Raw genomic sequence first — 132,149 nt, 5'->3', positions numbered from 1 at the left:
TCAATATATTCTAGCGATTGTGTGGTCAAACTGCATGCCTTCACTCACTCATCGAAAACATTCAAGGCTTTTTGATATCTAAATTTTCCGATGAGAAGAAAACCCAACGGCGATAGTGAAGAGGCGCACATAGTTCAGAAATATTGCATTTTATCTCTCTCAAGGATACCAGGTTCCCAATCATGCATCACGTCAATTCGCTTAAGAGAGCAAGGATTCGAGGTATAACCCCAAAACATCAGAGATACTCCGTTGTCTCTCAAAGGCTAAGATTCCAACCGCTAGCAAACAAAAACGGTTGTGGCTGAAGCCCGGGAAATGGCCAAGCATGTTCATTCCGTTGGGGTGTAGAGCAACACATTCGAGTTTTCGAAGAAAAACTAGAAACACTTGTAATAGGAGGGGATGTCGTTATGGGTTGTCTACCCCAGGGTTGCGGGAGGAAGGTTCAGCAGCGGGCGGGGCCCGCTTTTGGCGAGCTGGGGGTGCAAGGTCTCCCAGCTCGGAAGAGCAGCATTTTAGGCCATCGTCATGCAAAGATAGAGATCAGGTCTCATGCTAATTGACTTTTGAGTCGGTCACCTATCCGTCGCGGCAAAGTGCGGCGGTACTATTGCTAGTTCCCGGAGTGTTTTTCACAGTAAATAGCGATTACTCGTAATTCAGGGAGCCGGCATGCGTCAGCGTCTCTTGAACAGTCTCCAATCACCGTCATTGCTGCCCCTGGACGCTCTGGCTATTACGTAGTCGGGGTCAGGAGCCGGGTCGAAGTGTTGGTGGAGTTTGGTGCGGCTAGCAGCCTGGCACTTGCAGCTCCAACTCCAGAAACTCTAAGCCGTACCCAGGCTGCCAGGGCATCGTTCGGGCGCGCATCATTCCCCGTCCAAGGGAACCTGGGACCGCTAGAGGGGCACCTCACGTGATTTAAAGCCTTTTGGGTGGGTGAACGTGTCAGCGCCTGCGCCCACGCTCTTACGTATCTCCCTGACCTTACTAAGTGGACCCGCGAGGCACTCAAAATGCGCCGAGAGAGAGCTTGCGCCCTCTGGAGGCCTGCTGGGGAGAACACTGACAGGATCAGACGGAATGCACGGGGTGGTGACAGCCCCGAGAGCCCAGAGCACCGGGCAAGAGTCCCCCTAGGCCCATCTAATGCACCACGGGTCGCCCATCATCGCATGACAGCCATCTTTTCCCTTCCCTTCTTTTCGCCTTTCACTCCAAAGCTTTACACAACCCGTAGCAGGAGTTATTGAACCGCACTCGGCGCCCCGTGTAGGCCCTGAAATGTCCGTTTGAACGTACCAAACGGCAGCTTCTCTGACCGTGTCGACAGCTTTTTCTTCTTCTTCCTCTCTTTCAATCTTTCTCTACTCGCCTTATCTTCCCTTGCATCGTACGCTGTATACCACGACCTCTTTCCCCCCTACTTCTCCTACATTTCCTTTAGTATCCGATATCAAGCAGTGAGAAACTGGAGCCTAGGTCGCTGAAACGCACCTACTCCGCGCGTAAAATCACATTCGGCGAACCCTTACGACAAGAACCGCAAACAGCCTTATTTTCTCGTCGCTGAAATAAGAAAACGACAAACAGACCGACGCCCAAAATGTCCTACCTTCTCTACTCCGTCTCCTTCTTCGCCCTAGTCCTGGCAACGGCGCTCTATCTGACCCGCGCACACTGGCTACACGTTCTTCCGGCCCTTCCCATCCCCGGCCGTGACTATATCTATTCCCGGTTGCCCTCCAGCTTCACGGGCGACATGGAGGCAGGCCTCTCGAGCTCAACTTTCGACCTCAGCGGCAATGTCGAGTCCGGCGACAGCCGCGCTGGCCTTGACGACCGGAGCAAGGCCGAGATTCTCAAGATTATGAAGAAGCGCCGCATGAAGTTTGACGACGCTCGGAGGGTCTATATGGAGAACCGCTTTAAGGCCAACGGCATCGGCCCCGATGGCCGCCCGCTGGATCCAAAGGCTGTTACCTTCAGCTAGACAGAGAACCGGAAGGGAAAAAAGACGAGGGGAATATCACAAACGCAGAAAACGAGCCTCTACATACACTACCAAGGGCGTACGTGCTGACGATGAGGATGAGTTTGGAAACCCCGGAAGAGAAGGATGAACCCCTTCGGCCAGCAACTACTTTCATCGCCATCATATTACTCGCCTATGACACTCAATACCCCCCCCCCCCCCCCCCCCTGGCTTGCTTAAGGCCGACTCTATTTCATCGCACATTCGACACCGACATCGACTTATTTCCTTGTTTCACATGCATGTTTATTATATCCTGCGGGCTGGGGAAAAGGGGAGATTAGGCGTTATATGTTCTTTTATTCCACATTCCATGTTATCCAAGTTTTCCTATGTTGAGCTTCGAGCGGCGGATGCGATTTGTTTTCTGCATCTTCCATGGGCCCTTTTTACAGCGCCACTTTTTAGTCCACTCCAGCGTCACATGCGGAGCGTGTGTGAACCGCCTTTTCAATACCAACTCTCGTATTGTCCTCATTCCGAGCCAGTGCCAGTGGCATCGTTTCCATGATTCACGTCTTCGCAATGCCTGTATCAACATACTAGTCATATTTTACGTCAATTTCGTAGTCGGTATGAGACCCATCTAAAATATGGCCCGGGATACGCTACTAATAATTATACTCGGGACTCGCCTACCCAGATTGTCGTGAGCCATCTCACTCGAGCCCAATCATTTCGTCATCTTCACCCGCCTTATTCTCCAACATCAGAAAGTGCTGATCTCCATATGTACAATCGAAAATCTGGAAGCTTCCAGGTATTACAAGCTTTTATAATGTAGTCATGAGCAACTGTTGCCAGCGCCGGAAAGTTTGGTTTGGCAGGGCGTACATGTTGTCCTGCTGTGGTCAAAGAGCACATCTGCTCTAGTTCTTCTTCTTCTGTTCAACGGTCGCCTCATACTGTCGGTCGTCGTCTCCCTCGACCTCCTGCTGAATCTTCTCCATGTCCTTGATGCCCGATTCCCAGGTTGCCTGGGACATCTTGGTCTGCTTGTTGAACCAAGCAAGATCAGGCTTGCGGTAGCTACCGCCAAGACGGTCCCAAAGTGTGGTGAACTGGCCATAGTTGTAGCTGTGTGAATCGTGTCAGATTTCATCAAGCCTTTATCCGTCTTTTAGGTTGAAACTTACTTGAAGTACAGGTGGTGGGCAGTGTGGCATGCGGAACCGTTAATTATCGGGTTGTCGGTGATGTATTCGCCGTCGTGAATGAGGATTGTCCAGAAGTTGATGAACATGAAAAGAGCGACGTACGCTATCTTTTGCAGAGGGAACAACATGGGGTAGATGTGATAGGGAACGGACTGGGCGAAACCATCGAGAGGGTGGAAAGCATGGCTGGCGTAGGGGGAGGGCATGATCCACTTGTGGTGAGGCTTGTGGAGGTGCTTGTAGACGGACGGCAGGTGCAGCCAGCGATGAATCCAGTAAATGCACAGGTCGGTAAAGAGAATGAACAGAGGGAACTGGGCATAGTCGTACCAACGGCCAGGACCCTCCTCAGTGGTGTCGTAGAGCTTGCAGAAGCCGCGAATTTCGGCAAGAAAGGTGATGGCGGTGCAGAGGGACATGACGGGCATGGCCTTGTTAGCCTGCATCATTTCGAGCTTGATCTGATTCTTGAGGAATTTGGGGTGGTTGAAAGTCTTCTTGTCAAAAATGAAGATGTATGAGAGGGTAGCGAAGAGAAAGTAGTTGAGCAGTCCGAAGATCCTAAGATCGTTGTTGTTAGTGATCAGACGAAACGGGTGAAGATGGCGGGAAGGAGAGGTTACCAGGTGACGAGAAAGAGAGATATGAACTGGCGGAACATGTTGTCTCTTGGCCAGGCGCTCATGTAGGCGGCCTCGGAGGGTTCGAGATGGAACCAGTGAGTAGCAGGCTTATACTGCCATGTCGAGAGAGGTTGCGCCGTAGCGTTGGCAGCAGTGTGTGGAAAATCATAGGGGGCGGCGCTGGCGGGTAGGAGCGCAGCGTAAAGTTTGTCGCCGACAAAAGTGTCGACCACCTCGAGGACGACATCCATGGTCAAGTCGGTTTAGTGAAAACAGGCGTGATGTAGTTGCGGCCAGTTACCGGTGTTGTGGTGACGACTGAGAGAGAGGAAAAAAAAAAGGGGAGGGGAGGTGGAAGGGAGCGGCGCGAAACGATTTTGTAAGTGGCAGGCGAGCGAGCAGGTGGTAGCGCAACAAAGTCGCGGTAGGTCCCAGTCACAGAACAGGTAGCTGGGGGCAGCTCGGGAATATCGTTGGCTCCGAGAGATCTTATCGGACGTTTTGGTTGAAAAAAATTCTGGGGCCACTGGAGGGGAAGCAATTTGCCTCTAAAATGGGACTGCCAGGTTGAGCGGGTGGGAAAGCGCAAGGGGCGGGATCGGCGGTGTCTGCACAGCAGAAGCCGGCAAGGATGGTGCTGTAACGGGCTTTGCTGGTTTGGCCAAAGCAATGCAGACGACGGAGAGGATTGCAGATGGTGGATTGGAGAGGATGACGGTGACAGACAGGTCAGCTATTGCTAGCTATCCTGAGGAGGGCTGGCTGGGAGCAACACAAGTGAGCTATTCAACGAGTGCCCTAGGGTCCCAAGAGGTAGGCCTGTCTTGGGCAAGGTTTGGCGACAGGTGAGATGACAATCGAATGCAAGATGCGGGAAAGAAGGAATGAGATGGCTGCTCAACTCACAGCCAAACAAGCTTCCAATAGGACGGACAGCTGATAGGTGGTGGGAGCCCATCGTCTTTTTATTCTATCTGAATCTGTGACCTGTCTCTCAAGTCTTTAGACTTCCCCTAACAACCAACGAGTCGGTGTGCTTGTCCCAAGGGGCAAGAAGCTGAGATCCAAGCTGGAATCACACGACGACGCCTGAGGTCAATCTTGTTGTGGGACGTTTCTCTTTTGCTCCAGTTGCTACTTTGGCATCAAATGGCATGATCTAAATCATCGACTTCCTGGCCCGGAAGGATGGATCTTGTCTAGGGAGGTTCGTTGTGATGGAGGGGGCCAGTGCAAAGCCATTGGTGCTTCTGATTGGTGTTTCCCCTGAAAGGGAAAAAAAAAGTGCTTACACCACCCAACAAGTAGATTCCCGTTGTGGATGGGAAGAGGCGTCAGTTCGTATTCGGATTGGCCAAGTCTCCCCCGAACAGTTCCCCAGCGTCATAACAGCTGTGGCCTGATATTGAGGTACTTTGCGCTGGGCCGCCCGCTGGGCCGCCCCAAACTGTGACATCTTACACTGATCTCAGCATCTCGCCCTCCTCTACCATCTTCGGACAGTAGCGCTGGCCAATGGCCGTGCCACTCGCCCTCTGGCTCCTGTCACTACCTCCCGTTTGATTCACTCTAATTGAGAAGCAGATGCACAGATGCACACACCGACCTCTATCCCCAATGCCCTTTTCCCATTGCTTGCCTTCGATGCCGCGCGGCGCGCCGGGTCTTTCGGAGCTCTCACAGTGCACATTGCCCATCTATCTGAAGTGACGTGACTTTTCTGCTTCGGAAGTTGTGCTTACCGGCCTGCTAGATCCACTTGACGAAGCTAGACCAACTTGGGTCCATCATTTCTGATTGCTAACAGACAAGCATGATCAACGTACGAATGCACATGCCTGCCATATGACGATGCGCTGTGCCCGCTGCGGCGGCCTCTCAGAGCCGGCCATTCATCGTCCTCGGTGTCTGAGCTCTCGGTCGGACTTTGCGGAGATCTCCCACCCAAAAAAGCGGCAAACAACGAAAACAACAGTAGACCTTGGCCTTGTCTTCAATGTTTCTCTTCATGGCTCCCCTGCATTGCAAACGCTGATCTTGCAACTTACACCTTACGACCAGCCGGCAAAAATCCGCAATCGACGTCTAGAATGTTTCTAAAGGATGTTGAAACGAACCACGTTGGGCCGCCTAGCGTAACATCCGGCCTTGGGGGAAGGACCCCGATTTTCACACCTACTGTTGCACACGAGTTTTTGCATCAGCTGTATATGTACAACGTAATCGGAGGCCGTCTCTTAATTGCACTACGTTACGGCCTATTGCAACGTCTTCTTCATTACAACATTGATAATTTGGGCACTTACTCCCCCAAACACGTCCAAAGGAATTGCTGAGCGGACAATTGATGACTTTTCTCCGTGTGCGACTTCTGCAAAAGCCCCAAGTTGCAGGTCGCGAAAAGATTTAGACCCGGTTCTGCTCAGGACGGGTAACATCCACGTAAAGACCTACAATATCAGCTCCAGCTCTGTATTTTACCAATGTATATACTGTTCTTGCCGTACCAAAGAAGTTTGGAGCTTGTGCTACCCACTATAATGTTGTTTAATTTGAGGGGTCGGCCGTTTCCCCCTTTGACTGAAAGTCTACGCTACGGTATGCACGCCATCCCATCGTTACTTACACAGACTACTCAGATCGCTCCACTTCAGCTTGAAAACCATCGTATTTACGGTTCTCGTTACGAGCCGAGTGCAGGCCTACGCAGTTTTTTTCAGAAAAGGATGCGGACCGTCGATGCCCAGGGGACTGTCCCAAGCCCTTTAAGAATAGTGTTATCTCTCACCTTTCTTGGCGCTTGGAATGAAGCTGCCCCCAACAGTAGACCCTGGAGCTGGGAGACATTGTTGACAGTGAGCTGCGTCATTAACCATTTCAGGGTCCAGTCATAGGCGTGCCAGCCAATGTAATGATACTCCGATGAGAGGAGGGCAAATGATACTATTGGAGATGAAATGGTATTCGCTCAATCAAAACTACGACCATGGTTGACTTGTTGAGTGATTTAAATGTGTCTCTACATGCCATTCTCTACCGACTTTAGGCAGACATTTTGGATTTTCAAAATGATAACACGGGTACCAAATAATGCTGTCAAAGTAGGTACCTATGGACCGCAACTGATGAGACAGGAAACCAGATTAAAAACCTGAGGCCTTAGGCTCACCTCACGGCAAAATCCGACGGCTGCATGGTGTGTAGGACTGGCGTCTGTCTGCCACCTGCCTGACTTTGCCCAAGACCACCACGGCTAAGCGCCCCATCTGTTGGCGTTGGTTTCCCTTTTCGGACAGCTCACTGCCTGCCTCACTTTGTATTACATAAGCAAACAATGTTTTTGCCTTGACACAAGTCACCTAACCCACCATCCATCGGACTCTTTAACGCTAAGGCACTCGGATGCGCCCTGTTCCTCCCTACCTCTCTGGGCCGTCGCTTGATGGAGGCCAAGCACGTAGCTGCGGGCATTCCTAGTTGCGCCATCCAGATCTCAACCATGATTGCTGACATATTTTTACGCGAGCTTCACGCCCCCCATCGGTGTTACGTCTGAGATGGACTGTACTTGATGAAAAATCAATAAAGTTATCGGAACCTTAATAGTTGGAACAGGCCACCTCTTTTTATCTTTTCCACAAATTACCATCGCGTCGGACAATATCTTGATCCTAAAGATCTAAATAGTGGTTTGCACTCCAGGCTGTTGCATTGCGTCTGCTCAAACAGGCATAAAAAAGCTTCACCGCCTCTAGGGGATACTGGTCATTGTCATATCCTCATCCGGCCACGTCGCCTTCCAATCATTGTTCAACCACGGCACGGCACGGCACGCCCATATGACCAACATTATTGACGCCCAGTGGTGTACCAAGGCAAACTCTTTCCAGAGGTGTTGAGTGCTTCACATGACTGTCCATTGCATTTGTGGCTCGATTCAAATCCTATCAATACCAAGCGGAGGGCGTATCTGGAACAGGCAACAGGGAAAGCGAGAAAAAAAGAAGTGGAAGGAGACGAAAAAGCAAGCATCGCGAAAGTGGTTGTAGTGGTGTAGGAAGCGGAATAAAATGTTGCAGCACCGAGTTCCCCACGTACCCGCCACTCAAGTGTGCAGTGTAGGTGGGTGATACAGTACATGGCATTGCATGGCATGACATGGCACGGCATGGTGTGTGGCCAATGCATGCAGGACGGGAATGTTTCCCTGGCGCTGACTCCGACTTGGACGGAAGGGGAAAAAAAGAATAAAAAACAATAATGCAGAAGAGGAGAAAGAGGAAGCGCAGTCGATCAAAGCCAATCGGGGCGTAGAACACTTCGACAGCTTCTACCCGTTTGCCCTGAAAGGCATGGGATGGGCACAGACCGTACCGTCCATGACAGATGCAGGTATGTGTTTGGTCGTCCTTCCAACCCTGATACACTGGTGTCTGCTACTAGTGCCGCACTATTCCCTTCGTGTGGCCCTCATCTTCTCTTGCGTCTTGCGGATAAATCGTACTAAAGTATCAATGAGTTTGCGATTCGAACATTGCGTTCACATGTTGGAGGTGAAAACGGTAAAGGGAACCCGGCTCCTTCGAGGAATGCGAATTTGTAGCAGCCCTATCTCATTTTGACGGATTGACAAGTGTCGAATCTTAAGTACGGATAAAGTCAGAATACAACACTCCTTTTCACACTGACTCACCGAGAATGTATCATTTCCATTGCTTACCTGCCCTTTCTTTTCTCCTTTTCCTGTTGACAGCCACTTTAGTGTACGCGCTGCACTGACAATAACACGCTCACGCTAACAAGGTGGGTGCAGGCTCTTCTTGTTCTCAGACGTCGTCAAACTCTCCCTCGTTTCCATCTTGCTCGGCGGAGACAGACCAGACGATCCACCACGGACACAACCCTCACCCTCTTACCCTGACCCTGGATCCCCCCTTTTTACAGCACATGTACCCTTACCCTTTCACACACACCCCCAATCCGACCCGACCAACCCTTACATCCGCCTCAAGCCTACCATACTACGTAGCAGTGGCTGGCAGCAAGCCGTCTCCGATTGACTTCCTCACTTAGTCTTGATAGTCACACACACACATACACACACTGACATAGACACACCCTCGCACACGCCCCATGAGGCGTGTGCCACAGTTCGTGAGTGCCACTTTGCCGGCTGCGTATGCAGGCTGTACCGCTGCATCTCACGACGACTGCCCCTTCTGTCTTTTCCACAACAGCGAGCCATACCCGCCAACCCCATCCTGTTCCATCCCATCCCCATCTCATGGCGTTCTACTCCACTACGGTGCTTGGTACTGTCGAAGCTGCTGTTGCTGCCCATGTCTTCATGTATGCAGGCTACCCCTCCCTAGCGCCGTCCCCTCTGCTCCATTCCCGTCTGCATCGCTCAATCTTACCACCCCTCGTGTGAGCATTGTACCTGGTCATCATCGTCCTGGCAGCACTCACTAATAACGTTGGATGTTGTTCCACATCCATCCACAGTGATGGACGTGCATAGTAACCGTAAACCTCGCTAGAAACCGACGATTAGGGCCACGACATTCGTAACTGGCTTGCAGAGCACTCTGGCCTCTGATTGCCTTGCTCTTGCGATTGCGCTTAGTCCCCTTTTCCCGTTATTATGCAAAGATGTAAACAGGAGGTGCAGCTTCCCATTAAAACCGTAACAATCAAACACATCCTACCCATGTACTCCATTCAGGACGCTTCATACTTGATGTGGGAGTGGAATCTAAAGGCAGATAAAGGATAAGGGCCGCAGAGAAAAACATGCGCTGGCCCAGTTTTGAAGATGCCACTTGTTACCCTTCGCTCTTAAGTTTGTCCGCATATAATTATGTTATGTGGTGGTGATCAAGTTTATTGACGTCGTGGGTAAACTGTTCGGCGGTGCATCGTCTGATTCGTCCTGTCCAGTCTACAATCCCAACTGCGCATGCGCCTGCGTTTAATTTATCAGGCATGTTGAGGGTCAAACCGCAGTTAATCAGGCCAAAGATGGATTTGAGTAAGGCGTCTCAGGCAACTTTGAACTTCAGGGAAGCATACTTGAAAGTAAGTCGCTTCAAAGTGATGGGATGAGAACTGCAACGTAGCCGTACCAGACCAACCAGCAGTACACTGAGAAGGGGTACCTGACAAGGCAGGGAAAGGCAGAGGTTAAGTTAGTACATCTCACGACACTAACAAGTAAAGGTACGGAGCGCTATACCCTACTAACAGGGTTCCACTCCGAGAACTAGACATCCCTGCCCCGGTCCTGCCGCAACCCTGAGTCGCCGCAGGCTGGGTACCCACGCACCACACAGATTGAAACTTCTCTCTGGAAGGGAATCAAGCGCCACATGGGAGTGGACGGTACGGACCCACGTCGCGAGCCAGCTCTCCCCCCAAAAAAAAACCAAGCGCACAGACCAGTTGTACCTAACTCCTAGTAGATACTTGAGTTCAATGGCACGCAGACCCCGGCTGCTACCTCGGCCGACACTAACGTTCTGAGTCTTTACCCATATAAAAAGGTCTCCATAAGCTGTTTCTGCTTGTACCTTTGGACCCATAGTGAAAGTAGCATTACTCCGCCGGATACTTCCCATCTTGGCATACGCCTGGTCCCACCTCAGGCGGGCACAGAGCAGTTCCTCCCCAAGCGGCCAGGGCAGGCGGCTCCCCGTCTCTGGTCTCTCTCTACCTGTGCACCTAGCCGGAGCACACACACACTCTCTCACACTCACACCCCTACCTCTCTCTCACTTGGCCTGGGCTGTCTCCTCTCTTTCCACTCGCCAGCCTCTTCAGGTCCTTTCTTTCCTTCCTCCTTGCCTAGCCCGAACTTTTTCTTTCCCTTCTCTCTTTTTCCCCATCTCCGCCGTGACAACCTCGACGCGCGAGCGCAGCATCGCCATCATCCTCAATCGACATCACGTCCTTCCATCTCATCGTCCACGAACCCCGACGGCATCGGTATCGGCTTCGCGCATCCACCTGCGTCTCCCTGACTGGACGGCTTTGCCGCCTTGTGCTGTCGCTGTTACTGCCAGCCAGAAAAACCCCAGACCTTGCCTTAGGTAACCCGCGCCTTTTCTTCTGCACCCGCTATACCGAAGGGGGTCCATTGCGGCGACGCCCAAATTTTCCGAGTCTTGCCCACCACACATTCCCATCATCGTCATCCGACCGATACTGCTTTATCGTCGGCCTTCGATCGGCAGCCACCCGCTTACGCCTCTATCATTCCCCTTATTTATTATCATCGCCGACCCTTGCCCGGCCGACGAGATATCTGTTGCCGTTGTTGACGACCATCCACAGCTCCAATTGCAGCCATGTCTATGTATCCGCATCGCGCCATGGGCGCGGTGCCCCCCAACAACTCGGCCCGACTCAATGAGTTGCTCGACCAGATCAGGTCCGAGTTCGACTCGCAGATGCGCACCACTGAGGGTTACGAACACCAAAGTAAGCCATTTGCGCTCGACACATGGTTATCTCCCAGACTAACAGCCTTCCTGTAGTTCAAGCTCAAGTTCAAGAGATGCAGCTCGTTAGGGAAAAGGTCTACGCGATGGAACAGGCGCAGATGAACCTGAAGCAGAAGTACGCGATATGATGCGCTCTCGCAAACTAAACACCTGAAAATGCTGACGCCGTTCCCGAACAGGTACGAGGAAGAAATTGCCATGCTCCGCCGTCAGCTCGAAGGAGCACGCGGAAACGCGCCCCCCAGCATTGGCGGCCCTCCTCCCCATGCCGGTCCGTCGCAACAGCCTCCTTCTATTGCTCCCGGCAACGGTCTCTTCAACGGCATCATGACCGGTGGTGGCCAGGGCCAACTGGCCCCTCCTCCCCCTCCTCCGCCTCAGGACCAGCAGATGGGCCCCCAGCACCAGATGGCTCAAGGCCCTCCGGGACTCCCTGTCCCACCACCTCCTCCCCCCCCACAGTCGCAGCAGCCTCCTTTCCAGCAATATCCTCAGGGCCCCGTATCTAACGGCCTTGCATCCCAACCTCCCCAGAGCACCGCATCGCCGGGTCCCGGCAGACGGGGAATTGGCAGACCGCCTGCCGCTGTTGGACCGGCTACTCCTCAAATCAACACACCGATCCCTTTCCCTGGCGCGACCCAGTCGCCCCAGGTCAGCCACCCGACGCCCGACCACGCCCGAATGGGAGGCCCTCATGCCCCTCCGGTGGGAAACGCTCTTGGAGACCTTGACCCTGATCGTCTTCCCCCTCATTCTAAGAAGTCGGGCCATGACTGGTTCGTCATCTTTAACCAGCACGTCCCCCGTATGCTGGATGTTGACCTGGTGCACACTCTTGCCCATGAGAGTGTGGTCTGCTGCGTGCGTTTTAGCCACGACGGCAAGTATGTGGCCACCGGTTGCAACCGGTCTGCTCAGATTTACGATGTTCAGTCTGGAGAGAAGCTTTGCGTCCTCCAGGATGACAGCGTCGACATTACCGGCGATCTCTATATCCGAAGCGTTTGTTTCAGTCCTGACGGCAAATACCTTGCCACTGGTGCTGAAGACAAGCTGATCAGAGTAAGTAAAAACACGAATGACAAATACCGTGAGCAATGATGCTGACAAGCTGCTTCTAGGTTTGGGACATCGCATCTCGACAAATCCGAAACACCTTTTCAGGCCACGAGCAAGACATTTACTCCCTGGACTTTGCTCGTGACGGTCGCACGATTGCCTCCGGCAGTGGAGACAGGACGGTTCGTCTCTGGGATATTGAGCAGGGTACCAACACCCTTACTCTTACTATCGAGGATGGCGTTACCACCGTCGCAATCTCCCCCGATACTAAGTACGTTGCCGCTGGCTCCCTCGACAAGAGCGTACGTGTTTGGGATATCCACCAGGGCTACCTGTTGGAACGCCTCGAGGGCCCTGATGGCCACAAGGACAGTGTCTACAGCGTTGCTTTCTCTCCCAACGGTAGAGACCTTGTCAGTGGCAGTCTGGATAAGACTATTAAGATGTGGGAGCTCAGCACTCCTCGCGGCTTGCCAAACCCTGGACCTAAGGGCGGCCGTTGCGTCAAGACGTTTGAGGGCCACAGAGTGAGTTTACCTGCAAAGGCGTTTTGTCGTGCATTTCACGTGCTAAATAGTTATAGGATTTTGTTCTTTCTGTTGCCCTCACTCCTGACGCGGCTTGGGTCATGTCTGGTTCCAAGGACCGTGGTGTCCAGTTCTGGGACCCTCGCACCGGAGCTACGCAACTCATGCTCCAGGGACACAAGAATTCGGTCATTTCGGTCGCGCCCAGCCCGACTGGAGGCTACTTTGCCACTGGTTCTGGAGACATGCGGGCCCGTATCTGGTCTTACCGTAGCGTCCAGTAAGGGATGAAGCTGTGGAAGTGGCCAGAGGAAGAGTGGTTCTATGCCTTGTGAGCGACAAATATGTATACCAGTAACCGGTGTCGAGCGGGGGTGATCTGTTAGTCAGTGGTTTAAGGCGGGAAATGTTGTCCCTGTCTCTGTCTTGGGATGTCCTCAGTCAATCAGACGGACAGGACGGTAGGGGCGCTTGGGCAGGGATATGTCGGAATCTCGTAGCAAATAGCCGTCGCTAATGAAAGATTTGAAGTTTTGCATATTGCTGTGGTATTGAGATCTACATGAGAGAGCTAAACAAGTCTGAAAATTCGTCGCCCTTCTTTGATGTCTTCTTTTTCGGTTTCCTCTCTGCTTTTTTATCTTTGGCGGGTTTGACAGGTCCTATGTCATCTAGTGCTGCAGTTACCTTCCGCTTCTTTGGCTTCGTGGCGTCCTTGAACTCTGATTCCGGAGCACAAAGCTCGGTCTTGATACCCAGGCGTAACTGGTCCCGAGAGATGACTACACCAAGTCCTCTCGGATCGGGCTCGTTGACGTCTTCTTTCTTAGACGCGGTCACCAAGGGAGCAGCTGACGGCATGACAGGCACTTCTCCGGGGCCCTTCTCAGACTGCTGAGGTGCCAAAGGCGCAATTGCAGTGTTTATGCTGGCTAAGACGCCCAAAAGGACCAAGCCCAGGGCGGCATGCTGGTTATCAGCAGTCAGTTGCGTGAAGGCTCTTGTTTCATTAGCATACATGGGGCGCAAGCCAAGAAAGGGAACATGACTTACAAAAATGACGATGGGATAGTTACGTTTAGGAGTACTTGAACCCTGGCGGTGATGTCGTCATCTAGAGCATTTTGTGCCTTGGAAGCCTTTTGCTGTTTTGGCTTTTTGAAGTGCCGGGCTTGGGTGTTGCGGAGGCGGAGGACGAGGGCGTCTTCGAGCCTCCTGACCGAGCGGCGAAGGAGGTCGAACTGCGTCCACCAGCGGGCGACGCGGTGCTGGTTCTTGTTGCGATGATTGAAGCTGTCAAGGATATGGAGGACGGGGATAAGGGATTTGGAAATTTCCTCATCTAGAAAGCGATGGTCGGATGAAGAGTCGATGTCTGGTACGCCTGGCTTCATGTCACTCCTTGGCAGTGGGCGTCTTGTTGACAAGATTTTTTTGGTCGCTTCTTCTCACGTATCTTTTGCGACGATTGGAATGGACGGAATAAGCCGATGTGCAAGAAACGTTTACAGTGCCAGCGCTAGAACGCGGACAGGGGTCAGGAAAGCATAGGAATAGTAATGGGCCAAATGATGGTTGGATCGGATCGGTGCAGATTTAGTTTGCTAAGGGACGTCCGGTGGTGTGTTGCTGGTAGGCAAGAGGTGGAGTTCATCTGTTTCTTATTTTACTGTTTCTCATTTCCGGAATGAGAAGGAAACCAGCATGGTCCATGGAGACTTGCTGTTTCCGCCACCAGGTCAAGCTTTGAGTCAGCATGCTACAATGGAGAGAGGTCGAGGTTGTCAAATAAAAACTGAAGCACAAAACAAGAAAGAAAGAAGAAAAACGGCGGTTTTGGAGACAACTGATGAGACAAAGAAAACAAGGGACCGTGCGACGGGCCGCCTGTAGTTGAAGTGGGAACAGACTCGGAAGACTAAATTCACATCACGGGGATTGTCTTGTGTGACATTTTAGGACTTCAACTATAGCTTCAAGCTGCCATGAGGTAGAGGAACCTTTCGCGTACCCAGCTACACATGCGGCGAACATGTGAGCACGAGGCTCGAGCATCGCAGGTTATGAAAAAATAAGCTTCGCTGACAGTCGCTCCGGGAATGCGGCGGTTCGTCCATTGCAGATTGCAGGATAATCCCTCAAGTCTTAGCCGATTCGGGGGGGGAAACTCGACGGTCCTCGACCTATGGTCAAGGCCAGAGAAACCTTAAGTCGCGATGGCATCATTGCATGAGCGTAAGCGCTCTCATCAACTTTAGATGGCATGTCGGGTGGAAAGGGCTCATGAAGGTATGCAAGTAGCGGTGAGTAACGGGGTACTGGGGATGTTGTCCTTGCCTTTACCCGAGGTACTAACGGTTTACTGGTGTCTGGGGGACAGTGAGGTAATAAGGCATCAGGGGAGCCAGTGCCGACACTGGGGGAAGGGAATGACAAGAACAGTGCCAGATGATGTCGAGAAACGCTTGGGTACCGTGCGGATTACGTGGGGGCAAAAGTGGGATGACGGAGGAGGTAGACAAGCAGACAACTTGGAAATGGCAGGCGTACCTCTCTCATCAAGCCCAAAGGCCCTGTTGGAGGAACAAGGCAAGGAAGGCAACGGTGGTGCGGTAGGCATGCAGCCGAGTGGAGCTGGGGTGAGTTCTGGCCGCTGCAACGCCCTGCACCTCGTAGTACTGAACAGTCGGCATTGCCCAACCACAAGCGCGGATGCGATAAGACAGCCGAGTCTTGACGATGCAGCCAGCGTCATGAAAACCAGATTCAGAAACCAGCTGACTTACTATCGCTGCTCCTCTCCACCAGCAGCCGGCTGCCCTTGTTTATCAGCGCCTCTCGCATTGGGGTAATGGGTCCGAATTCCGTACATAGCGATGCAGGTCAATCTAAGAACATCTCTCGTGCGTGATAGACATGGGCGACTATTAGCTTAGGTTATTTGTTTTCTCTAGTCATTCCATCATCAAAGCCCCCAATATCTCCTCCTCCTCCTCCTCCTCCTCCATGGAGTAACCACCTGCACCCTGATCTACCAGAGTACCCGAATTCTTTTTCATCTCTGGCTTCGTGCCGTTCGACTCTTTTTTCCTCCTGTAGGGCAGAAGTATCTTCAGCTGCCAGATTGGCTGGGGTGCCTTCTTCCCACCTTTGGGGATCCTTGGCTTCCGTGCATCTTCAAGTTTTCTCTTGTTTCTCCCGACTTCTTTTCGACTCCCCTCCTCTCTTCTTCTTTTCTTCCTTCTTCCTCGCCCACCACAAACCGTTTAAATTGACAAGACTCCGCTGGGTGCAAGCCCTGCGTCTTCTCTGCTCACCACGCGACGTAACTTCAACCGTTATCTCTGTCGTCCGCCCTCCAATCCACTCGTCGTGGAGCAGCCAGTTGGAACATTACCCTGTTACCTGCGACAACCTGGCTCCGGAGCGCCCACTACGCTATACACTAGCACCGTCTCAATCTCCCGCGACTTTTCTCCACTTGGACTATCAAGGGGGGTTAAAGGCAGATTTGCGAGCTATCGATACACGGCTTTACCTATTGTGTAGCAAGGTAGTGCCTAGTGCCTAGTGCTGTCTGTATACACGTCCGAACGCTCGCGTCTAGAAAAAGCGATTTGCGACCGCGGAAGATTGTCAATTCTTGTCCTCGCGCCTTTCTCGTCTTCACAAACCCTTGCGTTCAGGCCAGTCTTCCCAGAGTCCAATTCCGCGTTGCGCCTTATTCCACTCTGCCTAACGGGTTCCATCCATGGCCTCAAGAAACCCTTCAACCTGGGACGAATACGAACGGGGCGCCTCCCCCCAGCGCTCTGTGAGTATCGATTCCAATGCTGTCACTGAGGACCAGTCCCTTCTCGGTGACGACGAAGAGAATGCGTACGGCAGCAGTCACCACGGCCTCCGCCGTCGAAGGTAAGTTTGATAAACCTTTGTTTTCTCTTTACGCCGGTTGTTATTATCGTTGACCTCATGCGACTCCCCGCTAACCCCGCCAAGGTCGTCAGTAACGCGACATCTCGCCGCCATCACCGACATTGGCGGTGTCAACAGCATTCGCTCCTTTACTCGCAGTTGGGCTCGTGCCGCAGGCTTCGCTGAAGTCATCCCCCAGCGCCCATCTTTTGTTTTCGCACCCGATCAGGCCCCGATTGCCTCCTCATCGGCCGAAGCGCTCGATTACTCTCGCAGCTACGTCGAACCCGAATCTCAACCAAGAACCTCCCTGCTAAGGCAACATCTTGAGGCAACACCCGAAAATGTGGCAAGCTCCTCGCAACAAAATGGTTCCTCTGCGTCTGAGGCCCTCGGAGACTCTGCCCATACCGACTTTCGCGAGAGAGAACGGAAATATGTCGAGGCAGAAATGTCTGGAGCTAACTACGGCTCCAGCTTCGGGAGTGGTCGCCGGCCATCACAGTCCATTTTCGCCGTTGCGCCTCACTTGGCAACCCCGCCCCTTTTTGGCAGTTACGGTTCGTACCGGACCTATGGGACCATATCCGACGTAGACGCCCCGTCTATGGCCCAGGCCGGTGAGCTTTGGCGACAGCAGCAACAGGCAGGTGTCAACGTGCCGGATGGGGAGCATCCCCAAATCCTAGTGAAGGAGGTTGAACAGGACGGCAAGATTGTTCTCACTGTGGAGGGCCAGTCGACATTGCCTCAAACTATCTTCAATTCGATCAAGTATGCAACCTCAGCTCCAACGAATGTTAGCGATAAGTAGTACTAACCTTCAATGCAGCGTTCTGATCGGCGTCGGCCTTCTGAGTTTGCCCATGGGCATCAAGTATGCAGGTTGGATTTGCGGCATGATCATCCTGGCCGGTTCTGCGGCCGTGACTGCTTACACAGCAAGGCTTTTGGCAAAATGCATGGACTTAGACGCTAGCTTGATCACGTTCTCCGATTTGGCCTACATTTCATATGGTCGTAATGCGCGTATTGCAACCAGTATTCTGTTCACCATGGAGTTGCTGGCTGCTTGCGTTGCACTTATCGTCCTCTTTGCCGACTCCCTGGTCCTACTCTTTCCAGGGTTCCTGAGCATCAACATGTGGAAAATCATTTGCTCTCTGGTTTTAGTTCCCCTCAACTTCCTTCCGCTGCGGCTGTTGAGTTTCACCAGCGTGATTGGCATCGTGTGCTGTTTCAGCAGTAAGTTACAGCAATCTCTAATCTCCATTGTGATCCAATCACTGATCTGGCATAGTTGTCTTGATTCTGGTGATTGATGGTCTCATCAAGCCGACCACACCTGGTTCGCTTATTGAGCCTGCTACAACATATCTTTTCCCAGCAAACTGGGGCACATTGCCACTGAGCTTTGGCTTGCTCATGAGTCCCTGGGGTGGTCACAGTGTCTTTCCTAATGTAAGTACATACCAACGACCGGTTGACTGCGGTCCTTTAACACTCTGGAACAGATCTACAGAGATATGCGCCATCCCCACAAGTATCCCAGAGCTGTCAAGACAGTCTTTTCGTCTGTAGTGAGTTGCCTACAACAGATCTGGTCCCCCGCCATGCTGAAACTAATTTTCAACAGTATCTGTTGGACGCATTCACGGCTGTCGTTGGTCTTCTGATGTACGGCGATGATGTGATGGATGAAATCACGGCCAACATCCTCCGGACAAGCGGCTACCCTCGCGCGCTTAATTTCTTGCTCTGTATATTCATTGCCATCATCCCCTTGACCAAGATTCCACTCAACGCCAGGCCTATCATCTCCACCCTGGAGGTGTTGACGGGCATCCATCAGCATGCCGTCGCCGACAACCAAGCTATGATTGGCCGTTCTGCCACGTTTCGTGGCGTGATGAAGGTCGCCATTCGAGTGATCACCATTTTCGTGTTCCTTGTCATATCCATTGTATTCCCGGCTTTCGATAGCATTATGGCGTTCATGGGTAGCGCCTTGTGTTTTACCATTTGTGTGCTGTAAGTAAAACCCTCTTTGCCCGTGGTTCGAGACTCGGTTCTAACTTGGTCCAGTTTGCCGCTTGCATTTTACGTCAAGTTGTTTGATAAGGAGATCACCGCTAGGGAGAGATTGCTGTGCTACACGCTCATGTTTATCTCAACCGTCTTGTCAGTAACAGGCACCGTCTGGGCTTTCCTTCCCAAGAGCCTTTTTGGCGCAGAGTAACCTGGTGGTGGGTTTATTCTGTTTGACGACTTATGCATTTCTGGAGTCCTGGCTACCGATCGGTCATTGCATGGCGCTGGTGGCAACTGTTTCTAGTTACCTGCATGAAGAGTTTCTGTTCTTTCGCAATTTGGTCTGTTATATGTAACTGTCGCGTTGCCGGTGTGTAGTTGGGAGCCATCTACATGGCGAAGCATGTAGATGCTAGGAACTTGTGGAAATAAAGAACAAACGTTGCAACATTGGTCTCTGTTGACATTAAACTTGCCATTGTTCGCTACCGTTGCCTCATCTACTCTCTGGATTCATTTCTGCGAATGCTTCGGGAGATGGAATCTGGTTTTAAGAAAAGGAAAAAAGAAAAAATAGGGAAAAAGCAGGTATGTAACGCTCGGCAAACCCGTGTTGTAAGAATTGTCCTTCTACTGCAAGGCAGGAGGACGGTTGAACTCAGTTGGACGCGGGCTTGAGGACAGCTTCATAACCGAACCTGTAGCCTTGCTGCCATCGTCGTGCAGCCCGCTGTGTTAACCATGTCTAGAGGTAACGTGATTATCTTGCTGGTGGGGAAGAGTAAGCTACCACGGCTGACTCGTTCGAGGCCTCCAGGATTTGCAACTGCTCGACAACCTGCCTGTCCGGCCCTGTTGAACCGACCGACTGACCGACCCCAATTACTTCGGTCGCATGGGAACTTTCGGGGCACACGGCACGAGGCATCAGAGACATGGGACAGCAGCAGAGTATTGGCTACATATATTGCACCTTGGCAAACGCCGCCTTCGCAAACCACTCCGTTCAAAGACGAGGTGTTACTTGTTGCTACTACTACTATTAGGTACAGCGATTGACCTATGGGCCTACTTAACCTGAATGGCGTCGTCAACTTGAAAAACCTTCGAGGTATGGGAGGATCGTGTCGGCTGTGGCAAACATTTACAACAACTTACCCACCAGATCTAGACTTGTCTCGGCCGCTTTTGGACGGGCGGCGCCGAAATTGCCTGTGTCCGAATCGACCCCGGGTTTTCGAATCCAAGCATGACTTAACATACTGACGTTGTTCAAGAGAACGTTGATCCACGCGAAGAAATCCTGATGACGCCATCTCTTGAGACTGGGAACTGGCAAATGCTGAAGGATGTCAGGGCCAAGTCGCAGAGCTGTAAATTGACATACTAGACGTAGGGCTGGTCTTGGTGAAACGGTAAACTCGGTTCACGCTCCATAATGTCCATTAGTCTCGGAAGTGGATTCGGGCTGCGACTTTCAAGCGGGGACGGCATCAGATGACGTAGCACCCTTGAGAGAATGGCCAGGGGAAGGACATAAAGGGTGGACATGCGGGTTGGTTAGTATGTCACAGCTGGAATACAGTCACTGGGTTATGAGAGAAACTATCTTGAGTGGGTAACTTCTGGTATTGTTCATTAATCTGGAGATATCTAATACACAGAAAGCGAGTTGAGTCTAGTGATCCAACCAGGCACCAAAATTTGCCGTCCATGACCACTGAGCCGAGCATGATAGCGTTACGGTCAATGGGCTGACGAACCTGGCAAAGTCCTGCAGGAGTAAACTCAACCACAAGAGGTGGCCCGACTAGGAATGTGCTTCCTGCCAGCCACCAACCCACTCGACGTCTGCGAGATCAGTGCGCTTCTCCCGGCGCCAATAATTCCAATCTCTGCCCTTATTCCAGGGGCATTCCTTAATCTTTTCCTTCGGCGATTTGTGATGGATGTTGTGGTTCGCATATTGGTCCCAAACTCCCGCTGCGTATGAATTGAATCCTAGTCCGAGCGCACGTTGTTGTCGGGCGAAATCACCCGACTTTTGCGTGTAAGACGAGCCGGTGTACGCCCGGCGGCGTTCACCAAGTGCGCTCCACTTGTCAACCTGATCCCTCTTAGGGGGCGACTGCCGAGTAGAGAGCATTAGCTTCGACTTGGGCGGGGACGAGTCCTGGAAGAAGAACCCATCCGCCGCCAGATCACTGTCGATGTCGTTGTGAATTTTGTGAGTGTCGTTGTGGTAGGTGCGCTGTGGGGTAGTTGCAATTGGCGTCGCGTCAACAGTGTCGCAATCGTCAGTCTTGCTGTCATGGCTCCACGTCCTGGAGTTCAGCTCCTTGAGAGACTGCATCTGCCTGGTGCGCTCAGCCTCAGCCTCTTCCTCCTCCTCATCCTCGTCCCACATGTCACTCCAACTCTTGGAGACGACATCCTTGCGACCAAATACCAAGGACATAGAAGACAGATTGCTTCGAGGTTTGGCCATGTTGATCGGAAGGGAGCCGGCCATTGGAGAAACCTTGGGAATGGGCCGGGGCGCCGCCTTAATGGGGCGACCAATGTGTAGCGACTTCATCGAGGCACCAAGGCTGGAGTTAAGCATCGAGGAGACCGAAGGAGTCTGAACAGAGCTAAACCAGTCCGAGGTTTCCCCAGACTTGGAAAAGAGATCCTCAGTGTAGCTCTCGTCGTCAGGGATGGCGCTGAGCTGGCGGATGGGATGAGGTGGGCTGGCGTGGAGGGCCTTGGCCCAGGGGAAAGCACCTTGTTCCACTTGCGGGCTCTGGATGGAAGGAGTCCGTAGAGGCTCGCGGTTGGCGCTGGCCATAACGTAACGCTCAGCGGAGCAGAAATCGTCAACATCCTCCTCGGATGTTGTGAAGCTGACGACACGCTGAAGAGCAGCACGAGCGCCAACAAGAGATCTCTTCTTGGGGTCCAAGTTCATGCACTGAACAATCACCTCATAGGTGTCCTGCGACATGGACGGGAAGACGTCGAAGAGAGACTGCTTGTCCCGGGAGAAGTCCAAGAAAAGCGGGTCTGCCTCGGTCGGGGTGGTAAAGGGGTTACGCGAAAAGAGGATGTTGAGAAGGCAGATGCCAATGGCCCAGATGTCAGCCTGAGCAGGAGAATAACCAGCACCAGCAGAGTCGAATTGCTCAGGAGCCATGTAGCGATCGCTGCCAACCGTTGTCTCCAGCGTCCAGTTTTCGGTAGTAGCGAGACCAAAGTCTCCCAGCTTCATAGCTCCGGATTTGGTGAGGAAGATGTTCTCCGGCTTGATGTCACGGTGGTACACACCCTTGTTGTGGATGTAGGCGACCGCGTCAACAAGCTGCAGCATGAACTGTCGAACGTGTTCGGTCTCGAGAGGCCCATGACCGTTCCGAATGGCTTCGTACAAGTCACCCTGAGGGCAGAATTCGAGGACAATGTAGAGGTGAGCCTCTGTCTCGAAAGAGCGAAGCAGGTTGACAATGTTTGGGTGCGCCCCAAGGCGGCCGTGAAGTGTAAGCTCTTCGGACTTCTCGTCGACAGCGAAGTCGAGACCAGCGTCGTCGGAAGCTGCCTTCTTGGTCAAGCACTTGATGGCAACGGTCTCGTTGGTGTGCAAGTCCTTGGCCATGAAGACCATGCCGAAGGACCCGTGGTTGAGGGGAGAGATGGTCTTGTACCGACCATCGAGCAACACACCATTCTGGAAGTTATCTCTCAAGCATGCCATGTCGAAAACGGGGGGAAAAAGAGGTTTGATGGAGCAAGGGTATCCGAAAGAAGAAATGAAGTGACGAAGAAATGATGATACAGCCGTTAATCAAGCTTTTGCCCGCTTTTCAGTGGTTCGTTGAAGAGGAAGGCGGATACAAAGATGTCCAAGTATCGAGGAAGGAGGCGTAGGAGATGGTGTAGTTTGTTTTTGGTTGGCGTTGGTCGATGAAGAGGTAGAAGAGGTGTTGCCAAAGAATATACAAGTTTGAAAGACAAATCTAGCAGGAAATAACGCGATATCTAACTCCTATTCGTTCACGTATCAGAGGCTCATTGATGGGTATTTTTTTGTGGCTGTTGTCGAACAAATGAAAGCGAAGGTCTGTTGTTTGGTTGTTGATGTTGTTGGGTCGTTAAGCGGTAGGGACGTCGAGAGGTCCGAAAAGACAAAGGCAGTTTCGTTATGAGGACATTGAAATGGAATAAGTATTGCGATGAAAGGAGAGAATGGTGTCCAGAGATGGAAGAAACGGTTGGCGAAGTCGGCGCTGAAAGGCTTGATTCGCGAGGAAGAATCGAAGATGTCGAGTCCTGATCAAGAGAAGTCGAGTGAGGAGCGAGTTAGCACCAGACGGCAGGTTATGCGTATCAGGTTGCTGTCTCTGATTGGCACGGAGGCCGAGATGGATGGTTGTAGATGGCCGAGAGTAGCTTCGTCGAAGTGTGATTGCAACGGCTTGCAAGCAAGCTAACTACCGGTATCGGCAACAAGGTTGGCTACAGCAGCATTCGAGCGTTTTGAGGAGCGGACTTGAGAACGAATCGGATGAAGAAATCGTTCGAGTCGGAATGGAAAGTTGAGGGGACCTGAGCTCCTTTTAATTGGGAGGTGGGATGAGTCGTTGCTTAAGGAGCACGCGAGAACTGAGGAATGGCAAAGGCGGGGGGGAAGTGAGTCAATGGACACGGATGTGAGTGGGTGTGCGCGATGACAGCAATGCCAGTAGTGGAGTAGGTCGACGTCGAAGTCCTAGGGGCCTCTCTTTCTCTTCTCTCAGTCGATGATTGACGGATTGATATAAGAGTCAAGTCTTCGGCGGAGGTCGTAGATTGCGTGATTGCTTGCAATAATGACTCGCGGTTGGCTATCTCGATGGATTGCGAGTGCTTTGATTGTGAACGGCGGGCGGTGAGGTTGGTCGGAGAGGGGGGAGGAAAGGCGAGAGAGGAGGTTGAAGCGGATGAGGAGGGTGGCGGTGGAAAAGGTGGCAAGCAAGGAGAGCAAGAGAGGCCGTTGACGACGATGAAGGATACGGGAAGGTAGAGGAGGGAAGATGAGTGAAGGGAAGGATGAAGATGGTAGAAGGGGGAGTATTAGAGTAAAGTAGGTAAGTGCAGGATGTAGGCAGGCAGTAGTCAGAGTACACGAGTACACAGGCAAGTTGGACGAAGGAAAAGGGTGGTGGGCAGGCGGTGCAGGGAAGACAAGGCGAGAAAGAGGGTGCGAGAGCGTGAGTGTGTGAGCAACAGAACAAGTGAGAGAAGAAGATGGAGGTGGATGGACGAGGATGGATTGGCGTGGATTCGATAGGAAGGATGGGATGGCATTAGGTTGGGGAAGAGAGGCAGAGAGCGAGAGAGCGAGAGAGCAAGCGCAAAGACCGGGGGAGCAAGGCGAGATTGGGAGGGAGTGAATGAGTAACTCAGGTCAGAAGGTCAGGTACAGTACGAGTGGAGGAGGTACATTGCGTACACCACCATGGACCATACTATGGCCCGGTACCTCTGAATGACGGGACGGCGGAGGACGGCGGTATGGCAGGGAAGGGGGCCGAGAGAGGCGGTGGGCGAGGGCGGTACGTACCAAAGATGCCGCCAGCTGGGAAGCATGGGCATGGAGCATGGCGCACTACGTGGAATGATGGGGGAGGGGACCGGGATGGCAGAATGGTAGGATGGCGCTGCGGGTGGGACGACACAGAAGCAGCCCTGCAGCCACTCCCTGGTCAACCACGATGGTTATCTGTCGTTGCTTTGCTGTACTTCTGCAGGAGAGACTGGTTTGACTGGGTTTTGCTTATGGCTGGGCTGGTAACAAACACGACGCGATGCTACGCCAGACCGGCAGACCGACAAACCAGCCCTCGAGAATGCATATTTTGTCTTCCTTGCAACAGTACAGAGGGGGCAGGAAATGAGAGAGTGTGAGCGTGAGCAAGAGCGTGAGTGTGAGAAACTTGGTACAGGCGGCACACACTGTGTTGAAAGCACCAAACACTGTCGAGCTTAACGAAGGCTGGCCACTCACATCAGCCCGAAGGCCCCACCTCCTGTCTCTGAGTGGCCTGTTTCGTTTCTTGCGACGCTCCGCTACGTTCCGTTTAAGGGGGCCACCCAGCTGGGAACCTGGAGGGCGTGCACCGTCATGCTGTGATGCTACGGCGGTGACATAAAGTCGTAACGGAATAACGTACCGTTTACAGCACTTGCTGTCGTCGCACCGACACTGACGGGGGCCAAGGGTGCCAAGGCACACACTGTAGACGTACCCATGGAGGCTCGCATAGGAACGAGGATAAGATTGATAACCTGGCAGTCCAGGTGACATAATTCGTAGTGGATACCTCGCCCAACGTGTGTCTGTATTGTCTCCATTCCAATAAGTAGGTAGACGAGAGAGAGAAAAAAAAAAAAAACATGCCGCCAGTCCGTCCGCCTGCCCCGTCATAATCTCGGGCCCCACACGGAGTACGTTCAGGTGCCTTGCTGAGGACACGAAAGCTGGGAATCTCTCGTAGGAGAATAACAGTCATACAGTCATGCTCTGAGTGAGGCAGTGGCCCAACTGCTGCATACCAGGGGTCCGATACCTACGTAGCATATTACTCCGTAGTGGGCACCGGGGAAATGTCCATGCCCGCTTCAGCTATCGCGGACGAAGCCTTGACTGTTACTCATCGTTGGACCCCGAATGACCGAATGACTGAGTTGGCGGAGTTGATTGATCAGTCGGCACGGATTTCAGCAGAGCACGACATCACCCGCCTAGTGGCTTCTTCCATCGGCTTCGACGGCAGACCAAAGCGTGATCGACTAGAAACACGCAATCTCCAAGCGGATGATAACACTGTGTTGTCCTCTGCCTACACCGTCGAGAATGTGTCGCAGTTGATGTGAATCGCACGGATGTAGAGATTGACGGTGTGCAGCCCCACGAAGCCTGTAAACAACCTAATGACAACACCGACATCAACATTACTACATACTAGTACAGCAAGGACAACATAAACAACAACAATAACAAGAAATGGATGTGGTGGGAGGAAAGGGGTGTACCATCAACTTAATCAACCCAGGCCAATCAAAAGCGTTCAACACTATAGCTATGACGGATGCGGGTACCGAAGATGGTATGCGTGGTACACAGTCGAAATGTGTACTGGCAGTGCATATCGGAGAGATCTAAAGTATCTCCAAAGCACAGGAGATGGCCGAGGGCGTATTGCGGCAGAGCTCACAATCATAGTATTACCATGGCAGTACTAGTAGACTCACGGGATATTTGCAGTGCTGGGGACACCCTGCAGGCTGCATGAATGAGCGAATGGCTGGCAGGCTGTTCGACCAGGATTGACATTGACATGAGCTGGGTGGCTCGAGGCCGTTCGTTGACTGGCTGCAAGGGACCACCTGGGGTTGAACACATTGCAACTCTTTTGTCTCTGGCTTCCGTCTGCACGGAGGGTGGTGAGGCTGGCTAGGCACTGACTGATACGGATACTGTATCCAGCACTGCAAGGGCGAGACAAGAAACAAATACTACGTAGTACATTGCAAGCCCATGGTGTGAGCCAAGCCCCTCATTAGCCCCCAGCGAAAGAGGTCCAGAATTTGAGTCTCTTTGCCTTTCAATCACGACCAAGAGGCGCCGGCGCTGGGAAACGCGCCTGGCGCTCACTGTCGCCATATCGTGGAGCAACAGTACCTTTACAAACACCTAATTAGTTGGCTATAAACAATGGCAGTGGCCTGGTTGGCGCAGCTGCTATGCACTGCCGGCTGCGCACTACGTACCTGACAGCCACCGATCTTTTTCCAAAAAGGCAAAGCAGAAGGGCCCCGTTCAGCTGCGTGGTTAGTCGCCACACCGCCTGGTACGTGATCGGCAGGTACACCGCGGCAAGGCGAAGGCTGTATAATCGACCTAGGTGCCATGTACCGCAATCTGCTCCTGCTGCCACCCATCAGTGTGCAGTCGTGTGCTAGCTTGCCAGCTTCTGCGCCCACCCGCCGACGCCGATTCGAATGATCGCTTGATACGGGCGGGAAGCGCGCAACCGTCCAAGAAACCTGATCGACAGGCCCAGCCAGGGCCTCTCAAGACGCCTAGCACCAGTGCACAGTATCAATGAAAGGCCAATAGTTCATGGGTATGAGCGAGAGAATCACGCACGCCAGGTACAGGCACGACTAGCATCAGTGGTGGTAGTGAGTAGCAGCAACAGAAGCAGCATCGTCAACGCCTTGTTATCGTGCCCACGGCGTGTTTAGATTGTTGTGGAGACACTACGATGGGCCTCAAAAAGGGGTCCTTCTCAATTCGTTCATATCCTCTGACTCTTTTGGTATCCATCAGCTCAAATGACCTCCAGTACACGGATACTCCGCAGGAAAGCAAGCTATCGGATCTCGGATACCACCTCACCATACTTACATAAGATAGTTGGCAATTAGGGCCAATAGTCTCCCCCCCCGAAGGCCCTGAACTAAAGGGGACCGGACGAGTAATACAGGTGCCATTTACGGCCTAGTTACCAAAGATAGAGTGGCAAGTGGTCCAAGATCCAGAATTCGCGAAGCATTTCCTGGATTATGTCTGAAGAACATCGTCATTTGGGCCCATGTGTCATGGAATTCCCCTCAACCTGACCTTGGACGGCCTCTGGGGGTCCCTGGAGGCGTTCTGGTGTTGCATAAGAATAGCTCCTTACCTTTTCAAGCCGCAGCTAAATTCGACTGGCGGGGACGTGGATAAAACGATAAGGGACTCTCTCGTGTGTCAGGGGTAGGACAGAATGCTGCCTCCAATCGACAGGCATGGCAAGTGGTTTTCTTTTCCCACAATTGCCATCTGAGTTGTTGGGTCCTTCGAGTTCGAGACTTTCTGGCCACGGCCCGTGGGGTACCGGAATCTTGGAACCTTGCCTTGGCTCGTAACCGTTCTCCCCTAACGTCTTGCTCCCCATCCCCCTCCTCCCGTTTACGGTTAACCCCCAGCCCTACAGTCCTGCTACGTAACGGCGCACGGTAGTGATCCTTTCATCACGTACTAGGCACTGTAGGCCGCGGTGCTATCTACCTCACACAATCTCTCGACTGGATTCCTTGGGTTTCTGTTTCACTTGCTAACCTGACCGTTCCCTCATTGGCTAACGTCACTGCACTCCTTTTGACCTGCAGATGAGCAGAAGTGTAACCTGTCTGTCCCGTCCGTACGACAGCCCTCCCCTCCCGACATCGCTTCGCCGTCCCTTTCGTACCCAGTAGTAGTAGTGGTATCCTTACCGTCAATCCCAACTTTCTCCCAGGAAGCGAAGGGACCAGAGCGACCCAGCACCTCCACACCCCCCCAGATATTCCAGAGATGCGCGATGCACCCAAGCGCCATCCATCTGTGAATCCTTCTCCATGGACTTTCCCAAATAAGGAGGGAGCTGTCGTGGGCCCTTTTCCTAAATCGTATCTCACTTTGCATGCAGCTTTCTCTGTTATCTCGAAACACGATAAGATGCCGTGACCGCGATAGAGACACCGATAGAGACACCGATAGAGACGCGAATGGCACGAATACACACGTGATTGTGAAGACACGTATTGCCTAGTTGTCTCTTACTGGCCGTAGAGGGAGGGGGAAACACATCACCAGCTATACCATGCCTCATTCCGCTGCAATCGCTACCTGAAGTGACGCCAGACTCGACTCCTCTTTTGGCTTCCCGATCTGCGCCGTGGGCGGTGCCTTTCTTGCTTAGAACAGGTGGTGAGTACCTAAAAACTATCCAGCTCATCCCTGAGTAGTATCGAATCGATGTCGCAATGTGTAGTCCTGCAGTCTGGCCCCCCCCTTTCTGTCTCTGTCTCTGACCCAGGGCTTCAACGTCAAACCTTCGTCCGATGATTGAATGCTGATCTGACCCCTCCACAGGTCACCCATCCGACTTCCTTTCCACCAAAAGCTGCTCCGTAGCGCCCGTAACGCTGACCTGGCTGTACATGGCCGCCTCTGAGAGTGTTTCAGATATTGTGCTCTTCGTCATCCCCACAAACCCAAATGAGCCTGCAGGCCAAAAAGGTTCGCTGATGCGATTATCACGCTGGAGGGCGGATGGCCTCTGGGCGACTTCGTTATTATGTCCCGAATTGCCGAGTTGTCAGTCTCGTCTCATCCGTTGCTTTTCTCACAAATCAATACAGCCACCTTCGGCAGTAAACAGTGCAAAGGAAACCCTCCCGAAGGCGGGGAAATAAAATGAGCAAAGGCGTCATGCGACAAGTTGGCTGTCTTGCCGTGCTCATCATTCTGCCCCATCCCCATTTATCTCCTCCCTTTTTCTTGTCCTCCTCGGGACTGCCGTCCCCAACCAGTTGGTCGTGTGACCGGCAATGGCGGGCGGGAAAGGAAATCCCCAGACGCTGGGGGAGGGGGTCCGTCCCTTCCCAACGTACGGATACCTCACGTCGCGGGAGCCAACCGCACAGCGCCCGGGCTTGTACCGAGTATCTCCGTACACTGACTAAGAAACAAACAAACAACAGCTGATGCCTCTCCATCATTCTGGTTCCATCATGTCTCATCGCGGCTGCCCTCCCCGCTCACATTTGAGGGTCACTCCAAACGGCCTGCAGGGGTTTTGCATTTGGAGGGCCGCGTACGACGGTTCTTTTTCCGTTAAGAGACTTGGGGGAAGCCTCTCCAAGAGTAAACAAACTACATTGGACTGGGGTTTGTCTACTGCAACCAGATTACGACGGGCTAAAGACGATGGTTGGCCAAGTCCCTACACACTGCTCACGGCGAGCTTCGTAACATTGGCGTCGCGTGTCCTGAAGCGTAGACTACAGTAAGCTGAGGAAGGTTTGGCTCTAAGAGCAGCTACAACTTGTGGTGGCTTGCCGCCGGTTATGCTGGGTAATGAACGGGCTCCCTAGAAAATCGAATGACAAGCTTCCATGCTCCAGTTCTCCGGTCTCTGAACCGAGTCGACTGCGGGAAGGAGCTACCCACACCCCATGAATATCTGCAGCAATCTGCATGCTTTTGATACCTTCCGCTCTGAAGCTTTATCGGGCCACTGGTGGAAGTGTGGAAACACATGGACGGCGAATCCCTCTACAGGTACGAATCGTTTATCGGTATCAAAGCCGGGCCCGCAATGCTGCATGTACCTCAACGTGTTGTCTCTGTGTGTCGCTGACTGCTTGTGTGCCGTGGCCTGTTGAGCCTGTGCGCCGTCCTTCTTCAAGTCCCCGAGGTCCGTGGGTAACTGACTGCCTGACCGATGTCTTCGACTAGATCGGATAGCACGTCCCCTGCAGCTGGCCAGCCAAGGGTCGCGGGTGTTGGACTTGTTCAATTGGGTAAACAGCACTGCCTCGAGGGAGACAGGCATTCGTAATGTCCCTTGGAGAGACAAAGTAACTCAACTCGATGTGCTGGATTCGTTCGTCATGCGGGACTGCCTTCTGAAGCGGCAGGTCCACGGGGATTTCCAATTTACCCATCTGTCATCCAACAATGTACCGTGGAATAGCGCAGCCGTAGGCGTCCCCTATCGCATCGCCGTTCGCCCAGTGCATCTCGTTGAGACACGTTGTTGGCCAAGTGGAGCTCCTGCGATCAAGGCAAGACAAACGATGATGGGTCTGGCATAGTGTGTATCCCTAGTGGCATCTCTCATCTGATTAGCCATCATGCCCAAGTCAGAGTCGAGAGGTTCTGGTAACAAATGAGAAACAAAGGGTTTCGCGAGCTCGTGGCTAATGCTCATGCGTCAAACTTGAACTCTGTTTCTCATTCCGGGCTGTCTATTCTACACCGGAGCTTTCTCGCCACGCAGTCTCCCCTTATCTGAGGCGTGACGCTTCACCGCGCCACGGGCGAGAAGAGATAGATGCAGGGCCGTAGTACCTACTGGCTTGCTCAAGACAGAATGGCAGCCATAGGGTTGGCTGGTGCATGAACTCCACAGTCACCTCCCAGCTAGCCCAGCCCAATATGCATGCCGGGGACGGTGGGATCGGAATCGGCACCTGCTCCTAGCAATTGGCTCACAGCTGCCGTCCAACGTACGGCGGACTGTCGGCGGTGGAGCCTCGCGCAGTCTCCGCAGACTTGCGCAGTACGGTGGGGTTCAACAGCCACCTCAATGCCTTACCTAAAGTCTTCATTCACAGGACTGGACTGCAGCACGTTCAGGACCCTTTTGGCGTGCTGATGTGGCCTTTCCCGCCCCCTTCGACGCTGACCACTGGTAAGTGTGGCCAGGCACTGATGCCGCCTGGATGGACAACAGATAACTCCATAATTGCCTAACGGGGAGGTCGGGCGGGATCCAGTTAGGCACCCGTGCGCACCGCTTCATCGTCCGTTGACGCCGTACGATGGCCGAACGACCTTGTCTTTGTATACTTCCTTTGAGTCACCGTCGGCCGTCATTCCTCCATCACCAGGGCGCCGCCGGACTCGTGACGGCTCCCCGCCCCCGGCTCCTTTTCCGGCTGCCGTACCGAATCCGTTCGATTCGTGCCTGATTCGCTTCTCACCCAATACTGTCTACGCCGTTTTACCGATGCTGCGCGCCTTGGCGTTCTCGCTGTTTGCCGTCGCCAGCTCACCGCTGCTTGCTCCGGCCAAGTTGCGCTTGAAGATGTTACTGCTGTTGGGTCTCTCGGAAAAGTTTGTGTGCCCCTTCGCTATCTCATTCGCCATCCCCACTCACACACTCTTCCACAGTCGCGCACACACACCTGCACCCAAATGCAGCCTTTTCCTGTTCCGGGCCTTCTTGAATTCCGGTTTGGCTTGACCGCCTTATCCCAATCTCCAACCGTCCAACTTGATGCATGAACCCTGTGCCACATTGACCAAATCAGCTGCAAGAGGCACCGACTCACAAAATTGTCGCTGAAGGATTTCACGTCGCTTTTCGTGTTCCGCTGAAGGTTCGCGCGTCACGCCCAGAAAGTCTTCACCGTTCCACCACCGCTGCCTACGCATCAAAGAACATTGGATCTTGACAGTTTACAATGGCCCCGAACCTCGGCAAGGTCAAGGTCGTATTGCTTGACATCGGTGAGCCTCCACCTCACCGCAATTCCTGTAGCTCGGAGCAGGCTGGATTCAGTTTCTTCAGAACATGCACTGATTCAAACCCCTCGCTATTACAGAAGGCACTGTATGCCCCATCTCCTTTGTCAAGGATGTTTTGGTACGTTTGTCTCGCCCGCCCGCCGTCGTCCCCAGACCCCGTCGCGTACTGTGTAGTCACCGTGGTGTTGCCGCTCGCGCTCATGGTTCGGAGATGATTTATATATACCGGCAGCGCCGCTACCGTGCGCATAGTTCTACAGAGGCACAGTCCGCTGCCTCCCCTTACTGACACTCTTACCCGTCCTGTAGTTCCCGTATGCTATCAATGCCCTGCCGGCGACACTAGACAAGCAGTGGGATAACCCTGACTTTGCTACCTACCGAAATGCTTTTCCAGCAGATTGCGTATCTGACCGTTCCGTCTTCGAGGCTCACTTTCGTGACCTCGTTAGCCGCGACGTCAAAGTTTCCTACCTCAAAGCTCTCCAAGGCTATCTTTGGAAAGAAGGCTACAGGTCGGGCGAAATCAAGGCACCGCTCTTCGAGGATGTTGCCGGAAGTCTTTCAACTTGGAAGGAAGCCGGGTTGCGCCTCGTCATCTATTCGTCTGGCTCCGTGCCGGCACAGAAACTTTTCTTTGCTCATACGGACGCTCAGCCATCGGACCTGACTCCTCTTATCTCTGGCTGGTTTGACACTACTAACGCCGGCCTTAAAACGGAGTCCAGCAGCTACATCACTATCTTGTCCAACTTCCAGGACACCAAGGCTGATGAGTGGCTTTTCCTCAGCGACAACCCTTTTGAGGTCACCGCTGCCATTGCTGCCGGGATGCAGAGCATTCCCGTCGTCCGCCCAGGCAACGCACCTCTGCCGGTTGACCTGAACCCAGCCTTGCACCCGATCAAGGATTTCAACGAACTGGAGAGTCTCGGATCAAAACAGTGACGAGCAAATCACCACATGGTGCTCATACGGACGTTCCTGTAGACACAGTAGCTCTCTACCGGAAGGGCCGGTATGGAATGCCTCGAATACAGTCTGCATCCGGTCAATGTTGCGTTCAGATTTCCCGTCTTCGTCGATTCTGCGATCTGCATTTCTAACTCCTTCCTTCTGCCCCACCTCACGCACGTGGGGGCAATTCTGGACTATCCTTCACTCGTTTTTCAGTACTGGTAATATGGAATCGTAAATGCAGCCGTAACCGCGCCACTTAGACCCCAGCTGAGACATGTCGATCCATCTTTACCTTGAAGTAAGGTAAAGTAAACGCTAGCACAGTGGTTTGCTTCGAGATTATGATGGGCAGCCACGAGGCAGGATGAGCTATGTATCTATTTGAATGTCCTGCTTGTCCATTCCCCAGCAGGTGATAATTTTTGGTTATTCTACCACAAAGTTATTTTGCAGCGGTTAGACTTGCAAACCAGTAGTTATTCGACGCAAAATGACAGCTGACAAGCTTGTAACTGTGAGTTGGCGGTCACATTATCGGTGCAATTTGAAGTCAGACGGGAGTGCGCGAGAAGCCGAATTGCCGAGCTCCAACGGCAAGGGGAAGTCCTCAAACGGTTATTGGAGGGCAACGCCATCTCCCAGAACAGGTCCAAGTTAGCCCACTGGAGAGCGTGGTGCTTCCATGTATACCTGCCCAAACATGATAACGCAGATGATCGCCTGTCGATCTCTACCTGGCACCCTATCAAACGCCCTACCAATGCTTCCACTACCTCAAACCAAAGCGTGTGCTTGCCAGATACCGCACAGAAAGGATAGTCAGAAGTAAAAGTAAAGCCCGCATCTACTCTGTGCGAGAGAAACGACGCGTGAATGAAGGTAAGGAATTCGACAGCCTATTTGAATCGGGTGAGAGGCCGCATCATCTGCCCTGCCAACTAAATATGACGGCAAGTATAAGCTACTGCAGCAGATGATTTCATGGTGCCTTCAGTGTAATGGTGAAGTTATTTCGATCTATGCCTGAATTGACCTCCCTCTTGGTAAAGGGCGGCATGGGTTGGTGTGGAGAGCTTGCTTTTTTCCAGAAAGAGTAGGCTAGCTTATTCGTGACTTTGCCTTCGAGTTGGACATATCCCAACAATGTCATCAACTCAACCAGTCGATCTTGAGAGAAGTAACGCGAATTGGAAATACAACTTCTTGGGAGAACAAGAAATAGTGAAGGGAAGATATTGCTCGTACCCTGCGAGAAGTTGTCATCAGGCTGTCGAAGAAATGAGAGCGTCCGGAGAAGCATCTGCCCGCGCAGAGAGTGGTCAGGAACGTAATTCAACACCAGACTAAGCGAGATGATGTCGAACCGGTGGGTGTCGTCCTTGGGGAGTGGCCGCTCCATGAAATCCTGCTGGAGAATGCCCGATTGTTGACTGTTGAGGTCGATGCGTTCCATCTCAAAATAGCCACTCTTGGAGCAGGCATTGTCGGTGCTGAGTGCGCCAACTTCAAGCATGCGTAACCGGCGATATTCGCCATCATCGCCGTCATCTTTGGCTTTGGTTCGGGTGCTGTCTGGCTGGAACTTTCTTGATCTTAACCAGTCCAAGAGCACCTTGGAGCTGTCTCCGCCGCGGTCTAACCTCTGACCCTGAAGGCTGGCTCGCTGATACTCCTCAATTCCACCAAGAGCAGAGATTTTTGCTGTCAAGGCTGCTGCTTCCTTCTCGTCGTTTCTGGCCAAAGCCTGCTGCCGCTTCTTTTGTAGCATGTGATGCGTGTTTATAAGTGCCCTGGTTTCTTTTCGAGATATCGACTTTGCTTTCTTCAATGTGGGAGGTCGACCACTTGATAAGAGTCTGGGTGTTGTTTTATTTCTCCCCATGATGGACGGACGCTAAATCTCAAAGTGAAGCAATACAATTGGGAAAATTTTGCAAAATTGGTGTTTGAAGCCTCAGCAAATTTCTGGCATATGGTTGACCTTGATCACTTCTTTTTAGTCACATCGAGTGCGGTGAGGAAAGTCAAGGCCATGGTCTAGTTTGATATTCATGGATGGATGTTGTGCTTGAAGCAACTGTCACGGAATATGTATTACATAAGCACATATGGCACTCAAGGGTCCATGTTTGCAGTTCGGGACATCAATATTCCGCGCAAAACCCAAACTGGTAAGCTCATGCACGGACCATAATAAGCGGGGATCCGATGAAAAAAAAGGGTGCCCTAATGCAAACCACAGAATGAAACTTCGAGTCCACTGGGTCAAAAAACATTTTGGGATTCCTTTTTTTCGACCTCTGAACGACATCCGACGACAACCAGCCAGCTAACCGACCAGCCAGCCAACGTCCCAGCATTCACAATGGCCCCTAAGGACTCGAAGAAAGGTACTTGACTATTTGAACAACACCAATCCGCACAGCCCAAAATGCTTTCAACTCGATAAATCTGTCGTCAACGGCAACGGGGCCATCTCCCCGAGCATCATGCTGCAGCAGATTTTGCGAGTTCTTTGATAATAAAGAGCGATTGCTGATGCGACATCTCATATAGGCGGTGCCTCCAAGGCGCCTAAGGGCTCCAAGAAAGCCAACGCTGCTGCCAAGGCTGCCCTGAAGGGTGTAAGTACAAACCCATTCCATGATGGAAGGAGACGGACGAGTTGGCTCTTGCCTTCTCGACTGATCAATTTCTCAACCTATCTGCGAGGTTTCGAGTCGGAAGAATGGCACAGGCTAAACACATCTACAGGCCAACTCCCACAAGAAGACCAAGGTCCGCTACACGACCTCCTTCCACCGTCCCAAGACCCTCGTCGTCTCCCGCGCCCCCAAGTACCCGCGCAAGTCCATCCCCCACGAGCCCCGCCTCGATGAGCACAAGATTGTCATCCACCCTCTCAACACTGAGAGCGCCATGAAGAAGATCGAGGAGAACAACACCCTCGTCTTCATCGTCGACGTCAAGTCCAACAAGGCCCAGATCAAGCAGGCCCTCAAGAAGCTCTACGACATTGACACCGTCAAGATCAACACCCTGATCCGGTAAGGCAACCTCGAACCACTTTGGTGTGGATTCCCAAAAGAAGATGGTGGATAGAAGTGCTGACAAGTACATATTAGCCCTGACGGCTCCAAGAAGGCCTACGCTCGCCTCACCCCTGACGTCGATGCCCTCGACATCGCCGCCACTAAGCTGGCTCTCGTTTAAGCATTAAAAAGACGGGAATGGATATGAAAATAAAAATCAATTCGGGTTCATTGACTGCAAAGGCATTGGCATGGGCGTCTCAAGGTTGTTGATTAGAATCCCTAGGGTGGCATCCCCGGGGCACCAATCGATCCCCCCGGTACTCAATCAAGCTGGGGTACCAAGACCGTGTTTAGTCTCAAATATGCACTCAAACGCGGAAACCTCGCTTTTGCTTCGTGACATGTCCTGTAATTCTGACGTGCTTGTATAGTTGTTACAAACAGTGACATAACGTAGTTTTACATAGCTAGTACACAGGAGGACCGCTGTATAAACCGTCCTCCACCATAATCCAACAACTCTGCAACCTGACTACTCGTTTGCTGCTAAGAACCCCCGATCCAAACGAACAAAATAAGGAAATTTCTACCCGGAGCGCATGTTGTTCAGGTGCTTCATGGTCAGAAAATTCACATCCAGGAAGCGGTCCACGCAGTTTGCCAGGCACGACTCCTCGCCCTTGTCCAATTTCAAGTTGCGGATCGAGCCGCTGACACACTTCTTCCAGCAAATTTCCGTAAGGGCGTGGGTTTCTATCAGAAAACATATATTAGCTCCCCATTAACCAGAGTTTGCTGCCCATTGTTGTTCCCTCTTCTTTTCACGACGCCAGGGGACTAACGTGTCTGAATCTGGGATCTCTGCTGCTCGTTGGCGAGGAACTGACGAAGCTCTGCCTTATCTTGATCGTTGAGCTTGTCGAGATCTGAGTTCGCGAGGGCTTGCTTTGAGGAGTCCATTGCTTCTGTGACTATGCGTTGTAATCGTTACGAAATGTAGGCAGGTTAAGAGAAGATCGCAATTGGAATTTCGAGCGTTTTGCGACCAGTGTTTAGGTCGTGATCGTTGGACTCGATGATATGTTCGTGAGAGAATGGGTTCTCAAGGCGGAAATCGTCGAAGTGATGGTGGTTAGCTTCTGCTTGCTCAAGTCTTTTCCAGCTTTTTCCATGTCTCCACTCTTAATTGGTAGCTGAGCCCGCTCGTGCGCTTCCTCGCCCCACCAAGCCAACTGGGCAGTCTGCACACTGAACAGTCTAAGACTTGTTGGTGTCAAGACAGGATTGAGATAAGAATTCTTACGACCTCAACCCACCTTTGGCAAAGTTGAAACACTATGGCTACAAGAGCAATCAATTTTTGAGCATCCCTTCAATCGAAGTAAATTTTTAAATATGTTTACTTCTTTTTAAAAAAAATAAAAAAAAACGCAGCACTAAAACCCATAATCACACAGGTCATCACGGCGGATTGTATAGCCAAAATACCATTACTATCTACATAGTCCATTTAGAGTTGGCTCTACCCTACTCCAGTAATGCATGCTCCAAAAGGTTGGCATGGCATTTCACTGCGAGGCTCTCGAGCCTGGAATACAACAATCAGATGTACTTGTACCTGCGGGCCAAAGCCAAGCTCACAATACAGAAAAAGATTAAGCTGCTCAGAATAGTGAAGAATGGGATGAGACTTCCATTGTCCGCGAACGGAACCGTAACGTTCATTCCGAATAAACCGCTGACAAGGTTCAGCGGTACAAGAATCGAGGCCAGGAAGGTGATCTTGCTCAGTACCAGGTTTGTGTGTGTGCCTTGGGAGATGCTGTTTATGGAAAGCTGTGCCAAGTAGTTACTGTGCGAGCGTGAGAGGATCTTCTCAAAGTGGCCCAGATTGGTCACCATAGTAACAACGTGGTCTTGAATGTCACCAAGATAGAGGCCGATGTCCATGCGAGGAGTGACCTTGTAGTTCTCGTTGCAGCGCTTGGTAAAACCTCGAAGAACATCAGCCTTGCCACCAAGAAGGCGCATCAGGGCCATGGTGTTCTTGCGCACGCGGCCAATAGACCGAAGAAACGCGTTGGAGTCATCCTCTCGAGCGACGAAAACGCCATCCTCGATAGCGTCTGCCTCCAGCTCGATCTCACGAATCACTGGTGCAAAGCAATCCACAATGTCATCGCTATTAACCGGCATTAGCAAAGGCAATCACAGTTGAGGAAACAAAGCCACTTACATGAGAGCGTAGCAGACCCAATCGCTACTGAGTGCAACATAATCCTTCAGCAAAGCAATACGCTTCCGTACATGCGACGCATGCGCATTGGGTTCAAAGCTGAAGCTAAGAGTTCCTTCACGGAAGACAACGACATAAATGTTGAAGGGCTCGTACTCAACGCCGTCATCTTCCTCGACTGCGTGGAAAGATCGAAAGCTTGCAAAGTAGTACGAGGGGAAAAGCTCAATCTTCTCACGTGCTTCCTGAGTAGTGACATCCTCGATGGTAAGCGGATGAACACCGAACGCCTTGCAGATAGCCGTGACCTCCTCCTTCGTGGGGTTGTTGACGTTCAGCCACCAAACACCATCCGATTCATCTGCGGGCAGTGCAAAGAGACCACGAAGATCCTCGCCAGGCAGGACAAGGTCACCAAGTTCTGCAGCGTGGATTGTTGACTCCCAGGCTGAAGAGAAGAAACTGAAGCGGTTGGGATCCACAGGTTGTTGTGATGGCGCAGGCTTGGTCTTGGGCTCCTCGATAGCCGGCTCCTTCTCGGGGGGTTCCTGTCCTGTCGAGGTGTCCGAGGGCATGTCGAGAATGTCTCCATCAACAGTGTGTAGCTGCAGCTGAGGCTGTGCCAATTCGGACGTCTGAGGTCTGAGGTCCGGGAATGCACGGAGAGAGTCCCGACGGCTGACAGTTCTTGAAGCCCGATCTGACTGAATAAAGTTCTCAAGATAGTCAAAATCGATGTATAGCTGGTCTTTGCGTTGGCCATCCTGAAGCGGAAAACAAACGTCTTCCTCGGCAGACTGGTTGGTAGCCAGACTCGCACCGTCGTCCACAGTATGAGGGCGGCTGCGGTGACTGCGACGACTGCTGATGGAGACAGCCCGATGAAGCTCCTCCTCGCCGTTCCTTTCAGCCTTGGATTCTGAAATGGACATGCCGCGCTCGCGTCGGCGAGCCTCGGCAAAGGCCTTGACCGAGTTCGGCGGCGATACCGACCGCTGGTCGGTTATAGTTTCAACAGTCGGTCGGCGAACACGGCGCGCAGTGGGCGACATATCTCCCCCCTCTTCATCCATGACTGCCTCCTCAAAGTCCCTAACCCGAATGCTAGACGACGGTTCGCCCAGAGCCGACTCCGGGCCTAGCAATCGAGCTCCATAGAGCGTGTCAAACGTGCCTCGACGGGGGCGCTCCGGATGAGGAGTCACCGCCACCTGGTGACGATGGTCATCGAGCTCAGGGATAGGCGTCTTGAAGCTGCGCTCAGAACTGGTTTCCTCGTGGTCCGACATGGTGCCAGTTGCTGACAAGAACGTTTGCGGTACTTCAAATAATAGAGACCGATTGAACGGCCAGGTATTCAATAGAAAACACCGTTAGGGAGAACAGTGAGATATAAAACTCAGTTCTCTTCAAGTGCCTCCACAAACCCTCCAATCAGATGGCGATACCCATAACTAATACGTTGTGAACGTACGATGTAGACCGGAGTCGATTGCACCCCGCGCAGCCGCGGCGCGCTGTGCGCTGAGCAAATAGTAGACTTCCAGGGCAGGCAGCGTCGAAGTCGACTCCGAGAGCTGCAGGTTTGTGCTGGATATGCCAGCAATCAGGCGCTGCGGTGATATCGAGAGTGATACCCCAAAATGATGTATTTCGGCAGAAAACAAAAACCCAGTTAAGGAGGCTTTTTGTTCACTCCGCTATAGACCCAGAATCCAGGACCTTGGAGTGAACGGGAGGGGGTTGTATCGTCAGCTGCGAGTGAAGCCAACTTGGTGGTGTTGATTGAACAAGAAGTGTAAGGTTGGGTCTTACGACCTATGGAAGTATAAACTGAGAGCAAAGAATCAAGCAAACGTCAATCCGATAGAAGCCAGAGTACCAAAGCGCCCTGACGGCGGTAAAAGAAACAAAAGACTGGTTGGTCCAAAGGTTCGGAGGGATATGATGGACCTCAAGACCCACGAGGCGTAGCTGGTTGTTGTTGTCGGGAGACGTAAACCCTAGGATGTAGGATGCGGGATCTGCCGTCGCCCGGAAGCAGGAGGTCGTTCGTCAGAGTTTTGGGGGACGTGGTTTGGTCTAATGACGGCTGCTAGTTTCTGCAAAGCAAAAAATAAGAAAGTCGCCAAGTCAGCACGAAGTAGTCGTTGCGGTTTGAGCGTGTCCTGAAATGGTCTGTCAAGATTTTTAGTGCTGGAGGTGAAAGAGAGAGACGAGGCAATAAATGGGAGGAGAGGATTCCTGGTTGTCATAAAAATTCCGAGCCAGGGAGGCGCCCGGGAGCCGAAAGGGACTTTTATTTTTATTTAATTTTTATTTAATTTTCCTTTTTGCCTTCAGATCATCTGGTCCAACTCAGTCATTGTTGTCTGTCATCCGGTACGTACCAGGTGGGCTGGGCTGAGGACAGTGTAAATGCGGACAGTTCGCTTGCATTATTCTAACTATACACTGGGCTGTGTTGAATGGGTTATGAGAGAGCCAAGGGTCGAGACTGGCGTCCGTGCTTGCATGTGCCTTGGAACTGGCATACCTGTTTACAAGAAGCTCCGGCACTTACCTAAACCAGCTCTGTTGATCACCTCAGAACATCAGACATCATAATCGGACACACATCTACGGCCCGACACATTGCACTTGTTACTTGGCGAAAAGGCTTGCGACGCGTACCTATCGACCGGACCTTTCCGTTGCCACAAGACGAACAGCTAACGAGATCCGCACCGTCCTTACATCAACTCAGTTCCCAACCCGTGATTGTAGTCACAATGGCCGATCAAGTCCTCGACCAGGTTCGCGATCTTGCTGAAGGCCAGATTGTGAGTATCCCACACAACTGAGCTCGCCTTTTCCAGGACCATATACCCTCACAACGCAATGCGGCCTGACGTACTGACAGCGGCTGTTCTACAGGATTTCCAAGGCCAAAAACTAGCCGACCTTCTGGCTACCCTTGTCCTCTCAGCATCCGGAGTAAGTTCCTGAAGTCTGCAAAATGATCCTGTGTGCTTACTTCATCGTCAATCACCAGGCCCTCGCCTTCATCATTGGCTATCTTCTCCAAGATATAAAACTGGCCGTTTACATTGGTCTTGCCGGAACCGCTTTCACGTTCCTCCTCGTTGTACCTCCATGGCCCTTCTACAAGCAGCACCCTGTGAAGTGGCTGGAACCCGGGTCTGGGACAAGCAATGTGGCTACAATAGAAAAGTCGGGATAGGGATAGTGAAGCTTATTATGCCAAGAGCTCAGCATTCAGTATGTCCTATGGTACCGCGGTCTGCTCCTGTGCCCATATGCTAGGTTCAAACTGCCCTGTCGCATGAACCAGCTTCGTGCAAACACCCTCCATCCATCCGGAGTGCTATTTCGCTGGATCAAGTCGCTTGTGCACAGTTGCACTGTGCCAGGTCTTGTTTAGGGTCTTGTTCGTCCATGTCTTCCACTCCTTCAACGGCCGTATTTCTGGAATTCCCAGTCGCGATTGTCCAATGGGCACACTTGTCGGGCCTTGAGCCAACGCGAAATACAGTGGAAGTGGAAGGCGTGCTAAAAGTAAAAAAAAAAAGTAAACAGTTTAGTATGATGTAGATATGTGCTTGGGAAAGAACATACGTTGCAAATTCCCCAAGCGACGGTGCACTCTTCGCTGGTGGCAGACGCCTGGTTCGCTTGACATTCGATGCCTAGGTATTGTCAGTATGCATAAGATGAATATGCGAGCTTGAAATGTTGGAGTCTGGCTTACAGAGGTCCATGATGTGGTTTCTGCAGATGGCACAGTTGTCAACGACAATGTCCCACGCCCACAGGGCAACGGCGTTCCACTAGAGGCACTTTTGTAAGCTCGCACAAGACTAGCAAAGGATAGCGTGCTCACCTTCTTGACCTCGAAGCGTTTCTTGCCGTCGGCTGCTTTGGTCTCTACTTCAGTTGTCTTTTTGGCGATGGTGCCGGGAGCGTCCGTCATATCCACGTCGGCCATGATAGCAGTTGGATCGAGCGGCGGGGTTCGGAGGACGTGGGAAATAAAACTGCGCTGCGATACAGGGAATCAGAGAGTTGGGGAGTTCAATAGTAACCTGTCGATGTGAGATTTGTAGGATATGGACGTCGGCAAGAAGAAGAATTCTCCGTGTGATCTGTTTGATTGTAGGCAGGAAGTCAGCCTTGATCTAGGTCAAAGAGGTGGCGGAACTGGGGTTTGTCTTGGGTACCTAAGCCTTGACGTTCCGGGTTGGTGGGTGCCAGGCTAGCAGGTAGGTGTTGCAGACAGGAAAGAACTGGCTGAGACAGAAAACTGTGTGGCTAAAATACAGCCTAGAGACTTACCCTTCTTTTATGGCTCCAGCCCGAAGTTTGGTTCCTCTTTACACACCTGACGTCGACGGTGATGTAGGCAGAACACAGACGGATGGAGGCGAGGCTGCTGTTGGTGCACCACTACTGATGGAAGGTAACTCAGTTACGTGGAGGGGGGTGCTTATTGGTACGAGGCGGGCATAGGGCCATAATTGGATTAGGTCGTTGCTTATAGCCTGCTGTGGAGCAGGCAGGAACGGTACGGGCAGCCGAATTGTATAGGCTTGAAATCGGAATTAGCGGGGCAACAGATGCTGGCAACAGGGCAACTAAATCAACGGGAGCGCAAGGGATGTGAGATCACACTCGCGGCACACATACACTCTATGCATGCAGGCCTGCCCTTGGTGCTTGCCATTCAGCTTGGTGATTTTCTCGATTCAGTCCAGCAAGTATCTACCCCAGATGTTGGGCAGGGAGATATAGGAACGCCATGGTGGAATAATTACAAATCGGAGTGCAGATGCCTTGGAAGCATTTGAGCTTCACCCGTACCTTATTTGCGGCTTGAGTGGTTTCCCTTCGGCGCAGCTCAGATTGCGCGCGACCTTCTGATCGCAGGTACCTTCGTCTGTTGCACATTCTATCTAGCTTTTGCAGACGATCCACACGTTCCCGCTGGATTATTTTCCTTACATTAGGCATATCGCATTGGTGCCTATTTCCTGATGGATGCTCTTTACTCAAAGCTGAACGTCGACACTTCCAACACAATGTGTAACGGTAATTCAAGGTTGAATTCTGCATTCTTTTGGGACTTGATGTTTCTTCCCCTCAGAGCAATGACGCAGTGCTTCAGAATCCTTAGAGGAAGCGATTCTGGCCACGGATATGTTGCTCCCACCTGGAGGCAAGGATGGCGAAGGAGAGACAACAAAGTGGAAATACAGTAACAGAATGCATGCCGATTGGTGCAAAGCTGTCACAGCGGGCCTTATCAGATAAGAGGGCAGTGACGCTCCTTGAGGGAGGGAGGATGGAAGGGGCAATGCTGGGAAAGGGGAGGGTTGGGATGGCATGCCACTGCCTGGCCTTGCTTGACGTGCCCAACCTTGGCACCACCCCAAACAGGGTTACTTAAGCCCCTCTCCCCTCTTTCGTCGCACGCTACTGTATCGTCTCCCCGACTCCGTCGCCTCAGCGTCACCCTACTTGACTCTTCAGTCCATTACTGTTTGCGCGGCACCATGAGCAGAGACTACTCACTCGCTTTTCCTGCATCAGACACCAACTTCCATACTTCGCTTTCCCCGAATCCGCCTCCTCAAACAGATCATCCCCCCGGCGCTTGAAATTTTCGACATAGGGATACGCAATCCCAATTGGCACACCGAAAAACAAGTATACCTATATACAACAATCTTGGCGTGTCGACATTCGCAGCCTTGCAATCAGCCCCGACCGATCCTGCCCTGTCTTATCATACCATACCTACCGTTTCTTAGGTACTTCGTTCTGGCGAAACGATCCTATTATTCTTAATCAGTGGATCATACCTGGCCTTCGACCATTTGACCGGCCCGAGGCGAACCCGCAATATCTGACTGGTACACCATTCTGCTGTTGCCCAGACACCAATATGCAAGAGACGACAAACCAAACAAAGCCTACACCCACCCGTCGCCGACATGGCCGAAATGGCGGCGGTAAAGCTGCAGGGCAGAAGATGTATGCCTCCGAAAACGACATGGCGAACGTTCCGAACCTGGGCTACGAACAGTTCGGTCATCCTCATACTCCGCAGAAGTCATACTCAGGCTCTCCTGACCCACAGTCGGTCATGAGTAACCAGAACAGCTCCAAGCAGCGCTCTCGCAACAAGCCTCGAGTCAAAAACTCCAACCCCATAGCCTCCCCGGACAACGGTCGGCATGACCGCCGCTCGACTCCCCAAAGCATCCCCGCGAACAATAAGCCTAGCTCATCTACCGCATTCGCTGGCGCAACCTTTCATGCCTCTCCTGCCCCGTCCGCCTTGCCCATGCCCAGCTTTTATTCCAAGGCAGTCCCCGAATCCCCTGGAGGCCGAGGTACCAGACAAGAAGTTCAACAACAACCATCACCTCCAGCAACGGATTATGAAGCTCCAACACCTCGCCATTCGTCAAATGCACCTGTGGCCCGCGAGTCGCCGCTTGATGCCATGTTCAGAGCTGACAGAGCTGAGAAGGAAAAGGCACGGTGGGTGAGCTCTCTCCACTCATCGGCACGGCCGCATGGTTCAGTTTCACCACCCGTTCCTTCGTCCAATGACAACAATAGCCCCTTCGTCGGGAAACCTCACAACACTCATCCGGGGCATCGCATGCCCATCCATCGATCATCCAGTGGCATTTCCTCGGCAGAACTTGACGGCTTCTCTGGTAAGCCTCTCGGCCCAGCCTTTTCTACTCCTTATCAAGACCGCATTCGAGCTGCTCGCGCCGTTCCCAGCCTGGCATCAGCGAACCCGATGGGATCGCAGGACTCCCCATCTGAAGACCGTTCCGAGGCTTTAAAGAAGTACTTGTTCGGGGGCAAGGGCTCGGCACCATCCCCTCAGTCTACACCTTCGAGGTCTTCAGCCCCGTACACCGACAACGGCGCCATTGGAAACAAGCCTCATGGTGAAGAAGGTCGGTCTTCTGATCTGCGTGCTATGGAAGATAATCTTCGTCGCATTCTTAAACTTGATTCTCCACTAGCGGCTGCCAAGTCGAGCGAGCGGCCATTATACTCATAATCAGCCAACTCACTCGCAATGGGTCGTCAGTTCGCTGCAACGCCTGATACACCAGCTTACTGAGTGCCTGGTTCAGTTTGATCGTATTGCAAGGCAAATGTAACCGCCGACACGGGTAAACTAGCATGGATTAGGAGTTTACATCGTTTCTAGCTGATGATTTGATTTTGTTGTTGGGTGTCTAGGGGTGTAGGATGCGGCGGGGGGGCAAATGCTTTTCATGCCGACGTCAGGAGTCCAACTTGATACCCGGAAGCGACATTGATATTTTTCTTCAGTTAGGGCAATCTCAAATTCCTTTCCAAATAGTTTAGCGTCTCTTACTCACACCCACGTCCATGTGCTTTGGCTTATGTTGTTCCTATGTTGTTTCCCGCTCAATATTCTGCTCCCATATCCTCTGCTCCTCCAAATTTGATTTGAGCTGCTAAAGATGCGAATACTTGGGTAGGTCACTTTATCAACGTCGCCAAATTGACTATTGTATGGCTTGCTAACCGTGAAAACAGACTGCAGCAATGTCATCCATGTAATCCAGCTTTCGGACGTTCTGCCTCCTTCTAGCTACCCTCGCAGCACGTTCAGGGCAAGTAGGTCCAGGGCCCGTGGTGAGGGCCGACAATACATTCATGCTACTTTCCCCCGAGTATTCTCGGCCTGGGCATAGGGTGAATCGATGTTCGAGAAGCCCTCCTTTTCACTTTGGCAGGAATGGTTGTTGGTTGTGTACCGGGCCTGAGTCTCGTCGATTTTCCTCTGCAGATGACTCGGTAGCTGGTAATGCCAGGTATAGTAGTTTGGCAAGACTTTACGGGCTGCGTAATTTCTCAGTGTTCATACTGGCGTCATGCATAATAAGGTGCTTCGAAGGGGGCCTTTCCTTGAACCAACACCATTTAATCATGTTTGAATCCTAGCTTGGGCCTATCACCAGCATTCAATTTTCAACTATTTTTATCCATATACGAAATGCCTCCTATCGGCGTTTTTACCATGATGCCGTCGACATGTTTTCCGGCTCTAAGGTCTGTCAAACTTTGCCAATATTGCCTTCGGCTTGAAACCGTCATGATCACCTGAAAATATACAGAACTAGTAATCTGTGGACTTAAATCAACGAGCAACTGTCCTGAAGAATATCTGGTTCTGTCCAGAACGCCAGTCCTAGTATATGATAACGTTATATGCGCTTTACTTGGAAGCCCTCACAACCGCTGGTTGTGTATTGCGGAAAGTAAAGCAGCGTAAGCTACCGCTCGATATCGGAGTGATGGTGCAAGTTTTTATTCCTTCTTTTTTCGCTTTCCTTTTGTTGAAAAGTAATGTCAGCCAGGCAATTAAATTTCTTGTCTATTATGTCAATAAAAATAACCAGAAGCTGGTCGCACGATGCTGGAGGCGGATTATACTACATTCGTACTTAACATACATACATGTTATACTGAAATAGGCGTCTAAATTTCCAAGAAGTGCCCGCCTAGAAAACTCTGTTGGGAGTACAAGCTCTAACAACAACGCCTGTGGCCTTAGGCTAGCATTCGCACGTTAAGTATAGCCGAGAAGACATGCTTGAAGATCCAAGTGGGTGGTCATCTATAGCAAGGTCTCAGCGAGTAGTTGTGGCCTTATATCTCTTCATTGCACAATAGAGCCCCTAATCTGCCGCTTTTTAGGCTTTGGTACTCCTGCATACTACCAAAAGCAACATATTAACCATGTAATCGAGACTCGAATTTGAATGGAAAACCTTTTAGTGAGAGTTAGTGTGATAGAAACAACTCCTATTGCTCCAACCCGTTCTCGCCTAGAACTGCGTGTTGGCTTGAAGTTGCTTCTTTCAAATGCCTTCTTATTTTATAAGAATCGCCGATAATCAGAGAGAAAGCTTAGTGTAGCTTAATTTGTATTTCATGCATACGTAGTGTGGATTAATTGTTATTGGAGACTGCAAAACGGATCGCTTCATATTTGTATCGGAGTCAATCGAACAACATCATGCCCTTCCGAAAGCCAAACCCCACATCCTATTCACCTATATCTGAGCTTCCTGCCGCAATTGAAACATCTTGTCTTTCTCGAGAGGGAGAAAGGGGGAGAGGGGTGATTGATTGGTGATTCGGATGAGAATGTTTTCGCGGAGGATATAAGTCGTTAATAGCCTCAACCATTTTAACGGTAGCGTTTTGCGAGAAAGCCTCGAAGACCAAGTCACGAGTTCATGTGTAACATGGGTGATTATAAAAAAATACATAGTAGTGGATCTGGCATTGCAGTTGAATCAAAGAACAAGGTCAGCATCAACTAGTTGATTTGCATGGTGTTGAGCCAGTCACCTATGCATCTAAGCAGAGATGCATATATTGATGATTGCGAAAGGCGGTCACGCGATGTCACGTGACAGCGCGACAAGCAAGAGCACCCTCTGCGTGTTGTCTATGTGATGGACGTTACACAATGTCTGTTGTTGCCTTTTGTATCACTGTTTGTATGCCAGACAGCTCTCTTATATTTAGAACTAAGTCTAGAACTCACCAAAGATAATTTCAGTACCTGCCAATTCCATACAGAGTACTTCTACCGCCAACGAAGCAATCATATCGCAGCCAAGTGCGACTATGGCGTCGAGTAACGATCGCTTGCGTTCTGTATCATCTGGCGCGGAAGATGATCCAGATCTGGCACTGGCAATTGCATTATCTCTGCAGACAGACACCAATCCTGCAAACGGGGAGTTAGAGGCTGCGTCGACGTCAACAAGACCTTTGAGCCAGACATCCAAGCCAACCCCTGGCGCCTCGTTTGGTGCTTTAATCCTTGACAGACAGAAAATGGAGGAGGAGCGTCTTGCGAGAGCAAAGAAGCGCTCAGCATCTCAAGCCGGGCTTTATGAGCAGACTGAAAAGTCAAAGACGCAACGCGTTAGAGCTCTTGACGGCCACGAAAGCAACACCACCGAATCTATGCAGCCCAATATATCCGAGGAAGCAGCAAGTACTCCCGTGCTTCCCTTTCCAAAGGGGGTGTTTAAGCGGACTTGGGCCTTGGGCTATCCAAGAACAGGTGACGATATCAAGGTCGAGGAGGTATTGCAAAAAGAGAAACTACAATTAGCCGTTCTCTCATCTTTCCAATGGGATGAGGAATGGCTTCTCTCTAAAATTGATTGTACACGCACCAAGATGATTCTGGTAGCCTATGCAGCAAATGACGCCGAGGTATGGGTATCGAATGCGATCAAACTACAGTTCATTTCCATTAGCCCCAGTGACAGCACTTTGCTAACTTCCAATTCAACAGAAACAAGCAATCCGATCAAATGTGCCAACCGGGCGTATAAGATTCTGCTTTCCGCCAATGCATGGCGGGTATATGCATTCCAAGTTGCAGATCTTAAAGTATGAAGGGTAAGGATGCATCATTCTTTGATCTGGCTACAGGTACTGACTGTATACCAGTTATCTCCGAATTGTGATCCCGTCTGGGAATTTAGTCCCGTATGACTGGGGTGAGACGGGTGTTCTAGAAAATGTTTGCCAAATTTCTCCATTTAACAACTACCGTGCAAATCGACTAACACCTGTAGATGGTCTTTATCATTGATTTACCCCGGCTTGAGAAAATGAAGCAAACCACACTACCAACAGGGACGCTGTTTGGAAACGAGCTACGTCGATTCCTGCGAGCTCTTGGCCTTGAGGAAAAACTCGTCCAGAGTCTTGACAATTACGACTTTTCTGAGACCTTCCGTTATGGATTTGTCCATTCCATGTGAGCTGCGCAATTACAATTCGCACACCTTGGCATCAGCGTTGACAACTGACCTCAATTTGCAGTTCCGGGAGCCATACTAATGAATCTTGGCGGCACACAGGCCAGTCTACCTGTCCACCCCTTGAACGCGAGGACTTCATGTTCGTGGCGAGTCAAACAAAATCTGATGCTTCTAATTAGGCTACTGCGGACTAGGAAGCACTGTTCGCAGCCTGGGGTTGGCAACCGAGAGTGCCGTGGAGGTAGACTACGTGGTACGTACGCGGTCTGTTGGCTGAGCAATTTGCCCAGCTTTTGGCGGGCGGCTTCCAAGGGGGCCTTGCTAAACAATTTGTCATCAGGCCTCTTCTCTGGGTTCGCTGAATCATGGTTATTTGATAGCCATCTACAATGCCTGTCAAGGTAAGTGTGGCTGTACCCAAAGTTGTGCCTGAAGTGTGATCAGCCTACTGATGCATCATGATGGTCCTTTACAGGTGATTCAGGCATGAAAGAGTACGAATCCAGGCAGCATAAACCGACAAAAAGCAACGCCAGACAGGCAAGCCTGGTGAGTTTTAAAACGGCCAACATTGAGCCGGTCGATCTACAGCGTTATTTTCGTATCTATTTCCCGACTGAAAAGACAGTTTTGAGAAGCCGGGGCGGTAAATCTGTGAGTTATGCCGCGGCCGGGATCGCCGGAGCGCCGGTCGATCCTGTTGTTTAAACGTCCTTGTGTTGGCAAATCGCTAATTTCATGTTATTACATACACAGGCTGCTGGCACTATTTGCATTCAAGAGAAGTGGTGGAAATCATCGACCTTCCCCCGAGAATTACTGCGAGATTGTGAGAGCGCCCGAACTGGTCTTTTGCTGCATAGCAAAGCCATATTTGTCCGGGAGCGAGCCCACGACGGAGCAGTCTGGGCCTACGTTGGAAGTGCAAACCTGTCAGAGAGCGCATGGTAAGTCGTCAGGAACATTCGTGATTGGCAGTGGTGACGGTAGCGGCCCACGCCGTAGTGGTAAGGGCAGGCGGGAGGGGTAGAGGAAGAACCGGTGTCTGAGGAGAGACGTGACGAAACGACGTGGATCGACCATAAGGCTGACCGAAATTGGGTTTTAGGGGCCGGTTGGTGAAGGACCGGGACACGGGAACAGCCAAGCTCAACTGTCGCAATTGGGAATGCGGTGTGTTGGTTGCAGTGGGCAAGGACGCGGGCATCGCGGCCACTTCGACACGGGGGCCAGCCGAACAAGCCGCACAGGCGCGGGCGCGGGCGCAGAAGCAGATGCAAAAGGGGTGTGACGTGGAGGAGAGCAAGGAAAAGCAAGCAAGTAAGGCGGAGTCGCAGTTTCTGCAGCAGCAGCAAGATGACGAGGACGAATCAGCAAGTCTTGCTGGGGCATTTGGAGCAACAATGCCCATCCCTATGAAAGTGCCGGCGGGGAGCTACACGTCAGGTGAATCGGCAGCCAGCCGGCCTTGGTTTTTCATGAAGGCCGATTGATCAGGGATACAGACGGGAGAAGGATGGGGAGACAAGAGGGAGGGGTATGATTTGTTTGTGACCCCCCCTCGCATTGGCCCGACCAAGATAGCAGCAAAACGTACGAGCGGGCGGGAGAGAGAGCGATTGGCGAAAGAATGAGCGAAAGAGGGACATGGATCTTCACGGATGACATGGCGTCGTCTCAACATGGAGCATGCCCCGGTTCGGCCGGGCTAATTAGCCCTCCGATGGCAGTACCAATCCAGCCGTACCCAGTGAAAATAAGGAAAAAGGGCTGTACGCCGTTGTTTAGCGTATGTCAATGAAGTGATCTGTCTGCAGTTGTATTATCATCGCCCCCAGGTACCATGGGCCAGTGAATATCGGTATGTCGGTGGGAATCGTATGGAGCATGGTATGCATGCATTGGCAACCGTTGGCGGGCTATGAAAATTGACACCAATGTCGAGGTACCCGCTAGCCAAGTAAGTATATTATCAGGTTGCAAGTCTGTACGGCACTCGGCACTACATGGACTAGCCGGAAGACGAGACGCACATTTGAGTATTCCACGATACCGAAGGTGTGGTGGCCCACATGCCGGGCGAATCCGGTGGACCGGGTATGGGTAGCACTGATCAGGGTATACTGGGTGACTACGCCGCAGTGAACCAAGGTCTCTTCAAAATGGCAGTGGAGGGAGAAGGGGGTCCAGCCAGGGTAGGTCAATATGGGTGCAAATAGATGTGCGTAGGGGTGGCGGACGGGATGATGGGAATGTGACCGTTGATTGCCCAAAGGGCGGAGGCTCCCTTGTTCCGGCTGGAACAGCCACTGGGTAGAAGTCGATTGCAAGTCCACCGCGGCTAGATCTAACAACGTTGAGCTAATTTATGGCGATGATGGCACGGTAAGGGTTTGCCCGTGGGTTCCAGCGATGAAGACGGTAATTGCTGGTCCGCCACGCAGTGATGTGCGACGCGTGAAACAGGCAAATGGGTTTGCTGGGGAGGGGGGACGATTCAACCGTTTATCCCCCTGGTCTGTGGCTCGCCAGCTGCCGAACAGCAGAGAACATAGACGTAAGCAGACTGGACCAGGTGGGCAGTTGCTCGGACGTAACAATGCCCTGAAAGACCTTCACGGACGCTAATCTTTTTTTTTGCTGTTTCTCTCGTTTTGCCCTGTCTTGTCCAGGGCGCTGTCTGGTGGCCAGGCGGTGGTGGTTCTGGGCTGTGGTCCTGAAGCTGTTTGGGTATGCGGTGTAGTGCAGATACACTACAACCGCTTGGAAGCTTGGCAAGTCGGGGTCCTAGTCCAGTTGGGCTGCTAGCGCGAACTCCAGATTGTGAGATCGCAGGTTTGATTCTTTTTCCGTGGGTTTTTCTTCATGGGCAGGGCCCTCCCCAGTGGCTGGACGCAGACCCCCTGAGGACATGACCCACAAGCGTATCCACTACAGGTCAGAATGGCAAATGGGCGGCGGAGCAGTGGAATGAGATACATTGTACAATGCATGGGGGATCCTGATCGGCACTGAGGGGCCCAACCAGGGCCCCTCTGGTCTAGGTTCGTCTAGCGTAGGTAGTCGAGGAGGAGATGGATGCTTCGCTGCCCACCCACTCTGGCGACAAGGAAAGAAGGGCCCATCCTCATAAAGCGGCTCAAAGAAACTGTGGCCAGTTTATCGGGCCTTCGACAACCATGTAAGGAGAATCTTGCTCGAAGGGGCCGCGATGAGTAACATCATTGTTTTTAGGGCTTGCACTCACCACTCGGTTGCTGGATCTGCAGCGGTGTTTCTGTCGGCAAAATGGATACTAACGTTCTGGAAGCGGGATAGGTAGGCACACCGACCACCTTTTTCTCTGCCCTGCATTTTTCTTTATTTTTTATCACGCCGCCAATTCTGATGGGTCTCATGTGGGGTGACACAGATCCTTACCGTCTTCGGCTTGCTAGGTTGAGGCTGTGATGCACTGCGGGCGGGTTGAGAGGTGGGGCAACGGCACTCTTTTGGATTCCAACGGCGAGCTGATTGGATGATTTCACTGGCTGGCGCGACAGGACGATCGGTTGGGTATGGACACATAAAGGATGTAGTTTGATGTGAGTGGGCAAAGAGAGAGTATGAGCATATGAGATGAGCCAGCCAACTTGATTCGATTCGAGTTGAATCGAGTAGAGTGGGATTTGAAGCGCTGCGCAGCTCAATGTACATACATGCTAAGAGGCGGGAGCCAACACTTGCGCGGGCCTGCCAGGGCCGCACCTTCGTAGTTTCTGCGCCTCTGCACGGCGTCATGATGGTTGACGTTTAGCGTACCTTTCCAAAACACAGATTGGAGTTTCCTGCATGTACACTAGAAGCGCAAGGTACACGATGGAGCCGTAGCGGCTAGCGCGACCGCCTGTTGCGACTCTGCCGTACGCGATTTTAGCGCCACCGCCTGAGCTGTCTGGAAACCTGAGGCCAAACGATACACCAACTTCATCGTACTTTACCCTTCCACCTTCCAGAGGGAGAGAAGATGTGATGGTGGGTACGGATAAGGTGCGGCAGAGTGGGAAAAAGAAAATTGAAAAATAATAGACAAGTACGTACATTTTACGCTCTTGGCCGATGGTCCGTCCATATTGAGAGGGTGGGGCCAGGCCTGCAGACCTGTCCGCTCGGGCAGACAACTATTAAAGACAAAGAACGGAGCCGGGGACTTTTGTCGGATATCTAATTACATGCACCCCGCCAATTGCTACACGGCAATTTCTGCGCAACAATATCCCCGGCAAGAACCATGTTCATGCTGCTAATACTGGAGTAGCAAGGAAAGTGTCACTGACAGATTATCAGATGGGGAGAAGGATGAGTACGTATTATGGGGAAGAGCTGTGCTGGGATTGACATTGGACTTTGCCAGCCTGCCAGGTGGCTGTAATAACCACCGGCGCCGGCTTCGGGCCCAAGGGAGTGGTCGAGCTCTGCTTCCTGACCAGGGGGGTTTCAACATCACTCAAAGAAAACGTATGCAATCTAAAGATAGTACATCACGTGCGCAACCATGTCGGGTAAGCGTCCTGAGTCTGCAAAGGAGAGGAATGAATGTGAGGCTGTTGTAGCCGTCATTAATGGCCGGGTCGCCAATGTTACCCTATTTGTCCATCAGCGTCCCCGACAGAAGTGGCCCAATGCCCTGATGTCAAGTAGACAGGTAAGGGGGGTCCGCAAGTCAATCAAGCTAGGCTTAAGCATCGACGATAGTGAGCCATCAAGTGGCGCCTTCTCCAATACGCCGTAGTTACACTAAGCATCATCGTACCATTTCCACATATGTAGCGGCCCCAGCTGCCCCAAGCGCCCCAAGTGCCTCAATTGGCAGGCGAACAAGCGACATGGCCAAATGTGGCTTGGCCCTTGGCATATCTCTTCGTCGCCATGGGCGCCGTCATCGCCTCTTGTTGCAATCAAGCATTGGGTTTTGCTTCGCCGCGTCAATATTGCCAAGGTCGCTTGCGCGGCACCGCACGGCATCGTTTTGTTGGACGAGCCAAGCATTTTCAATCCCGGAACGACGGGGTCGGAGCGCAATACGTGGCCGCGGGGTGCAAGATGTGATGGAGCCTATGGCTTGGCCGTGGTCATTCGGCGCCGGCGGCTGTACCGGCAGGAGCCATCCGGCATGCCGGCGGGCAGATACTACAGTCCGTCCGGGAGACGTGGAGGCGGCAGGAGCTGGAAAAGAGGGTAGCGTGTACAAGGTAGCGGACGGGCCAAACAAGCAAAGGAGGGCCTACCAGTTTGTTGCTTCTTCACAGAGGTAACTAACTGACAGTGGTGTATGCGCGACGATGGGATTTGGGCTGCTTGTTGTCCCACAACCGTTGCTGCCGCCCGCTACCTTCGCCGCCATTGCGGTGGTGTGCCAAGCTCTGACCAGTGCTTGGCGATTGATTTTACTACCACCACTACTACTGCCACTACAGCAACAACAACATCAATTATTTACTACTACTACTACTACTATTACCATCACTACTACGTAGTATAGCGCTGCGGGAGCGGCGGCGATGATTGCTGCTGCTGCCTACTCTTGCGGGCGGGAGCTGGGATCAAGGGACTTCTCACAATGTGCAGGTGATCAGTCTCTCAGGGAAATGACATGGGATCCCATCGGGTGACTGCAGACTTGGTCAGCGGGGGGCACCCTCATCGCCAGGATTCTTATTCCCTCCTCTGATGTGTGATTGTCGTTGGGCTGTTCCTTGGTTGAACCCCGGCTTTCGTGACATGCTCTGGGGCTTGGCCCGAGCTGGCTTACGGCGACGGCATTATCGAGACGGGAAGGTTGGAGAAAAAGAGGACGAGAAACAGGGGAATGCACAAGCAGGGGATGCTTCTGGCCAAGAGCTGACGAACGCGGAGAACAAGGCGCGGCTATGTTACGCGCTATTCATCGATCGATATGGAACGTTGCGATAATTCCAGCGAGGGCATTTGAGGCGCAACACTGAGGTAACTCGCGATCTGCACGTCTGTCTGGGTAGCGGCTAGCAGGAATCTGACATGTTGGGGTCATGCGCCGACGCACCGTACCGCACCGCTCGGCAGCGTGGCGGCGCTCCGGGCAGATGTTCATACATCTCTGGGGGCCGGCGGCACAGGGTGGGCCGTGACAGGCTCTTGGGACACTGGAGACACCTGCGAAAAGAATGGGGCGCAACAGAGGAAATTCCAAAAAGCTGTGAGGGAAGGAGAATAGGGTCGTTTGCCAATGCAAGTGAAGTGGGGCCGACCCGTTGCCGGGTCACACGGGGCGGTTCTTGTCTGGGAGGGTGGTGGCACAGAGCCCAGGGAAGTGAGGTGAGAAGAAGACACTAAGTGTGGCCGGTGCGCGCTTTCCCTACCTACGTCTCTAATGACTTGCTCGCTGGGAGAGAGGGCAAACTGAAGCAGCAGCACACCTCCTTCCCCTCCTCCTACTCCTCCCAACTCCTCCCCCCTCTTTCCCGTTCAACGGGAACCCAATGAGAGCACGGCCGTGCGCCGGATCTGGCTCCTTCTCTGCGCCGCACTTACACTTGTGCGCTGCAGACACATTTGGCTCTAAAGATACTCCCGTCAGCAGGTGCGACATTGGAAGGCTTAACATGACAACACTGCATGCTAGCATACAAATGCACTCCCGCACTGATGCCGGCGGTTCTTGTTGCTCCTTACCCTACCTACCGTTTTGAATACCGCAGTCACGAACCGGTATGGTATTTAGTACCGATAGTCCCATACGGTTGCTTCCCCGGTTTTCTCCTTATGGTCTCGGCCAACGATAATGAGGGTGCTTAGAGCTCGCCTCGGTTCACTTGCGCCTAGCCCTTTTCTTCATCACACCACGTACTACGTAGTAGTATGGTTGACATAGTAAGGGGATGGGGAAGAAAAGTGGGCGGACAGGCAGTGACAACGTGGTCAGTCGAGTCAAGTCGGTTGCAGATGGGATGGGTTGCACCGCAGGAATCATCGGAAACATCAACATACCCATTCATCGTGACAGGACCTGGCCAAGAGTTCTCGGGGAACGATGCGATGCACGAGGCAAGACGCCGCGGCGGGGATAGCGCTCCACTGGCAAGGCCACGAGACGCCTGCTCAACGGGGAGCGGGGAGCGGGGAGCCAGCGAGCGGGCGCAGTGTCAACTCAACCAAGGTGGGCAACATGAGGCTGGTTGAAGTGAAATAGACATGCAGGGGGGGAGGGGTTGGAGGCACGGGGGCGTCGGAGACCAGGGGACATGGGGTTTCTCGCTCTCGTTAATTTTGCCGTCCGTCTGGTCGCTCGTTTTGCTCCAAGTTCATCAATGGTGGGTGTAAAAATAATGAAGCAAGCATCGATCGACCGCTACTGATCATCAATGCCCGTCTCGTTCTCTCAATCTGCCCCATCATCTAGACCCGAAAGTCCCTTCAACCCCATTGTGCCCCATTCTTGGTCCCTGTCTCTCAGCTAAAGCCCCTCGCTTGTCAGTCTGTCTTGCTCTCTCAAGCCCGTGACGAGTGTCAGATTTCGCAAATGTCAATATTGGACGGAACGTTTGAACGTGTAATCCCTTTCGGTTCAGTAAGCGGATCCATGATGCTTGGGCCACTCAAAGCGACCTGAGCCATTTGTCTTTCTTCTTTCATTCATTGCCCTTGTTGCGATGCGATCGCATCGCGGAGCCCCGCGGAGTGCGGGAACTCCGCGTCCGTCTTGGGTCATGGCTGTTTCTCCCATTACTCACTTTAGTTTCTCATTGATGGACATGTTCTGTTCGCATTGATAGCCGTCTGTTCGTTAAAGGGTCTCACCACGAGGCCGGCCGAGGACGGACGACAAGGCGGATTACCAAACAATTGTGCTCGGGCCTTTTGGGTCTCACCAGGCATCTTGACACCACCACAAACCACAAAATACGAATAGACATGAAAATAAAATAAAGACAAAAATCAGGCCATCCTTCCGCAGGGTGGACAAAGCTACACGCCTTGCCTCACACACTAGTCAACTTTTGTATGATATGCGCGAGACGCCCGCACCTGGGAACACATTTAGTGAGTTGGGTATGGGGAGAGTAAAGGCACCATGACATGAAAATTAAAATAGCATCTCCACGGGTCGCGAATGAGTGGTGAATTTCATCGGCGCGTGCAACAGCCAATTTGGGAACAATGCTTACTGTCGTCCCTTGTGCACATTGGCCAGCCAGAGCCAAGGTGCCGGCCTCATCAACTTGCACCATGTAGCGTCGTGGCCATGGCATTGAATGCCAATACCAGCTTACCGGTTTGGTGCATATGCAGTTACTCAGAGTCATCTTACCCAATGAATCGGCAATGGGAGAGGGGTACGGGGGAGTTGAAGATGGTGCCCGAAAAAACCGAGACTGCGCTCAGAAGCCGGTGCCATCATCAGTAGTGAAATGCAGGGCAGTGCCGTCTCGGCAGTCCAGGCACGCTTCCGGTAGGTTGGGACTTAAGGCGATTGGTGGTCTGCTACCCCTTGCTCTCTCGCTTGCTTAATTGCTAGAGCTGGCTACAATGTCATGTGGTATCGCCGATGGCTGATGATGGCCCATGGACTATGTTCACGAAAACTAGAGTTCGGCCGGCCGAGAGGCAACAATATGCAGGCAATGGAACTCCTGGTGATCGAGCTGACCCGGTTCAATAATTGATCGTGGTATTTGCGGACAACGAGTCTGTGCAGGCCACGGACAGTAGGGTTCCTTGTGTATGCCAGGTTGCTGGTTCTGCTCGTTGTCTTGGATGCCCGCCATTAAGATCGATGGAGGGAGGGGAGCAACGAAGTGGCCGAGAAGACCTGGGCCGGTCCTGGCTGCGTCCATGGGAGACAGGGTACCGGGTTAATTAGCCAGACCACTGACTCTGGCTCCCGCTCCCGCTCTCGCGCTGACATTGTTGTCTGCTGTGTAAATTTGCCCCCTTTTTGCCTTTCGAGAAAACTGGGGCACCAAGTGAGGGAAGAAACGGGGAAAGGCGACGTTTGCTGCCTGGGCGTGTGAGACCATCAAGTCAAGGATCGACATGATGGAGAAATTCGATTTTGGGTCGTCGATGCATGTGCGATCATCGTGCCTCATTTGACCTCATGGCAGGATCATGAGTATCGTCACATACTCTCCTTTGTTTTGCCACTTCTTGCATTTTCGATTTGGGAATATCCTTCTCCTTCTCTCTCCCTCAGTTGGGATGAGACAAAGTGAGAATTGGGGGTGTTGGGAGGGAACAGCTTTGTTAATGCAACCAGCGCGCAGGAACATGACCATGAATGCCGACGTCCTAGTTGGTTTTAATTCGAGTCTGCCGATTTCCCCCTTTACACGTGCTTTTGGACGAGGTCTAAGGTGAAGGGAATGACGGTTTATTGTTGGTGTCAAGTTTCAGATCTGCCAACATCAAACAAGGCGCCGCCTGTCGATAATGATGCCCCTCGTGATAGGATGTGACCAAGACACCAAGAGGCTTAGACACAACTGAGGCCCAAAGCTATGCCCGAAAGCCCTCCAATGAGCTAGGCATTAAGGCATCAAAGCGACCATTACCTAATGTAGCGATCCCACCCCTCTTCTTTCCCCAAGAGGAATTTTTGGAGGGGGAAAGAGGTGGAGAAGACCACATTTGTTAAAGAAAAAAACAAAAAAAAAAAAACAAAGGAGAGACTTCAATGGCAAGCACCTATACGTAGTCACTGCTCGTGGCATTTGTACACTAGATACTCTTGTCCAGATATCCGTGCCAACAAACACCGGTCATTGTGGAACTAGTTAGCCAACCACCAACAGTTCCCAGTTCTCAGTTCCCGAAACTTCAAACCCGAGGATGCGCCTTAACCTTTTCTGACAGGTATTCGCGCCCGCTCCATTGTCTGTGCACCCGCATCTCAACAATGATAACGAAGCAACTCCGACAACGGCCTTTGCATACCTGGATGCCCAATTTTTCAGCACCAAAAGCCTGGATGAAGACTCTGCTGCTACGTGATGTATGGGCAAACCTTGGGGTATCTTCGCCAGCAAATCTGAGCAAGGAACGGGGGTTGTGTTAGCTTGAGAATCGCAAATTTGTCCCTCAACGTGGCCCTGCTCACCCGTTTGCAAACTTCATGTGAGAGTAAAAACTGGTGTTCGTTTCCGCATCGATGTATCCCTGTACAGCATCTGTTGATTCTTGTATACGTATACGCATCCACGCATCTCGTCAAGGCATCCCTCCTGGCTGACACACATGAACACATGTGCGCACACACCATTATGGCGCATCACTGCCACAGGCATTGCTGTAGCCTTGGCGCGTTGGCTTCGACCTTCCTCGGATTTTTTTTTTTTTTTTTTTTTGCACCCAGGTCCAGGTTCTTTTCTCGCAGTGAAATGCCCAGGTCCTTGCATGGCTTGCACGCCAGGCCTCTGTACCTAGAAATGGCAAGTCCAAGGAGAAAGCTCAGGGCCTCCAATAATGTGCTGGTTGAAATTGCACCTGCAATGTCGCATGCCGTGCACTATTTGTTCGTGGCTGGAAGGTATTGGTTCACAATTGAAAAATATTGCAAAGCGGATGCCTAATTACACTGAGCTCGCTCGCTTGCCATGGATGCCTTGGCCAATTTTGAGCTCGCTCGTACTTGAGTGGGAGAAAGGTCTATTGCCGTTTGACAGTATTTCTCCCGTCTGTTACTGCTGCGTTTTCTGCCACCCGAGTAATGATTTTCCTTTTCATCAGATGAGTTTAGTCAATTTTTGAGATGCAATAAAATTTCGGCCATACTCAGACTGTCGTGGATAGTCTTGCCGCAACTCTGAGGAGATGTTTGGATGCCATTGGAAAAAGGGGGGGATGTGCTCTTCTTCCAAACAGATATGTAAGCATGACCCTGGAGCGCCCAAGTTTCGTGCCAAGCGAACGTGTTGGCCAACCTAAGTTTCTAGGCATGCTCCCTAGGCACACAGGAGAGGTTCAAGGCACATGCGCTTTTCTCTCCAGGCTCTGCCATGTTGGGCCATGCCATTGACTTTTCGGCGACCGTGGGCATTGGCCGTTGTGCAGAACGGTCGCCGTTGCACTGAGTTGTGTCTGCTGTACGAACATACAACTTAGCAGATGCACAAATTTACTCATTACATGCCGGCAATACCCAGCGATGCATGTACACCTATCTCTGCACACCCTAACCGCATCTTGCCATACCTGGTACCTGGTCGCGCCGCACCATCCTGTTCTATATGTCGCCCTACATTGCCGTTAAGGTTAATTCCGCTGGATGAATTGCCGGGTTTTTCTTCGAGCTAAATTCAGAGTAGCTGGTGAAGCGAGAACTTGCAGCACATCCCATCATCTCGTCATATTTCAGATGGTTCGGCTGTGTGAGCAAAAGCTCAGGTTTCCTTACGATGGCGATGCGACGATTCAAGAGTCACAGGCATCCAGGCACCAAAACCCATTGGCGTTTACCTTTGGTATGCATACACCCAAGTCAACCTGACCTTTATCAATCACAATTGCAGGTCACCAAGAGGTACGAGTTGTAATGATGTTCGTGTGTTGCAAGAGTCGTCGGTTCCATTATGCACCCTTTGCTGGGTGTGTTGATCGCTGACAGCTATGAAGTTCTCCACCCCACCTAACATGCCTCTGAGACAAGAAAGCCAATGGCTGCAGGCATCATGCTATGTGTGCCCATATGCATGTCATGTTGATGTCTCTATCCTCTGGGAGAGAGCGACGACGACTGAACTAGAAGGGGAAAAAAACTACTAGGCCGCAGTTGCCGAGCGGCAACAGGGACACGACCATGGAAAAGGAGACCCTGACCAGCAGAGTGAGCAGTGAGGGGCACGCGATTTGGAAGAAAGGTAACATAAACAGGAAAAAAAAAAAAAGAGCACTTAATTACTACGTAGTCGAAGAGAAACATTCAGTGGATGGTGAATGCCAAGTTGATGGGCCCAGACCCACGCCTCATATCCCACTCCCAGTTGCGACCACAAAACATTATGCTCAAGAGACCTCTCAGAATCGACTCCAATGAGCCCCCACCCCCTCCCCCAAGCGACTATAAACACACCCTCCGGTTCTTTTATCTTCCTTTCCTCTCCCGTCCTCTGCCCCCCCTGCCGTCTATCAGATCCCTCCACCCTTCCGTCCAGTCCATCCATTCTTTGGACTTGCGGCTATCCAATTGGCACAAAAACCCACCCATGCGTTGATCATTTTTCTCCTCTTGGGGACCTGAGCCTCCCACATTGCAGGGGGGAGGCCTTCTGGTATTGCATGTTGGCTGGCCAGGGCCCCTGAAGTTCCCAGCGCTCAAGCTACTCGCTTGAGCTTCTGTCAGTCTCGTACATACCAGAGGTGATCTCACCCTTGTACCTTGTCTGCCCAATATCTTCAAGTTCAAGCTTCATGGCGTCCGACCGCCTCTTTTTTTTTTCTTTCGTTTTTTTTTTCCTTCTCTTTCTCTCAATCTATCTCATCTTCCTTTAGCCTGCACTGTCGTGTCTGCGGGTCCAGTATTTGTCCAACTTACATGGATTAAACAGAGAGCCAGTCCATTTTCTGTAGCAATTCGCAAGTCTCGTTTCCATACTACATGTACACACAACTGAATACGCCTCAGATGCCAGCTACATCCCCGGCTAACCGTATGCGGATACTCCGTCCCTACATGGGCCGAAGTTTTGTCTCGCACCGTACCTCCATGTTTCTCCATCACGTCCCTCGCTCTTGGGCCCTTGATCCTTGTGTCCTTTGAGGTGTCTTGGCAATTCGGTCTCCCTTTTTGTCTGTGCCTGTACGTGGGCTCTCTGCCACATCCCCCCTTTACCCATGTTCCTATCTCAATGGCAAAATGGTTACCAAATGCCCTATTAGAACCTTGGCTTCGGAGTACTCCAGCCCAAGCGTCCAAATCCGGGGAGCTGACTTCAGTGAGTATGAGATACAAAGCAGCGGCCAAAACTCACTTCATAGCACTCATCAGCCAGCATAAACACCCCATCATTTCAGATCACAGCCTATGCACACGCGCTTATATCGAGTTCGATTTTCGTACCCCATGCCACCTCGCAACATCCTCGTCGATCCTCGTTAATTTTGAGGACTTAGGCCCTTGTCAGGCACGAATCAATACCCGCGCGGGGTTCTCAAGGCGGAGAACGAAACCGACAAGCCACGGCCACTTTTTGACAGCACCAATGCCTCCCCCCTTTTTCTTCCATGTGTCGTTTCGTCCCTGTATGTGCTAGTAAGTGCCCAGGCCTCTCTCCCTGTCTTCTCACTGGTGCCACTGAATTGCAGTCCGTTTTGGGACCGCGAGAACGAGCCACAAGCACCGACCCCCTACAAGGAGTACGAGCACTCGGATCGAATTATCTGACGGTACCTATGTCAGCGGCTACCATTGCATACTGTTGTAGGTATTGAATGATAAGACGACGCAACGGCACGCTGCCGACCATCTCTCGACACAGCGTCCCAGGCTGCTGCTAAAATCAGCAACGGCCGACATTGGTACGGAGAGGTACGAATTGCCTGGCTCACGGATATTTCCTCTCAGCGAACACGGAAAAGACGCCAATAGTCCACAGGAGATTGTGGACGTATCATCACCGTGAGCATTCAAGGTTACTTGGGTGATGTCACCCTCCTCTCCCCCTCCCCCCACCTCACTCCTGGCAACAATACCAACGACGCCAGGCCTGCAGTTGGACATCCATCCATCTATACCTGCTTCATTAGAAAAGGGATCATATTTGACACGACGCGGAAGAAACAGAGCAACAGATTTTATGCACGGGGATGGCATAGTATAGGAATAATCGAATCGGAGGAACGAGAAATCTGGACTGGCCAACGTTTCGTCACTTAAAATCAATAAATAAGAAGAACAAAAAAGAAGTATTCGAGTAAAGAAGATCCATCACCACCAAATGCTGCGCTCTTCACTTCACACAGGCCAGAGGAAACAGATTGTCAATGGCTATGGCTATTGCCAAGGTGCTATGTCATCAGAGGGGCACTGCAAGCGCCTTGTTGCAGGTACCTTTGTCGTGCCCTTGCTTACTTAAACCAGACCGATGGGGGTAGCCTTGGTTGGCAGCAGTTCTGTGCAGTTCAGCCCAGTCCAGTTCCGCGCCGTCTAGTCTTAGTTTCAGTCGGCCCATGCTAACAGGGCCAGACGAAACCAGTAAGTTAATCCACCTTGGCTTTCATGAGCTTGGGGAGACGTCCGAAGTGGAGGATGTTGCATTCCTGACCGACGTTTCTCGGCCGGGTTCAAAGTGCCTTTCGGCGAATTCGAGGCAACCAGTTCCCTCGTGTACGCGTTGACGTCGTTGTTGAAGGAGACGAGCGAAGATGAGTAAGGGCTGAGCCGCTCTGGGTCAACTGATACCCTGGGCTACTGTACACCACGACCATACTGGACGCGGCCATATCTGCAGGCCGTACTGTGAATTGCCGCGTCATTGACATAGACCCCCACTTGCTCCTTTCTATTTCTCCGCTCTCTCGACTTTGCATTTTGGCTGAGCTTGTCTACTCCCAGTCCACATCTTGCTGGCCCCATGGCGAGCTGCATATTATTGCCGTCAGATCTCGACCTTCCCTGTCCACCTATGGAGTGAGTACATGGTGTTCCATGCCGTATGCAATGGCGCTGCTACAGATGTGGCGTGGTTGTTACCGGCAGCCCTACATTACACCAAACTACCTTGCCTTGCCTTGTCCCCACCAGCCTCACATTATGGTCCGGATACATTAAGTTGAGTTGAGTTTAGTTTTTTTCCCCTTCTTTGCCCCATCCAACATAGCCGTCGGGCGCTGCCTCCTCTCCGACGGACGGACATGTCGGCTTCCCATTCCTTGTTGTGCACAAGGTGGCCTGTGTACAGAGTATTGAGGGGTGCCACTATGTACCGCCAACTCGCATGCAAAGATGTTCCCTGTCTCAGGTCCTCCATGGTCTCCAGATCCATCTTCACCTTGTCTTCCCCGAGTCTGCCTGTGCCACGTCCCCTCCAAATCCCACGTCTGCAGTGGAACCGGGACTCTATGTCTGAGAAACTCATCTCACTTCTACTCCATTGTGCCTTCGGCTCTCCTCCTCCGCCGGTGCCGACTCCTCTTTGCTCTGCCATACCCATCGTCGGCCCCTCCATTCTAACCGTCCCATACCACATCCCGTCGCATCAAATCACTTGGACTGCTCGTTCCCTGTCTCCGTCCATCAACGCCTACTTACCCACCCGTAAAGCCATACATCCCCGACCCGGGGAACCCAGCGACAGCACGAGCACGACCTTGGCGCTATAACCCTCTTGTGATGTGCCTCTAACCCTCACTCCGCATCACCTCACCTCACTTCAACTCACCTCATGCAGCTTGGCACGGCTTGGCCTTTCAAGGGCGTAGAATGCAGAGATGCAGACGCTGCGAAGCGGAGAGACAACACATGGGCGGACTGAGAAGGGAAACAGATCTTTGGTGGTCCCTCCACCACAGCACGGCTCCCTCTTTAACCATATCGCGTTGTCGGGGGAGCTCCCCGTGGCATGACACGGATCATGGGGCACGGAATACTAGGTCGGCTGGCTCCGTGGCAGATTCCTATCCGTGTAGGTACATTGACGTTTAGCAATCAAGGATGGAGGCACGACAGAAGAAGGAGTCGTCTTTGTGCCTGCAAGGTAAGGTCGGTACAACGTGGTATGGTACTTATCCGCAAGAGGTTGGCTTTCTTACCTCAGCATGCTGTGTGATTTGCTCTGGCAAGTATTCCACATGCTCCCTCGTTCCTGGCCTCTGGGACAACGTTCCACGTCTTGGGGACTCGGCCCCTCATTTCCTCTTGGCTCCACCTGGACGAGACGGAAGATTGGGGTTCCTTGCGGCACTGCACCCTGTGCCTGCATTGCTGTGCAGCATCAGCAACAGCAGCGGCGGCGGCAGCAGCATCTGGGTCTGCATCCAGTATCAGCAACAACGGCTGGACCATCGGTACCATCACCCAAGTTTAGTGTTTCCGTCCCACACACCCTTATTCCATCGTGAGACCTCTTTTCCCCTCCCCTCCCCCCTCCTCCTGTAGTAAATGCAGCAAAAATAAATGACAATAATAAAAAGAGAGAAGGAGGGGGGGGGGGGGGGGACCGGGAAAGCGAAAACGAAAATCATCAACAGCATGGGCAACAAAGACAAGCACAACCAACCATCACCGCAACAGCCTTCTACCACAGAATGGCATGGTTCATCTGTCACGTAACCATAACAAGATGCAATGAAATAAATAAACAAGGCAAGGCAATTGCAACAAAAGACAAGTAAGCACCGGCCAGCAGTTGTCATTTCATGATTCTACCTTTCCATACCTTAACCTTGCCTGACCTTTTCCTGGATCTCCCGCCTTGCATTCCCTTGCCATTGTCGCCGTGCCTACCCATCTGCCTTCCTTTCTGAGGCTCTAGCAAAGAAGCATCTCCCTCCGAGGTAAGTAATGGTCAGGCAGAAGCAGAGGCAGTCAGTGCTAGCTCAATTCGTAGCCGCCAAACTGCATAGTACTGATCTCTCGTCTTGACGTTCCTTGCTTCAACGTAGCAGATGGTACCGTCGCTGGCACCGGCTGGCTTTCTCGACGGACAAACATATACGTAGTTAGACAGCCCAGCCAAGCAAGACAGGACGCACCTCAGGCGCGAAGTGCCAGTCAGCACCCCCAATTCGGCTCAAGCCAAGCCCAAGTTTCCCTTGCCTTCTCTCCCCTCCATGTTCTTTCTCCTCGTCGTTGTCATCGTCAGGTCCCTGTCCCCATACTACTACGTATGTGCATGTTCCCCGTTCATTCCAAGTACCGTCCGTACCATACAGACACATAATGGATACTTCCCTTGCTCAGAACAAGCAGAACGGAACACAGAGCTAAGGCAAGGAAAGGAAAGGTGCAGGTCCCCAGCATGTCTCGTCCTCACCTTGCTCCTCTCCTCTCTCTTTCTCCCCGTTCCCGTTCCCACTTCTCTGTCTCTCTCTTGCCCGCCCGCTTTCTGATCGCCGAGCGTTTCCCCCGACGTCTTTCTGGCCCTTGTCCTCTTCCCCGTCCATCCATTCATCCACCCATCCAATTCATTCACACACACGCCTCTTTCAAACTTTCACCTATTCTCTTGCTCCCATACCCTCGCACACCTCCTCTTTTCCTTACCTCCCCCCCTCCTACTTGGCCATGCCATTATCCTTACCTTCTTCATCCTTACTCTCACCCCACTCCACCCTTCACTCCCCACACCCAGCTGCCACCACAACCACACACGCACCCACTTCTCTTTCACCCCCCCCCCCCCCCCCCCCCCCCCCCCCCCCCTTCCTTTCTCCCGCCCTCTACTTCGCTCTCTCAAATTCCTACTCCTTTTCTTCCCATCATCACTCTCCTCTGCTTCTTCTCAAACCACCCCTCCCCCCTTGCAATCTGCAACTTGCTTGCCGGCGACGAGACGTCCTGTTATGGGTTGTGTGTCTTTGTATTCCACCGCCGCCGCCTCCGCCTCGCCCTGCTCCCCACGTTAACCTGCTCTACCTTCTCTGGCTCTACCACAACTACCACTCCTCCACCTGGTGCGACTGCTAAATTGATGCTTGTTGCTGTTCCTCTTCCTGCCGCTGTCGCCGCTTGGCCCTGTCCGCCCTGTCTTCTTGGCTCTCTGACGTACATGGTAGAGCTTCATTAGCTACCCTTGCTCGGGTTCAAACAGCTTCCTGCTCTTCTCGACCGCGGCACCTTGCCTGGCCGTGGCCGTGGCCCTACACGTCGGCATCCCGCCTTGAGTCCGATCTGCCTTGTACTTGACAAGGCCTGTTCATTGCCCTTGTTCAATCCTCACCCTCCTCGCTCGACCTCCCAAGGTAGCCTGGGTCCGTTTCCTCTTGCAAATTCATCCAGTGTTCCGATCTTCACGGACAAATATCAGTTCTGCCGTCGGGCACCGACATGATATAAGTCCACCGGCTCCGCGACCACCAGCCAACCTGATCTGTCATCCCCAGCTCCCGAAGCTAAGCTAACGGACTGGACTGGGAGCTCGAGGCCCAACCGCTCGGTTCAGAGTCAAAAACCTCCGAGGCCCTCCTCTACTTTGTCCTACTTTCCCGAACCTTTTTTTTTTTCTAAAATCTAGGGTCCGCTAGATCAACCACCACCACCACCACCAACAACAAATTCTTACCACTGCCGCCGCCCTTATTACCACAAGCCGCAGCACGAGTTATCTCCAGCGCTCATACGCGCACTCGGCCTCCTCCACTTCCCTCCCCCTTTTATCACTCACTCCCATCTCTTACTACTCTTTTGGCTCTGAAGCATACACCTACATCTCTGTCCACCCTCGCGGCCCATCTTCACCTGTTGTTGCCCAATATCATCCACCACGGTCACGGTTGATACTCCCACGCCAACCACACCAAACATAAAATTAGTCTGCCTCAACGAGAAGCCAAAGTCACCACCTATAGTCGGACCAGAAAGCCAGCACTCCTTTTTTTCCCGGCCGTGCTGCGCTTGACAAACCTTAAAACACTGGATCTTTCCATCCGTCTCTGGTTCCTGGCCCACACACGCCACAGGCCTTATACATCCATAGTCACTGCGAGCCGCCGCTGTGTCTACCAAGCCTACCTCTCGCCCGCTACCTGTCCTGCCTTGCTACTTCAATACTCACCGCCAACACTCAACGCTGTCTCCGCTTCCGTACTACGCCCAGCCAAAGCTTATCTTCAGTCACGACCCAAGGCGCCTCGTAGTCGCGCCATCTCACGCTCAAGTCTCGTTCACCCACAAAAAAAAAAAAGATTAAAAAAAAAAACACCCCAGAAAATCCAAACTCCCTTGACCCCAGCCGGACGGTCACCCACCCCAGCTCTCTCGGCGAACTAGGTGTTGATCCATCAAGGAAAGAGGCGCACGGGGGGAGGTGGTACCGCAACCTGGATGCGACAACAAGCGCAGACCGAACCAAGGACCGACTCTTGCCATTATTAGCTCCACACACCACATCGTATTCACCTTACCCATCAAGTGCCTCCCATACATATCTCTTCTCTTCCATCCCCCCCTTCTTCCGCAAGTACTTCTGTCGAACCTTACTTAGACTTGACATCTCTCAAGACATCTCTTGATCATTCTAGTCTGGACACGGTTATTATTATCATTTGTCGACCTACCCGGAAGCTTCAAGACCTTACTCCTACGCGCTGAATTCAACCATTACCACGCGTCAGAAGCGACAACTGCACTTCACTGATACTTCCTCGCACATCGCGTACTTCGTCAGTAAGTGGCGCAACTCTACTACACTCAATCTTGACAACTGAAAAAAGTGAACTTACACATGAAATAGACTCGACGCAAACGGAGGCCAAATGGCAAACTCCAACGTCCCGCTAAACCCTACCTTCGTGGGTCACGTCGCGTCTACTCTGGATGCTCTGGTCCTCTTCGAAGCTTGTCTCAGCGGTGCCCTACTACACGTTCCCAGACGGCCGCATGACCGGGAAAGACAGGACCTGATCAAAAGTGGAAATGTCTTCATCTACGAGGAACACTCTTCGGGTATCAAGCGCTGGACTGATGGCGTTGCCTGGAGTCCAAGTCGCATTCTGGGAAATTTCTTGATTTACCGAGAGCTTGACAGGCCATTCCCACCCGGCGAGAAGAAGCGCGCCATGAAACGAAACAAGAAGACGACTGGTGTTACCAAGCCGAGTGATGTTACATCACGGCAGGGAAGTGTCAACGGTGCCGGCGCCAACATGGGAGGCATGGGCGATGGGTCTGCCACCAGCAAGGACGCCGAGAGGGCCCTTATAGGCTCCCTGGTCGACTCCTACCCATTCAAGGAAAATGGCCTCGTCAAGAAAACCATCAGTGTCACCTACCAGGGCGTTCCGCACCACCTAGTCTCCTACTACAACGTGGAGGATGTCACCGAAGGCAAGCTTCTGACACCTTCAAAAGACCACCAATTATCAACTATAATCCCAAGAGGCGAGCTTATCATGTCGCAAAACTTCAGAGCTCCAATTGACGAGGTGGAGATGGACGACCAACGAGGACCCCATGGCGGCCTCTTCGCCCACAGCTACCCAGTGAATGGCCACCAACAGGCTATGTCACGCGCCATGTCAGTGCCTTCTCTCCATCACATGGGCGGTATAGGTGGCCCCCATTTTGGGCAACCGTCCTATATGCCCTCATACATGAGCACCGTGCCTGGCTCCGTCAGCAGTGTTGGCTATGGGCAGCCGCAGCACCATGGCTACAGTTATGACAGTCTCGGACGCGCGAGTAGATATGCCTCGAGTGCCAGTCTAGCACCCGACTTATCTCGAAACTTGGCTTTAGAGCCCCAGCATCATCCCCGGCGCCATTCAGCGGCGTACGAGCCCACATCCGGTGCCGACATGAGCCTCGCCGGCAGCCTACCTGCAGTTCCGGATCCCACAAGGTCGATGGGAGGCAATTATATGACGTCGATGCTCTACTCGCAGCAGCGAGTTCCTGATATGTCACCCCACGAGGCATTCCCGACACAATCTCCACGAAACGTCCATACCGATTCTGGCCTAGGCGGCGACAGGACTGCACAGGGAATTCCATTCGATGGGCTCACCCGAGATTGGAATACCACGTTTGACCAGTTGGAAGACGATCAGGGTCAATACATGTCTCAGGGAAATTCGACATGGCCCAGCGGGAGCAACACTATGAGTAGGACCTGAAGAAAAGCCGACACCAGGGCTAGCAGGTTCCCCATCAGCCAGGTTTCTGGTCTGAGAAGAAAGTTCAAAAGAGGAGAGTAAGACAGGTCCTCGCACGAACCATTCGCCGTTGAGCGGGAGGAGAAAAATGCTGGCGCGGGTGACGCCCTCGAAACACCGAGGTACCCAGGACTCCCTGCGCCACGATGTGTGACGCAAAACATAGCAGAGGCGAGCACAGTTGATTTGAAGTTCGTTACAAGCGACCAGCCTGTGTTGAGAAGCCTGGACGCATTTGCGCTGTGAGCTTGAAGGTATTGACGGGAGAAGATGTTTTGGGTTTGCTACAAAAGCGCACGAATGAAGGCACGCGTGGCCTCGTACAGGACGAGGTCCGTGGCGTACAATAGCAGTACGCACAAAGGCAAAAACAGTTTTGCAGTCTTTAACGTATGCGCGCATCTGCCTCAATACGACTTAAAACCTGTCTTCTCGACAGGCTTGTTCACACAAGCAATAGTGCAGAGAACACTGAGCCGTAGCTGTAGTTATATGGCCATAGAACATATTGTTATGCAAATTTAAACCAGTATGCAGGTAGTCGATATGCCCCGCTCTACTCGTTCTTGTGACCAATCACCAAGCTTTGGTTTGGGAACCCTGCCACATGATTTCAGACGTCAGGTCTGGCAGAAGCTTCCGTACCTTTGCCTCTGGCGCAACCGGATCGCAGCCGGTGAGTGGTATACAATAGGGCTTGGAAAGCGAATATGCTGCCCTTCAGGCTCGGTGGCCGGAAGGCTCTGGCGTACTGTGGTCGGCTACCCAATTGCAACAGCCGCTTACCACTCTCACTATCGTCAGCAGCGTGCCGGCAACCGCTCAGGTTTCCTGGCGCTCTTCCTACTATCCCGCCCCAGCAACAATTCAACCCTGGGCGAGTCGCACTCTACACGTCCCAAAGTGACGGGAAGCCTCGAAGGTACGTGTCGCATCTCAATCTTGGCCACAGCATCTAGAAAGGGAGAGTCGAGTGATCGGGGGAAGGTGAACAACTGAACTAACTCATGACATCTCGCAGCTCAATTCCAACCAAGCTCGCCGCCAAAATCCCCGCCTTACCGAAGAGCCTCCACGAAGACATCTATACAATCCCTAACCTCCTGACCCTATCGCGTCTTGTTGCCGCTCCTTTCGTCGGTTACTTTATCCTTCACGATCAGCATGCTTGGGCTTTAGGTCTGTTCGCCTACGCGGGCATCACTGACTTGCTCGACGGCTGGATCGCCCGCCGGTGGAACCTGCAGACTGTCGTGGGCACTGTGATCGACCCCATGGCGGACAAGACACTCATGACCATCTTGACAGTTTGCCTCGCTGTTCAGGGCTCTCTCCCAGGTTAGTTTGCTCAAACTGTTTCCGAACGACGCGCTCGGCCGAATATGGGGACGGGGAGACGACTGCAAAAGACGAGGAAGGAAGGATAGAGCCGAACCTGACGAGGGAAAGAAGCCCGACGAGGTCAATCGCTGACATGCTTATAATATACAAACAGTCTGGCTAGCCACGATCATCCTCGGCCGCGATGTTGGACTCGCCCTCTCTGCCATATACTACCGCTGGATCTCTCTGCCACCCCCCAAAACCTTTATGCGGTACTGGGACTTCACTCTGCCCTCGGCTGAAGTCCGTCCGACCACAATCAGCAAGTATAACACGTTTCTCCAGCTGGCCCTCGTCGGCCTGACGACAGCTGCCCCTGTTCTTAGCTACGACCTCACTACGCCCCTGACAATCATGCAGTAAGTTGGCCCAGGTTACGTTTCCTTGGCATGCAATCAATGCTGACTTGGGAACGAGATACGTGGTGGCCGCAACCACAGTGTGGAGTGGAGCCAGCTACATTTATAGCAAAGACGCAGTTAAGATCCTGACCACGCCCAAAAGCCCACCGACCAAGAGTTGATCACCCCTCCAAGTCGTACTCAGCATGAACTTGCCCGATTCAGCCTGTATCGCTTTGCTCGGCAAGTATACCAAACTAGTCGGGAGATGCTGCTGAGCATGTAACTTTAGGCACCGCTTAAGCGGTCTTTTCGATCATGTACTTCACATACATCACAAGATGGCGTTATGGTGGTGGCGCATACAACAAAACGAAAAAAAAAGTATATGTACATTAGATTTACACGCAGGGGGAAGGATTTTATAACCTTGAGACCCTTTGCAGATGTTGTACAAAAACGTATCTCCTAGATTACCCACTTCGTCGTGCACCTCTTGGGGCACGTAACTGTAGTTGCGAGGGAGTACCATTGCCACCGTTCAATCCTTCTGGTTGATGACCCAAGCTCAAACGGTGGCATCAGGTTCGCTGGGTACTGAGATCTCAGTACATAACCAAAGCTGACATCATCCCAGCTATGGCGGTCCGCTTCTTCACCAATGGACAGTCGAATCAGTACAGAGTACCCGACTGGACAGAAACGCTGTTTGGGATAGACTTCAGAATGGCAATGAACGCAGCAAGGGCAGGCGCTGCTACTTTCGCGACAACCAGTGGACAACCGGTGTTGGCCTCAACCTTCCGCCAAGCTTTTCAAATCCTGGCTTGGCCGCTTGGATCATGCCCTTTTATCATCCTCTGTCTGATTCTTCAGTCGCCAATATTCCGTTTTCTCCGCCAGGCTTGCCACACGTTTGTTGCGTTTCTGTTGCTTGACGTAGCTGAGTAGTCGGAGACAACCCGAGGGGGTGATGCCTTCAAGCCTCCTCGCCTGGGCCAATGTCTCTGGCCTGGTCGTTTTGAGTACATTCTTCTCGGCCATGGCCAATCCTGGGACGTCGTCATAATCAATGGAGAGCGGCAGAAGAACCTTATCGTCTCGGGCGAAAACCTGGCGCTCGGCAAGTTGTCTCTGGATGAAAGGAGTATACATGGCTTCAATATGTACTCGAGACTTGATGTGTTCCGGGAAGCCACTGATTCCAGGTATCGCGGAGGCGACCTGTTCCATGGTCACGTTACGCAGGCGGAGCATGTCAGTCGCGTCGCGGCGCTCTGACAGTTTCCGGAACGGGAAGCCAAGGTTGATCCACTCATGGGAGGCCTTGGTCGTAGAAGTGAGCAACGCCATCAACTCATCCATCTGTTGTTTCTCATCAGAAAAAGAACTCCATCGTTTGTCTGATACAACTCCCCAGTCTCGCCCATGTTTCGTCATTCTTAAATCTGCGTTGTCAGCTCTTGACGTCAACCTGTACTCGCTTCTCGTCGTGAACATTCTGTACGGCTCTGTGACGCCTTTGGTGATGAGATCGTCAATCATGACACCAATGTAGCCGTCCGCTCTGGAGATGGGCGCTGGTGCGAGACCAAGGGCGGCTCGACCGGCGTTGATGCCTGCAACCACTCCCTGGCCTGCTGCTTCTTCATAACCGGTAGTGCCGTTTATCTGACCTGCCAGGTACAAGCCGCTGATGTTTTTTGTTTCTAGGGTAGCCTTCAAGCTCCGGGGATCGATATAGTCGTACTCAACGCCGTAACCTGGCTGCGTCATGACCGAACGCTCTAGGCCTCGTATTGAACGGAGGATTTGTTCTTGCGCTGAGGGAGGAACAGTCATGGACAAGCCGTTGGGATAGATAACATCACTGTCGAAACCTTCGGGTTCGAGCCATACAATATGTCTCTCCTTGTCGGCAAACCGCGTGATTTTGGCCTCCAATGACGGGCAATACCTAGGTCCCCTAATCGTTTCCCGAATGTGGATGGTTTTGTCTAGGTTGTCTCGAACAATCGCATGTGTCCCCTCGTTCGTGTGTGTGACATAACAGAGCATCTGATCTTGTACGGCAACTCGGTGGTTCAGGAAGCTGAATGGCATCGGCGGTTCATCACCAGGCTCCTCTTGTAGAATGCCATAGTCGATGCTGTTCTTCGCGATTCTCGGCGGGGTGCCTGTCTTGAGCCTCCCCAAACTGAAACCAGCATCCTTAAGTGACTTGCTCAAGCCGTACGAGGCGTCCTCGCCTATGCGTCCTGCCGGGTAACTCTCCATGCCGATATGTATTTCGCCACTCAAAAATGTGCCGGTGGTTATGATTACTTGGGTAGTTGGAAGGACTTCGCCAGACTCAAGACGAACCCCGGTGATTTTGCTTTGGGTAGGATTTGTGGTGCCGTCGCTGGCCGTTGTGACAATGTCAGAGACACTACCAAGCACAATTGAGAGGTTTGGATATGCTCCCAGCTCCTCCCTCATGTGCTTCTGATAAAGTTTTCGATCGATTTGCGCCCGAGGACCCTGTGAGCGAGCTTCAGTCAGCTACAGAGCTACGCCTATATCAAGTAAGGTGACACTACTTGCCCATACTGCTGGTCCCTTGGTCCGGTTCAAAACCTTGAACTGGATTCCGGCCTTGTCGATGATTCTGCCGGCCAAACCATCGAGAGCGTCGATCTCACGAAGTATGATGCCTTTCCCAATGCCACCGAAAGAAGGATTGCAAGAACAAGTGCCGAGATTTTCGATTTTGGGAGTAACGAGAGCAGTTCGCGCTCCGGCTCTGGCTGCGGCCGCGCACGCTTCAGCGCCCGCATGGCCACCACCTACAACGACGACATCGAACGGCCTGCGGTGCTAGTCAGCGATAGCAAACTCAGCTATGGGGGTAAGATTCGTCTACAAACCTCGACCCTTCTGCAACGGCCGCAAATGTCCGCCTGCCACGAGACCCATACGAACCGCCTCGTCGCAGGCCTCTAACACAATTGCTGCGCGACCTTAGCTTGAGAGCAGCAGCAAGAGATCGCATGGTTCATTCACATAGAGCTGCAATAAATGCAGAATCGGATTAAAAACACCTAGGAGTGTCTTTGAAAAATAAAAATAAAAAAAGGAGAAAAACTGTAACAGCGTCTCGTGGCAATTCGCAAAACAGAGTACGACAAAGATCCAAAGTGCCTGTCAGAGTGCCTCGGGATTTTTTTTTTTTTTTTCCGCTTCACGCACCTGTTCAAGACACACAGTGTGGTACAGTGTTATCTCTTTTATCGGCGGCCGTGGGAAATAAGTACCAACTGTGTTGGATTATTCAGCAGTTGTGGTCAATGATTCAACCAAACTCCCAAGAGTGAATTCGATTTTATTAAGCAGGAGCTGCCTCAGCAGTATGCATCGTGTCAGCTTTAATATTTCTGAGACCTTTACAGCTTGGTCTCAAGTAAATTAAGCTTTGATAAAGAAGCAACGTCATTTAGAGGCGTAACACATGCTTGCTCTCTGCTATCTTCTAACACCTTAAGTCATTGGTCACTGTAGCAGCTGATGCCCTACCTCCGTGTGCCTGATTTCTGTGAGTCGGGCCATGATGATACCGCGTCTTCTACCTCCTCGAGATATGTTGCCGCATTGTGAATGGTTGTGCCGCCGAGGACCAAACGAACGCCAGGTGAGCTGGCATTGATTGTGGCAACCATCTTGGCCTCCTCATATGTAGCACCGCCTACCATAAATACAATTATGTCCTGTGGTTTATCCCGAGTGGTTCCGCCCCCTTCGACAAAGGGATACTGCTGTTCTTTCAATCTACCCCGAATTAAGTTTTGCAGGGTGCTCTCTAGGAGGGGACTATGTTGCGTGTAAACGTTCTCAACACCCTTAAGCCCCTTGAAGCGGTTTCCAGCCCCTCCGAAGATACCGGCAGAGTCGAAAATGTCTGTGATCCCTGTTTGAGCTTGGGATTGTTGAAGAGATGACTGATACGCCACCAGTTTGGTAACGAGGTCTGCTCGACGCACGGAGACTCCGCCAGCAGCCACCAGAAGGTCTATAAGCATTGGGAGAGAGTTGGAAGGGTTTCGCTCATATCGCAGTGCATACAGAGCAACCAGGGCCACCTTGCTGTCGCTTGTCACTTTTGGGGACTGAATGAGTTTTTGGATGTTCTGTGAATGAATATAGCATTAGTCATGTTCTCACCATATGACACAGTTCATGGGTACATGTTGTTCTTACCTTGACGTCCGCTGCATGATTGTCGTTACATGCCAAGCTCTGTTCAAGTTCGCTGACTTCGAGAAGGTTTTCTGCCCCGACCCGCCTGCTCAATTCCGAGACTAGTGTGACATGCTTGCTCACGTTTCCAGAGAGCTTGCGGAATTCTGGATACTCTTCAATGAACCGCTTCATATCCGATATCGACTCAATGTTGGCGTTGTTCTGAGTTTTGGACTGGTACTGCTCTACATAGTCCTTGATATTCCCGCCTAGGTCACCGAAATTGAGATACATGTTCTTCTTGAAAAAAGGGTCTTGATCCTGGGATAAAACGATCTCCTTGAGCTCCGGGCGGATATCAGGAACATCGCTCAAATCTACCCTGCCATTGTTGATGCCAAGAAGATGATGCACCATAGCCTGATAGGTCCATTGCGTGAGGAGAGGCGTCACCGGATCCTCACGTCGATCGAGGATCAGAAGAATAGGTGGTGTGTCTACTTTTCTGAAGTCAAACAACTGCTCTTCCTGGGTGATGCGGTATCGAACTTCCGTCGCCAACTTCTTCGTGAGCGGGCTATTTTTGGCGTATCTGATAAGAGGCTTCTTCTTAAGTGCCAGCAGAACGGCAATGAGTCCGTCAGCACTTCTCTGGAGGGCATCAGTGTTCCAAATGTCCGGGCCGCTGCCCCAGATGCGCTGGTGAGGCGGGCTGAGGCCCAGTGAAAACAAGTCAGGATTTATGACTATGAAATCCGCAAAGTGCTCCTGTACAAGTTTGACTACCTCATGGTCATCTGCTTCGGCAAGTCTCTCGAGTGATGACTTTTTGACCACATTGGTGAAGTACAAGTTGTATTCGCCGTACTTGGGCTCTCGTAGTTCATCGATAAGAAGTTGGATCGACTCCGGCGACGGTCGCACGAGACACAAACATCGCAGATGACGCATCTTCTCCCTGTTTGGGTTGTCGATTCGATCAATGAGGTAGACTTCATGGTTGAGCAAGGCGGATTGTGTAATGGCTGTAGACACAATGGACACCGTCTCACGATCAAGCAACAGAACTTTCATCTTCGCCGACTGTGCTGCCGATAGAGGATCAGACAAAGATATCATGCGCGAGACATAGCCGGCCACTGCTTGTGCAACATCCATCTTGGCTGACGAGGAAGAAGGCTAGTTGATCGAGTCGTGAGCGTGACTGCCTTGATTCCGTGAGCGTCTACCGTGGACGATTGTTAACTATTACGTACGATGCGAACAAACAAGATTCCGAAAGTACCAAAAAATAGAGGCCAACGCATCAAATGTGGTGATGCGGTGGAAGAAAGAAGGCTGGCTAGGGTGCGTTTGCCAGGTAGGTTGTTGGTTGACATCTACAGCTTCGTGGCGCATGTCTTTGCTGTTTACTACTAAAGCTAAGCTCGGGTACACCAGAAAGCAAGCTTGTTTCCTTGTACAGTGTGTAAAGACAGTGTGTGGCGCTATTTGGATGTGCCCCAAACTGCTGTGGACCCACCTTGAGACAGTGTCTAATTATGGTACAGCAACTGATCCACGCAGTGACGTCCAGGGCTCCACGGTGTAACCCCCCCCTGAACAGGCTCCTCTGGTTGGTCCACCAGCTCTGCATGCAAATAAAACCATTGAGCAACATCATCAAACGTCAGCCTGAAGCACCACCACGACACTGCTGAAGGGGCTTGGAATTTGTTACAACAACTAGACACAGCAAGCACAGAGCTATGAGGCGGCCTGCGGTTCGATTGACTGGGATTTACCATTTCTGAACACGCCAGTAACCTACTTTCAGTCACTGAACTGTCTAGGATATGGCGAGCCTCTCTACGGACACCTGTCCGGCAACGGTCGAACCTACGTGAGTCAATAAAGTAATTGATATTGTCAATAAATAAGGCAAATTTGAATAAGACAGATCTAATTGTATTTTATCCAGGCTCTCATTCACCCAGGGCTTGATTCTCGGCCAGCTATCTGTGGTCTTGGTTCTTGCCGCTTTCATCAAATTCTTCATCTTCGGTGACCCCCCCTCGCCCGAAGTGACGGCCTCGCTAAGAGCGACGGAACGTCGGTCAAGGACGCTCGCCCATAAGCGCTCACTTTTGAGCCTCCGGACAGCCAACGCCCGGCAAGGCCAGCAGACACTAAATCGCAAAAAGTCCAGCGTTCTCCGCAATCCTCCTAACCTGACCATCGGTTCCATTTTGAGCAAAACCTACTACAACGTAGATAGCCATCAGCCAGAGAGCTTGGATTGGTTCAACGTGCTGGTGGCACAAACTATTGCTCAGCTCCGCAGCGATGCTCAGCATGATGATGCAATTCTCAGTTCACTCACCAAGGCTCTCAACGGAACCTCCCGGCCTGATTTTGTGGACGAAATCCGCGTCACAGAGCTAAGTTTAGGAGAGGACTTCCCCATATTCAGCAACTGTCGCATTATTCCGGTTGACGAGGATGGATTAAGCCTAGGAAATGGCAAAACACTGAATGCCAGCGCCGCTACTAGGGAAGGGGCGAAGCTGCAAGCCAGAATGGATGTCGACCTCAGCGACATGCTAACACTCGCAATAGAGACGAAGCTCCTCCTAAACTACCCCAAGAAGCTCAGTGCGATACTACCGGTTGCGCTCTCTGTCTCAGTGGTCAGGTTCAGCGGTACTCTATCTATTTCCTTTATTCCGAGCAATCCATCACAGTCAACTCCTACTTTGATGACATTTAACTTTTTGGATGACTACCGTCTTGACCTCTCCATCCGAAGTCTTCTAGGCAGTCGATCCAGACTTCAAGATGTACCCAAAATTGCCCAGCTAATCGAGGCCCGCCTGCATCGTTGGTTCGATGAGCGGTGCGTGGAACCTCGGTTCCAGGAAATCGCTTTGCCAAGTTTCTGGCCACGGAAAAAGAATACCAGAGGACCAGAGGACGGACTGGCGGAGAACAATGCTTCAGTGGGAAGGGCGAAGGGCAAGGAAATTGACCAAGGTTTGCGGGCAGAAGCCCGGAGGGAGGTTGAGGCCGAAGGAGGGACTCGGACAGGGAGAGAGCAGGATTCGCTGCGCCGCCGCAGACTACGGAGCGAAGAAGACTTTGCGATGCCCGGCTCTCTGCCTGGATTAGACGTGGGCATGAAAACATAAGTTATTGCGGCTGTCCAACTAAGGATATCTCAAAACAAACCCGGTACTAAAGTCGCGGAGGTTTCTGTCAAGGGCAGGAGGCCTTTCCACCAAGATATGGCCCCCAAAAACAAAAGTACATAGTAGAGAATGGTCCACTTTCGGCCATCAGCCTGCGAGTAGTGTCCATGAGCGTGCCAATAGGGCTCAACAGATCCCCAGAAACGTGGGAGGCCCATAGAATTGCAGAACGCATGTACCAGCACAATTGAAAGCAAGCTGCCTGACCGCAGGAATAAAAACGTGGCGTAGCTGCCAAACATGGACGTGTAAGTGAACTGGAGTAACGAGCGAGCAAGGGCGGCGATGAGAGGCACTCTAGGGTGAGTCAGGCGGAACTCGTAGAAATGGTGAACATGTGCGAGACCAAAAATGAGCGGAGACAGAAATATAGTCTGGGTCAGTGACATGCGAGCGCACAAAAGGAGTGGGACTGAGGCGGATCGGAAGAGCATCTCCTCAGTCAGAGGCCCCTGTAGTCCAAGTTAATATATATGATGGGAATTGTTTAGCTTTGAGAACTGGGGTGACAAACCATGACAATGTTCCGCCAGGTTGTCCATTGCGTCCATACATGGACCAAAGGCTTCAAAGTTTTCCAATCTTCCCAAAGGCCATCCATGAGAAGGGCTTCGTAGAGCGGACCAGCGAAGAGAGTAGCAGTAAGCAATAGGCAAGTGCTAGATTCGATGAATCCAATAGGCCAGTAGCCCATTGCATGGAGGGGACTGATGGGCAAGGCACCATCAGGGAGCCGAGCTAGAACGATGTACGTCAAGGAGGAGCATATTACGGTAGAGAAGAGCACCGAAGTGATGCGGGCGCGGATGACGCGCTGATCGTCCCTCGACAGGGTGGGTGAGGGACGGCTTGACGGTGAGACGTAAAGAGGCAGTACATAAATGACCGTGTACAGGATCTGACGGTAATGTCAACGGACGGAACTAGAGAGGTAAGATGCAGAGGCGAGCCCACGATATGGTGCACATACCAGCAATGCGGTTACGGTGGACGACTGCAAGGAGGCGATATTCGTGTCCGAGGGGCCAGCACTAGGGCCGAAGCCGAAGCTGCTGGTGGGTGGCATTGAAGTAATCGGCTTCTGCCCTCAGGGATGTAGGTAAGACTAGACAGAGAAAGCAGAAGATGTAATGAAAGCGGAACATAGACAGATTGGAGAGGTTCGAAGGTTGCTGGCTATCTTGAATAGCATGAGACAAATCTGAGGCTGATATTGCTGCAAACAAGTGCGACAAAGGCTGCGACTGGAATCTCGCGGGCTTGTATTTCCGGCTTGGATGAGTTCATAACCATCGGCTGTATAAACCGATGTTGATTATTGTCCACGCGCACAGTCATTAAAGCAAGACCTTAGCGATTACATAATACGCGACATGGGCCGAGGCCAGGTCAGGTGGAGCTGTGCCATGCAACGGTGCAAGCAAAACGAAGACAATCTCGCTGGCTCTACATGTCGCATGCAGTTCAAAATCGAGCCCACGTAAAGGTTTGCTGTCGGCTTGTGTGTCATCAGCGAATCGCCTTAGGGATAGCGCGTTCATCAAAATAACAAAAAGTAACAAGCGTTCCTCCTAAAGCATAGTCCCAAGTTTCCAGCGTTTCTTTTGACGTCGCGTGTCCCAAGCGCCTATGTATCTGCTTGTATGGTGACACAGGCGCCCATCTCAGATAAGCGCCCATCAATTCACTTAGGGCAGTGGATACAGATGTTGAGGTTCATGAGTCCATGACCGCGGAGGGACAGTCCAGTTGTGAAAATGCTGTGAGCCAGTACTTGCTCACGCAGTGAAGCGTACCTCTCTATAGCATCCGTCACGCCTGCTCCGGCTGGCGGCCAAGATTGGCAGGTCTTGGTCCATTTGTGTACTCTGCAAGCGAAGGTCGTTGCGAAGGTCGTTCTACAGTGGCAAGTAAAAATAGTGTAATCCCTGCCGCACCGTATTTTGTCTCAAGCTAAAGCCTCAAGGGCGGGAAACGTGATGTAAGTGGAGGTATTGCCGCCTGGCGTCCAAGGCGTTCAATCTGGTACGCAGAGTAGAAGCACACAAAAAGCACCGCCGCTTCCGAAGTGCATTTTATGCCTGCAATATCCGTAGTATCCTCAAAGGGGCCCACAGCCCGTCCTGCCCTATCATATGTGGGCGGCGTCGGAACAAGTGCAAGTCACCAAAATGCACGCACCAAGGGGCGTCTACCTGCAGGTATTACGCAGGAACAGCTGGCTAGCGCTAATTGTCCCACTCCAGTGAAATGGCCCTGGGTCGCTACTCCGAGGAAGCAGAAGCCAATCAGTGATGCCATCAAAACCCATCTTGCCTCTCGTCAATCAAACGCCTGGCTCCGTCAACAGCGTAGCCCCTTGAACATGCTTCTCAGGCGCTGCTGCAACTAATCTCTCTTGCATCTGTAAACAGTTCAGATGCAGGTGGTCTGTTCTTGTGACTGTCCTGATGGGGACCTTCCTCAACACCTTTTCCGTCGCTTCGTATCGTAGTTCCTTTCGTCTTCTACCTCATTTTGGCTAACTGTTCATTGAGACGGAATCGCCGCTCACAAATGATCCTTGGACCTGCACAGAACAGGGCCGGTTTTTGGTTATTCCCTAAGACCGAATGAAGACTGTACCAGGCAGGTGGGAGAGGAAATGGGGGCTTATGATGAACCAGCCTCCACTGTCTCTGGCAACAGAGGGATGGGGGGGGGGGGAGGAAACCAGTACCGTCCAGGCACAGCACGAAGGCTTGGATCTAGCTGGCGGTCAAAGTGAAGCTGGCGAGTGTTTGAGCCTTCCCGTATCATCAGGGCAACGGTCCACTGAGCACTGAGAACAGACGTTGGTATGGGCGCTGTGAATTGGGTCGGCGGCTGTGAGCGAAACATCCTAAAATAGGAAGCTCTGGCGAGGTATGTAGTATGTTTGCAGAGGAGAAAAAGGGTGAGGGACAATTACGGTTTGGCGTACCAGGAGATTGAGCCTAAGGTTATTCACATTCAGTATCGAGCAACTGACCACCTTTCGCAGTACTACACATACTTGCAAGTTTTATTCCATCCCCAAGTGGCTGCCGTTGGTGAGATGCGGAGCCTCTTCCCGTATGGCCATCATTCGTTGCACCCAAGGGCGCAGGCTATTGTGGTTCCTGAATAGGGCGCACTAGTGTATGTACACTTGACAACGTTTGGATGATAAACGTTTTGCGGGGACACCATAGAGGAACCCACTTTCAACAATATGGAGTGCTTGAACTTCGATTATTGGTAGCCAGAAGTTACGTGAGTAAGCGAACGAATGAGGAGTGGCTGCAGCGAACCTGGGTTCATGGACCGACCCTCTGGGCGCCGAATTTTCATTGCAGGCCCGCCAAATCCTCGGACCAGCGTCATTTCACAGCACAGGCACGACAGGTAAACCCTTCTAATGTTCAATGTTCGGCCACCAAAGAGGTGACTGCCAACGCGGCCGGCCCCACTAGTAATATGTACTTTCGTACATGGGTTGAGGTGCCCGCCCTGCTTCCGTCTCATTATGCTGTCTTGGTGACTAGGGTACCGCCAGGCTTACGGAAGATTGATCTTCTGTTACTCTTTCTGATAGCTAACCCAATATACCGGACGGCTGAACAATGACCGGGGCCAATTTATGGGGTAATGAAGATGTGGAATTACCTTGGGGAGAGCTTGTTTCTGTTGGACAGGAAAAAAAAGAAAATCACTGGTTGAAGCCGCAACTCGGTCTTACGACGGACGCGCCCAAGAAACGGGAGCTTCACGAGCCGCCAGCAAATGGCAACAGCATCGGGCAGTTCAGCGTTGGTACTCAAAGGAACCTTGTTTCCTATTGTCGTGTGCTCCTTTAGCGTCGAAGGCCACGAAGGGCGAGCAAGACGTGCAGGCGCTTCTTCCAGGTTACGGATACCTAGCTACACATTCCTTCCTTAGTGTCGCTAGCGGATGCCGATGGCCGGGACTCCCAGACTTGTTCACGGCCTGTCCTGGGCTCTTTTTCACTTTGAATTCGGACCTGGGCCACATGGATAATTGGGCTTGGACGCGGGACCATCCATGGATTGTTTTTGTTGTTTTTTCTCTCTGTCTCCCGACCGCGGTGATGCGCTGAGAATTGCTTCAGACTCACTTGCCTTGGGGTTCATCATCTCTCGAAGAGGGGTGCTTCCCAACCTGTCAAATACAACTGGGTCCATTGCCGATGCTACTCTGTGTCGTTCCCATTTCCTTCTTCCTCTCCTGCTCCCTCGAATTTATTCCCTTTACCACGAGATTTTATAGGATGGGTTTGTGAGACAGCAGCATTTGACGACACCAAAGGCGATTTCCACATAGTTCTATTGAACGAACGGACGGTTCGTCCCTGTCGTTCTCCCTACGAGGATTTCTTGTGTCTCCTTCTTCTGCTACTTTGCACCTGTAACACAGAAAGCATCGCCGCGCCGCACCGCCTCCCCCTCGCTGCTTCCAATCCAGTGTCGTCAACTCGCTGCTGTCCCTGGTTTGGGTGTGGTCTGGCTCACCAGGCCCCTTGTTATTTGCAACCCCATCTGCACCAACCCCTTGCTGCTCATTATTGCTGCTGCAATTGCTTCCGGATAAGCCTACCAGAGATAGGCAAGGTCGGGGTTGTCTGGCCAGTTACACCACTCCGTTGCATCTTACCCCCGCTGGATTGCATCTCGACCGCCTTTTCCAAAGACAATCTCAGAAGTACACACAGCCACAGGCACATTTGGGCACTGATGCAGGGAACGCACAGCACACACGCAGTGTGCTGAAAAACTTCATCACCAGCTTTGGTCAGAGGCCTTGTCTTCACTAGGAGTCTCGGACCTGCAGGGGCCAGAAGCCAGGCATCGTCTCCAGCCGCCGGAGGAGATATTCATCAATCAGCCAGTCAGTCAATCAGTCAGTCAGGGGTTGGTCGATTTGGAAACGAAAGAAATCGCGATCATTTCAGAGCGACTAGATTGCCTTCTGTACAGAGCCGTTGCCTCTGAACGGATACATATCCTCTCTTGTTGGACTTTCCTACATACCCTGCTCGCTTCGCTCCTTGGCTCGCTTCTACCTTTGACTGCGGGCCTGCTCACACACCAAGAAGGTACGTATGCTTCGCTACTACGGGACCAGAACAGTACTTGCTGCTGGTACTGGAGCTTGCTCCATTTACCTAGCACTCCGTGCCCGCTTTAGCTTCCCATCTCTCGGCGGCCTTTTTTTTTCTCCCTCTTCTTTTCACTTCCTTTCCCTTTCCTCTCTTCCCATCTAAGCTGTCGCTTGCCTCGTCCAACTTGACGACAAGTTTTCTTCTTTTGTTTCGTTCTCTATGTTTTTTTACATCGGGTGTATTTGCCTCGTAATAATATTTCCACACTCATTTCCCTAGCCCTGCACATTTACCAGCCTTTGGAGCTCTGATCTAAAATCTACATTGTTTTAGCATCTCACATTTCGGCTCACCTTAGTCACTCACTCCTTTCGCTCTCGTCCATCGGTGCTCCACATTACGGAACCACCAACCTCACACTCACTCGCGCCTACCGACTTGTACAACCGACGTCGCCTTAATCAAACAGCGAGCTACACTTCCCAAAAGCTCGCACTTACGTCAATCAACTCTCCTTGTACCCACACCCGAAGCATCTCATAGCTCTTTGGTTCACTATTTCCAAAGGTTGCAAATCGACATTGTCCATGCCCGCCAGGTTGGGCCCAATCAAGCAGCCTTTACGCTACCACAGACTACAATTCTGTTGCTTTGACAGCCTTCCTACAAACTTGCGCAACCTTTCGTCAGATTGCCCGTTAATTCGCGTCTGGCGCTTTCCAGCGCCAAAGTCGACGGCAAAGCACAGACCGGCCCGGCGCCTTTTTCAGCCTACCGAAGCCGAGCGGCTCCCGGCGAGTCAGCAACCTGAGTAGCTTCTCGCCGCGCTTTGCTCCGGCCTCCCTTTCCGGCCTTGGCTTCCCCCGTTCAATCTTCGAAGCGCCGGCACTTCATGGCACGGGGCTCCCGTGTCGACCGATCCAGTCCTCCAAGACCCAAGAACCCGCCATCAAGGCTACGCAGCATCCGCATCACCGTTCAATAACCCCCGTGCCTGCATCGCGTGGCTAAGAATGTCCGGGTCCGGGAGCCCCTCACGGGGAAGCCCCTCCCGGTCCCAACGAAGGCCGCTGCACGAGCGATCCAAGTCACAGTCGAACTCCCTCGCCATTCGGGTCGTTCCCTACAGCCCTCCTCGGCCAAGTCACAAGAATCGCGACTCCACCGCTTCGGCCTCTTCCTCACGCACTCCGACATCTACCACAGCACTGCTCTCGCCCAACCCCTCCGAGCTTGGCCAGACGATTTCATCAAGAGCCGATGATCGTTCTGGCTCAGCCAGTCGCGCTAGTGATAACTATTCCCACAGGCGTTCCTACTCCTCCAGCACCTTAACATCAATATTGTCGCCTGCCTCGTCGACTTTCCCATTGGTTTCCGCCAAGGACCGTGGTGTTTCAGGCTCGAAACTGCGATCCGACACCTGGGCCGCTGGCCAGTCCTCCCCTTCCCTCCCTGTCCCAACTACTCCACCTTGCCCGACTGATAATTCCCGCTTCAATGCACGATCCTGGTCCTCTCAAAACCCCCACGATGAGGATGAACCTGTGACACCCACAGCGAAGCGCCCCTTGTCTCGCCGCCGCAATCTTGTCACCATCAACGCAGACGGCAAGACTTTTTCTCTCCTCCCCCAAGGTCAGCGTAACAGAGAGTCTGGTGGCCAACAAGCCCACAGGGCCCCTACCTTGTCACTCTCTACCACTGCCTCACGGGAGCGGCTTTCGTCCGATGCGTTCAGCGAAAATCGTCCCAGCTCTACAGTGACTTCTCTTCCGGACCGAAGCTTTTCGGCAGCTACGCTAACCCCGGCATCCTCGACCACGCAATTAGCTGGAGATCATATTACCGGCACAGCCGTCTCCAATTCATCTCCCTGGAATTATCGAATGGTCGGCGGTCTGCGCAAGGTTCCCAATACACCCGATCTTAAGCAAAAGCAAAAATCGTCTCTCCTTTACCCTGAACCTGATCCAATCACGTCCCATTCGTCATCGCCGTCTGATTCTCGACTCGCGCCGCTGCCCGAGGCCTCAGCCGCTGAACCATCTTCATTTTCGGGCACTCATGACCTGCAAAGCAAAACGTCCTTTCAGTCATCTGTCACCGCCTCTACGTCGTCAGAGAAAACGAATTACAAGATTTACAGCTCCAGTTCCCCTCCAAGGGCTGACACAGAAAGTGTATTGCCCCCACCTTCCATTTCCTCGGAGACGACGAACTACAAAGTCTTTGGTTCTAGTTCACCCCCTGCCATCCCTGAAAGAGATAGTTCACTACCACCGCCCTCGTCCAGTCACTCCAATTACGAAATTCTTGGTCGATCATCTCCTCCAGACACGTCCTCTGCCGAGCGCACCCCCCCGAAAACCGCAGACAGCAATCAAAACTACGTCGTACACGGCGAGCCTTCCCCAGCACCCTCTTCGATAAGCGCTACCCGCCGGGAAAGACTCCGCCCTGAATATTCACAAGAAAGCCTGCTTGTAGCACCGCTCAAGCCCCAAAAAAGGAAGAAGAGATCACGCGAGAGGTTTGGGTATTACAAGTCCCGCTCAAGAGACTCTCTGCGACGCGCTGCTTCGGTCAAGTCAATAGCCAGCTCTCTCAGCTTTGAAGCTGCCCAGAATATCATTGCTGCACCTGCTGCATTTTATCGATCACGCACTCTGGCTGGCTCGGCTGGAAAGCAGCCAGAGGCAAAAGCTGAGCCAACCACATCCGCACCTCCCGCATCCCACATGAAAACCCACCCGCACCAATGGAGCTCTCAGCTGTCCACAGTCATGTCGGAGAGTGAAGGAGGAAGCGATCCTCCATCTCGTTCCGTGTCCCCCTGGTCTGCTCCAGGTAGACGGAGTAGTGGACCCATCAGTAGTCACAGCAGGCAGATGCTCAGCATTTCGTCTTCACTTGCCGCTAATGAAGAAGGCTCACTATCACACTCGCGGTCATTCACAGACTCACTGGAACGACCCCAAGCAGTTCATAGCCGGGGTGGCACTCTTCGTCTTGTGAGCGACCAGGACGAACATGGCGACGGGTTGACGGAACTCCACCATCTACACCAACGACCGTCTCGAACCCGCCTTTCAGGTTTTTTCTCAAACACATCCTCTGAACGCAACCTACACTCTTCGAGTAGTTCGCGAGCCAACAGCTTCAACTCTTCATCGATTCCTGCTTGGGCCAAGTCAGTTTCGTATTCTCCTGGTCACATACTAGGATCTTGCTAATCTCTCTTTCCTAGATTCTACTATGGAAGTGGCGAAAGAAGATTTCTTGCGAGTTCGTCCGACTCGATGATGTCCGACCCAAACGAAAGCCGACCGCCTAGCTCATTCCAAAGCCGCTCGCCCAGCGCCGAACATCTTCCTTTGAGTATCTATAGCCCACGCCGACGACCCAGGGAGGTTAACCCCCTGGCTCCTGGGCCGGTGTCAGATGTCGGATCAATGGAAATCAGCCATGCGCCACCCCAAGATAATTTCCGAGGTGGATTGCGAAAGAAAACATCTAGTATCTGGTCCCCGCATTTGAGACGTGATCAAAGGGCTGGTCGTTACAGCATGTGGGAGCCTCCCTCCATGACATGGTCAGCAGAGAACACCCTTCTTGGAAAGCGAAACGTGCAGGTTGTGCTATTTGCCCTCGGGTTCATCTTCCCTTTTGGTAAGACAGCTCCACCCTTGAGATCTGCTTGACCGTGGCTGACCTACAATTTACAGCATGGATGATTGCTGCCTTCCTTCCCTTACCCCCTGACCCTCACGCTGAGATGGAGGAACGCGACCATAGATCGAGCCTTTTGGACGAAGAAAGAGATCTGCCTCGTCGTGTTGCAGCGATTGACGAGACACTGTTTCAAAGCGCTAGATGGTGGCGTGCTCTTAATCGCTACATGTCCGTTATTGGTCTTCTTGTTGTTGGCGCCATTGCCGCGCTCGTCATCGTTGGCGTCAAACAAGGATGGGGGCAAATTGCCTAGTGACAGGCGCCTGTTGCATTCACAAGCTTTGGCTCAATTATTGCCCTCCGCAGCACGCCGAGGCAACATACGCAACGCAAGCAGTTGTGTTATTTTCACCGAATCACCAGCACAATAGATTTACGAATGGGCATATGTGCCCCGCGACGGCTCCTTTTACGACTCTACGACATTTGAATTCTATGCACCACGTACACACGAAATATTCTTATCGGTCATTGGTATTGCCATCACGCCGTGCAAACTCATGGTTTGACGGGTGATGCTCATCTTGTCTTTATTCCCCCATCTTTGTTTGTCTCTTGGCGGTTAGACGACACTGCCTCTGCCTCTCCTAACCATGTATAAACTGCTGTATTTCTATATCTGGCTGTGCTTTGCATTCTCTTGATGACATTAGACTTTGATTTCTGTTGGGCAATCTGATCTATATCGCCCTAAGGCCCTTCTGGAGGGCTATTCCAGTCGAGGTTGGGAGGTCGGAGTCGGTATTATGGGGAGTGGGAACAAATACATATACACCTGACCCGTCTTTTTTGTCTCGGGACATAGACATGCAATATGTAATTGCTTAGTTCTAAAACTAAATAGCACAATGTGTAATGATTTGAGGCCGACGGTCCACTTTGACAACGGTTTAAATTCCTTGAAAAGATAGCTTGCGAGCTTCTTAGTTACTGACTGTATACTGGACTTCGGGTGACTCTAAAACCATAAGGTGGAATCGGTGATTTACCTCCACCATATGAGGTTTTGTACTGAGCACAAAGTGCGGACTCAGGTAGCCTTCTTTTGCCTGGCCTCGACTTCGGCTTTAATCTCCTCCATAGCCTCGTCGACCTCTCGCTGAAGGTCAGCAGAGACACCTAGTACTGGTTCCCGGCCGGATAGGCTGTCTTGACTCAAGGTACGCGTAAGCTTAGCACCGAGCTTCCCCTGGCGTTCCTCCAACTTCCTCCTCAACACCTGCTTGGCAGGAGAGGCGAAGAAAACCATTGACGCGGCCGTGCCTACAATGGTGTAAAAGTAAACGCGGCGCCACACAAGAATCGACCCAGACAACTCCAAAACAAGAAAAGGGGCCACAGTGAATGACATGGCCAACTGAGTAACCACCCATGACAAGCAATCGTAGTAGATTTTGTTCGACGTCGGCGAACCGCTGCTGGGATCGATGAAGAATGCACGGAAGTATCGACGGTAGTCTGTGTTACATTAGCCCAGTGTTTTGCCACTAAGAGCTTCTAGAAAAACTCACTCTTGGCCACGGTCTGAAGGAAGCTAGCCAGAATGAAGCTGAGATAATAGCCAGGATAGAAGCCGTGCCATAGAGCGCTGGTGCCGAAAGTGGTTAGGCTTGCGCGGAAACCAGGCTTTCTGCCAATAGGGGTCACTCTGAGGTAAACGTAATTTCTCAGCCAGTTGTTGGTATTCATGTTCCAGTTGCCCAAGTAGGCGCGGGTGTTTTGAGCTGTCTCAACACCCCATGGGTTAATGTTTTGCAATCTGTTCCACGATACCTTACCGGTGACAGGATCAACACCATTGTAGCCTAAGCCGGCCAAAATACAAGCGCCCTCTGTTAAGGACCAAACGCCGTAATACTTCAGCCGAGCACCGAAGCCAGCCATGTGAAGAATCCAAACTCTACGAAAGAAGCCGTGGTCCATGAAGGAGGGGCTGGTCAAATAGGTGATGGGATAATAGCTTGAAAGAATCATAAAAAGACCAATCCAGCCCAGGCCACTGGCAGCTTTCCAGGCTGCGGGAGTTCCGCTGCGGGGGATCTTCCTCTTCTTGCGTACAGGAGGTTTTTTGGAGGGGTCGACCTGAGCGGGAAGGTCGAACATCGTCGTGTCTATCCATTTGCGATACTCGGTATAATCGAATGCGGGACCGGCAAAGAGAGCGGGAAAGAAGAGAACATAGCCAGCATAATCCAAGAGGCCCGGAAGTTCAACCAACCTCCTCTCCTTTTGGAGATCAGATAGTTGGTCCTCTGGGAGTTGCCCGTCTGCTACGTTCCAACAAAAGGCGCTCAGTTTCATGAGGAGCACCATTTGTGCCCCAGTGATGTCGACGGATGAAGGGCTGTCGGCAATTTGACGAGCGATATGGTTGACTGACATGTGACCCATGACGAAGGCGAAACCAATCCATGGCATGAACGGACTAGCGCGTAGATATTTCGCGATGCAGTACACGCCAACGGAGCTGATTGCGAGGGTGCGTACACCGTCCCATAGATCGAAGAGCCCGACCAAGTAAAAGGCGGAAGTGCTGAGTTGTTGGGATGACTAGTTAGCCCGATACTCAGGGCACAAGCAAGGTGCGCGAGAATAGGCAGTTGTCATACCATATTATGAACAAATTCTTTTGATCTGGTCTGGCATCAGGGACTCTCTTCAGCAGGCCAGCCAGCGGATATGATATGAGGAACGAGAAAATAAGCTTGACTGTAGAAAGTAGGCGTCAGCAGAGATGCTTGGTCGAGGCGGGCCAGTCCGCATTCGTTTGTATGTTGCGGCTTGCGGCTTGGGAGACTGACGTTCGTCTGGAGATGCGCCGAGGCGCGACGAGAGAAGTTCGAAGGCTGCGGTGCGTTATATGTTAGCATACATATACAATCTAAATCGCTTCGACTGCTGAAACAATCAGGCCGCAGGTAACTGCTCAAAAGGGACAACGACGTACGTCTATTGATAAAGGGCAACATATTTACTGTCCTGCACACGGTTGAGGAGCAATACCATCAATAGCGATAAAGAGATGTAACAAGCAAAGGTGGGTTCTTCTCAACCCATTCCTTCAAAGAGGTAGGCGTGAGAAATGACGGCTGTCGGAAATACAGGAGAGTATTGTAGTTTGCTTAGAAAGGCGGGTTATCCTCCCAGATGTGACGATGACCGCCGGTCAGGGTAGGTCATGTGGTGACGATTGGGATAACAGAATATAGCCTTGGTCCAGTAAGCTAAGGGCTGTGCTGGTAAGGAAGCAGAGAAAAACGCGGATCATCCCTACCTGGAAAGAATCTTGGGGGAACTAGAGTCAGATGCTACCGTGGGTTTTCTTTTGGTTATAATGTGTCGTCGACAGCTGCGAGAACATGGGCCATGTCATGGCAGACGTAGCTTGTTTTTTTTTTTTTTTTGGTGGGGTCCCGCAGAGAGCTCTGCTGTAGGCCTTCTACGGCTAGCCATCATCCCCCATTTGTCCCTCCCTTCCATCCAGCAATTCCACCCCACGTGTTCCAAATACTAGCTTCACAGGACAGGGAGACACTCACTCAGTCAGGTCGTCCAAAATGAGAATTGTTGGCATGCCAGGTGACTGACGAGGAGTACGAAAAGGAACAGCCATGCCTGTTTCTTGCTAAATTAGGTTCGATCAATCGGTACTACGTCACTGTATATGGGCAAGCAGAACATAGCGTCAGTGTGCACACATGTACATTGGCGGTAAAGCCCCTAAATAATTGCCACATATACCTTAAAACACGTTCGCAGCTGGTTTGTCAATCTTATCTTATCGAATGTCAGTTGTGCCCAAAGCCAAGGTTGCCGAAACATACTTCGATGGGATTAACCCCGCCGTCCCAACCAATCTCACCGCTTCGTCTTGTTGAGTCTCGTTGCATGCGTTAAAGTCATGATATTAAAACATAGCTACCCTGGTCGCCCAACACTGCTCCCTTAAGCCAAATGAAATGCTGCGTGATATCTGAACGCCCATGTTCACTTATGCCATGTTACACATTTTCTCTTCCTATATGCCCGGAGACCGAGGAGACATTACTGTACAGCATTGGCCGTCCTTTACTGAACAGTACGGAAAAAGAAAAAGAAAAAAAAGAAAAAACTGGTCTCGACGGGGAAGACGGGCGATATCTTGAATATTGAGACGCCGTCGGTACCTATCTGGCTACTAATAGGCTCAGTGCTATGCTCTTTCAGAAAAAGCTCACCAGCCGGTATTTGTTCCCTCCGTTACTAGACGCAGCCTCTACGAGTTGGCGTCTCTGTTACTCTGGGAGCTTGCACTCATAGGCTGTGTAGTCGGCAATGACATCTTAGCCGCCGCGCTCTGCCGGATTCTCGCCCAAGCATAGACGATACCGCTAATGAACCCGAGGATGATAGCAGACACACTGCCTACCGTAACTGGCGCGTCGAAGAAGACAAGGCCACTGATGGCAATAGGAAGTTTGTTAAGAGCACCAACCACTGAGTATGTAGTCGAAGACGTCACTCGAATACACCAAGCGGAGCAATACGAGATAAAGATGGCGCATAATCCGGAGTAGATCATGCCAATAAAGAGGCTGTTTCGGGTCTCGACGGGAAAGTTCTTCGCAATGTTGGTCGAGGACCAGTCCTCCGCCAAAAGTGTACAGACGATGAGAACAGGGATGGTCAATAAGTTGTTATAGAACATAGCTGTAACAATGGTTGATTAGTGGATCAGTTGTCAAACCACGGGGGAGACCGGTTTAGTCCAAAGATCACTCACTGTCCCAATCCTTGAAGTTCATCTTCTTAATGACCTTGCGCATGCCGAGCACGTACGCCGCTGTGCAACATACGTTCATTCCCATCCAAGCGTATCCAGCATTTAGGGTTGAAACGGCGGCAGAGGCTTCGGCGGTATGTGACCCACCTCCCAGGGCATGCTGAATGTCGGCCCAAGCGGCAACAACAGAGCTAAGAACCATCAAGCCGAACGAGAGTAATGAGAGAGGGCTAACACTGCCACCAAACCACAAGACTTCACCGTAGGCGATAACGATGATAGTCAAGTTCTTGAAAATGGTATAAACAGGTACGGAGAGAAACTGCAGCGCCTTTGTGCCCGTATAGATCATGCCGACAAGGAGAAGCGAGATGGGAAACCCTACAGAAGAGTCAGCTTTTACAGCGTTGCAGCATTGGCGCGAGGTAAAACCAACACTTCTTTGCCTTGTCGGAATCGAAAGGGGCTAGGTTCGTAATCATTCCCAAGTTCTTGCAAGCGAGAATGGCGAGAATACAAACGATTGCCTGCCAGGTGAAGGTTAGAGGCGGCATTCCCAGGACGAATGGGACAGATTTTACGACGCACCTGGACGGCAAGATAGAGGAAGTTCAAGTTCCAGAATTGACCAGAGACAACGTACTTGTTGACAACCGTCATACTAATAGAAGAGAAGCAGTAGGCCAAAATGGAAGCGCCAGGGCTGTTGTCGATCTTGCTAATGGGCGAAACCACGTTGGACCGGGGCCTGACAGGTGGACGCTGGGACAAGAAGCCATCCTTTTCCCCGCCGAACGAGTCGGATCCGCGAAGCTCATAGTCCTCATTCTTCTTGTCCGACATGATTTATTGTGATGGAAAGGAGTGAGGGAGGAGAAACGTGTTTGTTTAACAGGGCGGGAGACAGACCCTAGTTGCCTGGGGAGGATTTTCGCGATGGGAACCAGCTGCTTCAGCGGCACTGCCTCAAGGTTAAGAGTACAAGTGCGCCGGGCTGAATGGGACTGCTGAGCAAGATAACGACCCGTGGGCAGATGATGCGTCCTCGTAGAGGCAAGGGCTGGAGATGGAGAGGTGTCGTATTGTTGATTTCGTCGGCAGGCCGTTTCTTGAACAAATAGTTAACAACAGAAGGGGGAATTCCGGTTGCTGAGTCGATAGTTGAAAGGGATTAAAGTAAAGGGGGCACCGATATTCACGGGTGAGGATGGATGGGAACGCAGGGGAACACGCGTGCACCTATCAATGGTCGTGGATTTTCATGCCGCAAATTACGGGTAAGCTGGGTACAGAGTCCAGAAGATTTTAGTTAAGTGGGGAACATTATGGCATATCAGGTCCAGAAGCAAGGGACCCAGTGCTGTCTGTGGCTTGTGGATAACAGCATGCTGCCACACCTAAAGTGACAGGTATAGACGTATAGACTTAACCCAAGTTTGATCGTACCTTCTTCGTCTACTGGTGCTTTTGGTTCTCTATTCCTCGACCAGTAAGTAGTCTGATAGATGAGAAAGCTGTATCCAAATAACTCACAACGGAAACCTAGCACAGACTTGCTGCACTTGGTAGTATGTAATGTACCGTGTTTCCCAGTGTTGCGAGGGTGCCGCCGGTACCGGCAGGTGATGTAACAACGGCCGTGCTAACCCAGCCTCACTCCCGTGACATAGCAGCGTCTAATGCTGAGGCAAAGTAGATCGCGATTCCCAGGGGTTTCCGAGCACAGCTTCGCTTCGCAGTCCAGTTTGGAAATCCTGTTAAAGCCGCCAAAGAAGCCACGACCTGAGGCAACCGTAACTGGTAAAGACCTCTCCTCAACGAGTGTTCATCGGCAACCAGTCGCTGCATGCAATGGACGTATCAAGTGAACACAGCACAGGCCAGTCGACATCAGAGGGAGCAATCGAGACGAAGCTGCAGCTACCAGCAAGCTGTGATCCACCGCAAACAGATGGTCCCAGAAAACAGTTAGTATGGGTGGTAAGCCAACTGGTCCCTCCCAAAAAGCTTTATGATCGCCGACCAGTATTGACCGATGTATTGCTTTCCGGCGCCTTACAGGTATTTGGCGGAACAGGGCACATGGGTAGGTCCCTTGTGAAATGCGCCCTCTCCCGCGGGGATCTTGTCACCTCTGTCGGCCGAGTCTTTGAGACAAGTCCCGAAGAAATGGTCGCGCGAGACAGCGATAGCCATTTAGGGCTTCTTTGCGATGTGCGAGCCAGGGATTCAGTTGCACGAGTTGTTGATCGGACGTTGGAACGCTTCCAGCGAGTCGATGTCATCGCCAACTGCTCTGGCTACGGCGTCATTGGCGCCTGTGAAGACCAAGACGAGCATGAGATCCGTAATCAGTTCGAAACAAACCTCATGGGCACCCTTAACATTATCCAAGCTAGCCTCCCTTACTTTCGCCAACAAAATGGAGGCCGTTATCTTATCTTCAGTTCAACATCTGGAGCGCTTGGTGTTCCTGGTCTAGGTCCATATTGTGCCACCAAGTATGCTGTTGAGGGACTCATAGAAGCCATGCTGTACGAGACAAATTCATTCAACGTCAAAGCAACTTTAGTCGAGCCGGGATTCGTGCGTAGGGATGAGCCAGATACGTTAACGACCCCTTTGCCGACATGGGGCCACTTCCTCATTAAACCTGCGAGCGAGGCCTACGCGCAAGCAACCGCACCTGCGCTCCACGCCAAACGAATGGTCCAATGGCTTGGAGATCGACAGCCAACAAGTGCCGTAAAGTGCGCCGAACTTGTCTGGCAGCTGGCCCACTGTTCTTTTCCTCCATTGAGGTTGCTTCTAGGAAGCTACGCCATTGAGAGTATTCGCGATAGACTTCGGTCAGTTACTGAAGAGCTCGAGGACTGGAAACACTTGAACTTCCCCATCGCACCCGAAGCTGGAAATGACATAGACACTAGGGATGGCAAAGTAGACCAGGACGAGACGATGAACTATTCGGGCCAAGATACACAAGGTCAGTCAAAGGCATGAGGTGATTAAGTAGACTCGCAAACATTCAACAAGATGCAAAAACTAAGCTCCTTCTTCTTCAACTGTGAAAATTCACTTGTCTGCACAAATTGAGGACGTCATTAGACCATTTTGAGGCATCCTAGCTAGATTCGTCCAACACTTGATCTCTACACACGCTAGCTGCACCTCAGTCAATTATCATCAATGTCCGACAAGGAGTCGCAAGCAGATATCTTGATGTCTAGACCCACCCCGACATTCGCGAATGGATGATATTACTAGGTGATTAGCGACAGCAACGTTTGGTCTCTAGCTGACCAAGTAGAGTCTGGCCGGAGTCTATTCCACAACCCCTTGGGTTCGAAATCTGCAGACTCAACGGCCGGGGCCTAGGTGCCTGACTGTGCGGTAAGATTCTGGTATCTCAACAGGCAGTCCATAGGTATGTTGATACATCTACAATGAGCCATTGACCCGAGACGTCGAACTAGACAGACACTTCAAGGGCCCAACAGACAAAGCGGAGAATAGACCGTAACGGAACAAACTTCTACGTGCATTTCTGCAACGTTGCCACAGGACATTACAGCTCTTCCATCATATGCTTGCAGTTGAGGATACCATATTGCTCATGTCTCTTGATGACAGTGGCATACAATACAGCCAGCACTGATCTACGGAGCGCCCTTGATATCACATGCCTATGCAGAAACCCCATCCAGGAGGTATTGTTGCACGTATTCTTTCCTATGAGAGTTCGCATCAAGGTCGGAGGATCTGTTGAGAGGTGTCCACTTGGGTTCGTCCTTGAAAAGTCTCATTGCCTTAATGTACTACAAAATTCTTCAGTAACCTGCACTGAAGGTAAATTTGTTTCGCCACTCACATTGGACTCATCAGTTGTGAATCGATGATAGATACCGGCGGGCAAGATGATGAGATCGTCCTATCGGTGGTCAGCCAAACTTCAAGGCACCTTGCCATGAGAACTTCGCAACGACTGCTCTACCTTTTCTACCCGAATGCGAACCCATTCGTCATTCGCGCTTCTCACATCAAAGTAGCCAGTGCCATCGCGAACGTAACGTATTTCCTCGTCTTCGTGCAAGTGCTCATGAAAGAACGATTTGACCTTTTCTTCATATATGTCGCCCATCTTCTCCGGTGAAACAACAATCTCATCCCTGTTCTTGTATCCACGATTGGACGCCAGTTGGTTGACGCCATCCATGTCAGGGATTTGGTAGTAATAAACACCGAGAGTCTCCAGCTGGTCGACGGTGACTTCTTTGCCAGAATCGTGCGCCAAACGCTGGTCACCCTGGGGCAAGTCCATAGTCAGCTCCGGGGTTTTTGACAAGACAATGGTAAATTTATGCTGCTAGTAGAACATATTTCGAATCTCTCGGTTACTTACAGCTAGATTATCGTACCAGTAAGCCTTCATGATGGCTTAAGTCCGTTTGAATAGTTAAAGGCAAGTATCTGATAAGACAACATGCGAGGTTAGCCTTAGTGAACGTGTTCGGATGAGAAGGACCTATTACTTCTTGTCGGGCACCGTACAGGGCAGTATATAGCGACTGCAAACTACCAAAGCATCATCAGCGCATGATATAAAGGTGGAGATCAGCAACTTTTATTTTTGTTTGCAAATGACGCAATTGGTGGTGCGGGTGGGGTAATCAGCCTTGTGTGGCGGCAAGTGTGGTGCCGTAATGCCCGTTCAGTCTTCAGCGGCTAACTTGTCATGGGTCCATCGGAAGAATTCCGACTTTCAGTCCCGGCTCTGGATCTGACAGCTGATCAGTCCTAAACAGTACGCAGTCCATTGTCGTACGTTTGTCCCAACACCTTCTGGCGCATGGATCTTAACATTGTTTGCTTTGACCATGAACAGGCCAACATGAGTGTACAGCTACAATAGAGGTCTGTAACAGAGTGCTAGAGACACACTACCTCATCCAAGCAATGCGACCCGCACCAGATGATTCGACTGCTCTGGCGCAAATGAAGGACTCAATACGTTTCCAATCAAGTTATCTATCCCGTACTTCGTGGCCTACCGATCCAGAATATACTATCAATAAACGTAACTGTGCCTATGCCGATAGCCATGATGCGAAGTGATGATCCAGCAATTTAACGCCATAGCCATGCCAATGCTGCAAACTTGCCCTATCCTAGAACTCCCATACAAGATTTCCAGCATTCCTCACCGCACTTCAGCGGCAAGCTCAGGGCCCCCCGCAACGACAATGTCGTTGTTGATGCCATCCGCCGTCTCATCCGGAGGGGGCCTTTCGAACAGTCGTCTCCACCAGCCAGGGGGGTCAAATGGTCGCGAACCATTATGCAAGGGCGGGTAAACGTCGGAGAAGAAGTACCAAATATGGCCTATAACGACGCCCATGATCTCATCCTTGGGTATAGACCCATGAAGGATTAAACTGAATGCCATAAGAACCCACGGTAGGTAGGGAGCAGTGAAGACTAGCAGGCCTAGAAAGCTCAATCGTGTGTCCGGATTCCGTCGTGACCAGATATAGACCAGTGTAGATGAGAGGGGGTGTCCTAGAAAAGGCATTGAGACTAGCGGCGAGAGTAGCAGTAGACTAGTCATAGCATATATGAGTAGCCAGGAGAAGTGAGCTGGGGAGCGTCCTGAGGATTCCTCCAGAAGCCGGGCATAGCGTTGGAGGAAATAAACGTGGAAGAGAAGGTCGAGGGAGAAAGGGCCAAAGTAGAGGAAGGTTGTTAGAAGGCGCCAGTACTAGACCGAAGGCAGGGAGTGGTTAGCCACTTAAGTCTTGTAATATGTAACAACTCAAAACGCAAGACGGCCAAGGCGAAGAGAAGAAAAGGGCGACCCATCAGGAGCAATGACTAGTAGATACGCTGCAATTGCAGTCTGCTGAGGAGTGGCATGAAGGAGAAGACGAACCTGAGACTTGACAAAGACTGCGCGGAAACTGTAGAATAGCTGAAAGGGTGTTACCATCTGACACTGCACTAAAGCACTGGTCAGTACGGTGGCAGTAGTCCACCATCTCGTACAGATAGGCATCTCCCAAAACCAAGTCTCCAGAGGGAACCGGCCCCCGTCACCCATCATTTGGTCCATACTGTGGGGAACGTTGGTATACTGTGGTACTTCAGAGAAGACTGGGCGGCTGCAGAGAAAATACGCGCATCGCCCGATAACAAGGCTCGGAAGGGTCGAAAGGACTTGGTTGTCGAGAAAAGGAACAGCGAGCGAGATTGTCGTTTACAACCTTAAAGAAAAAGAAAAGAAAAGAAAAAAGACAAGTCGGAAGGGGTTGTCTCAATATTGGCCTTGTGTACGTGAGCAATCGTAGCTGGAGAGGGCTAAATGATATGCTCAAGTAGGTGTCGTTGGAGAGGTAGGTGGTTGGAAGAGAAGTCTGGCAAAAGACAAAGGTCGAAGCTGTTGATAAGAGATAATGGAGGAGAGTAAGGTGGCCTTTGAGAGCTCTTTCCAGTCCCTGTTAGCAATGGCTCCTTCCGCTACCAATCCAGAATGGACAAAATAATAGAATGGGTACTGCCGATGACGGTGCAGCGGGGCAAGGGATGCCAGCAAGCAGTTTTGATAAACATTTGTTGGTCGAAGCTCAGCCATTTAATGCCCCTGGTGATGAAGCACTCAGAGCTGGTACTCCAATGACATTAGGTAAGAGGACACCTCACATCACCTGAATTAGTCTGAGCGGCTTCAAGCGTATTGCCACATGTGGCTGTCAGCCACGCCAAGCCCCTTCCCTTAACACAGTATCCGGCGAACTTATTTTACTCCGCTTAATTGAGACGCGTAACTGAACGCGAGAACGCGTTGTCCCATACGCCCATGCCACATACGAAGAAAAATCGCGGGGCTGGCAGTCGATTAATTAATTATAGGCGCGCTCCCTCATGCAAAAGTCCCTGTTTGAGCATCTCGTCGCTTTTGTCTTGTCCTAATGGTACCTTCACAGGAAATAAACCTGCATTGCCCCAAAGATTACTTATCATTCAATTTCTCTGCTCTGTTGCAGCTGGACACCAATTCACCTTTCGCGACTTCTTCCACGCTTGGTAACTGTCGTCGTCTTATACTAAATCGCAGACGTCAACGCTCCTCCTCACTCTTTGGATCCTACGCCTGCTGAGTGGTCTCGCATGCACAACGAAGCGCTGGCCTAACCCAACATCTGCACACCACGCGTCCGCAAACATCAGCCTGAAGCCATGCCCCCAAAGAAATCAAGGCAGTCAGACGCTGCCCGGCGAAAATCGCGGCAAAGTGATATTCAGCGTATGGCTCATATTTGCCTAAAATGTCTTGCTTTGACTTTGTCCATTACCCTAACTCTCGGTAGCCGGTGATCCAATTCCTAGCCGTGGAAGACGACGTTATCGACCGGGAACAGTAGCCCTGCGAGAGATCCGAAAATACCAAAGCGGTACCCAACTGCTCTTACGCCAGCTTCCTTTTTCTCGTCTCGTAAGTAGCTTACCCTCTTCTGAAACCATTTCTTCATTCTGACCCGTCTTTCAGGTTCGTGAAATCGCCGAGTCCGTGAGGCCCCGAGGCGAGGCTATGCGTTGGCAATCGCAAGCAATTCAAGCACTCCAAGAAGCCGCCGAAGCTTTCCTAGTACACCTGTTCGAAGACACAAACCTATGTGCCATCCATGCCAAGAGAGTTACCATCATGCAAAAAGATATACAGCTTGCTAGGCGAATCCGCGGTGTGTGGGGAGGATTGGGTTAGTTTGTCGCTGGCCACAGACTGACAAGGGGAGATTCTGGGTGCGTTTGTTCGCCGGTTTATATCGTGTCTGCTTGATGGGCGTGGTTCATTTTCTTTCCTTCCCTTATATTACGGTTGTAAAAATACCCCATGGCACTTTATCGTGGATATTGGTAGATGATGTGGTGCTATATTTGGAGCAAAGGCGTTTTGGAGTTAGAATTTAAAAAATAATATAGATTAGCGAACGCGTCAAATGCAGTGAGCATTCAACGCAATTGCCTCCACTTTGCCGTAATACGTTGTAGATGTACAGTTACATAATGCCTTCGGCTGCTGCTTAGCTCTGCAATTAAGTTTGGCAGCAGGAAGGCAACTATTCATACCAGACGTGTATATTTATTCCGTGCGCTCATGACTACAGGTAGTGCTTTAGTAATACTGCACGTCACTTGCAAGGCAAGACACTGCTGCCACCTGTAAATGTATCCCTTCTGACTTACATAAGCCAGTCGAATTAGCCACGAGACATACCTTGCGTCACCAAAGAATGCGTTAACCAGCAAAACAATTTATACGCCCTTGTTCACGTCCACATTTATCTCCTCCTCCCTGTCTCGCCAGTTCTCATAAGCCTCATCAGCGCACCACGACCACCATAACCTGCCGTGTTTTATCAATGAGCCGTCTTCTATCCGCAGGATTGGCCGGCCGGCGCCTGGCTTTGCCTGTCGGCACTGGCGTGTGTGTTGCGTATTCTTTGCAGTGCCGACGTGCGCCTATCTTCTTTGACACGTATCAAGCTCCCACCAATTCAACAGTATCTCGTGTGCGCAGCCGTTCGCATAGGGGCTTGAGCTCCGAGGCTATGAGGCAGCTATCAAGCGGCAGTCTATCTGGTATGGTCTCCCCTTCCTTGTCACGATGCCGGTAGATTATGCCATTAACACCATCGAGGTTTCGGGGCTGGTCTTCTTGTGGGGTTTTTGTCTCACACACTAGTTTTGCTCACTGGACTCTCCATGCTCACTTTTTATGTAACTACCCCGAGGCCCAAGTATTGGAATTACATACTAATTCAGGATCACAGCTTGCGCAGAGGTGCGGCGTAGACCTACCTCGGTTGCTGGGATTAAAGGAACGGTTAAACAAGGCTGGGCTGAGCAAGCCATTTCGCAATGCTATATTCCGACTATCTTTTGCGGCTACCTTCACTCTTGCCGCCTTCGTCAGATTCTAAGGATTACAACGGCTGTGTCTCCCGCGTCAGCCATGCCAGTGTCAAGGGATCCTCTTTGAAGAAATCCTTAGTTTTGTGGAGGATCTCGGCGTTATGGGAGTTAAGCCATTGCTTTTCCTCCGAAGTCAGAAGACTGGGTTCAATGAGGTTCTGGCAGTACGGAACCATGGTGACGTGTTCGAATCCTAGGTAGGGTTTGTCTCCGAAAGAATATTTCGTCTTCACTTCGGTAACCATGGCCACGTTTTCGATCCGAATACCGTACGACCCGTCTTCGTAGAATCCAGGCTCGATTGACACAACATTGCCTGGCGCAAGGGCAACCTCAGCAAACTGCACCCGAGTGCCTATGCCAATTGGACCTTCATGCACGTTAAGGTAAGAGCCTACGCCATGTCCAGTACCATGGCGGTAATCTAGACCCTCCCTCTGAGAAAAAATGTCAGCAAAGAGCCGTTACGGAAGTGATTGTAAGCACTGACCCATAAGTGTTGACGGGCCAAGCAGTCAAGTGCGAAGCCCGTAGTTCCCTTGGGGAATACAGCAGTGTCCAGCGCGATGTTGCCCTTGAGTACTAGCGTGTATGCGAGCTTCTCGGCTTCCGTAGGCTGTCCAAAGTGCAACGTTCTTGTTGTGTCCGTTGTACCGTCGAGATATTGTGCACCAGAGTCACAGAGGTAGATGGCGGTTGGATCGATAATGGAGCAAGCACCACGCTCTGGCTTGTAGTGAATAACAGCAGCACTAGAAAGAGTCAGTATGTGTGGAAATATGATGCCCCTAATAAAAGCAGAGTCACGAGGGTTGGATTTGTAGGCCTTGGCAGGGGTGTTACTCACTTTGCACCTGTGGAAGAGATGGTGTCAAAGGAAAGACCGACATAGTCCTTATGCTTCGAACGGAGTTGCTCAAGCTTATCTGCAGCTTGAACTTCGTCCAGTCTAGCTTTCTTAGCTACCAGTTGATCTTCCAGCCAGGCAAAGTACTCAATTAACGCGGCACCATCTCGGATGTGGCAAGACCTCATGCCTGCCATCTCAGTCTTGTTCTTGACAGCTTTCGAGTCTCCAATGGGGCTACGAACCTCATCGACCTGTCCGTCCCCACCGAGAGAACGTTTCAGGGCCCAAGACGCCTTTGTTGAAATGATAAATCTTTTCAGGGCAGAATTCGAGGCGGCATCACCAACTTTATCCGCAGATGAGCGTAAGACACTTATAGAATCATAGATGCTCTCATATGGTTTAGTTGTGATGTCGTTGTCTGAGAGGTATGCTCGAGTTTCTTCTCCTAGCTTAGACTCGTCAACATAGAGGGTGGCAGAATCAGGCGTGATAATGGCGTAAGAGAAGAAGACAGGATTATAGGGAATGTCGCTGCCGCGTAGGTTGAAAAGCCAGGCGATTTCATCCAGCATAGATACGACAAAGGCATGGGAATTCTTCTTGTCCAACTCATGTCTCAAGTCTTTGAGTTTGGCTTTAACGTCTTTGCCACTGAACTTCTCAGGTAGGACGACAACAGGGCTCTTGGGTCTTTCAGGACGGTCTCCAGCCCACACCAGGTCGACCAGATTCTCGTCCAGGGCTACCAAGTCCGAACCACCAGATCTCTTGATCTTTTCGGCAAGCTTTTTAGCAATAGAACCCGTGATGAGTTCTGGGTCGACTCCGACTACTTTCCCGCCAGAGGATTGTTCAGCAGACCATTCTTGCCAGGTGGGGACGTCCTGAAGACCCTGTCTCAACAACAGCCAGTTTTGGTCCAATTGCTTAGAGGCTTGGTTGAAGTATCTCCCATCCGTTGCCAGAGCTGCCTTCTCCAATGTCACAATAGCGCACCCTGCAGAGCCGCTGAATCCAGATATAAACTCGCGGCGGCCATCGCAACCAGCAATATACTCAGATGAGTGGGAATCCTCTGAGGGAACGACTGCGGACGCAAATAAGACATCAGCCTTGGTCTGGAAGTACACATGAGGGTGGCAATTAGTGCAGCCAATGCATACCGTAAACGTCGACCTTGCGAGCTTTCATCAACTCCCTAAGTCTTGAAAGGCGGTCGGCGGTATCAACTCGCTCCATATTGAGGGTTGTAGTGTGATACAATACTCGGCAGCCGACGTGACTGAATGAGGCGAGGACAGTACGAGACTTAACAGATGGCAGGATGGACTGGGCCTGAAAGCTTATGAAGAGTGATGAACAGCTGCGGCAGAGGATTTTAGTTACGGGCTGGAGGTTGCTCCAAATCATGAGTTGGGCAAAGAGGAGGGAAAGGTGGGGGGTGAGCGGCTTGAATTATGTTTGGCGGGGGGATGATTTAGGTCGACGGGTAGCTGCGGTGGATTGGTGAGGTGGAAATGCGCACAACTGCTTTGATCCTCTGTAGTACCTTCCACATTTGACCTCTGGAATGCCCCGCACTAGAACTCCAACCGGCTGGCCATCCACATTGTACACAAGACCAGCGCATCACGTGCCTGTGGTACCGCATGCACCTTCCGTTGTACCTGCCCATGTTTTCCCCCTGTGTATGTCATATAGCACATAGGTACTTTAGCGCTGAGGTAGACACCACCTTCAGCGGGACCCTGGTCCCGCTATCCGCATAAATGTGTCTTCGACTTCAGTTTGAACGTCACCTAGTCCCTGGCAGAAGACTTCCGAGTTTGATATGTATCTCTTGTCCCCAACAACAGACTCGATTAGAGCTAAACTTGTCAGGAATTCTAGTCTACCTATCTTACTTCCTTGCGTTCTGTTTTCGGCCCCTTCATGTTGCCCACTGCCTCTTCATCTACTTGTGCTATGTAAAAAGCAAGCTAGAAGAGGTACTCAAATTTGCTGCCCCCCACTCTGCTCCTCCCCCATCGTTCATACCTCCTACATTCAGTGACACACACACACACACACACACACACACACACAGAGAGAGAGAGAGAGAGAGAGAGAGAGAGAGAGAGAGAGACGTCGGCTACTTATCTTCGCAGTATATTTGCAACACTTTAACAAATCATTCTTACAACCATATCCGGTAGTCCATTTGTCCCTGAACCCCATTATGAGAAGACCTCTCACAACAGTCTGAGTTCTTGTCTGTCTATACCATTATGGACGGTCAGTTGCCGTCAACTATTCAAGAGGCGGAAGCGGTAAGGAACCATTTCTCACGACTTTGATTTGAACCTCGTACCAGATTAACATTCGAGTTAAGCTTGTTCTGTCCCTCTATGAGCCTGCGCCTCCCGATACCATTTCCCGCATCCAAGAAACATTACATCGTTTACAAAGATCACCGTCCGGCTGGTGGATTGCACGCGACCTTCTGGGCCATGCCGACGATAAAGTCAAGTTTTTTGGTGCTCTTACCCTCATCATCAAATTGAATACTGAAAGGTAAGTATTTGATCTTCTGATACTTCAATATTTAATAACGATCCACCTTCGATAGCTCCTCTTTAACCGATAACGATGCGTCAGAGTTGTTGCAAAATCTCATGGGCTGGTTTGTCAATTCACTAGACGATGGATCTGGTGCTATGGTCATCAGGAAGTTATCTTCAGCCTTGGTCACATTCTTCCTCTCATTCCCTGGCCAGTGGGAGCTTTGCATTCGTCACCTCTGTTGTTCCCTCTCCAAGGGCGCTTCCTTGCCACTGAAAAGCATCGATGCAGCCATTGATTTACCAAGTCTACTTCAAACACTCTCCCCGCGCAAATTTCAGGCAGCTCTTTGGTTTGCAGGAACCTTGGTTGATGAAGCATCCAAAGTGGAAATGAATTCAGCGAAGAAGTATGGTTACCATTTCTGCCCCCACACCACCCCGGGAGGCAGAACCGCTTCGTAATTCCAGCTAACAAACCAATAGCATGGGTCTATATGACACACTGATGCGCAACGCTCCAGACGTGTTAGCGCTGATGTCGCATGGTTTCGATCGTGATGAACCAGTCGACCTCACGAACCAAGGAATCCGCCAAGATTCCATAACTTGCCTTCAGGTAAAAGATACAGCCCTCTTTCCCCCATGCTATAGATTCATCTCCTCGTTTCTGGTATTAGCTAATTGTTTCTGTATAGTCGTGGATCTGGTTCTCTCAGCGAGTATCGTCTCATAACGACGAGCTCGTTGGCTCTCTTCGTGCCTTGATGCAGCCTACAATATCAGCCTTGACGAATGACGATTTGTACGATGTTTCCGTGGAACTCCTTTCTGACATCCTGTCCAACTACTCGGGCTTCTTAACCGAAGACCACTATGAATCCCTATTTTCACTCTTCGAGACCCAATGGTCTCACGATCGATATCAGCGTCTCGTTGAAGGCGACTTCGACTTCGACTCAGTTCAGTTCGGGCAACTGATGATCTCACTTGGTGACTCCAAGGTTCAAAGTTTAATTCACAGTGTAGACGACCGGTCACTACGTTTTCTCGCTCGTCTACGAGGTCTACTGTCCGCACAGGGCTATCCCGTTAGCGAAGACAAAGTATTCGTTCCCGCCTTGGAGTTCTGGTCCACATATGTTGAGACTTTGACGGACTGCATCTACTCAGAAGAGTCCCAGTCAAAGGCTTGGGTAGCCTCGGCTACCTCACAAGTACTGGAAGCTGTTTCAACCGTCTGGCGGCGAGTGGCATATCCGCCGCCCAGTGTCGTTGCTAGCTGGGATTCGGCTGATCGCTCAGGTTTCAGCGATGCAAGAAAAGATGTTGCAGACCTTCTTCAGTCAACTTTTACAGTAACGGGTCCACCATTGTTGTCAACGTTCGCAAATCTAACCATTCAGTCTTTGTCGCCCAACTCATGGTCTGACCTCGAGGCAGCAACATTCTGCCTGGGATCCCTGGCCGACTGTGTCGCTGGTGATGCCAGGTGTGATGATACACTTAGAGCTGTTTTTTCTTCGCCTCTCTTTGAGCTTCTCCAGACGACACAAGAAATAGTGCCTGGCCGTACTCGTCAGACCTGCATATCGCTGATTGAACGCTATGCTGACTATTTTGAGCGAGAAACCCAAAGCCTTCCGGCGGCTCTGAACCTGCTCTTCTCCGTCTTGGGTGACTCTCAACTGGCTGGGCCTGCCGCCCGGTCAATTCAGAGACTTTGCTTCTCATCTCGATCGATCTTGGCATCCGAAACAAGTGCATTCCTTGCTCAGTATCAGACTATCGTCTCACGAAGTCAACTAGACTGCATAGCGAGCGAGCGAATCATTGGGGCAATTTCCGCTGTTATACAAGCTGTTCCCGAGGAGCAAGAAAGACTTGGTCATTTGGAGGTTCTTCTCTCATTTGTTGAGCATGATGCTCGAAAGGCCATGCATATGTTGTCCTTGCCTGACGCCTCACCTGAGTTGCAGGACGGACTTAATGTTCATCGCTGCTCAACCTTAGTCGAGCCATTCGAGCTTCCCTTACACATGGCCTTGAAGGTATTGAGGTGCCTGACCAACATTGGAAAAGGCCTGCAAGCCCCAAGCGATCTACCATTTGATCTGGAGAGCGAGAACGATCACACATCAGTAAATCAAGGCTCGAAACTTGGCCAATTACAGTCCAGGATTATGTCCATGATCGTTGAACTTCAAGCCTTGTTCCCGCAAAGTGGAGAGGTGGCCGAGTGTATCTGCAGCATATTAAAGACTGGGTTTTCAGAAGTAGAACCTGGCCCGTTTGTCTTTCCGTCACAACTTGTCTGCGACTACTTGGCCGAGCAAACTTTTCGTGTGCCTCGGATTGGCTTGTTCGTAAGCACTGCCTGCTCTTTTCTCAGCTCCTTAAGAACGAGGAAACGGGGACATGTGGAGATTATCAGAACGAAGCTGCTCGCGTGGGTTATAGGTCTCCTCCAGCAATTGTCTGGTAAGTAGACGCGCGCTTCGATGTGGACTTATGCTTACCTACAGCTTTCTCAGAACCAGAAAATGATACGGAACTGGCGCAAAATGGCATCGAGTTTACGAATCGCCTGATATCTCGGGAGCCGGCTTCGTTGTTTCAGCCCGAATGTCTTCCCCTGGCCGAATTTTTCTTTATGTATGCGTTGCAAATATTAGACGGGCGTGAACCCCTCCCGAAGGCAGCGGCTGCCGATTTCTGGGCATGTCATTCCTTGACAACTCTTAAAATCTGAATCTTGGCTAATAATGGGACAGGCGACATTTATGGCCTTGAAACACGCCGAAGAGAGAGCGCAGGACACAATAGATCACGCCACTGCCCATTTGGGCCCAATGCTTGCCCAATCTATTGTCCGAAATATTGGCGGAAATGCCTCGAGGAGCGAGCTAGATAGACTCAGTGAGCCACTGAAAAAGATGGTGAGCCACCATACCAAGGCTCGCGCGTGGCTCGAGGCAGCTCTATTCGATGCATCCTTTCCCAGCCGGCAGATCTCCGATGAGGATAAAACAATTTTCCTCAAGAAGATCATCAGGTGAGTTAAGACCCATGCTAAACTGTCTCGAGAGAAACAATGACTTACTTTTCGTGCCCTTGAATGTAGCCTTAGAGGCGCAAGAGGAACGACACAGGTGGTACGGGAGTTCTGGCTGGCAGCAAGAGGATCTAAGTTTGCCTATGCAACTTGATCTAGTATACGGATATAAAGTCTCCCGGAGTTCTGGGTGCTAGCATGGCATCTCGCTATTGCATGGCGTCTAGAATCGACGAGAGGCAACGATGAGGTGCACATGAGGTGACCTCATAATCATGGGAGGCTATAAAACACTATTTTACAACAAGCCATTTCTGGGGATACGGTAGTAGTTTAAAAGGGCCAGACAAAACGGCCTTAATGACAATGTTCCAAATGATTCTAGAGCCCGGTGGCTTCTCTGATGATGCACATGGTTTTTTCGGCACTTTGACGGGCTCTTTTGGCCCCCTGTGCTTCCACGAAGTCGAGATATCTTCCCTCGTCAGCTGAAATAAGGTCCATGTATCGCTCCCGGATTCCAGCAAGTCCTTGAATAACAGAGTTAGAGACTGTTTGTTTGAGATCTTTTAAGGACGCCCGAGAAAGACTCTGGGCAAGCTGGGTTGGACCTCTACCCTGGTCGTCGAAAAGGGATAGAATTTCCAGCAAGTTTGATACCCCCGGTCGGTTTTTGGCATCGTACGAGACATAGTTTGAAGAGTCTGTCAAGGCGCTCATAATCTTCTTGTGGATTTCCCCCGGCGCATCAGTAATAAGGATGCGTGACTTTGGGTCGATGGCGGATTTCGACATTTTCTGAGTCGGCTGTTGCAAGGACATGACCCGACGAGTCGGCGCTGAATATGTCAGTAATCAACGTCAAATCATGGGAGTGTGAGAGCCAGATGAGACATACGTGTGATGGTCTCGGGGGACACGAGATGTGGACCGAAAGTGTGATTGAAATTGGTGACACATTCTCGGGCAAACTCCAGATGCTGCCTTTGATCGTCGCCAACTGGAACATGAGTTGCTCTAATTAAAGTCAATGAACTGGACTATGCATCATCCGCACTATGCTCGAATGCATAGTAAATAAAGTAGCAAGTAAAGAAACGGGGCATTGTGTAAGTGGACGAACCGATGAACAAGTATGTCTGCAGCCTGAAGGACAGGATAGGAAAACAATCCGAGTTTCAATGAAGCCTTGGCACCATCATCAAGAATGGTTGCGTCAGATGATAGTGATAGCTTGCTCTGTGGAAAGAGTGTCATCAGAGAATACCTGAAGAAGGGAAATATTGTGGTGTTAGCTTAACTAACCTTCCACTGTGTCATACGTGACAAGTAGCCCATGGAAGCCGTACAGCTCAAGATCCACATGAGTTCCGAATGAGCCGGGACCTGCAGGAAACGAGTTGAAGTTAGGACATGATCAAGACATTTGACCAGATCATTCAGTAATGGAGGTTCCTCTCATACCGATGATTGATAGAATAGAGTAGAGCGTTCAGTGTCAATACCGGCTGCCAACAAAGCGGCTAACGTCTCCCTCTTCCATCGTCTCAGCTGCTTGGCTTGCTGGGGCAGGGTGATGGCGTGCAGATCGACAACGGAGTATATGAGCTTGTAACGGTCGACTGGCTCGCTCTGAAGTTGCACCCATTGGCGGATGGCACCAGCATAATTACCCAGGTGCGGTATTCCTGTGGGCTGGATCCCCGAAAAGACAACATTTTGCTCTCCTGTCGAGATAGCGCGGCGACCATTGGCCGCTCCGGGTCTAAGCCAGCTGATTACTGGCCTTGCCTGCCGCCACATTAGGGGCTGATATGGAATTTTACAGTCCCAGAAAGCGCCGGGTCGATACGGAACGAGGCACAAGCTGTTCTACATACGTCTACATATATCTAGGCGAATTCATTCAATGAGACGGTTAACGTAATAATATTGCTTTAACGAGGCCTTCCCAAGATGAATCGCAAACCACAATCTAAAAGGGATGCTGGATTTACCGCCAGCGAACATTCCTTCACACAACATCGCATTACGTTCCCTTTGACTTACGCATAGTGATAATAATGGTGGTAATACAAGTAGATATTTCTACTAGGTCTCGCCCTCTCTTGCTAAGATGTACAAAGGGCATATGGGCCCGTTACAAGCTATGAGTACAGTTCGACTGAGCAGCTATCTCGTGCCTTTGCCTCCCTCTTCCTAGCTGCTCATTCCTTATAGGCGCCAGATTTCAGACCCGTGCCCCTATTGAAGTCTTAATCTCTTTTAAGGTCCCTCGGTCTCCGTCGTCGCCGCTTTCTTCTTCAGCGTCTTTTCTCGCTTGTACTGACCCTCTACGAAGCGTCTCTCGCCCTCCGCCCGCTTACCGCTGTCGGTATTGAACCTCGTCTTAGCCAAGAATTCCTCCACCTTGTCGACAGTATCGAGATTACGGTGCTGAGCGAGGTGTTTCCACTTAGACTCTATGGCCTCGGAAGCATTTTCGGCGATAGCCTCCATGGACTTGCCGGCACCTGTCATATCCATATTAGTACAGACCATACAAAAACAAAACGGCGCTATGCAAGTGCTACATACCAAGTTTGTCGAAGTCCCACACATTAGCTTTCATACCAATGCCGTAATATGCGTGCTTCTGAAGGAAAGCTAGCCACAGCTGCACCGTCTCTGGATTGCCGTCGCGGATTTGGATAAGACGCCGTAAGGTAATGCGTTCGAAGTTCTCCTGAGACTTCTTGAAGATAAAACTACTCCGAGGAACTGTCCAGCGTTCTGTGATGCGTGGGAGCGGCACCGGGCCAAAGGCCGGAAGCTTGAGGTAGTATGCAGCACGAAGGGCAAAATCGACGAAGAACTCGAGGTTCCTTATGCTATACGAGCGCAACTGGAGATCACAGGAGGGTATGCCATATTCCGCTTCGCATCGCAAGGGCTGAAGGTAGAGAGCCTGTACACTTCGAGGAAACCGTAATTTATTCGATTGCTTAATTGTTTCTGAAGTCTTCTCGCTAGAGGGAGATGGGTCGTTAGCACGCAAGTGCCACCAAGCGTTGTAGTTGGATGAGGTCAAAACTTTACTTCGAATTGGAATCAGTCAAAAGATTCGCCGTCGTTATAGGGGTTGCAGCAAGCTCCTGGGTAGGTACGCCGGTGGACGATTCGGTGGCAAGGGAACGACGCCATGGCTGTTGCTGGGTGTTGATGGCCTACGAAAAGAATTCAATGTCAGAGAAGAGCGCGAACCTTGCCACCGATTAGTTCAAGACACAACTTTACCTGTGGTGTTAACCGCGCTAAGTAGCGGGTTGACGGTTTTAACAGCGATGTTGCGCGCATGGTCGTCTCTGCATGAGCAACCCAATATTCTGACGTGTATCAAGAGATTCACTCCGACTGAACTCTGTCTGGTAGGGATCACAGGATGCCGTAAAATTCGTGCGGCCCACAAATTATTGTTTTATACGGTGTAATGGACCCACATCATTACAAAAACATCTGGCTGCCTGTAGCACCAGGCGGCCATCGAGTGATTGCCGCCAGTCAAATAACGTGTCACGTCGCCTGTCTTGCAGACCGGGATTCTAATTGTCTTCATCTTCTGTTCACTTTCCTCAGGATACTTGGTCAATCTCATCTTTTGGTGGTCTTATTGCTATATCAAGACTATGGCTAGTGTGTGGTGCCCAACCTGTCAAGGGGTCCCAAAAACCAACCTCTATACGTTGGTATGTACGAATACAACAAATAGAACTACGCGAATGCAATATTTCACTCATACAGAGTTCATGCCAAGCCACAAAGTGCCTGATTATCATGAGATGCCATGCCAATAGGCGAGCAATTTGAGAATCGTGAGGCTGAATTAGTGGCGACCACGGCGACGGCGCTCTACAAGCTTTTTGTAGAAGGCCTTCTTGCCGCTCGCCTTCTTTAGCTGAATTTCCCCGTACTTGGATTTAAACTTGCCGGTAGACTTTTCAGCACTTAGCAGTTCGTCTACGAGAGTCTGCTTTCTTTCCTTGCGTGTTAGGCGAGCACTGTAAAATTCGGTCGGGCCTTCAACAACGCGTCCAACATGAGCATAGCGAGGCACTTTGGCCTTCAGAGACTCTTTTTTGTAATGTCGCTTGGGGTCGATAGCAGTGCCTCTCATGTGCAGGATTTGCAGGTCTCGCTTCAACTGAGGGTCGTTAGGGTCCGTCTTCGGGATACCAAACCAACCAGGACCAGCATTTTCAATAGTCTGGCAAATATGTTAGCCTTACCATCCACGACACAATGCTGAGAACACTGAGTAAAAAGATATGCATCTTCAGAGTAACTATGAAATAAAGAGTATCATTTGGGTGTGGCGTAGCAGCCCAAGACGGGTGCCAATACCACGTCAAGAAATTAAGCAGGGGTTGCTTCTCATCACAAGAGTAAGGGAAAAGGTTAGACAATAGGGGCATTATCGACATACCTTTTCTTCTGTCGGTCTAGGATCGCGAAGTGTGAGACCCTTCTGGTCTTTTACCTTGGGCTGGCCCTTGGGTTCTGAGGTTGGATCAGTGGGCGAGACCGTGATTAGGTTGCAATCCTTTGGGCTCGGCGACTTCTTAGTCGCCAGGCGACCTGCCGCTTCTTTCAGGAGTTCATCAAGACGCTCATCGCACAACTCTAGCATATCTGTGATGTGCGACCAAGCCGTGCGGATTGGAGGATCTGAAGAAAAGAAGATCGGGGAGATGTAGACGTGGTTGTAGAGGTGAAGAGCGGGCTGAATATTTGTAAGAAGATTTTTTTTTTAGCGGCCTACTTCCGATTTGACGAGGGTGGGTCAGGTTGGACTTGGGCTGGGGACGAGTGCTACGTGCTGCCAGCGTCGAAAGCTTCCCTCTGAAGCAACCTTTTGTAATTTACCCAGCCACATGCTTACCTAAGAGAGACAACTCCTCCTATCATTTTTGGCAGCAGGGGATTGGTTAGTGTGAGATCAATTTTCAAGTCTGAAGGACTTGAAGTAGCGAAGTGTCACAACATGATGGTAGCACCAGGCATGATGACCTGAAGTTGGCGACCGTGATGCATAATCTTTCGAACGCGCTTCCAGGTGTGTAACAGGCCAGCGAGAATTGATGCCCAACCCCATGCCAGTAAGCAAGGCTGGCTGGCCAGTTTGGCACCAGTGTGCCGCCACACGGCTGGTGGACCTGTTGATTAAATAGCTTACTGCCAAGGCACCCAAGCTAAGGTACCTGAGACGAAGTATCTCGCTCAGGTTAAGGTATATAGAGACTGTGGCGGAACTGCGGACGTTGGAAAATGCACCATGCACTAACATCTCGTCCTCCACTTCCACCTAGCCACACCCCTCCTCACCCTCCTGACATTACCCAACTACCGAGTTCCACTACTAAAGAGAGGTCTTGATCAACATCGCTGCTCCTGTGCCTGCAGCGACAATAACAACCACAATTACAGTATCGATTCCGCAACTACCATGGACCCTCAAAATCAATCCAGCTCCCACGCTCAACAGGGTCGCCCCCAACCCGTCTACGACACAACCCATGGCGGTCACTACGGTAAGTCCCGAAACAATCTTTCACGATCCAAACGCGTAAACCTCACACGCGCGCGAGAGCCATTTTCATCCGCTCTAGTTCGCACCCTTCTATCTGGTATCGTCACTAACGTCGCCACGTTGTTCTTAGGTGCAAGTGCGGCGGTTCGTATTCCCATCCGTCCATTCATTAAGGGCTACCCGGCCCGCCCACCTTATTACGGTGTCTTTGGCTACAGCTTAGCTTTCAACATCCTGACCAACTCTGACTGTTGCAATAGCTCTCCGCCCAGGGTTTTGCCCCCGCCGAACTGTATACTGGTCCGTGGGCCAATGTGCGTACTCGTTGAACACTTGAAACACCTTTGGTTCCCGGGTTTACTGACGCGTTCCGCCACGGCAGGTTCACCAAGGGTTGACTGGACAGTACAAAGATATCCTGACAACCTACTGGCAACAGACGATCAACCATTTGGAAAGCGATAACCATGACTACAAGTTGCATCAGCTACCCTTGGCACGGATAAAGAAGGTTATGAAGGCAGACCCCGAGGTCAAGATGATCTCAGCCGAAGCTCCTATCCTCTTTGCTAAGGGGTGCGATATTTTTATTACTGAGCTCACTATGCGTGCCTGGATTCACGCCGAGGAGAACAAGCGACGGACATTGCAGCGATCTGATATTGCATCTGCCTTAGCCAAATCGGACATGTTTGACTTTCTCATTGACATAGTTCCACGAGAAGAGGCGTCTTCCCATGCTAAACGGACCGCCGGGCAAGCCGCTCCTGCCGCCCAAGGTGTACCAACCCAGGCCGCTCCACAAATCCCCGGCCAGCACGGGTCTATCCCACAAGCTACCAACCATTCGTCCTCGTCCCATCCTATGACAGCAACTGATTATGGGCTTGCTGGCCATGCCCTTGGTCCTGACCAGGACTACCGCCAGAACCCGAACATGTATTCGGGCCAAGTACAAACTGGCCAACCTGGCCCATACGGCCAACCCCAGCAAACCATTTATGGCGAAATCGATGGGATGTATGCATATGGGACAATGCAGCCCCAGCAAGTGAGTCAGACCGCTTCCCTGGCACCGACAAAAAGTAAACTAACATTGTCAACAGCCCCCTATGTCCTCAGAGGAGTTTGAGTAGTATCCAGTCATTCTGCTTGGAAGATATGCAGATGGTGCCCTTTGCTCTATGTCGTTAGGCACAACAGACAGAGGCATGAGTTCTGTTTTGATTTTGGTCTGGCGTCGCGGCGTTCGAGGCTTTCCGTGGGTAACGAGATCGATGACGTCATGTATCAGATATGTCAGCACTCAACTACCCTTGGCATTTTGATTTGATGAAGGAAAATATCCCTTCATAAAGGCCAGTTCAAGTGACGTTCTAGTAGAGAATACAGTTATTTAGTCTCATCATCCAGGGAGAGTTTCCCCGCAGTCAACATTCCATCAGGTATTCAGATTGTCATCTGGCATTTCAGACATAGCCTCCAGTCATCACTTCATCATGCCAAATCGGGATGAAAAATTGGCAAGCGGGGCGCTGCGGGCAGGGCCTTGTGGGCTGGACGTAATTCTGTGCGAGTGTAAGCCAATGTGTTTCGGGTGAGTCTGTATGGACAAACGACACCTACTTTTCTAGGAGTATCGGGCCATTCATTGCATCGACACGCCCAAATTTCTTGTTTCGGATTGAAATATCAAAGAATTCGTCATGGTTATCAGACTGCATCAAGTTGATGGTTTGCTGGAGTTCATCCAAGTTTTCTCGAAGCATTGCTCCATTCTCAAGGCTGTCGACGAATTCCGTCAAGTACTGGACGTCTTTGGCCAATGCGGCAACAGCATTCGCATTAATATGCCTGACGTCAGGGGAAAGGGGCAACGCCTGAAACATGTATGTGAGTGACTGAGAGAAAGGATAGTGGTTGTATCAAGCGCTGGTCGACTCACCAAGATTTTGTTGGCGGCATGACTGAGGGCATCGAAATAGATAAGCTCCTTAATTTCCCTTGGTAAACCCAGGAGTGTTGAGTTCATAATGTTTGAAAGGTAGCGCGTCATAGTCTGCATATAATTGCTGGGGTCGGGTGAAGTAGTGGTAGCCATCCTGTGCAGTAGTATTAGCATCCATCTGAAAACTAACGATGGGTCTGTCTGCTCATAATGAATGGCAGTACACTTGCCGTACTTACCAGTCGTACTCTGCAGTGTCCACGAGGTCATCGATCTTAGAATTTACCAATTCAAAAATTCGCTTCTCGGCAGTTTTCTTGTTATTCCTAAACTTTTCAGTGGCGACGAGCGTGACGGGCCCACCAGCTGATGTAGACGACCTCGCCCTGATGAGAAGCTGTTCCAGTTCCTGGCAGGCCGCCTCAAAGTGTTCAAGGTTAATGAGAATTTGCACGATTTGGCCAAGGTATTGTGAGCTGAGCCTCTCCACCAGAGATTTGCACACTTTCTCTGTTAATAGCTCATCGAGCGACTGGGACGTGGAGAAGTGGTCAGTGCCTCGTCTACATGCTGTTGATCCGGAGATCCTACCTTGCGGAGCGTCTCATCAATAACATTGGGATGTTGAAAGTGATCGTCGGAGAAGAAGTAGAATTGGTTCAGAAAATTCCGAATATCGATACAACAGAGAGGATACATTTGCGAAAAGGGCAAGACACAGGGGAAGCTAAAGACCCGTTAAAACGACGAAGACACTGAGTGCTTAAGAGCTTACCTAAGTTCCTCCAGAGACTTGTCTTGCGAGAACCAGCTGACATTCACCACTTTCTCATATTCCTCACGGGTGTTGATAGCCATAGGCATATAGTCGTCCGTTGACACAATCTAGGCTAGTTAGCTACGGATGATCATATGATGCCACTCAAGAACTCGTACCTCTTGGAAGTCTTCGCTGAATCGACGCTTCAACAACTCTGCATATTTGTCGAATAACTTTAGGAGAAAATTGTCCAGTACAGAAACAGAATAACCCCATCCCTGGATTCAATTAGCGACTAGTAAGCATGGTGGTTACATTTATGCAGGGCAAAGCACCTCCATGGTTTGGATAAAGAGGGCTATGACACCCTTGATTTTAAGGAGAACTTCGGCGTTGCTGACTTCATCCAGAGCTTGCGAAGTAAGCGTGATAGCGGTGTGACACATCGAGTCCCAGAGTTCATCCACCTACAACTAAATTAGCAGTTTTGGGGGCGAGGGGGTGACTTTTGTGCTGCATACGTCAATCGCAGATCGCAGGTGAGGAGCGCGACGCATTGTCGCCTTTTCAATGATGGCGAAGCCTGCAATACCCTCCAGCAAACTGCTGAGGGAGGTCTCATCATCTGCTACCAATCCGACCGTACTCGGCAGGAGCAGGTCTTTCTGCTGCCGACGTGTCGTGGCGTACTCGGCACGAAACTTGTCACTTTGACCCAGGGCGTCGTGGATGTGAAGGCATTCAAACAAGGGATGGAAATCGACCTGAAGCTCCTCGTTATCAAGCACGTCGAACTCCTCACTCTCATCAAACACGAGTTCAATAGACGAGTTTAACCTGAAATTGTTCAGATAGCTATCGTTCTCGACGCGTTCTCTCTGTCTCGCTCTTCGCAGTTCGGTGTGATAAAATGCGACTTCGCCAAGAAATTGTGAGGTTTCGCGGATACGAAACAACCAAGTGTTCAGGTCAGTCATGACCGCTTCCGATATTATTTTCTGGGACGCTGGTATTGATTTCTGAATAACATCAGCAAGTTTGTGCTGGGTTGCATATTTATTCTGGATAGTGGGAATAAGATGCTCGTTTTGCAGATCATCGAGAGATTTTAGTGCGGCATAGTACTTCTTTTTGCGAATCAGATCGTGAGCATGGTTGACGGCATGAAGGATTTTGAGGGATTCTTTCAAGGCATCTGAGGCATCAGCGATGTTTTGTCGCACAGCTCTCGTATTGACAAGAGCCTGTTTCTGGTCGGCAAGCTTCTCTGTGCTAGCTTGGATCGACTGGTTCAGCCTCAGAATCTCTGCTGTAAGGGCCACGGTGCCCTCGCGAACGGTCTGCAGCTGGTTAACCGAACCGAGGAACTCCTCGTGCTTCGTCAACCCGATTCTTTCAATTTCTGACTCTCTATCTTCCGCATATCTCGAAAGGTTCTGCATGAGCGAGGAGGTCCGGTTCGAGTTGGAGGCATCTTTAAGCACGGGGATGAGCTGGTCGAGAAAGTCTGAATCCGACGAGGTCAGTATAACCTACAGCATTCGGTCAGTAAGTTTAGTTGCATAGGATGTAAGAAGTGGAGGAACAGGAGGATGTCGGAGGAAGAGGCACAGCTACTGACCTGCTGAACGGCTGCTCCATAATCATCGTAGGTCTGCGGTCGGCGTGGCATCTTGGTCCATGACCTTGGCGCTTTTCAGGTTGCGGTGTGCGTTGTGTCTGGAATAAGCTCGAAATTCCGTCAGTGTTTGAAATATGGTATATCGGAATGGGCCCTTAGTTCTTGAACAAGACAGCTCAGTTTGGTACTACTAGAGGGTGCAATAGATGAAGAATAGCTACATCGATTTGAAGTGATAAGCTAGGGTGGGCGTCAACGTGTAGGCCAAGAGATAATGTAAAGGTGTATGGTATGGGGCTTATAGTGGGTCTCGCTCACTGTGTGCCGCTAATGCAGGTGCCATGGAGGCTTACCCAAAATGCACCACTACTACACGTGTATATTTCCCCTCAGTAGCAATGCGCCACGATATGTGGGATGCGCAGGCTAATCAGGCGGAGCCGCATCTGTGCAACGGAATGTCAAGTTGTCCCGCCTTGATGTTAACACCACTTATACATAACATCTCTTGATTAATGTACCCTGGTTTACCCACTCGTTCAACAGGAAACTACCATCCGTAATGTATGAACTGTGACTTAAGAACTTACCATCCAAATACATGCTCCGTGCTGTCTGAGGTAGACGATAATCTCACATAACAATAGTTGAGGTCAACAAACAGGGAACCGTAGGTGGGGTTCCAGCTCGTAGAAGATATTTGCCCTACTACCAGTGTTTACCTTTGCCATGACTGATCTATAGGGTAGGTAGTTGGCATGGTCGAATAATCACATTGTACCTCTGTCAATCTTGACTACCCGAAAGTAAGCTGTTTAAAGTCTCAACCGTAGCTAGATTAACTACATTACCGATATAACGTACGATGGTATAGCGCTCTAAATTGCACATGCATCGTGGCAGCTTGCTTGATAACTGACACTCTTGCTTCGACTTGATGATGAAAATTCCCAAAGGGACCGCCCTTCCCTGTGCCCGCCGCCATTTTGAAGCCCAGGCCGGTGGGCAAGGCCAGCGAGAAGGCAGTACAGACATGTTGTCTCGCACCTCCCCGACTGGCCGAAGAAAATCTGACTGCCTGTTTTTTCTAGTGGGGGAAGGAGCACACCTTCTCGTCGCAGCAGACTGCTTGCCTCTTTTGCCCACTCATTGGCTTCACGCGTTACTCAATAAGGGGCAGGAGCCAGGTAGTTACTCCTAATCTTTGCTTCTTCCCCGGGATCATAAGGAACTCTCATACGCAACTTCTCGCCGCAGGGCACTGTGGTCTGCGAATTCACAAAATTTTGCCCTCGATCCTGCCCATCTTTCAATTTGTAGAGAACTTCTCCCTTGCCCGGCTCTCCATGGGCAATATGAAATTTGGGTTTTAACGCACGCCGACTAAGCTCCTGGAAGCGCCAGATTCATCGTTCTCCAGCCAAACTACGAAGACAGCGCAGCCTTTTGTGCAACTGGACGCTTTCAATTGTCTGCCACAGTCTCAGGGTTATATTCTGTGGTGCTTATCAAAGCTGTGGTGCCGTTCTGCTAGGATTTGACTCGCCACCTTCAGCTGCCCAGTGTATCAATCCAGCTTCTTTCGTCTACGACGCGGTGTTTCCGTGAGTACGCTGGTTCTCAGTCCTTCTCCAACGGGGTTTACCCCTTACTTTTCCCGGGTTTCTTCACTTTACGTACCAAATTAGTTTCACTGACTCTTCCTTGCTGAGACCAGGAGTTCAGCAAGCAACATGGCGCACCCCCATGAATTGAGGGCCTATAACCCGTCCTCTCCACAATCTTCTACGGGAGCTGCCGAGTCTTTCAAGGGGACTCCAGATACAAAGTTGACTGCCTTCTCTCCGGAGGAGGGCTCCTCCAGGTCTTCTCGCCTTCTTAAGCCACTGGGGCAAGACCATATAGATATCGCTCCACCGAGACTCTCTATCAATGCCTTCAGCAGTGCCACGGTTGATGCCGATAAGGATCCCTTTATTACCGCCATCTCCAGTACCGCTCTGCAAAGGCTGTCGCCCACTGCTTCTACATTCCAACCCTTTGTATCTCCCCTGGGTAGAGATTACCACACTGTTACCCCTGACAGCCAAACGCAGACAGGCACAAATCTTCTCCCGACGGGGCATAGAAATGAATGTAAACTCTCACAGTGCCTCTGTATTGGCTCACCAGGCTGTGTACTTGCCGAGACCGAGTTGACTTCGTGTTTCATGGTAAATGAGACTGCTTCTCTGACATCTTACCAAGTCTTACCAGCTAACCACCGGGCCAGAAACTTCAACTCCTTGGCCTCATGGTTGATGAACCGCGACAAATTTACTGCAAGAATGGTGAGATCTTTGTCCAGTTCAGAGATATTCGAGATGCTGTTCTAGTACATGACAACCTACACCGCACCGAGGCTGGTTTCGAGGCAAAATACATTCCGGAAATCCAATTTTTCGAGGTAAAACTCCATTCCTGGCTGATATGAAGTCTTCTCAACTGACCATCAACCAGGGAACCCGACGGGACACCATTAGATACGGCTGTTGCGTATCTATCCTCGCTATGGGCCTGCCACCAGGTTTGCTCGACGTGTCAAGATTGGAAACAGCTCTGAAGTGTCAGCTGCAATCCAAGAGCCAGCTATACACATACCATACGCAGCAAGGCTATGAGCCTGGAACATATGAAGCCATTGTCCAGTTCAAGGACCCATCCGAAGCTATGTCCGCTGTTTTCTCGTTGGACAATATGATTATTGAGGTGAGCTAGTGACATATATCACCCGGATTTGAGATTTCTACCCATCTAAATGGACTGCTAACCAGGCAAATTAGGGGGCTCGCATTTCGTTTTCGTTCATTGACGCCAATGATAATTCTCGGGCAGCAGTTAATACGCTTAACTTCGCAGCTAAGGCAACGGGATTGTCTCACACCAGTCAAGATTTCACGGGAAATTCCCATGCTCTGGCGATGCCGCCAAACCTCACTCAAATGCCCATGGCACTTCATGGTACTGCCCTAACAGCGCCAGCCTCCTCATACACACCTCTAGGTATCCAGGTTCCCTCGTTCAAGATGTGGCCAATTTTTTGCCAATCACAATTCCAACCTAACATGGCCTATGTTGTCAACGGCGGTCATCACCTGTCACTGCCACTACCTGTGCCTCACCCCAATGGTTATCAGATATTCAGTCCACTGTTTCCACATCAACCCCGTATGTCGACAAGTACGACCACGACGAGCAGTCCTAAGCCTGAGCTTCGGAGACAGAATGCGGCGCGTGTCAACAGAGCACCATATTATAGTGTTGCGAACCACCATAATCATGTTGATGTCAACCGCATCCGCGAAGGAACGGATGTCCGTACAACGGTAACTAGGATCAAAGGGACTTGAAAGCCTTTGCTAACAAGAATCAGATCATGCTTCGCAATATTCCGAACAAAGTTGATCAGGCAATGTTAAAGCGGATCGTAGACGAGTCTAGTTGGGGCAAGTATGACTTCATGTATCTACGAATTGATTTTGCGAATGACTGCAAGTAAGTTACCCAATCAACAAGCTTCGTAGGTGTGGAAGCTAATCGCTGGTTTGCTGTAGCGTTGGATACGCTTTCATCAATTTTGTAGATGTAAGAGTATCTCTGACCATCCAACTGAGTAAACATTGACATTTACTAGCCACTGGACATCATCGACGTCAGTGACAACTCTTAGTGGTGTTTCAAAAGCTGACGAACGACAGTTTGTCAATACAAGAGGCAACCAAAGATGGTAAATATTACACTACCCACCGACCACCAACCTTGAAATACCCTCAACTAACAAGAGTAGGAACTGTTTCAAGAGCGACAAGGTTGCTGAGATATCCTATGCCAGTGAGTAAACTTTTAAGTACTCAAATAGCAAGTATTTTTGCTCACGATAGTCATCAAGCCATACAAGGCAAAGACTGTCTCGTACAGAAATTCAGAAACAGTTCGGTTATGCTTGAAGCAGCGCACTACCGTCCTAAGGTTTGAGCATAGTCTGGCTAGCAAAGAAAGACAACGCTGATTAATACTAGTTATTCTATACGTCCAATGGTCCACTCCCTGAGCTTGCAGGAGAAGAAGAACCTTTTCCTCATCCAGACAACCAGTCAAAGATGAAGAGGAGCTGTGAGAATGCAGAGCATGTTGGTAAGATACTTGAATCTATACTGGACTATCAGATATACTGACTGACGGCTGCGCAGGCCTTTTCACACCAAACGCTGGCCAACATTTTCGTGACGAACAACGCCGAAGACGTTCACAGTATGACAGGGGCACGAGGTTGGCTGCACTTGAGGAGCATGACTTCGAGGCTAACCTGCAGCCACGCATGTATCACGCATAAAGCCATACGATGTTGATTGAGTCCCCATGGATGAAGGATCAGACAGCCGCAACTGCAATAATGTTTCCGGGAATCACACATGCGTCTGCTCATGGCTTTGTTTGCTATATTTTCAGGAGCTTTCTGGACGCGTTGATAATGTGTAATCATTAGTACCTAGCTAGACTCCGCGAGGATTATCTCATAGCCGTGTAATTTGCTACTCTGCCGAATCAAACGACAAGTCTAGTGTGAAACAGCGGAAGTAGCATATACTGGTCTTGCGAGAAGTCGGCTTCTTGCTCGAGTTGTTATTATCCTTACTTATTCGGCACTTTACCCCGCACATATGTTTGGCAAGGGCTCATGCGCATGTGAACTGGGTCTCTGTGCCCAAGCGTTCAATACCGTAGACGTGGTATGGCGGTTTTCATGCCGGATACTCTGGCAGAGCAGGCAGTGGTTTACGGATTGTAGATGGAACAATACTGCGAGTTTGAGGTGGGAACCGTTGGCCGGAGCCTACATCGAGCAGTGGATCTGGTATAGGTTCCACTAGTGTATCTGGGTCCTGGATGGAATAATTATGGTCTGACAGAGCAGCACCGCCTGTGAGAAATTCACCCTCCAAGGGAGAAGGGGTTGTGGGAGTAGAAAGAGTAGTCTGATAGCCCGTGTCAGGTTCATTCCCAGCCACTTGGTCAAAGCCGGATGTTGTGACTGCTTCAGTACACCTGGCATCGTCAGAAGGATAGCGATTGTGCGCTGTGTCAGATAGAGGTGTGAGTAACCTCTGCGGAGCTACCGAGGAGGTATGCACCGGACCTGAGCTTGAGTCTGGCCGGCGACCATCACCGCAATCAACGTTACCTAAACTGCGACCAAAATTGTCGTATCCAGGGGTGTGTACACTGTTAGGATCGCGAGCTGTGGGTTGGCCAGGCAAGGCATGGTCGAGACCTGGTGACCGACCGAGGTCAAAGGAGCCAGTCAGGATGGGTTGCGTCATGGCTCTAGAGAAGATGACCAGCACAAGACATGACAGAAGAAGAATGGCCTGAACTATAGCCATTCGCTTTTGAAACACCACCTCATCAGCGAGAATATTGAGGCGTGAGCTAAGAGCCACAGTTTCTCTCTGTGACTGCTCACGCTGGCTTTCCAAGGCAATCACTGTCGATTGCCAAATCTGGTCATATTGCTGGCGGACATTCCGTAATTCAGAAAGAACGGTTATGTTGAGGCTGTCCAAGAACACATCTATTCTGGAAAGTTGTTTTCGCTCGGCCAAGTGTTGAATTTCCTGCAAAGAACGAGACTGATCTTCAATATACTTCAATGACCAAGTCATGTTGGCCTCGAGTAACTGTAAACGTTTGCTGACAGCTTTGAAAAAGCTTTCCTGCACAGTGGGGGAGGCGGGGGCCGCGGTCGAGTTGCTCTTGGTCCGAGACTGAGTACTGGCTTGTGAAGTTGCCTTAGTGGGAGAAGAATTACCACTTATTTCTTCCGCTACTGCTGAACGTGTGTCCGACGGTGGATTGTTTTGATGAGCAGCCACCGAGATTGAAGCTGCCATTGTAGAGGCGATGCTGGTTTCTGGGTGGTTTGCAGCAGCTGGTGATGACGATGCAACTCTTTTCTCTGGAGGATGACTATCGAGGTACCTGCTGCTGGGTTTTCCATTACAATTACTCCGAGTAGATTCAACTTGAACTCGCTGTTGTGCCCCGACTAGGTCTGGTGGTTTCATAGGCGCTGTGGTTACAGCTGTGTAAGTTCTTGGGCAGGTGGAGTTGTAGTTATCTCTGCCTAAGCGCCGGAACAGGTTACCTGGCTGTAGGGGATCAACAGAAAAGCTGTGTTCAACGTTTTTGATGAAATCCTCCTGGGGAGCGCGTGATGCATCACTTCGCTTGTCAAAGCTGTCGATAGTAGAGGCATCATCGACAACACCGGCTAACTCGGTGGATTCCACAGCTGCATCCTCGTCATCGGCAGGAGTCTCGGTGTCCTTCAAAGATTCCAGCATTCGAGTGCCATGAACCCGGAGTAAGGAGACAGGGCAGTAGTACTCATTTCCGTAATGGCTCAAGAACTCCACTCGAACATATTTTGCCCAAATGAGTGGGTTAGGGACGAGAAAGGGTTGGATATCGCGAGAGTTTTTTGCCTCAAAAGTGCCCAGGTCTTTCCATTTATCGGCTTTCACGGGGTATCTGTCACTAACGCTAACTCGGAATTGACGAATCATGCTTGAAAAGAACTCGAAATTGGCGAGCACAACAGTATCAACCAGAATATCGTCACTGAGTTCAACAATGACAAACTTGTTCTCTGCTGAACACTCCAGAAGCATGTACGAGTCTTTGTTTTCCACCAGAATGGCTTTGGCATTCTTCGCCCCTTGGTTTGTCTTAAGCACTGTTGCCCCGGCATCGAATGAGGAATATGAAAACCGTTCTTTGCATGTTTTGCCAGCATCCTTACTGCGGTAGTACTGGGTCCTCCCGTCGTCATAGAGAACGGGCTCTTGAGGGTCTGACGTCGCTGCATCGGTTGGGGATGGTTGAGGGGCCGACGCAATGTTGCTGATTTTCTCCGACACAACATCAAAATTAAGGTCGATCTCGCCATCATCGCCCAAACTGTCCAGACTTGAGCTTTTTGTGGCCCTTTCGTGTTCTATGGCCCGGTCGTGCGGCCTTCGACCCTTGAACTCAGACGGGTCCTGTCCGGCTTTGCGAAGCATCATCTCCTTCCAGTCTTCGAAAGACATGAAAGGTCTTGGGGTCGGTTCCAGTTCGCTGTAAGTATTCTTAGAAGACATTGTCGACGTAAGGCTTGTGACAGGATCGACCGCCTCATCCGGTATGGTTGTTATTTTGCCAACGACAGGGTGGGTTGTTCCATTTTCCCTTGACTGCACATCATCATGGATGAGATCGGTTGCGTGTGGTAGAGCAATGTTGCCTGGCCAGCTCGTTTTTAGACATTGCTGTGGCAGAGTGTGAGTGATGTAGTTTATCGTCTTATATGCGCATACACCAGTAGAGGGAACTCCGTGCTGTGAACTCGGGGTGTCTATTGACAGGCTTAATGAGTAACCTCCTAAGTAGCCAAAAACTACTATGCCCACGTAAAGCCGATTAAGCAGGGAGATAGACATAGTTTCGAGGTAGCATAGTCGTGTTTATACGCAGGTTGTTGAGGATAGATATCTAAAAGGGATACTAATGCTTAGGTAAAAAGTAATAGAATAAAAGGCTAAAATATTTAATTAAGCTTATTCAATATTATAATAATAATAATAATAATAATAATAATAATAATAATAATAATAATAATAATAATAATAATAATAATAATAATAATAATAATAATAATAATAATAATAATAATAATAATAATAATAATAATAATAATAATAATAATAATAATAATATAATAATAATAATAATAATAATAATAATAATAATAATAATAATAATAATAATAATAATAATAATAATAATAATAATAATAATAATAATAATAATAATAATAATAATAATAATAATAATATAATAATAATAATAATAATAATAATAATAATAATAATAATAATTTTTAAAACTATATAGTTTTAAGTTTAATAAAGTAAGATTAAATTTTAATTTACTTTCTAAAATAAAATAAGTATAATATTAATAATTTAGTATAATCATAATTATATTAAACTTTCTAATAAATAAGATAAATATAGTATAATATAAAGAGAACTAAGATTTATAGAATGAATTAATTAAAGACTTAGAAACTATTAAATATCTAGTTAAATTCAATAATTTATATTATTAATAGATTCTACTTAAGTTATTAAATATAATAAAATAGTTTTTACTAAGAACCTTAAGAGTTTAAATTAAATCTAAAGCTATATAAGTAAAAAAGATCTTATAATAATAATAATAAATCTATTAGTATTATTTATAGAATTAATAATTATATATTAAAATATTCTAGTAATAGTAAGTATTAAATACTAAAAGACTATTATATAAGTAATAATATTATAGATTTTATATTTTAAGTACTAAAGTAATTTAGATTTTAATAATATTAACTATTTATATAACGAAAAATAAGCTAAATATATAAAAAAACTTTATATAATATTATTAAGAAATTAAGATTATTATTTAAACCTTATTAATTAAATAGAGTAAATTTTTAAAATATAACTTATAAAAAAACTAAAATAAAAAGATTATAGTCTTTTTATTATATTATAAATAATATATACTTATTAATATAATAAAAAGATTTATAAAATAGTTTAAAATAGAATATTATATTATATTATAAACTAGTAAACAAACTTAATATATTATATAATAAATAGATAAATTTCTTTATTATAATTATAAGCTTTAAAAGTAAATCATAAAGACTTAAATAGAAATAAAACTAGAAAGTAATATAGAAATATAGTATTTATTATATATAAGCTTTAATACTATATAATAAACTAAGATAGTAATAATAACTTAATATTTATTATTATTTTATTAAAAAAAGTTTTTATTTAAATTATTTCTTATTTAAAAATTATATTTTAGTAAGTATAATATATTAATAAAATTTTAAATACAAAATAATTATATTTTTCTTAATGTTTTATAATATTATATTACTTTAAAAGAGTAGTTTTTAAAGTAAATATATTTATTTTTAAACTTATTTTATATAATATAAAGATTATAGTATATACTAAGTTTAAAATATAATAATATAGTTCTTAAAAATAATAATATTTATATTTTAAGGTTTTAATAGTAAGTAATATTTAGTATTTTTTTATTACTAGTTTAAGTTTAATAGCTTTTTATAATAAGTATTATATAAGAATACTTTAATAATTTAATATATTATTTATAATAATATATTAAATTAAGTTTAAGTATATTATTATATAATAATTATAATAAGATATATTATATATATATATATATATAATATATAAACTTAAAAAATATATAAGTATACCTAATTATTATATTAGTAATAAAATATAATAAGTATTACTAGTTAAACCTTATATTATAATCTTAATTAATAAATAAAAAAAGTCTAATATAGTCTATAAGTAAATAGGTTATATAGTATGAGGCTAGATACTTTAAGGCTTACTTAAATATTTACTTTTTTTATTGTAGTATTATATACTTTATAAAAGGCTAGAAGGAAGTCTTCTTTTATAATATATATAATATATGTTTATATTAGACTTTTAATCTTTTTATTTTATACTTATTTTAAAAGATTAAAATACTTAATATTAAAAGGCTAAAGCTTATATAATAAGTAAGTAAGTATATAAAGTATAATAATCTTATATTTCTTATAGTATAGCTTAAAATTAATAAAATAATAGCTTTTATAACTATTAAGGATAAGGAGGTAGTAAATACCTTTTATATAACTTTTTATATAAAAATCAAAATACTTTATCTATTTTAAGCCTTTCTTCTTTATTATCTAACTATTTTCTATAAGTATAATTACTTAATTAAATAGGAGGAGGTTATTATATATCTAGGAGTTAAGGTAGACTTTACTTATAAAGATAATATATAGTAGAATAGTATAGCTATATAATTTAATACCTTAGATTATTATAACTTATTTTTAATTCTTTTATTAAGCTATTTTAGCTTACTATATCGGTTTAAGGTTATAATAACTATTTTAAAAGAGATTCTACTTATTATAAATCTAGTCTTATTAAAGTTATAAATATTATTATTATATATTTTATATTTCGTAATTATATTTTATATAAGGGAAAAGTATATATAATATGCGTTTAGATCTTTATAAAAGACTTTTTAATAGTTAATTCTTTAATTAAAACGCGTTTAGAGTTTAGGTTATTATTATATAAAGTTTAAGGCTTAGTTTATTCTAACAAGTCGTATACTATAGTTATAAAAAAGCTAATTAGCTATTTCTTAAATACTACTTAAGTATAATGGAAATAATAATATATCTAGATTAATAATATATTATATAATACTTTCCTTTTATATAAGGTTAATTTTTTTTTAGTAGTTAGATATTATATTTTATAGTTTAGCTATAGAATCGTTTTTTAAAGGTTATTAAGATACTTTATAAATAAATATAGCCTTTTATATGCTTAATTTTAGGTTAGATCGAAACGTATTTAGTATAAGAACTAGACTGCTTTTATTTACTTATTATACTATAGTTATTAGTAGAGAAAATAGGAATAAAGATTAGAACTATAAAAATATTAAAAAAGTAACTTATTTACTTATATAACTTATTTACTTATAGACTATATTAATTTATTTATTATTAATACTATATTTTTTTTATCTTTAATAGTTAGAATAAGTAAGTAATGAAATTATATTTTAATAAAATTACTTATTTACTTATTTATTTATTACTATTTATTATCTCTTCTTAAATGCTTTATAATAGTAAATTAATTATTTTTATAAGTTATTAATTATTAATTATTTATAAAATATAATATAATTTTAAAACTACTTAATTTCTTTTTTAAAAAACTTTTATATTAAAGACTATTATAAGTATAATAGTAGAATAGAATTTTAAAATAAGTCTTATATAAAAATAATAAGATTTTAATAATATTAGATTATTTTTAATTTAGTATAGACTTATATTTTAAAATAGTTAATATACTATATAAGTATAATAAAATCCATTTATATATAAGTATATACTTAAAAAAGCTTATCTTCTTTATTTAAATTTAAATTTAAAATTTATTTTATATAATTATCTTATATATAATTATTATAAGACTTAATATACTTTTTATATTATATTTTCTTATTTCTAAATAAGTTATTAATAATTATATAAATAATATGATAACGATTAGATAACTTAAAAAGTATTTAAGAAATATAAACTTAGAATATTATAAGAATATTAATAAATATAGATAAAATAGCTATATATTTAAAGATTTTAAGTTATATAGAATAATACTTTTATTTACTTATAAGCTTAATATATATAAAAATTTATAGTTTAATATATAATTTTATAAAAAGTTATAAAGATATTAATCTTATAAAGGTATAAAAATATTATTTTCTAATTAAATAGAAACTTATTTAACTTATATATATAACTTAATAAAAAGAATAAAACTAGTTTTATTAATACCTTACTTTTTATAACTATAAAAGAAGTCTATTTTTTATATTATAATTATAAAGAAAGCCCCTTATTTCTTAGTTATTTTTTAATTCTTCTTCTTAGGGAGGAATTAAGATTTATAAAACCAAACTAAAATAGGTTTATAAATATTAATTAGTTACTATTTATAATTATTTATATATAATAAAGAATTATATATTATTTCTAATAAGGAATAAATAAGGATATATTACTTTTAAGAATATATTAGATTATAAAACTATAATTAGCTAGAAACCTTTAATTAAAAAATTTATAATCTGTTTTTATTTCCTTAAGTATCTACTTAATTTCTTAATCTTTTTTATTATTATTATAGTAATTATAAAGATATACTAGTTATATCTAGTTTTTTCTCCTTAATAACTTTAAAATAACTACCTTTATAAAGTAATTAAGACTTTAATTATATTACTAATCTAATAGTTTTAATCTATTAAATTAATTATTTTTACTAAAATATTAATATTATAATATCTTACTAATTATATTATTATTAATTAGATTTCTAAAGCTAGTAATTATAAGAGTTAACTTAATTTAATCTTTAAGATTATATTATAATAATTATTTTAACACTTTGATATAACTTATAATCTTTAAAGAATTAAACTATATTTTTAATATTTCTTGCTAATAAGCATAAATATATATAATATATAATTTTAATTAAGTATTAACTAAAGAAAAGCTAATAAAATAAATAAACTTTCTTTTAAAAATATAATCGTGTTAATAAACGTTATAAAGCTTAAAGCTACTTATTATACTTTTTAAATATATTTTTAATTAAAAAGTATACTTTATTTTATTTATATACTTAATAAAACTTTAAAGTAATAAGAATACTATCTTCTTTAAGTATTTTACTTCATATTATAAATAAAAGGTTTAAATTACTTACTCTTAAGAATATTTTAAACCTATTAATCCTTAATAAACTAAGAGTAATAGTTAAAAAGCTCCTTAATTAAGTTATTAAGTTACTAAATTATAAGTAATATAAATTTAGAGCTAAATAGTATAATAAGTATAATTATAAATTATATATAATTTACTATATATTTTTTTAATTAATTAAGGTTATTAAAACTATATAAAAGTATTTATACTTAAGATTATTAATTACTAAGCTATGTATTTAAGTATATAATATAAGTATTATTATTTAAAAGTAATTTCCTAAATCTATATTTACTTAGTAAGATATTTATAATATTAAAACCTAAGTTAATTATAAAAGGTTTTATAAGTAAATACTAACTATAGTTTTACTTAAGTCTTTTACTAAGTAATAAGTCTTTTAAATTATAACGTAAGGATATAATAAGCTAAATTAATTTATTAAACTTAGTTAAATATTTTTATATTCTTTTTAAATATAGAATAACTTTTTAAAGCTATTAGTTTTAATAATACTTATAATATTAATTACTTTAAGTCTTTACTTTCTAAGTTATAAAGTAAATATAGTTTAGATTAAGATTTATTATAATATTTAGTACAATTAGTTAGAAAACCTAAAAAGGTTTTAGTTTTTATTATAAAATATTTTATAGCTTATTACTTAAACTACTATTTACTAACTAGATATTAGTATTTTTACTAATAATTAATAATAAAGATAGTATCTAATAAGTCTTTTTTAAGTATATAATTATAACTTTATATTTATTATATTAACTTAAATACTAAACTTAATACTAAATAAAAATAATATCAATACTATTTAATAATAATAGGTTTAAAGAAAATAATCTACCTTTATAACTAGTTATTAGACTTAGTAATAAGAATTATACTTATACTTATACTTTAGTATATAAAACTATACTTTATAATTATTAAGAGGTTCTTATAATATAAAAGTTAGTTTTATTTACTAAAATAAAAGATACCTATATAAAAATATAAGTAAACCTTTATAAAGAGTTTAAAGACTAAAAGCTTATTTTAAACTCTTTTTATAAAATATATTTACTATACTATTAAGAGTATAGTAAGTATATTATTTAAATACTAATATTAAAACTTTAGTATTTATATAACCTTAAAAATAAAGTTAAGTAATAATAATATTAAAAGCTATCTTCTTTATAAACTTAGCTATATTTACTCCTTAGTTAAGATAATATAGGTTATACTTAAGAAGTAGGAAGTTTATTTTATTTAAATTTATTTTTAAGATCTAATTCTTTTAAACTATAGATTATAAATAATAAATCTAAGTATTTTAAAAAAGCTTTAAATTCTACTTTTACTATTATTATAAGAGATAATAAGTAGCTAAAGGCTTGATTAAGGAAGGCTTAGGAATTATAAATAGGTTTAATTATATTACTATACTTTAGCTTAAAAGTATTTAAGCTAAACTATTATCCTTAGTCTTCTTATAAAAAGGTATATACCTTACTTATTATCTATTAGCTAAGTAGTTAGTATTACTAACTAACTCTTTATAATTACCTTCCTCTCCTAGAGGCTTAGTCCCTAAGGCTACTTAGTTATATGACTTGCTTAGCCTTACTTAGAAGGCTAACGTAACGAATATTAATATTATAACTCTATACTACTATAGTTCCTTTTATTATATACTATTA

General features: G+C 49.4%; 38 protein-coding genes across 38 annotated transcripts; 18 read left to right on the top strand and 20 right to left on the bottom strand.

Annotated features, from left to right (window-relative positions):
- Window positions 1–1,609: 1,609 nt before the first annotated feature.
- CTRU02_212577 (protein precursor) lies at window positions 1,610–1,996 on the top strand (the record flags this gene model as incomplete). The annotated part of the gene is made up of 1 exon (XM_036723593.1): window positions 1,610–1,996. The coding sequence occupies one exon, from the start codon at window positions 1,610–1,612 to the stop codon at window positions 1,994–1,996; it is 387 nt and encodes a 128-aa protein (XP_036584869.1).
- Window positions 1,997–2,907: 911 nt separating this feature from the next.
- On the bottom strand, window positions 2,908–4,069 carry CTRU02_212576 (c-5 sterol desaturase; the record flags this gene model as incomplete). Its single annotated transcript, XM_036723594.1, has 3 exons — window positions 2,908–3,115; window positions 3,175–3,756; window positions 3,819–4,069. The coding sequence occupies 3 exons, from the start codon at window positions 4,067–4,069 to the stop codon at window positions 2,908–2,910; spliced, it is 1,041 nt and encodes a 346-aa protein (XP_036584870.1).
- A 7,095-nt stretch (window positions 4,070–11,164) lies between these two features.
- Window positions 11,165–13,196, top strand: CTRU02_212575 (transcriptional repressor tup1; the record flags this gene model as incomplete). The annotated part of the gene is made up of 5 exons (XM_036723595.2): window positions 11,165–11,297; window positions 11,354–11,435; window positions 11,500–12,385; window positions 12,445–12,912; window positions 12,969–13,196. The coding sequence occupies 5 exons, from the start codon at window positions 11,165–11,167 to the stop codon at window positions 13,194–13,196; spliced, it is 1,797 nt and encodes a 598-aa protein (XP_036584871.2).
- A 274-nt stretch (window positions 13,197–13,470) lies between these two features.
- Window positions 13,471–14,306, bottom strand: CTRU02_212574 (uncharacterized protein; the record flags this gene model as incomplete). Its single annotated transcript, XM_036723596.1, has 2 exons — window positions 13,471–13,912; window positions 13,966–14,306. The coding sequence occupies 2 exons, from the start codon at window positions 14,304–14,306 to the stop codon at window positions 13,471–13,473; spliced, it is 783 nt and encodes a 260-aa protein (XP_036584872.1).
- Window positions 14,307–16,663: 2,357 nt separating this feature from the next.
- Window positions 16,664–19,066, top strand: CTRU02_212573 (Vacuolar amino acid transporter 1; the record flags this gene model as incomplete). Its single annotated transcript, XM_070205873.1, has 7 exons — window positions 16,664–16,827; window positions 16,912–17,601; window positions 17,660–18,072; window positions 18,128–18,288; window positions 18,342–18,407; window positions 18,464–18,858; window positions 18,913–19,066. 7 exons carry the CDS (start codon window positions 16,664–16,666, stop codon window positions 19,064–19,066), a joined length of 2,043 nt encoding a protein of 680 aa, XP_070060266.1.
- A 1,602-nt stretch (window positions 19,067–20,668) lies between these two features.
- CTRU02_212572 (serine threonine protein) lies at window positions 20,669–22,588 on the bottom strand (the record flags this gene model as incomplete). The annotated part of the gene is made up of 1 exon (XM_036723598.1): window positions 20,669–22,588. One exon carries the CDS (start codon window positions 22,586–22,588, stop codon window positions 20,669–20,671), a length of 1,920 nt encoding a protein of 639 aa, XP_036584874.1.
- Window positions 22,589–25,479: 2,891 nt separating this feature from the next.
- CTRU02_212571 (uncharacterized protein) lies at window positions 25,480–25,749 on the top strand (the record flags this gene model as incomplete). The annotated part of the gene is made up of 1 exon (XM_070205872.1): window positions 25,480–25,749. The coding sequence occupies one exon, from the start codon at window positions 25,480–25,482 to the stop codon at window positions 25,747–25,749; it is 270 nt and encodes an 89-aa protein (XP_070060265.1).
- A 6,129-nt stretch (window positions 25,750–31,878) lies between these two features.
- CTRU02_212569 (enolase-phosphatase e1) lies at window positions 31,879–32,890 on the top strand (the record flags this gene model as incomplete). The annotated part of the gene is made up of 3 exons (XM_036723599.1): window positions 31,879–31,924; window positions 32,020–32,060; window positions 32,252–32,890. 3 exons carry the CDS (start codon window positions 31,879–31,881, stop codon window positions 32,888–32,890), a joined length of 726 nt encoding a protein of 241 aa, XP_036584875.1.
- Window positions 32,891–33,881: 991 nt separating this feature from the next.
- CTRU02_212570 (nucleolus protein) lies at window positions 33,882–34,784 on the bottom strand (the record flags this gene model as incomplete). Its single annotated transcript, XM_036723600.1, has 1 exon — window positions 33,882–34,784. One exon carries the CDS (start codon window positions 34,782–34,784, stop codon window positions 33,882–33,884), a length of 903 nt encoding a protein of 300 aa, XP_036584876.1.
- A 483-nt stretch (window positions 34,785–35,267) lies between these two features.
- CTRU02_212568 (60S ribosomal protein uL23) lies at window positions 35,268–36,115 on the top strand (the record flags this gene model as incomplete). Its single annotated transcript, XM_036723601.1, has 4 exons — window positions 35,268–35,292; window positions 35,459–35,526; window positions 35,657–35,949; window positions 36,028–36,115. The coding sequence occupies 4 exons, from the start codon at window positions 35,268–35,270 to the stop codon at window positions 36,113–36,115; spliced, it is 474 nt and encodes a 157-aa protein (XP_036584877.1).
- A 408-nt stretch (window positions 36,116–36,523) lies between these two features.
- CTRU02_212567 (mitochondrial import inner membrane translocase subunit) lies at window positions 36,524–36,897 on the bottom strand (the record flags this gene model as incomplete). Its single annotated transcript, XM_036723602.1, has 2 exons — window positions 36,524–36,690; window positions 36,780–36,897. The coding sequence occupies 2 exons, from the start codon at window positions 36,895–36,897 to the stop codon at window positions 36,524–36,526; spliced, it is 285 nt and encodes a 94-aa protein (XP_036584878.1).
- A 642-nt stretch (window positions 36,898–37,539) lies between these two features.
- On the bottom strand, window positions 37,540–39,462 carry CTRU02_212566 (CorA-like Mg2+ transporter; the record flags this gene model as incomplete). Its single annotated transcript, XM_036723603.1, has 2 exons — window positions 37,540–38,119; window positions 38,174–39,462. The coding sequence occupies 2 exons, from the start codon at window positions 39,460–39,462 to the stop codon at window positions 37,540–37,542; spliced, it is 1,869 nt and encodes a 622-aa protein (XP_036584879.1).
- A 1,482-nt stretch (window positions 39,463–40,944) lies between these two features.
- CTRU02_212565 (microsomal signal peptidase 12kDa subunit) lies at window positions 40,945–41,396 on the top strand (the record flags this gene model as incomplete). Its single annotated transcript, XM_036723604.1, has 3 exons — window positions 40,945–40,995; window positions 41,090–41,149; window positions 41,208–41,396. The coding sequence occupies 3 exons, from the start codon at window positions 40,945–40,947 to the stop codon at window positions 41,394–41,396; spliced, it is 300 nt and encodes a 99-aa protein (XP_036584880.1).
- Window positions 41,397–41,626: 230 nt separating this feature from the next.
- CTRU02_212564 (RING-box protein 1) lies at window positions 41,627–42,161 on the bottom strand (the record flags this gene model as incomplete). The annotated part of the gene is made up of 4 exons (XM_036723605.1): window positions 41,627–41,725; window positions 41,792–41,862; window positions 41,925–42,003; window positions 42,057–42,161. The coding sequence occupies 4 exons, from the start codon at window positions 42,159–42,161 to the stop codon at window positions 41,627–41,629; spliced, it is 354 nt and encodes a 117-aa protein (XP_036584881.1).
- Window positions 42,162–44,117: 1,956 nt separating this feature from the next.
- CTRU02_212563 (uncharacterized protein) lies at window positions 44,118–45,260 on the top strand (the record flags this gene model as incomplete). Its single annotated transcript, XM_036723606.1, has 1 exon — window positions 44,118–45,260. One exon carries the CDS (start codon window positions 44,118–44,120, stop codon window positions 45,258–45,260), a length of 1,143 nt encoding a protein of 380 aa, XP_036584882.1.
- Window positions 45,261–47,875: 2,615 nt separating this feature from the next.
- Window positions 47,876–50,525, top strand: CTRU02_212562 (tyrosyl-dna phosphodiesterase domain-containing protein; the record flags this gene model as incomplete). The annotated part of the gene is made up of 11 exons (XM_070205871.1): window positions 47,876–48,475; window positions 48,558–48,664; window positions 48,716–48,788; window positions 48,844–49,028; window positions 49,094–49,143; window positions 49,209–49,285; window positions 49,373–49,433; window positions 49,508–49,686; window positions 49,789–49,979; window positions 50,141–50,348; window positions 50,376–50,525. 11 exons carry the CDS (start codon window positions 47,876–47,878, stop codon window positions 50,523–50,525), a joined length of 1,881 nt encoding a protein of 626 aa, XP_070060264.1.
- A 17,932-nt stretch (window positions 50,526–68,457) lies between these two features.
- Window positions 68,458–71,601, top strand: CTRU02_212561 (camp independent regulatory protein; the record flags this gene model as incomplete). The annotated part of the gene is made up of 4 exons (XM_070205870.1): window positions 68,458–69,805; window positions 70,022–70,097; window positions 70,877–71,193; window positions 71,351–71,601. The coding sequence occupies 4 exons, from the start codon at window positions 68,458–68,460 to the stop codon at window positions 71,599–71,601; spliced, it is 1,992 nt and encodes a 663-aa protein (XP_070060263.1).
- Window positions 71,602–72,419: 818 nt separating this feature from the next.
- On the bottom strand, window positions 72,420–74,613 carry CTRU02_212560 (Glucose inhibited division protein A; the record flags this gene model as incomplete). Its single annotated transcript, XM_070205869.1, has 3 exons — window positions 72,420–74,102; window positions 74,166–74,430; window positions 74,489–74,613. 3 exons carry the CDS (start codon window positions 74,611–74,613, stop codon window positions 72,420–72,422), a joined length of 2,073 nt encoding a protein of 690 aa, XP_070060262.1.
- Window positions 74,614–75,130: 517 nt separating this feature from the next.
- CTRU02_212559 (Vacuolar protein sorting-associated protein 45) lies at window positions 75,131–76,955 on the bottom strand (the record flags this gene model as incomplete). Its single annotated transcript, XM_036723611.2, has 2 exons — window positions 75,131–75,745; window positions 75,816–76,955. The coding sequence occupies 2 exons, from the start codon at window positions 76,953–76,955 to the stop codon at window positions 75,131–75,133; spliced, it is 1,755 nt and encodes a 584-aa protein (XP_036584887.2).
- A 677-nt stretch (window positions 76,956–77,632) lies between these two features.
- Window positions 77,633–78,964, top strand: CTRU02_212558 (mitochondrial outer membrane protein MMM1; the record flags this gene model as incomplete). Its single annotated transcript, XM_036723612.1, has 2 exons — window positions 77,633–77,679; window positions 77,743–78,964. The coding sequence occupies 2 exons, from the start codon at window positions 77,633–77,635 to the stop codon at window positions 78,962–78,964; spliced, it is 1,269 nt and encodes a 422-aa protein (XP_036584888.1).
- Window positions 78,965–78,993: 29 nt separating this feature from the next.
- Window positions 78,994–80,090, bottom strand: CTRU02_212557 (prenyl proteinase rce1; the record flags this gene model as incomplete). The annotated part of the gene is made up of 3 exons (XM_036723613.1): window positions 78,994–79,476; window positions 79,539–79,922; window positions 79,995–80,090. 3 exons carry the CDS (start codon window positions 80,088–80,090, stop codon window positions 78,994–78,996), a joined length of 963 nt encoding a protein of 320 aa, XP_036584889.1.
- A 5,066-nt stretch (window positions 80,091–85,156) lies between these two features.
- On the top strand, window positions 85,157–88,131 carry CTRU02_212556 (serine-rich protein; the record flags this gene model as incomplete). Its single annotated transcript, XM_036723615.1, has 3 exons — window positions 85,157–87,336; window positions 87,394–87,815; window positions 87,872–88,131. The coding sequence occupies 3 exons, from the start codon at window positions 85,157–85,159 to the stop codon at window positions 88,129–88,131; spliced, it is 2,862 nt and encodes a 953-aa protein (XP_036584890.1).
- A 777-nt stretch (window positions 88,132–88,908) lies between these two features.
- Window positions 88,909–90,847, bottom strand: CTRU02_212555 (MBOAT family protein; the record flags this gene model as incomplete). The annotated part of the gene is made up of 5 exons (XM_070205868.1): window positions 88,909–89,336; window positions 89,390–90,411; window positions 90,488–90,587; window positions 90,680–90,724; window positions 90,826–90,847. The coding sequence occupies 5 exons, from the start codon at window positions 90,845–90,847 to the stop codon at window positions 88,909–88,911; spliced, it is 1,617 nt and encodes a 538-aa protein (XP_070060261.1).
- Window positions 90,848–92,133: 1,286 nt separating this feature from the next.
- Window positions 92,134–93,483, bottom strand: CTRU02_212554 (gdp-mannose transporter; the record flags this gene model as incomplete). The annotated part of the gene is made up of 4 exons (XM_036723616.1): window positions 92,134–92,567; window positions 92,641–93,021; window positions 93,077–93,167; window positions 93,229–93,483. 4 exons carry the CDS (start codon window positions 93,481–93,483, stop codon window positions 92,134–92,136), a joined length of 1,161 nt encoding a protein of 386 aa, XP_036584892.1.
- Window positions 93,484–94,491: 1,008 nt separating this feature from the next.
- Window positions 94,492–95,643, top strand: CTRU02_212553 (retinol dehydrogenase 8 (short-chain dehydrogenase); the record flags this gene model as incomplete). Its single annotated transcript, XM_036723617.1, has 1 exon — window positions 94,492–95,643. The coding sequence occupies one exon, from the start codon at window positions 94,492–94,494 to the stop codon at window positions 95,641–95,643; it is 1,152 nt and encodes a 383-aa protein (XP_036584893.1).
- Window positions 95,644–96,326: 683 nt separating this feature from the next.
- CTRU02_212552 (ard ard family) lies at window positions 96,327–97,072 on the bottom strand (the record flags this gene model as incomplete). Its single annotated transcript, XM_036723618.1, has 4 exons — window positions 96,327–96,458; window positions 96,512–96,571; window positions 96,635–96,946; window positions 97,043–97,072. The coding sequence occupies 4 exons, from the start codon at window positions 97,070–97,072 to the stop codon at window positions 96,327–96,329; spliced, it is 534 nt and encodes a 177-aa protein (XP_036584894.1).
- A 768-nt stretch (window positions 97,073–97,840) lies between these two features.
- CTRU02_212551 (ER-associated proteolytic system protein) lies at window positions 97,841–98,749 on the bottom strand (the record flags this gene model as incomplete). Its single annotated transcript, XM_036723619.1, has 2 exons — window positions 97,841–98,398; window positions 98,570–98,749. The coding sequence occupies 2 exons, from the start codon at window positions 98,747–98,749 to the stop codon at window positions 97,841–97,843; spliced, it is 738 nt and encodes a 245-aa protein (XP_036584895.1).
- Window positions 98,750–99,873: 1,124 nt separating this feature from the next.
- CTRU02_212550 (histone H3-like centromeric protein cse-4) lies at window positions 99,874–100,399 on the top strand (the record flags this gene model as incomplete). Its single annotated transcript, XM_036723620.1, has 3 exons — window positions 99,874–99,940; window positions 100,005–100,129; window positions 100,184–100,399. The coding sequence occupies 3 exons, from the start codon at window positions 99,874–99,876 to the stop codon at window positions 100,397–100,399; spliced, it is 408 nt and encodes a 135-aa protein (XP_036584896.1).
- A 658-nt stretch (window positions 100,400–101,057) lies between these two features.
- On the top strand, window positions 101,058–101,618 carry CTRU02_212549 (FUN14 family protein; the record flags this gene model as incomplete). Its single annotated transcript, XM_036723621.1, has 3 exons — window positions 101,058–101,277; window positions 101,336–101,415; window positions 101,469–101,618. The coding sequence occupies 3 exons, from the start codon at window positions 101,058–101,060 to the stop codon at window positions 101,616–101,618; spliced, it is 450 nt and encodes a 149-aa protein (XP_036584897.1).
- Window positions 101,619–101,621: 3 nt separating this feature from the next.
- Window positions 101,622–103,873, bottom strand: CTRU02_212548 (Xaa-Pro aminopeptidase; the record flags this gene model as incomplete). Its single annotated transcript, XM_036723622.1, has 4 exons — window positions 101,622–102,047; window positions 102,101–102,362; window positions 102,458–103,550; window positions 103,627–103,873. The coding sequence occupies 4 exons, from the start codon at window positions 103,871–103,873 to the stop codon at window positions 101,622–101,624; spliced, it is 2,028 nt and encodes a 675-aa protein (XP_036584898.1).
- Window positions 103,874–104,730: 857 nt separating this feature from the next.
- On the top strand, window positions 104,731–108,062 carry CTRU02_212547 (uncharacterized protein; the record flags this gene model as incomplete). The annotated part of the gene is made up of 7 exons (XM_036723623.2): window positions 104,731–104,772; window positions 104,835–105,016; window positions 105,072–105,413; window positions 105,490–105,622; window positions 105,702–107,484; window positions 107,538–107,722; window positions 107,778–108,062. 7 exons carry the CDS (start codon window positions 104,731–104,733, stop codon window positions 108,060–108,062), a joined length of 2,952 nt encoding a protein of 983 aa, XP_036584899.2.
- A 377-nt stretch (window positions 108,063–108,439) lies between these two features.
- CTRU02_212546 (tryptophanyl-tRNA synthetase) lies at window positions 108,440–109,861 on the bottom strand (the record flags this gene model as incomplete). Its single annotated transcript, XM_070205867.1, has 5 exons — window positions 108,440–108,897; window positions 108,957–109,075; window positions 109,182–109,327; window positions 109,364–109,444; window positions 109,523–109,861. The coding sequence occupies 5 exons, from the start codon at window positions 109,859–109,861 to the stop codon at window positions 108,440–108,442; spliced, it is 1,143 nt and encodes a 380-aa protein (XP_070060260.1).
- A 462-nt stretch (window positions 109,862–110,323) lies between these two features.
- CTRU02_212545 (30s ribosomal protein s10) lies at window positions 110,324–111,394 on the bottom strand (the record flags this gene model as incomplete). Its single annotated transcript, XM_070205866.1, has 3 exons — window positions 110,324–110,571; window positions 110,636–111,149; window positions 111,335–111,394. 3 exons carry the CDS (start codon window positions 111,392–111,394, stop codon window positions 110,324–110,326), a joined length of 822 nt encoding a protein of 273 aa, XP_070060259.1.
- A 526-nt stretch (window positions 111,395–111,920) lies between these two features.
- Window positions 111,921–112,724, bottom strand: CTRU02_212544 (rRNA-processing protein fcf2; the record flags this gene model as incomplete). Its single annotated transcript, XM_036723625.2, has 2 exons — window positions 111,921–112,301; window positions 112,521–112,724. 2 exons carry the CDS (start codon window positions 112,722–112,724, stop codon window positions 111,921–111,923), a joined length of 585 nt encoding a protein of 194 aa, XP_036584901.2.
- Window positions 112,725–113,540: 816 nt separating this feature from the next.
- CTRU02_212543 (histone-like transcription factor and archaeal histone) lies at window positions 113,541–114,760 on the top strand (the record flags this gene model as incomplete). Its single annotated transcript, XM_036723626.1, has 5 exons — window positions 113,541–113,625; window positions 113,755–113,768; window positions 113,885–113,938; window positions 114,007–114,675; window positions 114,731–114,760. 5 exons carry the CDS (start codon window positions 113,541–113,543, stop codon window positions 114,758–114,760), a joined length of 852 nt encoding a protein of 283 aa, XP_036584902.1.
- A 353-nt stretch (window positions 114,761–115,113) lies between these two features.
- CTRU02_212542 (exocyst complex component) lies at window positions 115,114–118,004 on the bottom strand (the record flags this gene model as incomplete). The annotated part of the gene is made up of 10 exons (XM_036723627.1): window positions 115,114–115,192; window positions 115,251–115,504; window positions 115,570–115,726; window positions 115,812–116,104; window positions 116,152–116,299; window positions 116,348–116,457; window positions 116,509–116,610; window positions 116,668–116,799; window positions 116,854–117,864; window positions 117,954–118,004. 10 exons carry the CDS (start codon window positions 118,002–118,004, stop codon window positions 115,114–115,116), a joined length of 2,337 nt encoding a protein of 778 aa, XP_036584903.1.
- A 1,682-nt stretch (window positions 118,005–119,686) lies between these two features.
- CTRU02_212541 (meiosis protein mei2) lies at window positions 119,687–122,325 on the top strand (the record flags this gene model as incomplete). The annotated part of the gene is made up of 12 exons (XM_036723628.1): window positions 119,687–120,166; window positions 120,226–120,399; window positions 120,453–120,701; window positions 120,776–121,318; window positions 121,366–121,487; window positions 121,547–121,577; window positions 121,627–121,644; window positions 121,691–121,719; window positions 121,780–121,823; window positions 121,882–121,961; window positions 122,012–122,126; window positions 122,183–122,325. 12 exons carry the CDS (start codon window positions 119,687–119,689, stop codon window positions 122,323–122,325), a joined length of 2,028 nt encoding a protein of 675 aa, XP_036584904.1.
- A 409-nt stretch (window positions 122,326–122,734) lies between these two features.
- On the bottom strand, window positions 122,735–125,473 carry CTRU02_212540 (sad1 unc domain protein; the record flags this gene model as incomplete). The annotated part of the gene is made up of 1 exon (XM_036723629.1): window positions 122,735–125,473. One exon carries the CDS (start codon window positions 125,471–125,473, stop codon window positions 122,735–122,737), a length of 2,739 nt encoding a protein of 912 aa, XP_036584905.1.
- Window positions 125,474–132,149: the final 6,676 nt, after the last annotated feature.

The sequence above is a fragment of the Colletotrichum truncatum genome (genome assembly GCF_014235925.2).
Source record: "Colletotrichum truncatum strain CMES1059 chromosome Unknown Contig_0009, whole genome shotgun sequence".
NCBI lineage: Eukaryota > Fungi > Ascomycota > Sordariomycetes > Glomerellales > Glomerellaceae > Colletotrichum > Colletotrichum truncatum.
Note: the sequence above shows the minus strand (reverse complement) of the source record. Positions and strands in the feature narration are given on the sequence as shown.